The following is a 121,896-nucleotide window of genomic DNA, read 5'->3' on the forward strand; positions in this document are numbered from 1 at the left end:
AGACAAAGCCATCAAGAATCAGACTGTGTATGTTGTAGAGGAGGGAATCTTCCTTGGGACACATAAGGCAGCTTCCAAAGGATGTATGTATATATTCCAAAATTACTATGGGGCCTGTAAATCTACACACCTCACCAGAAGGTCATTATCTGCTCACTCCCTCTTCCAGTAGATGCAGCTGTTTGGTTTCAGGACATTTGCAATGTTGTATGTTCCTAGGCCAAGGCTGAATTGCTAGTCGAGCTCTGTCATGACAATGTTCTGGTTTGTTTTTTTTTTTACTTGTTTTTGTTTGTTTGTTGATGTTGTTGTTTATTTGTTTTCTTTTAAGAGCTATGTCATTCTTAACAGACAGCAACTGTATACACATCCTTGGTTAACACAGCTCAGTTTAAAATAGAGGCACTTCCTTCATTCCCATCCCATTCCGAATCCCGTTCTTGTAACAGATATCAAGGTGTTGTCTGGGCACATGCACTACTAGTACCTGTGGTAAATGCATAAGCAGTTTCATTGCCCAGAAACACAACTAGGTTTAGGTAGAGTTTCCAGTAGTTCTCTGAATATAAATATCAAACATTCTCCCACCTCAGTATTCTCACATTGTCTTCTGAGAATTAATACAAGGCAGCTTCACACTTTTCAATCAATCATGATGCCTTTCAAAACATACTGAGAAAACATACAGTTTTCTGCTAGTACTCAACACCAATCTCATTTTCTACCATGGCTAACTTAGTTCCTAGAGAATGGTTTCCAGCCTAAAAGAAGATTTAAGCACCTATGGATCATAACTGTAGAAAGACAGAGAAAGAGGCTGTACCACTGTAGACCAGAGAGTTCTGTCCTGCCCTAAATGTAATTTCACCTCCTCGAGATGAAAGAGAAATACTCTGCGATTATACAGACTGAGTAGTATATGGCTTCAAGTCCTATCTGATTACTATTACTAGTTGTTATTCCATGAACTGGCTAAATTCCATAATTCCATCACATTCTATTAAAATACCTCTTATTTTTCATTTGAAGAGTTATTTTTTTCTTCATTTCCAACCTGTATTTTTCAAGTAAATGCAGTGAAAAATAGCAGAAATCAATGCCCATCCATAAGGATTGGGAGTGAAATGAGTTTAGTTCAGAAAATTTTTAAACAACCTGTGAGGTGAATGTTAGCATAGAACTAGAAGGCACAAAGACAAATACATATATATATTTAACCAACTTCTGGTTTGTATTTAGAGAAAAGAAAATTTCATTCCCTTTATTTCATTTTCAGTGCAGCATTGTAATAACAATCTTCCTTTGTTGCTTTTGTTCCTGGAACTGAAGCATCACAGAAGCCCAACTGGACAAACTGTTCTTGTGAAAAACTTTTCTCTCAATTCTGACAATCTAAATTGGACAGATTAAGTGTTGATCCTCTGATCTTCTTCCCTGTCTCCATGCATACACTTCATTCTCGCTAGCTTGCTGACCAGTCTTCAAATATACTGCTTGAATGGCCCCATTCCATTAGGGAACTGACATCTCTCACTTTGGAGTGTTATTAATATCAGTCCTTGAGAGCATTTAACCAATGACAATCTAACATTAGCTCGCAATGGGATTTAAACATATTGCAGTTCATTAATTTATGGTTTAATGCTGGCTTCGTCTAAACTATTGTCTTTTCTTGTGACAAACAGCAAAACAACAAGCTATGAAGTCCACAGAATCCTACACAAAATGTTTGAGTAGGTGCTTCACTTATTTTATATCAGTGTGATCTATATACAAAAATTATGTCAATTTTGCAAGTCAGTTGGTTATGGTAGATACTATTTTTGCTTCACTTTTCCTCATCATTTTTTTTTCTGCACTCTCATGATTTCTCAGTAAAGTATGAGAAGCGTAATAGATTTTAGTCAAACTCAATTGAATAAATGCAATATTATTTAAACCTTTCATACGAGGACCTTCCTGAGAAAGAGGACAGGTTAATAGTTAGAACTGATTTAAGAAATGTAGATAGAATGATGTTCAATTCTGTCATAACTCTAGCTCTTTGCAAAATTAGATCAATGTAATTGGGTTTTCATTGCACAAAGAAAACGGAAGGAACAAAAAAAACCGTCAAAATGTCCTGCTTGGAAATTGGAATAAAATATTTCATATTTTATTTAATATTTTTATATTATATTTATATTATTTCTTATTTTATTTTTGAATATTTCAATATTTCTAGTTCTGAACTTTCCAGCATGCCTCCTAGCAAGCAGCAAAGCTGCTGTGCTGATGAAGTCCAGGGAGTCTTGGCAGGCACCATGCCTTACAGCACGCCTCAGCAGCGAAAAAGCCAACAGCATCCTGATCTGTGCTAACACCAGCACAGATGGCAGATCAAAGGAAGCGATTATATGTCCCTGCTATACATGTTAGACCACATCTACAGTGCTGATTCCACTTTCGGTTTCTTCCAGTGCAAGAAGGATAAACGTGTTTAGTCAAGGGCTATGGCAATTGCAGCATTTATCCTGCGAGGAGAGGCTGAGGCAGCTGGGCTTGTTCAGCCAGAGAAGAGATGGCTTCAGATGACTTTACAGCAGCCTGGCTGCACCTGCAGGAGGTTATGGGAAGGACAACCAAATTCTTCTCAGTGGTGCATTGGGCTGTAGTAAGAGACTCAATATAATGAAAAACCCTTTTCCAAGAGGTTAGTCAAGCAGCAGAAAGGCTTCCAAGAAAGTCTGTGCTTTCTCCATCTTTTGAGGTTTGAGACTCAGCTTAACATCCTAGCCCAATCCGATAAAATAAAAGCTCAGACCCTGCTCTGAGCTGGGGGTTGGACTAGAGATGTTCTCTGCTGCCTTGCAATCTGAATTGTCTATGATATTACAGACATAACTGAGTTCTCTTGCCAAATTCTATTACATATGCTGCACGGATGAAACTCTAAGGAAGCAGGGCTTGGCACTGAGTTTCTCATGAGAATAAGATCAGTAAGATATTATACTTTTCCAAGGTCAGAAAAAGTACGGATCTATCCTTATCTACAGAGTATCCTTTTTTTTTCCTCTTAATATCTTCATTACATTTTGTGTATAATTGTTGTATTTAATCCTTAGAGATCAAAACTATCTACTTTTCCCAATTTTGCAGTGTTTGAATTCTGGGGTTAATATTTTTCATATTATGAAAGGTAATGAGGAATGACAGATTTTATTGTACATCCTGACTTTAACTTCGTGTCAGCTAAGATATTCGAATGTTAATTACTTATTAGCAATGACAGCCACAGGCTCACAGACAGAACACAACCACTGAATTAAATGCTTCCTTAAAAGTAGCCGAGAATTTTAAACTTTATAATAAAGTTAATAAAGCATAAAACAGCAACAACAAAAAAGTTACTTATAAACACATTTTTAATATATTTTGTATTTGTGTAGGCCCCTAAGTTATTATGATGTGAATCACTCTTGCAAAAATTAAGATAACATTTTGATTGGAGGAATGAGTTTACTCAGCAAGATTTAGACGTGAAGAAAACAAACCAGTGGTTACACATTAGTATAACTCTATACGTTCCTAAAGTGCCAATTATGCTTAAAACTTACTTCAGTTGCTTGCTCCACAGGAGATCAGTAAAATGCACAGCTAAATGGAAATGCTTTTTCTTAATAAAGGGAAGCAGAATTTGTTTGTGGACAATTTGGAGCAATCTCCTAGGACTGCCCGTACCTTGGTAAGAATGGACTCTAATACAGGTTTCATTGCCTTTGTTACTGTTTTTCACAGTTTATTTTCCCCTGTTCTGATTAAAATACATGTGTAATGAATAATTTATAGCATTACACTTTTACCCTTCCAGAAAATGCAAACCATAGCTGTATCTAATATCGATGATAAAATGAGTAATCTGATAAACAAAAAAGAGATGTATAGGAGATGCTTACAGAGCTTCACCAAAATTATCATACATCCATCTTTTTATAATCATCTTGTACTGCTCATTGCAGACTAGTCCTTTAGAGTCTATTAACATGGCAAAGCTGGAGCTGCAAATGGGAAACTTTTATAAATCTTTTAAGAAAGATCTGCCTGTACAGAGAAGCCTGAGTAGAGACTACAACTGAAGTACCAAAAGGCTATCTTCCCTTCCCCATAAACAGCTATATATTTTTTTCTGTTTTAGTTTCTGTGCCTTTTTCTAGGACTGGTTTCTATGAGAAAGACATGACCACAAAAAACAACAAAAATCTGCATGTTCTGTGTTTGCTAGAAGATAAGATGCCCAATGCAGATACATACAGAAACCCCAGTCACACAGCAGTCTATAACACATTATCACACAGAACCTCAGTATTTACCTTACATCAGACAACGGAATTATAAACTGTTCTGAAACAGCTCTGGGTCACGTTCAATGTCAAAACTCTGTTTTACAGAAAGAAGGAGAAATAATTAAATGGACGCTGGGATATTCTAATCCAAAAATCAACAAATCTAGCCATCTGCCTCCATTCTCCCAACTGCTCTAACAGCAAGCAGCAAGGTCTATGACCTTTCTGAGGGCTTCCCACAAAGGAAAGATCATATTGCCGCTGCCCTCAAGTGCAGTGAATTACAGAATGCATATTCCCCAACCGCTGCTACTTTTCTTGAATTAATGATCAAATGAGAAAAATGGAGTCAGTTATTTATGGCATCATTATGGTGACACTGGAGAATAAAAAAAAAACCCCACAAAACAAAACAGAGAAGGAAGTAAACAGTGAATGAAGAGAGTTATGAAGAGGACAGAGGAATTCAAGCCTCTTTTCCTCTGGGATTCTTATACAAGCAGCACTGACTTAAGTGCTCTTAGATTAGCTTTTTGTTAACAAATCTATAGGCAAAATGCAACAGAATTTCAAGGTAGTGATTTCCAACATTAAGATCATGTTAATAGTGACTTCCTATCCACATGGTAGTCTAGATTTCTTACTCCTCTCTAAGATCGACCATTGGGCTTGGAATGTCCAATGCCACTTTAAGGACTATTATACTTTTGAAGCCATTTTCACAAAAGGAAGTGTTTACAGTCTCTGCCATTGAAAAGACAAGTGGGTACCCCAGCAAAACTTAGAACTGCGTGGTCAGATAAAGATGAGAATCTTCAAACAGCTGCCTTTAGGACTACACAAAAGAATGTTTGTTTTACAAGCAATGCTTACTAGGTTTTACGGCACATACACATACCTTGGGAAAAAAAGAATTTATCACAAAATCTATCTATTATCATTAAAATTCTTCCTTAAAGTTAACTGCATGAACTGCTAAAAAGATACTACATTCATCTAAGAAATAAAGCATGAAAAATCTGCAAGCTTCTCTGCTTTACAGAAAGAAAAAGTCACACAAAGCAGTCAAAGGAGATAAAGGGAGATAAAGAAACAGAAAATATAAAAAGAAAAAAAAGAAGATAGGGAAAGGAAAGCGACTGACTGAAAAGGCACTTAAAAGAACAAAAAAACAACAGTAGTAGCTCGAAAAAAACAATAACAAACAAACAAGATGTAACTTTTGGAATGAATCTTATCCATGGATTTTTTCTCTTAGAGGATGCTGCTGTGTAAGCAGCTCAGTGAGAAAGCTCAATGAACAGCTGGGAGCTGCTCTGATTTTCAGGAGTAAGAGTGAATAGAAGCAGGGAGAACCATTCAAACATTTTGCAAGTCAAGATCAAAGTCAAAACTTTATCCATATTTGGAGTCCCAAATAGAGCATCTCAAAAATTTTTACTGCAGAGTACTATTCAGCAGAGTTCCCCAGACAATTTTCACTTAAAATTAAGCTACAGCAATTACCATTCTAGTTTCCTCTTATGAGTTAGGACAACAGTTATGCATCCCCATGTTGAATGTGATTAACTCAATTATTTTTCTATTACCAATGAGAATATCAATTTCATAACCACACAGGAAAAATAAAACTACTTTCAAAAGCCAGTTACTCATTTATACATATAAAAATTAAATTCAAATGTGAAAACATCAAAATAAAAATAAAGAAATTAAATCACTTAATATTTCTGCAGCACTGAGCTATTGTTTGCCTTTTTGTTGTGCTTTAGAACTTCCTTGAATGTCAGACTTTCCCTACTGATCGTTCATTTTTAAATCAAGACTTCTGTATAAATTGCAAGTATGAAATCCTCATCATTTATTTGGCAATAAAATCAGATGACTGGACCATAAGGCTGCATAAGATTTTCTAGACTACTATCTCACATAATATCTCACCCAAATGCAAATATTCAGTTTGCTTCTCTTTCTTACATCCATCCTTACATGACTTAAAGATAAAAAAGAGGCTTTGTTTATCTCCTTCAGTAGATTTAACTGGGATCTTCCAACAAATATTACTGAGGAACTTTAACACAAAGTAACACTCCAATAATCAGTGGCAAAAACAGAGAAAATCCTGATGTATCTTGGAAACATTCTTCCTGAAATATTCAGAAATCAGTCTGTAAGTGCTGATGAGGGAGTCCACACACTTACCACTTCATGACAACATTTCAGCAAAAGTATAATTCTTATCTAAAAATCTCATCAAAAGGAAGGAAAACTTCAAAGGAATTTTATTCACCAGTGTGTGTTCAGTTTAAAAATACTTTGACTTCAGTGAATAAAACTGCAGTAACTTTGCTCAGCCACTGGTGGTTTTGTGACTAAAGCAATCAAACTTAGTGTTACTGCTAAAAGGAACAGTGTCTTCTTCACTTTCTGTCATGACTTCGCTTTTCTCCCACTTGCCAGCACTGATCATCTGAGCCCCTGTAAAATTCTTCAGATATCTTTTGAAGAGGAAATCTGAGCCCTTCTATTTGTTTTCCTAACCAGCTTAACTCTTGAAATAGCTCACTGTGGGCTAATGAGACACAATAAAGATGCTGAGTGTCCCCCAAGAGGCTTGTAGGAACTCATACACTTTTACCTCCAATTCATATTTCTCTCAATTTCTTAAAGTGTGAGAAACTTACTCAGTCCATGAGTAAGCTGAATGCAGCAGCTGAAACAATATTGTCCTTGTTACAGCAGATCTCAGCAGACTGTGGACTTGCTAAATAATGTTTTTGTTAAGGCTGTATTTCACATTAAAGTTAATTTCTATTGTAAACATAAAGACTTCAATGAATTGACATAAATTATATTGAAATGTGTAAGTATAATTTATACAGTCAATTCCAACTTACAAAATTGGATTTAAAGTTAGAGTCACTTAAAGGGAAAATATATGACTTGTTTGAAGTTCCAGTGACTACTCCTAAATTAAATCTTTCCCCCTAAGTTTTCATTTTGTTGTTCCCTCTTTTAATTTCAGATGATAGTCTTATTCCAAAGGCATCTGATATGTGCTGCTCCCTAGCTATGCCAGGTAACCCATTCAAAGCCTCTCTTCCTATCTGTAATGTGTTCAGTGACCATGCTAAATGTTGCCACATTCCAGGGCAAATGCAAGGCCAACAGTCCACAGCCACAAGAAGAACTCAATACGTAATGGAAATATCACCCATACGAAAGTCAGAGGACTGTGCCAACAACTGCCAAAGACATTATGGAATGACTGTTTTCAGCTCCAACTCACTGTGATCTTCCTTCTCTCAGGAAATGTTACAGGATATGCAGTTGAAGAAGGGGTCCAGTTTTCTCTAAATGCCCTATGAAAACAGGAACAAATTGCATGCATGATATCTGCTCCTACCCTAAGGATGATAGAGAAGCATTTGTGTCTGACATTCGTGTTACCTCCTTTCCTGTAAAGGAATCTTAGTTTTGACTGGAATTTAAACATTGTGACTAAAGAACAGAATATCACCTGTGAATTTTAGTTCTGGTTGAAGAAAAACAAATTGAAAGATTAGCCATGTTTTTGGGAAGTCACTGTGCTACAAAAAATAAATCTGAACAAAGTCAAATTGATGTGCAAATTTTACCTTTACAAAAAAAGTTTCATTCTCTGAATAAAAATGTATCTGATTTTAGCCACACTTAGGAGTCATTTTATGTTTAGTCAGCTACTTAACAATACAGAAGATTTTTCTCAGTTTAAGGCACTTATTCATAAGAAATCTGGTACATAACAAAGACTGAATGAATTTCTCTTTTTAGAAGGCTTTAAATTTGACCTTTAATCAGAAGATATAAAAATGTCTTTCAAGAGCAGCTCAGAATTATTATCCAGTAGCAACTTCTGGAGAAACTAAGGTGAAGAGCTGGAAATGATTTTTTTGTTATCATGCTTCAAAAAAGCAGAAACTAAACAACAATGTCCTGAAATTGAAGTCTTATATCAGGTATTACATCACACTGTTTCCCAGTTCTCTATGTGGTCTACTCCTCCAACCAGAGTAAGGACTGATGTACACAGTCACTTTGCTTTGTTCTAACAGGCTATTGGGATTCAACTGAACAACACTGTATTTACCCTTATTTTGTTCTCAACATGAGGAAATCTGATTCAGTGTAAGATTCCTTCATTGCTGACTAAATTAAATCAAATTTGCTTTTCACATGCTAAGCGCACACTCATAAACAATACTGCAAATCAGGCACAATAGTAACTTGCTAAACCACCGTAATTCGGTGATTAGGATAAACCTGCATTTCAACAGGGGAAATCACAGTAATGTCACTTTGCTCAAGACCTAAAAACTTGCCTTGGTAGAAGACTGTTTGATGTAAATCAACTGCTGACATTTATATTAACTCATCGATAGATCACTTTTGATCACTGATCTGCTGTCTTTCCAAAATATGTATAATGAGTACATAATATACATATACAATATGCCCATCAACATATAAAGGGAACTGGAAGTCTCAGATTTTTTTATGCCCTTGTGTCTTGCAGCCTTACAAAACAAGGAGATATTCCTGCAGAGCCTAAATATCAAGGTGAGGGGAAACAACACAAAGATGCAAATCTTTAGAAAATTTATAGAACAAACAAGGCAAGGAAACAGATTTTAGCTCCTTTCTTTCTGCCACCCAAGTCCACTCAATTTTCCCTTCTCGTTACTAATAATACTAAAGGATATTGAGAGAGTAATATGCTATTTTCTACCTGGTTCATCTCTGAAATAAATAATACCCATTTATCCATGGTTTCAGGCTGTAGAAGAGCCTCCACAGACAAGCAGTAAAAATTCTGTTTCTTGAGCTCCAGGCTGGACAAGGAACTACAACTCACACTGCTGGGGCTCCAGAAGATAGACTGAACAGGATGCAAGGCCACTGTTCTTTTCTTTATGATGGATGAGTAGGATTGTTTCAATTATATTATGTGTTCCAGGAGCAAACACAAACACAGAACAGATGTCAAAAGAAAACACTTTTCTTTTTGTGCAGAAAGAGCAGATGGGAAATAATCGCAAAGCCTTCAAGGTAGGGCATTCATTTATTATCAGCTCATACTTCCTTGTCATGCTTACGCTTACATCATATCACCTCGTCTAGTGTTTTTCTTACCCTGTAAAGAGTATTTTAATGTGATAATCTTGTAGAGACAAACTGCTCACTGAATAGTTTCCCATCATTTTAATTAATGGACACCACACTGTCTGGATTCCAAACTGTTACAGTTTCTATTTATTGGGAATCTTTTAACTCTCAGTAAGGAGGAATATTATCTGATACTCTAAAAGTGAAGTGGATGATAAGAAGAGCATGATTAATCAGAAAGTATTCTGAACAGATAGCTAGACTCTTGGTGACAGGCACATAATCAAAGAAGAAATAAGAATCTGCACCAAACTTTGTGACTAATAAATACACAAGACTCTGGCCACTGCTGCACGGAAAACAAAATGTTGAGAAGGACAAGTGGATAAAAAGTGAAAAAAAATTCTTCCCATGATTTTGCAAATGAAATCTAAACTGAGTAGGAATAAAACTGCAGTCGCATTCGCTCTTCAGTCTACGAGAACAGTAGAAACATAGGCTAGTAAATAATAACTTACCAATCCCAAAACTGCTGGTATTCCTTATTCATTCTTTTACTGCCTAGGATATGTCATGCAGTAAGAGTTCAAAAAAAGTTTTACGTTTAGTTGTAAGAAAAGCCAGTCTGAGCATGGCAAATAGGCACTGATTACAGTTAGCCGTGAGAAGAGGTGTGTCAAGGTCTTCTTGCTACGACAAAAAAGACACCTCCTGTGATAACCTGATGATTCTCCTGTCATCTGTGTCCTTGATTCATTTTCATTAATTAAATAAGATGGCAGATTGTCCTGCTGTCTTCCAGTCTGCCTAGCAGAGAATCAAGAGCAAGTACTATTTCTTTTAACTTGTCAGGGACACTTATATTTCTAGCAGGTAAAAATTACTGGAATCCTCACCTCCAAAGGCTTCTTTTATAAGAAGAAGTAACTTGGTAAAGGATCAAATACAAACATTTCTCTTGAATCACTGAACTCCTATGTTCCTCATCATCCCTAAAACTCATTATTGCTGCAAGAGAAGTACATGTAACCACTAAACTTATCAAAATGTAAGACAGATATCAAGAAGTTACTGCAAAGTTATGCTACAGTATGACTTTTTGCACCCCTACAGTAATTCAAATATGGTGTATTCCTTTTTCACTGGCAGATATGCTACCTTACAGTGTAATAATGTGCACAAATACATGTAACTAGTGAAATAACTAGTGTCCTGTAAGTTTGTACCTTAATTAACAGCACACTAACCTTTTCATCTGCTATGGTCTAAGAAGGAGGCACTTGAAAATATTACAGATACTTCCACTATTGAACTAATAGATCTATACCCACAGGCAAAAATATCTTGAAAATTAAGACAGACTCTCCACTACTGTAATCCTGGTAATGCCCTTCACACTAGCAGAGTTCATATAACAGCTGCATTTTTCAGCCACTTTGTCTTCATTTTGCACAGATGTAAATTACTGCAAAGGTGCAGAGCAATGGAGAATCTGTCACTATATAAATATTAATTAGCAAAGAATTACACTGCCCCTTCGTGGTGCTAAACATTACCATTCCTATTTTCTAAATGGTGCTGCAGTCACTGAACAAGGTTAATTTACTAGTTCATAATGGTATGAGAAAATGACAGAGCCAGAAATAGAATCCAGGCATCTCACAGCTACTTGTTAGTACTGAGAGCCACATAGTTCCACTTCCATGCATTTGCATTTTTAGGTTTCCCTGTGTTACTGTGCCTGTTCTCCAAAACAGCTTAAATGACATAATATTCCTTTCTCTTTACCTGGGGAAAATAAGTGAAGATTCCCTGCAGCAAAAAGCTGTCAGTGTCACAGCACAATCAGCCAGGGATGGTTCTCCTGGGACAAGAGGCATGACAGCCGACAAGCAAAATAGCAGCTCTGAGGGCTTTTTGTTGACAGAAGGTTAGTTTTAAAATAACTGTTGTCATGTTAATTGTAATATTTCCACCGACTTTCCAGCTTTAAAAGGCATTAGAACACAGCCTCTACAATCTAATGACTTATAAATAGCAGAGAAATCTCAAAAGATTCAAAGGGTTGATGGAGCACACAGAAACCTTGATATTCTGATGAATCTTGGATTTTTACAACTAGCAATGCAAATCAAGCTCTCCTGTTCTCTAGCCAGAAATAGTGGTTTAGTTTTGTGCTGTGAGGTACAATTTCTCTAGCTCTTTTCTGGAACAAGTATCAGGACTGTCCAGCATTTCACTTTGTAAGCACTCCCCTCATTATCTAAAGAGTATTTGGTCTTGTATTGAATTGAAGACTACCAATACTTCAGTGGAGACTGCACGTCTCTCTGAGCTGATGAGAGTTACTTTGATTTAGACAAACCCCTTATGAACTGCTCTATATCTTTAATAGCTAGGGCCTCTGCACAGCCAAGATGCAACACTATAGAATAAAAACGCTTATGTGCTTGTATTCTAAATCTCTGCAAAGAAAGTGCGAATGACCATATGAAGAAAACACAACCACATTATATCAGGAAGCAGCTTTAAGCATCCTACATACTAGAAGATACTACATGAGCGCCTGTGACTAATATTTTGAGGGCACCACTGGCCTACAGAAAAACATCAGAGCATTCACAGTACCATAATACACAGGAAGAGTTTACACTGTCACCTTTCCAAATGCAAAAAACTCTATTGCACAAATATTATTTATTTCAGGGTTGCACAGCCTGACAGCTTTTCCTGGATCACTCATGGACACAAAGCCTCTAGAATAATTATTAGGATAATTTTCTTTTCGTAAAGATATTAAAAATAAATATTGGCTGCAGATCTACTTAATATGAAAAATGACAGTTCCTTCCTTCAGTCGGAAGCAGAATCAAGCAGATGGCAACCTCAGTATTTATGTCTCATAGCAGGCAAAATTCCCCTTGGCACAGAGGGGTCTGTGACATAGCAAAGAGCACACAGCATTTCATAAACCCAGCATTGAGCAGCACAGCAGTGTTCACTCTGTGCTAAGGGGAAATTCATCAGCCTAGGACAGTGATCTAGATGTTTGTATTTTCCACTCCATGATCCCGCATCTGTCTCACTTCAGTTTGTGAATGTTGGTATGTCTCCTTTTTGCACACAGATAAAACACAATGAGAGCTGCAGTAGCAAGAATGATCAAAGGCTGTGAATGATCTGCTTTCTATCAGTATTTGACCCAAAAGCAAACTGGAAACTGGACTCTACATTACAGTCTAATACCACATTCAAGGTGAGAAATACTGCACCCAAAAATGAAAATTAAATGATACAGAAACAATGCAAATAACTGCAACACTGCAATTTTGGAAATGCAGCATCACTTCTCAGAAATGAACTTCCTTGACTGTAATTGCTGTTAATAGAAGCAGTCGCCTCTCAACACAATATATAATTTTACTGCTGAATGAATTGTGACAGGACCTCCTTAACTAGCTACTGACATGCCAAGGAAAGGACTAATAATGCTGTCCTCCCCCTTCTTCATTCTTCAGTTTTGCTTTCACATACCAAATATTCAAATATTATGAGCTTCTTCTCCTGCCTCCCCTAAATGTCATAATATCAGTGATACTATTACAGTGTAAAAATGGTTTTATGCTTCTAAAATGAATTTTTGGCACTGGTGTTACACAACTAGTGTGAATAAACTCAATGACAGAACACAGAAGAAGGAAAGAGAAATCTTATCAAAACTTATTTCACTCTCAGTTATTCTCTCATAGATTTGATTCATTCATTATTTTAGACTCATTCTTTCATATTCACATAACATCCACAAGCACCAAGTATTCTGGCCGTGATGGAAAAGGACAGCAGTTATCAAGTCCTCATAACATCATCCAACTCCTTCTTAAACTGGAAATCATTGTCTAAGGTTTGGATGTGCCTTTTATATCCTTAGCTTAAGGCTTGTAAACCTTAAGACTGACAATGATTGGGAAAAACTGCCTCTTCATTTTGTCCCACCTCTCTGAATTGATAAGCAACACTGATGATTTACTTATTGTTTTTCTCTCCTTATTCTGGACATTTTATACTTTTAATTCTTTATCTTTGTGGTGTGTTCTCTTTAGAAAATAAAAGCTCTGCAAAAATATACTTAAAGGTGAGGAAGAATCTTTTTGAAAGGTCCTGTGAAGGGAGCTTTGCAGAGAACAGCGAACAATAAGTACACATTGCTACAGCTCAGGGAGAGCGCATGGCTTGAAAGAAATCAGGGCAGGAAGAATTCTCCCACTGCACTTTCTGACTTGTTAGTAATTAGAGATGGCAGTTTTTATGCCAATCCAGTCCCCAAGCACTAGGACCAAATGTGCAGAACGCTTGTAGTTCTGAGAGCACCTGCCACCAAAAGAATAGAACTATCACTTGTTGAACAAGACAAGGGCACCAGCTGATAAGATGCACTGCTGCGTAAGAAGAAACTATCCCACATTTCCTACAGCCCCAAATACTGTTATGATCTAAAGAACTTCTGTGAGTTTATTGCATGCAGATTTTTTCACTTGTGTGTCATTATGCAAGTCTGTGAACGCTAAGATTGGGTATGAGAAAACCCAGAGCTGAGCAAAAAGAACTGGGGAAAGCAGGGAAAAATCCTAAGTCACAATATAAATACTTCCATAGTCCCACAGATGGCTGAGAAATCTACCCTCAAGCCACTAGACTCCATTTCCTCTCACAACCCACACATCTTGGCAAATTTTGTGAAGTAGTGGAAGAATTCTGCTGCCCACAATCACTCAGACCCAACTGTGTTCTTTACATCTCTTCCTACTTGCACCATAAATAAATGAATTGCACGTTTCAAACAAGCTAAGTCATCAAATGCTTTGAAGAATTACACGCATAAGTAGAAGAGTGGCTAAGAGTAATACAGAAGCCAGAAAAGAAAAATGATGCATTTTCTGTAAAGGCTATTGAAACAAGATGCAGTGCTTGTATCAAGGGAAGCACTAATATAGCAGAAACTGCAGAGCAAAGGTTTCACTTTCCAGAAGTTATTGTTAGCTCTACAGTCATGCCAAAACCATCAGTGAGCCACACCAAAGATCAGCTGAGAATGTCCTCAATAGGCAGGACCTGTACACATAGTAAATAATCAGAAATTATTGATTTGAAGAAAGCTGATATTGGTTAGAGCTTTGACTTGGATCTGCTTAGACCTTTATCTATAGCAAGATAACCTCAGACACAAAATGGAAGGGACAAGTTTTATATAAATAAAAAAAAAGAAATCCAGATTTAGAGTGCAAATAAGTTCAAATCACAGTTACATCAAACAGATAGAAAGTAAAACAATCTCATAAATAACTCTGCTCTCTGCCCGTTGTGTCCTTGGAGACAGATCATTGCTCATAGGCATAGCTTTGGATAACTCTGTGGCTTTCTGAACTCCACTGAACTTTGCTAGTCTCCTCTGATCACAAAAAAGCTCATTCTGTTATCTCAGAGATCTGCTGTCTACTCTGAATGGTCTCTCAGTCCCTTTAGGCTGCAGCCTCCTATGCTCACATCAAGACTCTCCTACTGTCATACCTTACAGCCCCGGAACCTGCTCCCCAAACAAGGCTCCATTCCCCTGTTGTCATTTCCAAGAGCTCCTTTTACATCTACTTCCTGAAGGGACACAGCAAGCAACTGAGAACACTCACCAGAAACAAATACCATCTGTCACATTTGAGAATTTTAATTTGTGTATGCATTGACCTGAGACAAGCTCTGTAGGCAAGAACTGAACTAGATGCAGTAAAAAATTTGCTTCCTCTAAGCCACTTTCTTCAAATCTTCTAGTAAATATAAGAATAAAACAGTTTCTGCAGACCTTATATTCTACAATAGTATGGGTTATTTTTAAAGAAAACAAGTCACATAGGCTTTGATGGAAGCACTACTACTCAGGTGCCCCCATCCATCTCATTACAAAGGCTAAGTGATACCACAATTACTCTAAAAATATCAGCATATTCCACACTGATCATATGATGGAAAATATGCTATGTTGATAACATAATAAGCATACAACTAGTGATGCATTCAGAGCGTCCCTGTGACATGGCTTGAGAATCAAGTGGTCATGCCACATACAACTGCAGCTGTACTCTGTCATGTCATTCCCCATATAATAGGAACAGGAGGAGGATTTGCAGCAAGGTTACTGAAGAATAGGATAACAGGAAATAAATATACTGCCAACACAGGTTATTTTGCCTGTAGTCCACTGATTCTTGTCTTCTGAGGGGTTGCTGAGAAGCAAAGTGGTGGGAGCAAGCCAGGTTAATTGTTCTGGCATGACACATCTGGCCTGTACAATGCAAGATTCTTGCCCTTCCCTACTGTGAGATTGAATGACCTGTAATTCCGTATGAATTCCCCATAGTGTATTCAATGTCATCTACTCCCCATTAAGTTCTCAATTCAATAGAGGTACAAAGTAAGGGAAAAAGCCCAGTTGCACCAAATAACAATCTTGAAAAGGAAGAAGGTCCTTCAGATTCAGGGGTCAGATGCTTACAGCCCTAGGAGAAGACCTGTCATGAGTCCACTGCCCCCAAATACAATGAAAGATACAATCATTTTGGAAGAGCTGGGGTGAGGAAGCCAGTTCTTTTTTGAGATGTTTTAGGTGAGGGTATACCTAAATACTCCTTAAGTTATAAACCTAAAGCTTAGGCACACTCTATTCCAGCCCATAGACAGCAATGACCTACTTGAGTTTGAATGCTTTCAATATCAGATTGGTATTTATTTTTGGATTGCAGGATTTAAAGGGAAATATTTCTTATTTGTCACTATTTTAAACTGCCATAGCAAACTCAGAGGAGTGTCTTTAACTATACATCTGAGAAGTTTCACCAGCTTTCTCTATCCAAATATTTCTACTTAAAACTGTTCACTTCTATCACCTGATAGTCACTAGATAAATTAGATTGAGGCCTAGACAGCTACTGCCATTCCTCTTAAAGTAACAACCCTATAAACACTCAGATGTAATAGACAGATTTTAGATGCTAGTTTGTCAAAACATTTCCAAGATGAGCTACAAATGACAAGCTTTTAGGTAGGAAAAGTAGGATGAGAAATCACCTAGAATTCAGATGCTTCCTCAGACAAACCTTTTCACATAACAGCCATATGATGACACAGAGCCAGCTTCCATCACAACTGACAACAGCTGATTTGGATAGTCTGATAAGCTTCACATAATCTTTCTTTACAGTTAGCACTAGTCTCTAATTAGGAGAGAAATAAAGGAATTCTTCCATCAACAACAGAGCTAAGAACAGCTGAGCAAATGCAAGAAAGAAACAAGGCTGCTCTGAGGGAAAATGTAACATTTTCATAGCATTTTACCTCAGACACATCTGAAAAGTTGAAAAATAAGCATCGCTGAAAACTGCAAGCTATTTTGTTTAATCTGCTTTTGAAATGGGATATATTATGATACAATCAATCACAGCAGAGCAAATGTTTTACTAGCATACCTTTTCAAACAAGTATGGCTATACTATTTAAGAGCTCAGAAAAAAACAGCGATGCATCAGTTTTGATCATATGATATTTGTCATTTTTTAATTATTTGTAGTTTTCCATAGTAATCTTTCTGACTCTAGCTAAACAGCCATGAAGGTGAATCCCTAACACTCAACTGCCTCCTCTTTGAGATACACGTAATTACCATATCAGGTGACAAATGAGACAGTTATGTTGACATTACAGCCAGAAGCAGTACAAACACCCCTGCAGCTAAGACTGCTTTTCACTTGTTGCTCCTTTTATTGCACAGGAAGTCAAAGAAATTCTAAGATTCTGTACCTCTGGCAATGAAAAATTACTGACTCATCCAGCAATTTCTGGAATCTCCAGCAAATTCTCAGTTCAGAAATCAGGCAGGTGTCTTGGCTATCCAGTTCTCATTAATCTGCCCTCTCGCATGTGTCAGTGCTCTGAGAGAATTTTGTATTATGCTTTAATAAAGCCTTTCAAGATACATTGAAAACGTATGTGATTTTTCACTGAAGGATGTTTGCGTAGTAGTCCCTAGACAGAGGCTAATGATCTTTTCTTTGACCATATTTTAAAGAGTAGCTAGCTTCAACAATACAAGAGCAGCATTTTGACATCACTCAAATTCACATTATTAGGTTTATTTGATCTTTAGAGGACAGCTAGCAACATACATAATCCGTTTTAGAACTTTAAATTGACCAACACCTATAAGTTATTTTGCCTATGTTAATTCACCTACAAATTCTAAAGTAATAAATGAATAAGAAACTAAATTGGATAGAAAAAGGAGTTAGCTCTCTCAATTGAAACTCTGATGAATATATTTAGGATAATGTTATTTTTTCTTATTTCCACAACTGCTTCTTTGTTAAATAGTTGTATCAGTCTCTCAAAATGTAAATGTCTCTAAGAAAGAGGGAGATGAGGAGAGGATGCTCCCCATTATGTCCACAGGGATGCATACGCTATTTATAACACAGCTGAGGATTTCCCTAAACCAAATGTAACATTTATTTCCATCTTCTTTCTATATCATTATGTGAATCCTGCTAGAAGAAACTTAATGGCACTGTTTAGAAATGTTCCGCTTCCATGATTTTCCTTATTAGAACTGTTGCCCTCTGCAGAATTATTGGTGTGATTCTAATTAGCATGCAGTGCCTTCAATTAGAGAACCCACAGTTGCCTCGGTTAAAAACATAATCCTGAATCTCATCACTTAAAAGATTAATAAAGCCTCAGAATTAATTCTCGTTATGTCTTTTCTTTCCCAATATAAATTATATTTGATATGGGGAAAGGAGAAGTGTGAAATCACAAAAGCTGTGCCAATTCAAATGTCTATGACACACACAAATGAAGTGCCAGATAAATAGTCTCAACAAATTCCACTGTTTCAGAGAGGACACTTATTTTACTTCTGCTAGTGTGTGGGCAGCTTGCCTTGTAGTAGAGAAAAAGGAGATCAATTTTTACAGTATGAGAATCACCTGAAGAAAGGAATGACCATTTAGCACTTCTTCCAAGAAGGAACACCAGAAAGAAGGATTCTGAAGATCTACTTCATTTCCTACTTTGCAATTGTATTTTCTTTAAAGGGTGTACTGCAAAACAAAAGTATTCTATCAATTAACTGCAGATTAAAATCAATAAATGGGTGTATTGTGAATTCTATTCTGTTTTCTCTGAAGACATAGAGGAACTATACATCTACATTTGAGTCTTTGCTGCCTTTCCCTAAAACGTGTTTTGTCATTCCTCATAAATGAACAAAATTAGTGCTTCCTCAACAGAAGCACATCAGGCCAGACCATGACAGTCAGAATGTTTATCATGTAGAGCTGTGTCATTTTAACTTTACCACAGCTAAATGAAACAGCACATTATCTACTCATCCTAGTAGCCCTTAAAGATCTTAGGCAAATGTAACCTAGAAATGATGACAACTGATACTTCTGTATTTCCTCTCTTTGTTCCTCATGATCAAATCTTTGAAGAAACTCATTCCTACAGTTCTTCTCTTTTTCCTGTGCTAGAGATTTACTATATTGAAAAAATCCATACAGTGAATTTTTTTGGTTGTTTTGTTTTTTCCCGCTTAGTATATGATCTGAAGACTGATTTAGGAGAACACTTGCTTTTCTAGCTTTGCTCCTCTAAGCAGTAGAAAGTAGAAGTTTCAAAAGATCACTTCTTTCCAATATCTAACTCCCTGTTACTGTTAGTAAAGTACTGTATCCTACAAAATATTGTTAAGCTAATGCTACTGATTGACAACATGAACAAGCAGGTCTTAGCCTCCTGTTCATCAGTGAGACTGAGTAATATTCGACCAGTGTTCAGCCAACATTTGCTTTGGAAATGAGGGGGATTAAAAAAGAAATCAACATTATCCATACAGTGCTTACTCTCAGAACTTCCCAAAGTTCACACAATTTGTTGCATAGATGGACCTCCATCATCAACTGTTTTACTTTATGTAGTTGAGACTGCATTATCAGGTACAGGTTCCTTTCCATCCACATCTCATATTAGCAGGTCTGTCTCAGCTCCATCATTTTCATCATTTTAGCTTTCTCTCCTTGACACAGGAGATTCATCCTATCTGAGATTTCTTTAAAAAATATGGCCAAGTGTTATCTTTTGTTTTCAATCTGACAACATGTCCTGAAAACCCTATAGAAAAAGAACTCTGAAAAAATTACACAGTCTTACTGTTAGATTCTTCATCTTTAAAATCTCTCCTATTCATATCTGTTAATTGTTCATTTGATATAAAATGTAACATCAGGCATATATGTGACTAAATCATCTCCTCTCCCACAGAAAGCACTGAAAGCACTTTCAGGAATAGCTCCCTTCAGTAACACTCTGGTAACAATAGACAAAAGATGTAATTGATCTCTGCCCCATCAATTAATGTCCTATTGGACAGGTATTCATTATGCAGCCCTGTAAACCATACAGAGGTTTGAGAATGACAACAGAATTTAAATAAAAGTTTTTGTGGTGTACTTTGGGTGGAAATCTTTCACTGTTTCCCGTAAACAACACACTGCTCATCTTGTCTGCTGGTACAGAAATTAGGCACATCTACTCTGCTCATTTGTAATGACATCTGGAAAGCCATAAAGTGCTTTATCAGAAATTGTAACATATGATAGTGTTCAGGATTGTTTGTTATATGAGAATAAATAAAAGGGAATAAACTGAAATCTTGAGGACAAAATATAAGATTGTCAGCTTCAGATTAAAATCCTGCAGAATTTAATCAGTATATTTTCATTTAACATTTGTAAGTCTCTGATATCCTCATGTGGACAATGCAAAGAAACACGGAGTCTTGTACTTTATATACTGTATATATATATATATATACACACACACACACATCTGTTACTTATGTCTGTACTGTGCACGATATTGTTAAGATATATCCTAGTGATTATGCTACGAGGTATAATATTAAATTGATTCTATTAAAATGTTCTTTCTTCAAAATCTGTGGATTGTATTAGAATTGATTAGAGTTCTTCTAAATTTGCCATTTATTCCTTCTAGAGAAAGTGAGTCCAGGCATTCTTACTATATTGCTAGTTCCCTCCTGTGATAATTACGCTAACTTAATGGGTTTGAACAGTAGAAAAAGAAATTATCCTAAACTGGTTTAATTTAAAACACACAAGTCATTGCAATATCAGCAGCAGTTTATAAAACCAGTGTCAGAGAAGTTACCTAATAGTTGTTTATTTTTAAATAATCTCACTTATTCAATTGTTATGCCCTCTAAGGACAGAGCTCTTGTCAAGCATTTTTGCATAGAATTTATTTACATAGGTCCATACCATTTTTAGGGCCATTATTTCCCTCAAAGTTCACAATAGATACTGAAGGCTGAATAAAACAATGTTGTGATGTATTTTCAGGTCAATGTCATAAATGATTTATTATTCACATTTTGAGCTGCATAACAGAAAAAAAAATGTATATATATATATATATATATATACATTCTTCAACCTTCACTGCATCTGCATCAAAAACAGAGGCAAATGTAAATTAGCAAAACCATTGCCTCCTACCAAGCCTGACTCTCTGTTTTCTCTGCTTAGATTCCATTAGACATTTCATAGGAATTTTTCATTGTAACTAGTGGATCTTACATGATTGTGTAAGCAAAAATTTGGAATCATGATCACTTATCCACTGTCTCACTTGCATTCGATATTCATAAACTCTAATATCAATTCTTGAAGTTGAATATTCAAGTGCTATATACCAAGACTCACACACATACCTTCTGGGAATTCTCCAGTCTTAACAATTGCAGTCTCAGTATCCTACACTTTGAAGCTTTGAATATTAGAAAAAAAATTGACTATGCTGCTCCAAAAATTTCTTTGAACACTGATTTTAAAAAATAGCATAGAAGCATTATAGCTTATGTGAATCTGTATATTTTTTTAAGAAATTCATATCATTTTTTAATTACTAGCATTTACTATTTATATTCACTAAAAATTTAAGCTCCTGATACTTTATATAATGACCGACTACTCGTAAATTTTCACAGTGATAAATTACCCTAAATCACAGCTTTTCTTTAAATGCTCACTCACTGATATTTCTTTTATCTTTATTCTCAGTATTTCTTCTCCATTTCTCCAATTTTTTTCTATGAATCCAACAGGTCTCCCTGACCCCGCATCTTCCTCTTCCTACATTTTCCCATTACTCTGTGAAAATATTCTACACAATTCTAATATGACAAAGAAGCAAATAAGTTATGCAAAATGATATTTTCACAAGATCAGGTCCCCACATCTCTAGACTATTTTTCTTTTGGAAAGCAGTAAACTTTCCAACTGAGCTGTATTTTTCCTAAAATATTACAGTTATTTTCTTCAAACGTTCTCTTCCTTTAGCACTGGTATTTTAAACAGAATAAAATTCTGTTGAGTTTATTTTTCTTTCTTTGCTTTATTTTAAATGGTGCATTAAAAATAAAACCTTATAGAAAAAGTTTCTCATAAAACTTTACTCTTTTCTCTTATGTAAATATCTCAGCTACTAAACGATATGCAAATCTTAAATAAGAATAGCATGATCATGTAATTACAACTGTATTGTAATACAGAGATTCAAAGAAATAGAATAAAATTCACATGGGCAACCACAAAGGTGGTATCTGAGAACATGACTCCAGAATCAAAATTATATTTGCTTGAAAGGTTTCCTCATTAGAGAGGAAGATAAGAAAAGGTGTCCCATGATCAGTATGGAAGAACAAAAAGAAGAAATTAAATAGCTTTTTTTTCTACCTCTTTCTCCTCTTTTACCCTGTAAGAAGCATTAGGAAAAACGAAAGGGAGGAAAGGGAGGAAAGGGAGGAAAGGGAGGAAAGGGAGGAAAGGGAGGAAAGGGAGGAAAGGGAGGAAAGGGAGGAAAGGGAGGAAAGGGAGGAAAGGGAGGAAAGGGAGGAAAGGGAGGGAGGGAGGGATAAAAAAAGGTATTATAAATTTATAACATAATGGAAAATGTTAGGAAATCTAAAGAGAGAATTCACTACCAGTGCTCCCAGTAACAATGATTCCACATTTGTCACTTTGTTTCTTTCATAACTAAATTAAGTTTTAATCTTCATTTTTACTTTTTGGCTAAAGAGATCTATTCTTCCCTAGTCAAAGTCTTTCAGAGGCCTCCTCAGAATAAATAATTTTTCACAGCACAAATAGATAGAACTCAAGTTTTAGATCTGGTAATTATGTATGCACCTTTTGTAATAAATATGCTTTTTGTCCTATTAACTATCCAACAATATTTTCTCTATTCAGAAATCGTTACTTTATGCCTAGAAAATGGGGTCTACTTGAGGTTTTTTTTAATGAGTTGAATGCTATTCCTAGCATTGATATATTTCTCGTGAGCACATATATAGTTCTCAAAATGCTGACAGCAGGCATTTAGGCATTCTTACAATGTAAGTAAAGAAAAAGCCTTGTACTCTATGATGTCCAGAAATGCACATGGATATACAAAGCATACTCTATATCCCTAAAAAAATATCTCGCAAACACAATTACTACCTTTTATTAACATTACTTCATAGTTATCCTTTGAAAAAAATCATTCTGCACATTCTGAACTTTCTGCCAATTGCTCCGGATCCTAGTAGAGGAAAAACAAGCATATCTAAAGAAGCTTTTCAAATTAAATCCCAAGTCTTATGCGTAAATAAAAATGATGCAAGCCCAAAAATGCATGCTACAGATCTCTTTTTTTGTGTGTGTGATCAGTTGAAGTTTTAGCAGAAAGGAGACAGGAAGAAGTGTTCCAGTGCTGGAACATTCACTTGGACTAAAGTATTTGGATGAGTGCATGTGTTAAAATCATTGAAGAAGCAAAAATTTGTGAAGGAGAAGCAAAGCAGCAGCTCCATGAGTATATTTAGAGGCTCAAACATTAGATAGTGATTTAAGAGCTTAGGATTTCTGTCTCAGAGAAGCAACAATAAGCTACGTGAAATGTCAGAATTGCTTAAATCACTTCTCTCAGATATATTAAGTTCAGTACACAGAGAAATATAGGGCAATAATGTTGTGGTCAGGAGTATCATTAAGCACAAAAAACACTGCAGACTCACTGAGTAAGCAAACTGATTAACTGCATTCCTCAGCTTAAATCAGAAACAAACTAAAGTAGAACTAGCTACAGTTCATGTCTGATCAAGACAGACAAACTATCTAACCCATTTGTCTTTGTACAGTTTACTTGATTTCATGCTATCTTTCCAGGACCACTCGTAGAGGTTAATTTTCATTATCTGAATATATTTCAGTACTATACCAGGGATTGTATTATACAAGTTTTCATCAGTGACAATTTCTTGTAGTTGGTTGTCATCAAAAAGAGCTTTAACAGCAGGATAGATCTTCGACGTGATCTTTCTTGAAACAAGAGCAGTTTGCAAGATGACGCTTTGCTTACAGAGCAGGAACAAGCCGCTAACATTGTTCTAAACAACTGTCCTGATTATTCAGCAACTTTCCCAGCATGATTTTGAAGACCTTCAAGATCATTAAGATCTTTCTTTTGCTTGCAAAGGCAAGTTTCAATATATTGGTTAGAGAAGAAAATCTTTTTACTTAAAAAAAAAAAAATGCACCCACTTTTTATCTCATATTCAGAAGTTTTGAATAGATTGCTTTCTATACTTTGTCTGCAGTTTTATTTATGAAAAGTTGTTACGTACAAATAAATATTTCATCCAATTTCCAGTGTATAATCAGTACAATCAGTACCAGTCTCAATGATTGAAGTAATTATGTTTAAAAAAAAAAATTTACTATTACCAGTAAGTTTCACAGAGTAAATTCAACTTCAAGAGAAAAAGCAAATTACCATGTAAGCAATGTAGGAACATTTAAAAGTCCTTTTCAAATTATGCTGTTTTCAGTGCCATTAATATCAACAGACTTAGCACATAGATTTCAAGCAACATTTAAAAAAAAAAGTGTTACACTGCTGAATTCAGGGTACCATTTTCACTATCAAATCCTTCTAACTGAAATTTAATACATCAGACAGAAAAAAGATATTCATACCTCCAGAACAAAGGAATCATTTGACCCAACTTAACAAGGACACGCTAGAAAAACTTGAAATTCTGCATTTGTACTTCTAAATATGAGAAGGGCCACAATAGTAGTAGACAGTCCCATTTCTCCACTAATTTCAAGTCCCTCTGAATAGCAGCACAACCATCTGTTGTATCAACTCTCCTTCTCAATTTTGTATTATTTGCAAACCTGCAGTAGATCTACTCTCATTTTATAACCCAAGCCATCAATGAAAATATTAGACAGTATTGATTCTGGTATTGCCCCTTGGTACACCAACTGGTCTCCAGCAGGACTCCATGCTGTTGACAAAAACAGCTAAGGTCAGCAGTTCAGCTAGCTTTCAATCCACAGTTCACTTTTCTAGTCAGCACTTAAGTTATTCTAGATGATGCAATTTAGAGACTACGTAAAATCTTACTAAAAACAAGAAAAATAACATCCACTGTTCTCTCACCATCTACCTTGCCGATCATCCTTTCATAGCCTTTCAGTAAGGCTACCAGGTAGTCAAGCATCATATTTACTCCTTTCATGAATCCACACCAACTACCATTAGTCATCTTCTGTCTTTAAATTGTTTAGAAACAGTTTCCCTGATTATAAATAAAAAAAATAAAAAGAAATCATTTAATTCTATAATGAGAATCTTTGAAGAATCAGAAGAGAATGGAATACAAACAGAACAGGGAAAAAGATTCCACTCAATCTAAAATATAAATTAAAAAAATCTTAATACCTCCCTTAAAAGTTGTTTGATGGAGAGCAAACTGTCACAAATAAGCAGATGGGTAACTTTCCACTTTTGGAACAGAACATTCACTTAGGATTCCTTCACAGGACACAATGTTGTTTGCCAAGTTCATGTGCTGTTTTTCTTTCCAAGAGACAAGAAGCAAATAAAAACCTCCCTTATGGTTACAATACGTTAATTAACCTATCAATTTCAGAATATAATAGCTTTCCAGCAGCAAAGGATAAAATTCTGAACAGACTTCAATAGGACTCCCCATTCTAGATGACAGGTATCATTAAGGAGTTTTCAAACAGTTTTCATTAGGTCTGATAGCCACTAGGAGCTTAAGCCATCTTAAGAATAATTTTTTCAAGTGCATTAAAATTACGACTTCATTAGTGGACAGGTATGCTCAGTCCAGGGCTAAGAAGAATGTAGGGTTAGTTACACTACAATGACTTTCGCTTTACTATGTTTAGATTGCTGCTGTCATACCAAATTGTGTATTAAAACTATCCAAAGCATGTCTGACCATACTGCAATGAAGTTCAGACAGTGGACCACTGAGATACAGATGATGAGGACTTTTCTCATAGCTTTACCATCTTATGGCACTTATGGACTAAGGCACAATTAAAGCAAAACACAATTTATAATTATCCAGCAATAATGATTATGTTTGCTTTTTTCTCTGAACATCTGTCAGAAATGTTTTCATCTTCACTGAACATTAGTCAAACACCTGTTTCTCTGAGCTGTGAAGCGGTGGGGAATCATTCTCCAACTGGGGGTTTAATATGTGCTGAAATGGGAATAAGTATTTGTGATTCTATTAACAAGGAAGAATGTGATAATACAAGAAAAAGCTAACACTTCTTGGAAGCTAATATGTAAACTGCCTTTCAAACTAAATGAGATGAGCCATGTGAAGCCATTTCAAAATAAGTATCAAGGCCCAGTGGCAAGGCAAGGTTTTTGATCTAAAATAAAGTGCACTGTCATCCTATCTTCACATTTCAGTAGTTTAAATGCTTTCTACTTTTTCTTGACTATTATTTGAGATGTGTGATTCAGCCCAGACTTCCAAGCCTCCATTCTAATTTTGAAATGCTACCTCATTTTTAAAAGAAAGAACCAATTATTTCAATTGAAAATAGATACAATGTACATAATTAAACTTAGAATATATTAATATTTTTGTTAATTAAAACTTTTAAAACTACTAACATCAATAAATGGTGACACTGTATGAACTCAAACACAGGTTTCTAACGTTTCACATATTTTAAGGCTTGTATTATGTACTGCCTGAATAGAAGCTGAGAGGGTCCTGCCACTACTTTAACCTAAATGAAGTCATGGCAAAGATAGAGATCACCACCTGATGGCATGCTTTTAGTATCAGTTACATCTATAAATATTAGCCTCTATTCATTCGACATATGATCAGATTAGGCTAATTTCCCAGTATCAATTTCTAGAGATCAATATGGATCCGTAAATTAGAGTAATAAAAACCCACAGTATGCATAAATGATAATACAGTTGAGTAAATAATGCTGGAAAAGTAGTGAATCAATCTGAATACAAAACAGACTGTGATAAACTGAGTAAAGAAATTAACATGCTGTAATAGATGGTTTGTATCCAATTTACTGACAGAAACAGCTCAGTTTATATGGCATGAAATACATATAATCCCTATAAATCACAATATATTTAAGTCAGTTTTATTTGTTATGAATTAAGAGGTTACTTCAGTCACATTTACACTCAGTCACAACAGCACTATGCGTACTGCTTAAAGGTAGGGATGGTTAAGTGACTGACCCCTTTCTTTGCTTCAGTGAGTCTCTGCCTAATACTTGGTTTTCACTATAGACCTCCTAATAATAAATTCAAAACCCAGGCCTGCAATTAAGCAGAGTTCTATAATTCAGCTAAGAAGTGAAGACACCATATAATCTAAACCCAGTCTTCCATCATGAGATTAATTCTAGCATCACTCATGCATAACCTACTCATCTAACCATATGAAAAGCAAGTTTCGTGTATTTCCTCTCAAACCACAAGAATATGTGGATCTGTGCTGTATTTGAGATTTTAATTGTTTGACAAAGCAAATTGCCAGCCAAATTGTATTCAGCACATCTCCCACAGACTTGCATAGAGATTGAATTCATTTTCATATCCAGGTGGTTGAATTCTTAGAGATAATGGATTGAGCCTCACTAATATGCATTGTTTATCCTGCTGAGACAGAGAACAACTTCTGTGACTTCACTCAGCGGTAAGATTGTGTTGCAGTAATAGCTACAGCTAGTATTTAGCTGGTACTGACCTCGTCTAGAGTCTGCAATAGTGCTAAAATAGTTAAAATAGTTAAAATAGTGCTAAAATCAACGTTAATTAGTCTAAGCAATGACTGAATCTAAATCGTTTATCCAATCCAAAATTTTGGGACCTGTAGTTCAGGTGTCCTTGGCACTTAGTGATAGCATTATTTTTACTTTAATAAAAAGGAAAAAATATACATTGTTTTCAAGCAAATAATTAAGCAGGGTTCAAGTTTTTACAAGACCAAAACATAAAGCTATAGTGACCTTAGAAACAAAAGGATCAGAACTAATAAGCACCCATCATTTACACTGCCATATTGACATTTAGTGTGATCACCGTTTTTTGTGAATACTTGGACTTGGATAATAAGGGAAAAAATCCTAAGATAAAAGACTTGAGGTTTCTCATAAAAGAGAATATCCTCTACTCAGTCAGTATCCTCTAACAACGTTGCTCAAAATAAAAGGCTTAAAAACAAAATAGACAGTAAGATGTTTACACATATTCTAGAACTAGCATACATGGACAAATACTGCTAAAGTCAGCAATAGCTGAAAAAGATGTAATTATTAATTTGGCAACTATACATTTGAAGAAAAGCACTACTAGTTATTCCATGTCTTAGCCTATACTGGAAAGAACTGACTAGTTTTGTCTGCATGCCCTAAATCCTCAGAGACAGCAGCTGTAAGAGCTGACTCAGTCCAAAAGCATAGAAGATAACTAAAACATCCATGACACTGATAACACATTTAAGAGCAGAGTATACATGAAAGACAGCCACTGAGAGAAGAGCAGATACACCATCCTCTTAATATTAAAACCTTAATAATTAAAAAAAGCACATACCTCTATAGAAGCTTATGTTTTCCAGCTGTACTGTTGCTGTACAATCCAGTGGGGCTGGGCATGCATTCCTGTACCTGAAGTCAGAGAATTGAGACCCCTCAGTTCATAAATCCACAACTGCCATTTACACATGGTATAAAGGAAACATAACACTTTCACTTCTTCTCCATTATAGATTTCCTGAGGTATAAGCAAATTTAAAGCTAAGGGAAAAGTTGGGTGAAAGTAGAATATCTACGGAACATACTGGTTACAAAGGTAAGCTTTTAGATAGACAGTTAACTTTTTCTCCAAGTGTCTATACTTATTCAACTGTCATTTTCTCTCGATCAATAAATGACTGTGGTAAGAAATAAGTCCAAGCTAGAAAACATACCCAGAAAAACAGTTGTTCAAAATGCTTTGTAAAATGCCTGTGCAGAAGTCTACATTACCTTCTTGTGTACATCAATTAGTGAAATTGGTTAAAATACTTGAATGTGCTGTGACTAAATTCAGCACTGGTATCTTTGACAGTTCATAATATTGCACTCTGCCGCATATCTGGGATATGTAAGTTTGAACATTTTTGATGCAAATTATAGAACTCGACAGCTCTATATTTTTCTTCAGCAAATTCTGAAAAGCTTAATTCAAAACCAACTAAAGATAATGGCCATTATGACAACTGAGCTGTGTATATTTTCTGTGTTTTTTAGGGTCTTCATTTCTGAGTTAATGGAAAACTTTTAAGCATGAAACAGAGCACATGCACAAGTGTGTCAGGACATCTGATGTGAAAACTTCCAAATAAACATTCTGTATTTCAGTCTTAAAATCATACAGATAAAAAGAGATTAAGAAAGGCAACACAATGCATGAAACACATTGCAAAGTTCAAATTATTTTAGAAATTTTGTGAGAGAGTGTAAAAATGAAGGAGACTGCCTTATAAAGGACAAAAGGCGCTAAGAGATTGCAAGTGTACACACAGTAAATACTTTAAGGAGCCCAAAGCTTACAAAGAGAACTATAGCCATCATGAGCAGGAATTCAAAAGTTAAAAACATACACTTTTACATAGTTAAATTTTCTTTGTAGACTTCTCCCTGGTAATCAAATTGAGCTTTTATTGAGCACGGTCTGTCTAGGTGAGAAATGCATACTAAAGGAATTTTACAATATGTACAACAGGAAAAGGTTAGAGTGTGAAACTAATACTTTGTCTTCAGTCAAAAAAAAAATCACCCTACTTGAAGGATATGTGAAGGAAACTGTAAGCAAATTTGAGGAACCACAGGAACTAAGCATAGCTATCAACAGATAGTCTAGACTATATTCAGGTTACCAGAATCAAAGATGCTTTAACAATATTTTTGAGAAATCTCAAAAACTAGAGAATTGTAAAGAATGCACACACACGTGACTTTGTAATCAAAAAGGCATCCTGAAGAAAACAGATACTAATCAACTTAAAAAAAAAAAAAAGTTTTATTTCTTTCCAATGCAGATTGATACTCAATACTACTACTCCTGAAAATAATGAACACTAACTGGTTCAGGCAATTTTCATTTATGCCTCCTGGAAAAGTTTGCCACAACTGCAAGCATGCTAGAAATACTTAACTTCAATACTGACATGGTGATCTGAAGATGTATGAATAAATTCCATTGCATTAATATCATTGTATACAGAAAGGAAAAGCACTTGAAAATTTGGAAAACTCTTTTTTGCTTATGTAGAATACTGTTGTTATGTTATCGCACGTAAGTAGGATAATGTTAGGAAATTCTGAAGTGTAAGGACAATTGTTAGGAATTCTGAAAAACCATTAAGATCAAAGTAGCATAAAATTAGTACATCCTCAAATAGACATTAATATGAGAAAACGTAGGTACAACAGAATGTATGGTTCTGATGCACGCTTTGAAACTTAAATCTTCTCTTGACCGCTATTTTGTAGGGTCTCAAGCAGGGAACTCTCTGAGCTTTCTACTGGTGCTCACTGTATATTTTGAGAGTTCATGCTGCTGCTAGGCAGGACTAAACTACCCTTTGAATCTTTGTGTTATAAAATATGATTTTATTTATTAGTTTACTATTAAGTCGTTAAGGGTGTGACAGAATAAAAAGGTACAGGCCTCAAATCAAGATAATAAGGAAAGCTGTTGCTACTCAGAGTTAATATTCTTTAATAAAAACATCCCAGTTAAAACGGACCAAGACTTTCACAAATCATTCTTTACCCTTAATGAAGACCAGTACAGCCATACAGCTTGCATAACCTGTGACTGAAATTAAAATGATTAATTAACACGACAAACCAATCTATTGCCTTATGTGTAAGCAGACATTCCTACTCTTTCCAGATAGGTATATTTAAAGTTCTATCATTCATGGTATGTATCACTCTAAAGTAATTATGTGGATCCCTCAAGATGCAAAAATACTATATGCAATAAGCAAACATCAAGTTCACTTTTATATTATGACTAAGAATGTCTTGAGACAAAACTTCATACAGTTGCTCTGATATGTAGTCTGTATATCAAATAATCTATTCATTTAGCAGATGAAAATTAATGCTGATTCCTCAAAGATAAGAAGCAACTTGGATGAAGTAGCTAAAACTGAGGAGAGCCAGGAAAAATGTAATTCTGTATATTTCTCACTCTGCATTAAGAGCAATCTTCCATGCAGTTCTATTTTTAGGAATTTAACAGAATTTCTGCTTTTCAACGTTTGTATTGGGAAAGGCTTCTCTCTCTCTATAAGCCTTTCTATTATTTACTGTTTAAGAATGATACATTGACTTTTGAGCAGTAACAATTTTTTTTCTGCTTCTGAGAGCTTAAAAATAAATTATTTTTAAAAAGGATGAATAAAAGATAGAATTTGATGAAAAAGCAGATCTGTTGATAACATAATTGCATTTAGTTCTGTTCATTCTCTGTACATTACAAAAATCTTTTTCAGAGAGATCTGAAAGAATAGAGTAGCAGAGCATTCTATGTATAAGACACAGAGATGGAAGAAATCAATTGGAAAAAAAGAAATTAAGTTGGCAGCACTGATAGAGAAGTTGTTGGGAAAGAAATTGCATAAATGAAGAGATTAATGACCATTGTTGTGCCTTCTACCAGCAGCATACTTAGAAAATTCATTTACAACTGCCTTTTGAGCAGAGGCAACAGTACTGTCACATCCTTCTGCAACTGTGAGATAAAGTCTAAAGCAAAGCTGGATAAAAAAGTATAAGACAAAACAGTGATAATATTGGTAAGAAGTATACAACATAGAATTAGCTCAAACTGCTTTTTGAGGATTCTGTATGTCCACTGTCAAAGGAGTCACTGTCCTCTCAGACAGCAGTAACTCCAAATTGTTGGCTATAGATCTTACTACTTGCCACAGAAAGGAAAAGCTACGTTGTGATTTTCTAAGACGACAAACTACAAGTACCTCAGAAATAAAATATGAGACACAAATAGCAAAAGACTTTTTTTTTTTTTTTTTTTTTAAACCCAGTGTATGTCTTTCTTTCTCAGAGTAAAAAGGCTTCCAGGGAGACTTTCAAGCGAGATCAACATGAAGTAAATACTGCAGTGAAAAGCTAGACTTATTCACTAGATAGAAGAGCAGAGCACCTACATTTACAAGATGCACCTAATCAGAAAGGAACAGCATGTTCTGGAACCATATCCATCCAGCACGATTGAATAATGTGTTAAATTAGTTCTGACAGGGCAGTCCAGAAAGACCAAGACCTCCAGCCAATCTCATGTCAAGCCAACCATTACTTTGGACACATCCTCTTCATCTTCTGATGTTTCTATACTCTTCAGCAGATTTCATCTCTTCCTATTAGATATGTATGTCTGCAAAGGCATATCATTTTTTCCTCCACAAAACATTACTGCAAAACACCTTGAGACTGAAAAGGGGGAGAAGTAAGCTCTAGCCAGTCCAAAAAAGGGTGACAAAAGCCTATTATTACATTTGTTCTTGCACTGACTCTCCTACCACACAATTTTAAAAGCACAAAAATGAAGGTTATGCCTTCATGTTTACTTCCGAAACTCTCACTAACCCAATCAGCAACGGTATAAGTGAACCTAATTCAGTTCATGCTGAAATACATTTAGCATACGCTTGGTCAGTTGCTAAGATACAAAAGCTGGAATAAGAGCAAACAAAGCATACAGATAATTTCTTAAACCACCGCGTTGTTTCAGAATCAAACATATAAATATACTAACAATAACAAATGCCACCAGCATGTCGGAAGGTACTAAGAATACATCCTGAATCTGACATCTGATATTTGGGCTAGCAGTTTGCTTTCGTTTAAGAATTTCTTTTCACACACATGACAGTAATCAATATAAACACCTAAACAAAATATTAATGTAACAGAAATAAAAGCAAACACTACAAAATCAAATTCAAAAGAAAAAAATACAAGTACAAAGGAAAAAAGATTGCATATCCATCAATCCTTAAACTATTATGTAAAGATTCATTAATTCTAGTCTTTGCACAATATCTAGTTAAGCTCATGTTGAAAATGGTCAACTCTCTGAATAACTGAAATATAGTCACTAAAATCATTTTCAGAAATGTTAGTGTATAATGAGCTCCATCCAAGGCAGGAAGAAATACCGTTTGGCAGTTTAAGCCCATAAATCTGAATTTATTTCTTCAGTATAACAATTTTATTCTCAAGTGAAATCAAATCAAGTTTTATAGATGTTACAGAGAGACCACAGATTTAAAATTATAAATTCATCACATCATTCTCCAACACTAAGTTGAAGCAGTGAGACAACTCATCAGTTTCTTTCCAGCATTTTGCTGGACATAACAGATGTCAGATTCCTTCCATCCATGAAGAATCAAGTACTGTTTTTTGGTCACCTTCCACACCTCCAGGCTGCAAGTTGGGAAAGACTTCAGCAAACACACTTGGCCTCTTTCACAGTCAGATCTTTTGTAGACAGCTGAAATGGACAGTAGTTTCCACATTCAATGCGTTCTCACAGACAAGCATCTAATATTCTTGTGGTTCTACTTCTAGTCAAGTAATTGAGAATTGTGCAGCTCTATTATAGCAGAATATGAGACAAAGAAAGAGCAGGAAGCCTAATACAAAGATAAAATAAGGGATTTTAAGACTGAAGAAAATAACCTGATTCTTTCAGTTCTGTAAAAGACTGCATTCAGATTATGTCCCTTATCACTTGTCTATTCTGCAAGTGTTACTGTATTAGAAGTGCTAGACAAACAAAAAAAATAAATGGATCAGGAATGCTATGTGAAGACATCCTTCATCTGGTCCAGCAATTTGCCATGGTAGAAGTAGCAAGTATTCTCTTCTGATTCAAATGCATTTTGCAAATAAATAAAACCACTAAAACAAAAAATGGAAGAAATAAAAAACTAAATTTTCACACTTGCTGTCCCCTTGCTTTTCTGGTCAAGTAGCAATCACTAAGCATTAGCAAAAGAATCAAAATACACTATGCAAAAATTTTGATGAAGGTTCATACAGAACTATACAGATCAGACTCAGATGCAAGTAGTCAGCAGGATTATTGGAAAAGCATAAAGATGTCATAGCCTTCAAGAAATAACAATCTAGAAGGTTCTATTTGAATGCTGAGACTGGAAGATGTCTAGGATAATTAGAGGAAATGGGTTGATATTCAACAAAACATAGAATAGTTGGGACTTTATCTCACCATAGTCAATAAAACACTTCATAAATAAACTAGTATTAAAAATACATATTTTTCACCTATTAAAAATGTCAAAAATCATGCAAACTTGAAAGTAAAACTTGTACGTGTCAGCAATTAAATAACATAGAACTGTCTGGGCCAGCAGAAATAGATCCTTCCCTCACTAATCTCTCCTTAAGAGTCAACCTAAGAGCATGGAGACAATTTTAAGAAACTGTAAAAAGATATTTTGGTGCAAATACTTGGCACACCTTTGAATAATCCAAACTTGTTTCAACTGAAGTGACAACAGCAGTTCTATCAGCAAATAAGTTACGTCAAAGGAAATAAACATGCAAAACAAAGGTTGCACTGAACAGCAAACACCATCAGTACCATTAGGCGCTTGTACAAAGTACCAACAGTAGTGAAGACCTTTTCACTGCAATCACATCATGGCAGGGATTCTTCCTCTTGTACTGCTGAAAGACCTCTGCGTCATGTACTTTGATTCTGAAATAATCTTGTAAACAATGAATGCAACCAGTAATGCAAGTAGACAATACCAATTCTTTGCAGGCTTGGTAATTTTATACTACCCTCTTCTTGTCTCTTGTAATGTCGTATTTCATACCTTTAGAAATGAACAGAACACTAAGAAGTCTAGTCCAACTTGTTTGTGGTTAACATTTATACATGATTTTTTTTTTGCTTCAGTCTTGCTCCATAAAAACCTGCAGTACACAATGTGGCCCTTGACATAAGTCTGCAGCCTTTGAAAAGAATTCTAGTGGTGGCTTCAGCAAAAGGAATTTTAGTGAGTTTTAAATGTAATTTTAATTCAACACAATATGTAAACGAAATAAAACTTAAGTCCTTTAAGAGCGTTCCAGCTAGCATTCTTCAACAAAACAACAAATAAGTAATACAGTAACAGTCAATGACCAGAACATAACCAGCGTGATGTTTATAAACAAGACTAAGACTTGTACCAGGCAAAATCAAAAAAAGGGACCGCAAATTAAGTATTTATGGCAAGGATCTGCTGGCAGAGATCATGAGTCTCTGAAAGATTTATTTCTATCCCGTGGCTTATAAAATTGATCCAGCAACTTAGAAGTATAAAATATCTAGTTGTATTGGACTTATTCCCACCTCACAATTTATGCAAAGGCTTTTCACCTGGATTCTTCAAACATCTGAGAGATTACATTGCAAAGAAACCTATGAACTGAAAAAACAAAAGTTCAATTCACTGTTTTGAAAAAGATCTAAATTGTAGGTGCTACTCCATTGGCATGAAGGAAAATCATCCTCCCTTTAGCAAGGAGAATTTGTAATAAAAATTTTCTATTTTATATATTATTATGATTTTACCTCAGAAGGTGATACTCACATCTTTTAACTGCAAACTAAAGAAACAAAAATCTATTGTGAAAACAGAACATCTTTCAGTTTTGGAGGAAGCTTTTAGATTACAAATATCTCTCCATAAAAGAAGTATGATCAGTTCTCTTTTCTGAAAAATCAGTAAAGATAAATCTTTCTGATAATCACAAGTTCCCTTGAAGTCCAGTGGTAGAAGGGGTAGACAAAACATTTCTCTGAAGAAAAATACTTTAAAAGGTTGAAATAAAACATCATCCTTCATGAACAAATTCATAATACTCTGCATGTTGGTACAGGAAATTTGGGAATTCCATACAAGTGACTGCAGGCTGAGGTGAAAATAGAGAACAGAACTCAGGTTGGTGTAATTGCATCAGTGAACTGACTACGATCCCAGGCTACAAGGTGCACCACAGTCATAGAACTAGTTAACTGAATGGCAGAATATATTTCTTAGACCAGCTAGTGAGAATTAGAATATTTTTTATAAGGAGAATACATTTACCTAGAAAATAAGTTATTACAAAGAATGTAACAATTATAAATTAACAAAGAAGGAAATAGCATTGTTTCTTGTTTGTTTTTTCTTCATGAATACAACACACACACATGCACAAATGCTTCTTAAAGAGAAAAAATTTAATTAAATATTATCTTGCTTAAGAGACTATAAGGACTTGGTAGTTTGGTATGGGGCAAAAATTGTTGCAGAGCTACAAAGTGAATGAAACAAACAACGTGTGTAAAGGCCTGCTTGCAAGCATTCTGGATAGTACTTTAATGAGTTTAAAACTCCCAAAAACTCAGCATTCTTTCAGGTATGTAAGACAATTTTTTATTCCTGTTATTTCATTTTTTGGTTAGCTACAATAAAAATGTGGAGGTCTCATTTTCATTTAACCATAGATCCCTCTTGTCCATACTATCTTGATTTCCCTGTAACTGAGAATCACTTTTAACATCCCAAGGTCCCAGGACTCTAAGACATAACTGACTCATAGTCTTTAGGAAAACATCTCTAGACACAGATACATCCAGCAAACAGCCTACTGCTATGATGCTTCCTCTGAGAAGCACTGCGCTGTAAGCAATAGAGAATCATACGATCCAATGGAATAAGGTCAGAGCATTTACATTAAAACGTCTTAATTATTAACAATAATTCTGTAATTTCATATGATTTGACCATCATTTTCACCAAAGACAATAAGAATTATTTATTAGGTACTTGGAATATGTAAGAACACACAAGCACCTTGCCAATATTTTGTCAGCTTTATAGTTAGTTAAGCAAGAGCCAAATTATATGGATATTTACTCCACAGCATCAGTATTTTCAGTTCTATGGTTACTACACCAGAAGATACATTCCTGCCTTTGTGTTCATCTTAAGTATTCTGTTATTTCTCCTTTTCAGTGATATTTTCTATCAACTTACCTGATTACAGAGGATTTTCTCGTATGTTAATTCATTTATACTATTTCAGTGTCACTCAAAAAACAAGCTTGGAACTATGATGTCTGAAGGTGTAAATAAAGAGCTTCAAAAATAAAACATTTTCAAAATCTAAAATATCAAATAGATAATGTAATACTTGTGTGGAAATAGTTAAAAATTACATTTCCCCAAAACAAAATGCATTGATTTAACCATTGAGGAAGAAATATTTTTGACTTTGAATATTTTCAAGTTGAAAAATAATATTAGTAATAATAGCTTTACATGGACCATAGAAATTTAACGAAAAGTTGTGTACTAGCTTTCCTTTGTGCCTCCAAAATATCACAAGTTTGGCTTACACTGGTGGAAAATTTGTCAAAACCATTTAGATGATAATCTAACACCAAACAGCTTCCTCAGTTCTCTTAAAAAATACAGAAATGCTAATTAACTCGAGTCAGCTTTAGTCACAAATATTACTCAATTTCAGCATTTCTTGCCCACTCTTTTATTCATTTGCCCTTACTCTTCAATTATTCATTAAAAATATTTGATATCTATTCTATTTTTTACCGAGATCTCTATTTAATACTAGTAGCAGGTAACTTATCTTTTTTCTCCACAGCAGTTTTGATTTTGTTGTTCTTTTTCAAGAGACAATAGCTTTTCACTTGAGGAACACATAACTGCAAGGGATCTACAGGATCTGCCCTGCAAATAATGCCACAGAGAACTAATTAGTTAATTCCATCATATACCAATCATATTCCACCTAATTCATCACTATTTCAATTAGAAAACTACTGCTAAACTTCACAGCTCCAGGGATTTCCTTCTACTTTACAGAAGAAATTATTCATGACCAAGTGCATCTGTTTGTTCTTGGGTCAAAACTGTCCTTGATCTCTTCATACATATATTAAATATCTTCTTAACTTTTAGCTTTTAAAAGCCACGTTTACCCATACGGCATTTTCTCAGAGTCTGAAGAGTAAAGCTTTTCTTTACTTTCACTATTCCAACTTTGACAGCACTAGAACCTGTACAATATTATTCTCAATTGGCAATACTCTCTTAATATCTTGTACATTTATATATACACACGCATATATAACCCTCAAATCTGCAAATCTGTTTGTAAAATTATTAAATTCTCTTTTCTGTATAGACTAGCAGCAGATCTCAAAACACTAAGAATTACTAACAACTTAATATCATGCATAAAAATGTATCCTTGTGTATATCTTACTGGAACCTACTATTTTCTGGGTAAACTGTCGGATATTTTGACTTTTTTTCTTTTCTGAGTACTAATGCAGTGAAAAAGGCATATACCCCTTCTGAAATTACATGTGTATCGAAGGAATCTAAAAAAAGGAAACCTGGGGTATTTTTGCTTCAAATCAACTAGATACAATGCCAGAACTGTAAACAGCTACCTATAATACCCCCAAAAAATACTTTCAAAAGAGAAATACAGAGGGTAAAAGAAAAAGCTTGAAAGTAGATGTAAGAAAATAAGCCACTGGAGTCATCCTGCTAAAACCCACTGTCCACAGAACCGAGAACCACTCTGCCACCACCTGTTGTCATTCTAAGTGCATGCACATTTGATGAAACTCCAGTTCTGCCACTTTTTCCTTCCTTTTTTTTTTTTTTTTTTTTTTTTTTTTTTAAATCAAAAGCAATGTCCAAAAACATTCAGCACTGACAAATTTGTTTATGGCATTCTTTTACAAAAGTTCCTAACAGACAGTGACTATTTCATTGTTGGATGTATCCTTTATTTTATTAATCATGAGAAGTAACCAATGGAGCGCTAAAAATAAACTTGTAAATAAATCTAGTCTGAAATTTGAATCTCTTTGAAGCAAATTCAGTGATCATGGTAACAGTTGAAAACTGACTCTTGAGCATCAGTGAAATAGGCATGGCTCTTTTAAAAATGTCACAAATCTTTCAAATATAGGCACCATGTTTTAAATTTTGCACATACAAAATATGTTCATGTTACTCAAATTACACAATATGGCAGTGTTATAAGTCTGAGCATTATTGTCATATAATGGCAGAGAAGAGAGCTCAAAGCTCACATAAGACTACTGACTGGGACAAATCTTGAAGAGACAAAAAGTATAAAACAACAGTTTTCCTGCTGTATGCGTTTGTGAGTGTGCATGTGTGATAGTGCATATAACAAAAAATGTTTAGGAGTGAGTTCAGATAACAGCCCATCCATTTGTTCTCAGTTTCTTTTCCAGTTTCATTACCAAAGGCTTTGATTTTAAATGCATGTTAAAATGCAAATTCAAATCCCATATAAACCATTAGTATGTTGACTGATTTGAGTCAAAGAAGTGAGAATTACTGCCATATGTCTTCCTGTTATTCTACTTTTCAGCCTCTGGGTATGTAGGGTATTTGACTGTCTCAATTTTCTCCTTAACTTTATAGGACGGGTACAGGCCTGTTTTTCCTAATTTCCTATTGATTCCTTTTGAATAACCATCCCAGTGATTTCCAGCTACTCCAATTATATCTCCAGGTTCCATAGGAATTTCATCAGCAGTTCGTGGATGATGAGCATAAACAGCAATCTGGTTATGTGCATTCTGTCCCCCAAAGTAGTAGATATCATCCAAAGAATGGAAATACGCTGAAGCATCTGGATGCAATGTCTGCATAATTTCATAGGCAACTCGACAAACCTTGGGAATAAAAAAAAAAGAGAACTTATAAATACTGTGTGAGTGTGCCTAAAATATATCACAGTCAGTAAACAATGTATAACAACTATATTTTACAAAAGGAAGAACAAGGAATATTCAGTTTAATTTTTAAGAAGTATTTGAAAACACTATGCATTTGCTAACAAGAAGCACGCAGCTCTGAACTGGGATTCTGTATAGACATAGCAAATAACTACTTTGAGTAGTCTACTTTTCAGTAAAAATTGTGAACTCCCAGATGAACACTAGTCATTCTGTCTTTTGAATGAATAAGTTGCAGCTAATCAAACGTAAAAGCAAATTTGTTTTCTTTTTTGACTAAAGTATATTTTTCTTCTTAATGAACTTTTAGAACTTACATTCTCAAAGTCTACTCTGTAGTAATGATGGTCCAGGATCTTCATTTCTCCCTTCCTTAAAAAGGGGTGTGATGTTCCCCTTTTTCCAGTCACTGAAGTCTTTATGTGACAGCTACGACTTTTTGGGTATGATGGAGAGTAGCTTGGCAATTACATCGGGCAGTGGCCTTCAGGACCTTGGGATGAATGTCATTGGGCCTCACAGGCACACATTCAGTCTCACATGTCAGATGCCTGGCTTGGTCAGCGTGATCTCTCTCTCTCTCTCTCTCTTTGACTTGTAATCTAAATTATTATATCTTTCTCTGATTTTGATTACCATTACTTTAGTAAGAGGTTATTTTATAGTTTGTGGTTGTTTTTGAAGTTTTGTTCTCTGCATGTATGCACCCAATAATGAGGAAAGACACACAACTCTCTGAAAGATTTCAATTCTTTTCAGTATGAGTCATTTTTGTAAATCCTTCAAATCTGACAACACATACAAAATTTCTGTTCAGTAATTACTTCCTTTATAGCTGTGAACCTAGAAAACTAGCCTGTCAACAGCAGCAGACAAAGAATCCGCATAAAGAATTACACATTCAGCTAAGTAAGATTGTCTCTTATTTTTCTTCATAGATTTATTTGCTTTGCAAACTATATACTTACAGATACATTGCAAAATATAGGACTAGTAAACCCTGAAAGAAAGTGAGATTATCAGGAAAAATAAGTCTCGCATACAGAGCTACAACTTCATCTAAATGAAGACTGAAGAGACAAAATAGCTGTTTATTTAATGTATAACCTTAATTCTGCAGTTATGTTATGATTTGTTTTACTGCTCTGGCTGCTCTGTGGCTTTTTCACACATTTCAATTAATGTGACACAGAACAAACAGAGTCAAGGTAGATTTTAGCCTTCTCTTGGCAGGCCTAATTTTTAAACAACTTCTACTCAATATTCATTTAGCTTTCATAGCACAAATAAGAACTAATATAGGATATTTCCTAAAAAGTTTGGTCCTATTCAAGTATACAGTAATTTTGTAAAAGTGCCTCTGTAGTGAACACTTTGGATTTCCTCCCCTTCCCTCCCCCCCCACCCCCCCCAAGGAAAAGAAAATGGAAAAAATCCAATATAGAATAGGCAGTCCAAAATCACTCTGAAAATAAATTGCCAGCCTTACTTTTTCTTCACACAGATTACATAGTGGATGGTCATCATTAGCATGGTTTTGCTTACAGTCAAGCCATAGTATCTGCCAAACTGTTTATTTCATTGATGAAAGGATAGTGACAGTATATCAAATGTTAGAAAATAATTTTTAATGCCATAAAAGTGAAATATTTCTCAACATCAGAAAAAAACTGCAATAGATCTTAGAGAAGTACAATATAAGAAAACACTGCAGATATTTGCATTGGTACATGTCCAGCAAAATTGAGGAGTATGAATGATTAAAGTAAAAAAAATCACAAAGAGTAAATGAGGTTGGACTAAATTACAGTCCCAGATACTGAAAGTTACAGTTTAATACAAGACTTTCTAGAGTTCAGCAGAATTTTACACCGCTGAAAACTGTCATCCAGCAAAAACATCTACTGTTAACACACAGAGATGGAGAATGAGGATAGAGCTCAAGGACACTGTGCAATTCAAATGTACTCTCAAAGGGGGGTTAATACCAGATGACCTCCAGAGGTCATCTTCAATCTTTATCACTTTAACTATACTAATTTATTTTAACATATGTTCTTCTTTTGAAACAGATACAATTTGCCTAAAATATATTCTGTCAAAGCAATTCTAAAACCTAAATTCAAACACTGTTCTTCTACACTTATATCCAGTATGTTTTTAACACAGCTATCTAAATATAATAATAGTAGATCACGTCATAGATTTCTCATTAAGTTGTGGGGTTTTTTTTGTTTGGTTGGTTTGTTTGTTTTAACCAAAAAGCACATAATACTTCCTTTAGAATGTGAAATTTTTACCATATCTGACATACGCAGTCCTAAGTCTTAGCTGATAATCACCTTGTGAAAATAATTCAGGTGAATAGAGCATTTTTTAGAAGCGGATGGCTTCTCACAGACTTTTCTTACCAGGGATGTTTTACTTTGGAATTTATTCATATCTTGCCTTGAAGTAGCCAACATTAATAACCTTCTAAATATGCTTTTCAAAAAGTAGTTTTCTTCACATGGTTTGGTGAATAGTGAGAAAAATGCAACCATAAGCACAACTAAGGGATAAAGGACTTTTCTACATTTTTTTCTGGTTTTGCTGTCTTCTTGTCATAATAATGCAATTATGAATGTCGGCAGTCAACGTGAATAATTTACTCTATTAATCATATATTAATATTATGCTTATTTACTTTTCATTACAGTGCAGAAAACAATTTACATTTGATGTTAGAGAAAATTTATTTTTGAAGTAATTTTTTAAACTTCCAGTTTTTGTGTCTACTTCCACATAAAAGAACAATTGCATAAGATCACAATCTATTACAATCTATAACTGAACGCTGTCCTAAACAGAGAGCATATTTGACAAATGTAGGTTAAATATGTTCACTGTTTGATTTTGATGATATTTCGCTGTACCTGAATTAGATGGATCACCACATGCAAGAGAAAACAATTTTCTGGGTTTTGTTTTGTTTTTTAAACTTTCCAGCAGCTTTTTAAAACTGCTTTTCATGATATATAAAATTAATATATACTATGGTGTAACATATGTAATACAGAAGATAACAGTGACAGTTATATGATTCAGCTTTCCTACACACTCCACCCATCTTGCTTCAAGTTCAAAAACAACAAGAAAAAAATCACAGTGCATAATCGTCTGCAACAAGAATTCTCTACAGATTGCAGTGGACAGAATTCACATTTACTACCCTGACCCTCGATCTCTAGACACATAATAGTCTCTAAAGAGAAATTAAATTTCTCCTTTCCGTGTCACTCCTGCTATTAAGTCAAGCAATGTTTAAGCTATAGCCGAGCACTTCGAATAGAGATGGACGGATACAAGACAGATATTAACTTTATGCAAAGTTCAGAAGTGTTAAATGTTCAAAATTATTTTTACTTACCTGTATGCCTTAACTAAGCTGTGTAGAAACAAATGTACGAGTCATATATTAACATTACGTAAAACTAGAAAACATTTTTTTTTTCTTAATTGAAATGCCTTAATTAAGCCAGTAACTTCAATAGGGGAGAAATAATCAACTAGTGCTAAGTCATCTAAATTTTCACATATTATAAATAAATAAATAAATAAATCACAATAGTCCCATGAAATTTTCATGAAAGACAACTGAGACCAAGATAACAGAAGTGAGAAGAAAAGGAAGATTCAGAACCAGTACATATATTCTATATTGTATTTATAATGCAGTTTACCTGGGATGAAAATGTACAGACCAGGAAGTCTGCCTGAGACAAAAAGTGGATATCCAGAATAACACCTCTTAGGGAGTTTTCAGTGTATCGATTATGAAGTCCGGCTGACCAAGATATGGAGTTATCACTGATAAATTCATAATTTGGATACCTATGAAAATATAATACACTGTTAACTGCAGTGTCTGGTGTTGTTAAGAAGCATCATCTTTGCTGTAAGATAAGATGGTTAATGTGAGTTACTCCTTTACGCTCCAGAATATTACTACTGCCACCAAGCATGCCCTCAATTTATCAAAAGGAACTTAACTGAGAAGAACGCCTAAGATTTCGCTGTAAAATACCAGGAAGTGGATGCTGTTTTCTGTTAATCCTACTGATTTTACATAAAATACACACATCTTGCTTTCTCTTCTACTAAATGGAATACAGGACTGACCTTACTAAACTATGTTTCTGTTCATTAAGGTATTTTTTATTAGATACTGATTATGACGCTGTGCAAGGAAAGAAGTCACCTCTAAAGGGCCATGTTAAATAAATGAATCTGAATTAAAAAGAAAATTGTTTTTCCACAGTTAAGATTGTGTGGAGAGCAGATTTCACAATTTACTGTTTAAAAGGAAATGAAGGAAATTTAGAACTTTGATATGTAATGAAAGGTGTATTGATACAAAGAAATTAGTAATTAAGTCCAAAATTTTTATTTGAAATATAAATTTTAAAAATAATAAGTGAAATCAAAAGTTTCTAACATGTAACAACGACTTTGAAAAAAAAAAAAAACACATTTTTGAGAACCTTGAAAAAGAACAGTCTTTCTCAGAATATTTTTACCCTTTACAAGGGAACTGAAATAAATAGTTGAAAGTAGCATGGATTAAGCAAATTTTCAGTCAGTCTCCAACCAAAAATAAGTTTTATATGAAAAATTCTAGATAGATGCAACAAAGATGGTAATTACAATGCTGTTGCAAAATTTTATTTCAAACCTGAAGTGCAACTTGTGTCACTAACATGCCAACTACAAATCGGCATGTTATGAAGCTAATTATAAAACAATTTAGATACAGATAAAATTTTCAAAGTTATAAACTCATTGCAACTACAAAGCACAAAGCCCATATTACAGGAGGTAGTAAGTTAGCTAATATACCACATTTGTAAGAATTAATCAATCTTAAAGAGCTTAATAAAGAAAATCAGAATATAGAGCAGGCTCTAATGTTAGAGTAGCCACCACTTACACCTGTAACTAGATCTTTCAAAGCCTGAGAAAATGGTGCTTAACATTTCTTAGAATAAGGAGGTTTACACTCAGAGTTCTTGGAAAATTTCTGAAATTAACACATGCTTATATTCAACAACATAACATACACACTCTTGACACATGGTAGCCATAATTACAATAGCATGTTGTACAAATGTGCCTAATTTATTCTCTTTTTCTCCTAAAGCTGTAGAAAAACTGTTTCCAAAAGTTAAATAGGAAACAATAGGCTTTACCACCTAATGTTAACTAGCCGTAACTAAGAAATCAGGACATCAATTGCAGTAGTCAATCAAAGAGATTTATTAAAACTTCCTCCTCAGCTTAAATAATTTGAACATATTTTTAAAGTAACTTAACAGAATTTCATCTTCCCAAGAGAATCACCTCCTCTAATAGTAAACCAATGCATTTATGTTAAGTTTCCTTCTGAAATCTTTTCCTAAAGAATCTGTGGTTTTTTTTTACTAGCAAACAGTCAGTCCAGTAACTTAGTAAAAAGAAAAGTGTTGTTTTGGATACTGCTTTAAAAAAAACCTCATCCATTGCTTCGTGCTTTTAACAGCAGCATAAAAAAAATTCCTCCTATACCACAGACTCCCTGAAATAGGGAATCTGAAAGTAAAAGGGCTTCACAGTAGGTTGCTTTATCATCAGAAACATCAGAGACTTCAGAACATCTTAAATTTTCATAGAAGGATTTGAATTATGATTAATGTTACTATGAACTTTGGGGTACTGAAAATACTGAAAATTAATTTTATAAACAGCTCCTGTTTCTTTATTTCAAATTTAAGTTTCACTGCACCCCAAAATTACCTATACATTCTCTTACATATACAGTTAGACAATTTTCCTTCCTCCTTTAATTCAGGAAATGGTATTCAAGTTGCTTTTAAATCTGGACTCCATTTCCATTTTGTAAAGTCAATTCTAAATCATTTAGCCATCAGTTTTCAACCCATTTCTTGAACACAGTGATTCCAGCCTAGTACTGATCTACTCACATACTTCAATTTTCAAAGAAGTATTTCTTGTACCCCCTGTCCAGTTCCTCATCCGAATGCTATGTTCACGCTTGGAAAAAGAGGATTCCTTTAAACATCCTAAAATGTGAGTGTAATAACAGACACAGGCAGCCAGTGCAATGAGTCTTCTAGTCCTGAATCCTATTTCCAACCAGGCTGAAAGCACAGCATAAAGAAAAACAGAGTAACTGGCCAAAGCTTATATCTTCATAAGCGTAGCCACATGTGGCCCGCAGTCTGTCTCCAGCAGGTGAGGTTTAATTCTCCTTCCCACTCACTATATATAGTGCTTTATACTCAATTTAAAGTTTTCTTTCCACAATAACTACAAAGAACAAAGAAAATGGAATTTCTAAAGCTCTACAGGTAAACTCTTGCTTCCTCCTACTTGCTTTCCCATCTGTACGTGACAATGTTATATGTACATTGTGAGCTTTTGTGGATTCTTTTTTTCCTTTTTAAACAGAACTCCGGCAATTCCCATTATAAGTATTCATGAGGTAAATGAAAAACGAATAAGATGTCAGACACTTACTGACAGAATCATCTATACACAGTATACATGCCTCAAACAGATTCATATGTAAGCTAGAAAGGTGTTGAATATGATTCCTTAATACATCACATGCATGTTCAGCTGCAGTATTTTGAACACTGTACACCTGTCAATAATAATGTAGACCAGAAATACATACACTAGAAAATCCAGGAGTTTGTTATTGAAAACCATTAGATCAGCTAAAGAACAAGCATTTTACAGCAACCCTATCTGTGACAAATATCATAACCTGTGCTTACCAGAAATTCTCAAGTACTTTAATTCCATAATCACTACAGCTAATTTCTAATCATCTTTTTATACATCATCCTAAATTTGAAAACATACCTTTTTTCTTTTTTAAACATGACTCCAAAAAAGGCAAAAACACTCATACATGCTACAGACTGAGACTACTATCTCTACTACCTTTGTTATCATACTTGTATTCTGCAGATATCCAACTGCAAGCCAGAATAGTACTGTTTTCATGGCTATGAATAATTTGAAATACTTCTCTTAATATAAAGAACATACTTGTGTATATGTTAGAAGGATTTTCATTATTTAAGTTCCAATATTGTTCGATGGACAACCACTCTCATGTAGAGACAGAATTTCTTCTGCACCCAATATCAAATCCAATGCAAGTTACTCAAATACAATAGGACAGTTGCTTCTATGAAAGCAGTGTTACTAGAACTTTATTTGCTTGGTTGTTTTTTTTTTTTTTTTTTTTGTCAATTGTAAAGTAATTAGTTTTCTTCACAGGAATAGGAAAAAAAAAAAAAAAAAAAAAAAAGAATTGAGCCAAACCAGCCACAAAACTATTAACATTAAATCAAAATTCTCCTGTAAAGTTCAGTATCTGCAGATTGGGGTGATATCTTTACATTGTTAATGTATCTTACGCACAGAGTTAAAGCATACAGTGCTAAGGATTCAAAAGTTGAAAACAGGAAAAAAAAAATGTCTAAGATTGTTAATGAAATATCAAATTTGCTATTCTACAAACAGTAATCAAAGTCATTTATGACCATATAATTCATTAAATATTACAACCTAACTTTTGTATTACCTGTCTTTTCACTGTTCAGATCTGCACTTTAAATGTTATGCTACCCTAATTGTTTCTGCTACAGTTCTTGTCTGTATATATCATAAAAAAAAAAAAAAAAAAAGATGGATTAGATTTCCATCTTATATGGCATTGTATACGTTTCATTTAGTTTTTTCCAACCTCCACAACTTTAAGCAGCAGGTTTTTACAGATGTAAAATAGAAATTGCACAATTGAAATACACAGGCTTGCAAGGGTGCAAATAATTCATGTTAGAAAATAACAGTTTCCTACTCCTTGCATATACAAAGAAAATCCACAGAGTCACAGAATCGTAGGGGTTGGAAGGTGCCTCCAGAGATCATCGAGTCCAACCCCCCTGCCAAAGCAGGTTCCCTACACCAGGTCGCACAGGTAGGCGTCCAGGCGAGACTTGAATATCTCCAGAGAAGGAGACATCCATGAAAAGAATTTCTAAGAGAAAAATCAAAAGCACAGGAAGTTGAAATTCTTTACTGTATAAAAGATCATAAAACAAGACCTGCGCCCACAATAGCCAGAAACTGTAAACAGTAATTAGAAGGAATAAACTGTAATATAATCATAATTAATCTTACTTGGATTTGGCCTCTTGCAATAATGAAGGGTCATCTGTAGCCAAATATACTCTCTTTTTATCAACATGCATTCTACGAGCAAGAAGTTCAAACCGCTCTTCAACATGCACCATATATTCTTCAATGGGATGAAATGCTGCTTCTGTTCCTACTTTGTCTGTCCTCCGAACATGAACGCTGGAACAGGACAGAAACTAGGAATTCAGTATATAAACATAACACATACTTAAACAAGTGATATTTTAACTTTAAATTTCATGCCTATGCTGCAAATTGAATCTATACGTTAAACAAGGAACGATTAGAAATCACTGATATCCATCACGACATGCTCACTTGAGAAATTATTAACTACAAGATCAGAAACATATATCAGACGTTTTAACAACATGAAGTTTACTGTCAGCCTCCTCTTGAATGTAATATAGGAAGGCTGCTCTGAAAGTAATGCCTCCTAATTTAATATGTTGGCCCACAATGCCAGAGGCAGATGCTGGTGGTATGGCAGTAGAGGCTGAACCTTCCCACCAATATTTCATTACATGTTGTTGCTGTGAAACAGATGGCAGCAGAAGGGCAAACAAAATGGTGTCTGACATGGAAGTACGTAAGAAGCAAATCTGTATTACTGAATTCCTCCACATAGAAAAACCTGCACTAATACTCATTGATGCTTGCTGAATGTTTATGGTGACCAAACAATGAACGCAAACAAAGTGAGGTAGCGAGTGATGCATTTCAGCGCTGGCGACAGTGGCAGTGGGTCATCTCTGCTGGTTCAGATTTTTATGGAAGTAGCATGCAGGTTTTTGCTCATCAATGGTGCATAGCTAATGGTGGTGAATATGTTAAAAACTAGTGTTTTGTAGCTGAGAATTTGCTCTATCAAATAGTGTTAACATGTCCCTTTTATCTGTTGTAGTGTCCATGGAAATAAATAGGAGGCATTAATTTTGGAGCAACCTATCTTGTAAAGAATGCAGGGAGCAACTGAAAGAAAAAAAAAAAGGAGGAGGTTCAATTAAAACATACTGAGTATTTCTTACCGGCAGAAATTATCAAGTGTAGTGCTTGTTTAATACATAAGCAAAATAAGAATATTTACATCATAGGTAAATTGGGACACCACTGTAAGACAGGGTTTGAATGAAGGTAGTTAAAATACATCTTCCTCTTCTCTTGAAACCTAACAAGTCTTAAGATCTGCCAGTAGAGAAGTAGCCTATCAGGTCAATGGTTAAAAGCCAGTTAAAGAACTAATATTTGGACAGAACTAGTATATACTAGAAAACGAAAGATGAAGGATTGAAAGAAAAATATAGTAAAGAAAGCAGCAGCAAAAACTGTCGTATCACAAGACAGTAGAAACCTTTCTTCCACAAGCTGTTCTTCATCACACATAGGTTCTTCCCTGCTCCCTACAGCTCCCCATACAGTCCTTTCCAATCCATAGATGCTGCTAGCAACAATTAAAACATCAGCAGAAAAGGCACACACCATGCTCAAGTGCAGTCAACAAGAAAATTATCAGTGGATTGCAGCATGTGAAACGTACACTTTTCCCCTCAATGATAAAGGTTATGATCAGTTTAAAAGAAGACACAGATAGAAAAGTGTCTTGAATATAAACTGCAAGGCAATTACATGAATGTAATTCAATGTTACTTTTCTAGATATCAAAGGACATTTAATTCTTCTATTGAACCTACATCTATTTCCAACAACAGGACAAGAAGAAAATGAATACTTGTAATCAATTTGTATTATGCACAGCTTACTAATAACAATGTCTTATTCTAAAAAGTACCCCCCTACTCTCTCAAAGTACCTCAGGCTCTTGGAACACCGTTATTAAAAAAAAACTATGAACAGGAATTATTGTATACATATATTAATGCATAGACAAATAAAGAAAACTAAATACCCACCCAATCACAGGATGTTTGAAACCGAGTTTCCTGGTGGCTTCCTCTATTTCTTTTTCTAGCCAAGGCTGTGGACGAATCAAGTATTTGACAAACTGTGAGACCCACCATACTGCAGGATCCCCATGTACGCGGATTAGCCTGTCAGCCAGGTCTTCAGGGACAGCCAATGGTAAGTAAGGTGGCCGTGGATGTAAGCTGTCAACAATGGGGAGCTCCACCACCTGTACATCCTTATCATTAGCCTCACCTGTATTAAAATAGATACCAGGATAAGTCAGATAGTTTACTAATTAATAAGCTTTATCATTACTTTGTAACATCTCAAAACATCTCAAACATGAAGCTAAACAAAAGCTTCAATTTTAAAAACATCGCCAAACCCATTCTCTACCTTCACCAGAAGAGAATTAAAAAACAACAACAACAAAAAAAAAACCACCACAATTTTAGGCTAGATTTATTTCTAACTGAAACTATCTATTCTACTAAAACAATGTTGAAGGTCTTTGAATTCTTAGCAGCTGCCAATCAACAAAAACTAAGAAGTGTTTCTGCACATATTCATACCTGTTTTTCCTTTTTAGTAAGACCAGAGCATTATTGCGGAAAGAGGTTTACTTGACTATAACTTGCTATCTAAAATGCTTAGGTTCAGTTGCTTAAGACAAAAGTAGAGAAACTGTTTAAGGCCTAAGAAACTGTTAAAAAAATAACTACACGGTCCTACTTTTTTTTTAAAAGGTAATTTTCATTTACCTTCAAATTTCTGAATATATTTTAGCAAATTCCAGCTTTTCTAACATCAGTTAGAACCATTAATTTAGAAAATAGAAAATAGAATTTGCTGTTCTACTGACAGAGACAGTTCTTGTCTTGAAGAACTTAAGCTATGAAGGTAAGCAGCAAACTAAATAGATCAAGGAAAACAACCAAGTACTACAGATGTACGTGATTTACTTATATGTAAGAATTTGTTATTTTTAAATACCAACTAAAGGAGAACATACAGATGTTTTAGACAGAACTTTCACTCAAGACTAGATTACCCTTACATGTGTCTAAATAACTAATCTTTATCCTCTGTCTTGAATTATACATATAAAATTATTAGTGAACTTATATTTTAAAAATTATAGTTCAATGAATATTTGAAAGATGACACTAACAAAAAGTGAACAGCTCTGACATTCCTCCCTTCTGGGCAGCCCTGCCTTAAAACAATTCACCCATAAAACCATGCCTTGAGGCTATAAAGTCAATATTCAAATGAAGCTGCAGGAAACTTTGCTTCCGGTTTCCTGTTTCAATTCATGATTCATCCTAATGGTTTGGAGGTCTTATGGGAAAATATACCATTATTAAAACATGTAAATTGCATTGTCCATCCTGTACTGCAGAAATAAGTTTTAACTGTATCATGATCTGTCCTTAATCTGATTTAATCTGTTTTTCTTCTTCTGTTTATTGTTCCTTTATTTTTATTACTTAAAAAAAAAAAAAAAAATACACCTCAGTTAGTTTATAACCGTTCTTCAATGTATTATTGGAGGATGCAACCAGGATGTCACGAATTAGCAAGTAAAAATGAGAAAGAGGTCTACCCTTTTTTCATCATAATGCAGTGATAACATAAAACTGCAACTTAGCAATTCAAAATATTATTGGTCAAAACATCCTTTCAAGATGCTTTTAGCTTTGAGTCTTACAAAAGAGACAATTACACTTGGGATGGCCATAGTCATCAAAATTCACAGAAGTAGTTAAAAACTGGAATCCAAGGATTCCTACCTAACTTAGGAATTGCACTGTTAACCCAAAAAATAGTTTTCCAAGTTTATTACTATAAAGTATTTGTATAGTATTCAATATAATGAAATGCTGGAACACACGAAACATTTCACAGGATAGAAAGACAGATGCAGTGAAAGGAAGAATTTTTTTTCCTCTTTCCAGCACTGATGTTAAATTCTAATCCCAGTGACAAGCTCAGAGTTCTCTTGAAACACAGCGTAACCACGTGCATGTCAGAAATGAAGGGGAGTATTTCTTGTGACTCTAGGATAAAGGCATCAGGCTTCTACATTTGATCATTCTTGCTGATATATAGCCTTAAGCATCATTGAAAATCTATAGATGAGGTGTCTGTCAACAAGAAAAAAGAACGAACACAGAGGAAAGAATAATTTCTGTCAACTCAGGATCTAAAAGCTCTGATTGTTAGTCCAAAGTATATAGCCATTATGGCACTGGGGTAGTACTGGTCTGAGGATGTCATGCTGTACCACTTGCATTTCTAGAGAAAAAAAACATATGCTATGAAAACATCTCATTAGCGTCACAGTCTCTTATAGGCGGATGTAGCCTATACAATTCTCTGTTGAAAATCTCAACATTTTTCAGATGTCCCAGTGACATCAAAGCCACTTTCACTGCTGCCAACCACATCCTTCTTGATATACTGGAAAGAGAGTAAAGAACAATGTTCTGACATTCCCTTGCTGAATCCTATAGGCCCAACTAATCTTAACAATCAACACTAATAGTTGTCTATCCTTAAGCAGAGTTACTGAGCCAAAATTCCTTTCTGGAGTAAGAGAATCATGCCATGTGCTAAACAAGTGCCAACAAATAAAATGGCTATAACCAGAAATGCAGCACAGCATCTCTCTTACTTGTTTCATACTCTTAATTGTTTTTGTCCATAGCTTAACCCATTCTCTACCCATTGTTAGAATATCTATTCATCTCCCAGTTACTACATGGCCTATAGTTGTTATTAATATGACATATTACAAAACTTGAAATTCTACTACCCTAACACATCTTCAGTTTTTTTTCCATGATGAAAACATATCTCTAAACTTACCTATTTTTAATATGAAGAGTCAGTTGTATTCTTAAAATCAACTGTGTTTTCCTGCACTTACTCAAACCATTACAAACTACTATTTTAACACCATTTGGAGAGGGAGTCTATAAAATCCAGTTTTAAGATCTCACAGTTGTTCACATAAAAGTTATCTGTACTGAAAATTAACGTAAGAAACTTTCTAGTGTTTAGCATAAATTCAGAAGAAAATGCCAGTCATCTACACTTACACTACACCTACTCCATTTGACAAATACCCAAAAAAGGTTTTAAATATGTAGGAGAAACTACAAAATTATGCTGATGGTTTTCTAGTCTCTTATGATGTTGACTGGAAGAATTTCATTAGAACGAATGCTGATTTCTTTGAGATAAAGCTATCTGATCCTCCAAACATGAATGCCAACTGAATATGCAGTTGCTTTTTTTTTTTTTCTAGCAAAATGGTTCAGTCCACAATAGGAATGGATCAATGTATGAATCTACAAATAGCAAGGCCTTTAACTTTGCTATTACTTTTACAACTTGAAGTTCAGATTGAGTCAGTTTAGTTTATATTACAATATATTTCAATACGGTTTTGTGTACGTGTGTGAATTCTCACTGAATACCATTTTCTTCATGCTTACATTATATTTATACTTCAAACATGCTTTATTTTAAAGTTTACCAACAACAGCTTCTATTTACATTTCAATTCCCACAAAAATTGAATTCATATCTGGCTCATAACACAGTGGCAGACTGATGAAGGATTATATTTAAAATCTGAAATTTTTATTAAGAAAAAAATCTCTGCCAAAGCAGTAGAATCCTCTTAATAAGAATGTTATTTTTTCAGTAGAACGTGTAAACAAAATTTAAACAACATTTATGCATACAATTGCAGCCATAGTTACTGTGGTTCACATAACATTAAAAGAAGAGTTACCAGAATAGTCCTACACAATAGAATTTGTAATAAATAAATAAATAGAAATTGAGTTAAGTGAGTTAATTGTTACCTGACCAGTGTCCAGTGGTTGTACCAGATCTGTCAGTACAGGACTCGCTTACAGGTCTAAATACAGTCTCCCAGCCACCAGTCGCATAGCGCCAATTCTGAGACTCTAAAATGAGCGTTCGCTGAGTGCCATAAGCAATCATGAAGCAGTAGACTACATGATGAAGCTGACAACCATAGCCACAGCCTTTGTTAATATTACAGACAAGTTTCTTAGCTTTGCTGCAGTCCTTTGGGTTCTGTAAATACAGATGAAAAAGTAAAGTTGAGGAGCAGACATACACAAAGACATTCATACTTTTTTGTAAAAAACTGACAAATGTCATAAATCACACAAGTCATCCTGCTATAATACATCTCATTAAAATGAATGAGCAAGCTTCAGCTCCATGAAAATTTTATGCGAGTTTTTCACAGTGAATGTGAACTGTTATTGAGCATTCTTCACTATGTTAATATACAATAGAATATCTTCAATCAGTTTCTCGCTTGTAAATCTGTTGGAAGAAGCTAATACTTGTATTCAGAATTTACATACAACCAACATGATTCTCTAATATTTGTACACAACATTCACATATAAGCAACATAATTCTAAGTCTTAGAATGGTCTTTTTTTAAATTCTTTTGGCATTCTTCCAAGTTTATTAGTTCTCTTTCAATGTCTACACGTAACATTAAAAAAAAAAAGAAAATTCTCAATTCACCTGGCTACAGAATAAAACATTTATTAATGGACTGCTTCTCAGACTAATTTACTAAACACCATATACAGACTACAAAACAGACAGCTGAATAGACTGACAGAAGATAGAACGCACTATCAATAAAATAATATACTATACTTCCAAATGTGCATGGGATGTTAATGCTAAGTATATTTGAATATATCAACTGTTAAATATTTTTAGGTATTTGAATGAGATGGAAGTAAAATCTATGTAAGTTTTCCTTTCTGTAAAACAGATTTCTGTATATATTTGCCCTTTCATTCTCTCAATATACTTCTGCATTCCAAAATGTTTTTTTTTTTTCCCTATAAAATCTCTAGGATGTAAATTTAGTTTTCAGTCAAACTGTGAGAATACTGATATTTGGAACATGAATAGAAATTTTCTTGCACTGCACCATCTTTAAATAAAATTTTCTGTAATTCAAGCTTTACAACAAATCAAGTCTTTCCCACATTCAACAAGTACCTTTTGGAGAACAGCAATTTTAAAGATAATCTGAATAATCCAAGACCTAAAATACCTAGCAAAAAAAATAACTTGGGAATTCAACTGTGAAGGAAAACATTTCAGATCTGAAAAACAAACACCACCATCTTACTTTAGGATTTCACTTTTTTCATTTTAAGGGAAAAGCATCTTGGGTGGCCAGCTAAATGGATACAGTTGAACTATCACTCAAATAAGGGGAATATGCTGTTATCTTGCACCTTGTAAGTGTTGGGAGATTCCAGCTCCTTTCCCAGAGAAGTTGTACAGGAAATGCAAATGCCTTTGTATATCTAGGTTACAAGGAAAGTGATAGATCCAGGTTTCCTCTACAAGAAATCTCTCACCATATTTTTTTCCTATTACTTAAGAACCTTTGTAATGAAGAACAACAGGCCATTAGTAGAGTTACAGAAGTATGGCTGACAACTTTACTGCAGCTGGGAAATAACATATTACACTGCAGCCCTCAAAACTGCTTCAGTACTCACAGAAACAATAGTGTTTAGTCTTGGATTTAATTAACATTAATTGATTTGCTTGTTTGAAGGAATAACCTTGAACAGCTTCTTTTAAATTACTGACTTAGGCTGTTACTTTCTCTTACTAAAAATAGCTCTCCTGAATTTATTTAAAAATTATTTTATCTAAGATATGCTAAACAGGAACCAAAAACATTTAAATAAAGTTATTTAAAGTTATTTCTAGTATCTGTGATTCACCAGAGAAAGTCTGGCACTACAAATCTTTACAAGAAGATTAATGAAACTGAAGTGAATTCCACACTATCAGGATTGGCCGCCTCAAATACTTAAGCCTTGTTAAATTCAACCTTAGCTTGGCAAGAGAAGCACAGTACAACTCCTTTAATTTTAGCATGTCTTGTTAAAAAGAATCTAGACTGTTGTGCTCCACTTGCTTTCTCCATGGTAATATTTTGTAGATGTTTGTATATCACATGTCCTTCTCAGTTCTCTTAGACTGAAATCTACACCTGTTTAGCCTTATTTCTTGGAACTATCCACTCCATATATTTGATGATTCTCTTCAGGTTTTCTAGTCCTATTACATCTCTCCCGACACAACAAGACTGGAACTGCATAGAATATCCACAATGCAGATATTGCTGTACACAAATCATATTTTCACAGAATTATAAATCCAAAATCTTATTACTCAATGGTATTTTCAACTGTATGTGTGTCTGTATGTGCTAATGATTGCCTTCTCTCTTGTACATAACTCAAAATTCAGTGCAGGTGTCTGTAATCTACAGTTTTATTATCCCATAAGAGATAGTGTAATTGGATTATGACTTAACAGCATGAAATGCTCCTGCATGCTTCAGTTTCAGAACTTTCAGTACAGGTTTTGCAGAATACTCATGGTATTAAAGACAGATATCTGCAATAATTGATTTAAAATACAATTATTTTTGCCTCAAAAATTGAGGAAAAATATAAATTATATAAGAATATAATAAATGATATAAAAATATAACTAAAACAACAGTAACAAAAGAAGAAAAAGGGAAAAAAAAGCAAGAGAGAGACCTAATTCCTGGAAAGTATTTGCATAAATAGATAGAAAAACATGGAAAAAGTTTTGATGGAAATTATACCTATAGTGGGAAACGGATACCACTGAATGGGTATTTACTTTTCCCCTAAACAAACAGCAATATTTTAAATGGAATCACCAGCAAGAATGGTGAGAACAGAACAGATCGTGTTTCTAGTCACATACGTTCTATGTAAATCAAAAGACTAAATAGCTTTAATGGTCTCTAGCACATTAATTCTACCACAAGTTCATTCATTGTTTCTTGTTCTTGATGAATGACTGAGTAAAATGAGTAAAACAAAAACACTTTTAGTCCACTAAATTTGTAAATCAATGAAGGACAATGAAAAACTATAGCGTTTTCTTATTGTAATGTGGATCCAAAACTACAGTTTGTTGTATTTTTACATTCAAATTATTGGCATACAACAGTAGCAGTAAAAAATCAACTAAAATCACAGAATCACAGGGGTTGGAAAGGACCTCAATATCATGAAGTCCCACTCTCCTGCTAAAGCAGGTTCCCAAGTAGTTACACAGGAAAGCATCCAAGTGGGTTTTGAATACCTTCAGAGAAGGAGACTCCAAAACCTCACTGGGCAGCCTGTTCCAGGGCTCTGTCACTCTTAAAGTAAAAAAAAAAAAAAAAAAAAAAAAAAAAAATTCCTCATGTGCAGATGAAACTTTCTGTGTGCAAGTTTATGCCTTTTGCCCCTTGCTCTGCTGCTAAGCCTGGCCTCGTTCACTTGACACTCATCCCCTGGACTTTTATAAGATCCCCTCTCAGTCTTCTCCAGTCTGAAGAACTCCAGGTCTCAGCCTTTTCTCACAGGGGAGATGCTCCAGGCCCCAGTCATCTTTTTAGCACTTCACTGGACTCTCCCTAGAAGTTCCCTGTCATTCTTGAACTGGGAACCCCACAAATGGACACAGTACTCCAGACACAGTCTCACTAGGACAGCGAAGAAGGGGGAAAAACAATCTCCCTCAACCCGCTGGCAACACTCTCTTTAACACGCCCCAGGATTCCATTGGACTTCTTGTCCACGAGGGCACACTGCTGGCTCACAGTCAACCTGTTGGCCACCATCAAAATTATTAGAAGTATGATAATTTGAAATACATAGACTACATCTATACTATGAAGCCAAACATACCTAATAATTAGTCCGACTGGTGCAGAATAGATTGCTCTTGTTATTAAACTCTCTAAACCTCTTAAAATAGGGTAGACACACAATAGATAAATAAAATTGTATCGTGCTAACTCTCAATCACAGCCAAAGAACTGTTTGGGAGAAAACTACTTAATAAGAGTCAAAAGCATGCCAGGAACTGTTCTAGTAATTTAGTAAGAATATAGAATACTATGTTCCAGTGCCTGGGAACATTCCCTGTCATTGTTTGAGAAAAGTAAAAATAGTCTTAGGACTATTTCCTGGCTCCCATCTTTCTCTTTTCTCAGCACTCAAAGAACCCACGGTTTTTTTGATAGCATATTCACAGAGTCAGCAGGATCAAACAGAAAAAATGTCAGAAGTGATGCTTCAGTGCTTCAATGCCTCAAAACATTCCACTGTTTTCAAGTGGGCAGTTAGTCACCAAAACATATCACAAATTAGCAAAAGTAAACACTGATATTTAACCTTCTATTGTAAGAAAAACAACTGCTATTTGTACTGTTCAAAGCTTAGGGAAATGTACTATCATCCATTGAATCAAGACAGATAAAAGCAGAATAGTCAAGCACTCTGCTGCAGGTAACCTCCTAAACAATACAATGCTCATTGACAAAGGTGTGGATTTCTACATGTACATTTTCACTAAACGCTTTATTCCTTAATGTTACAGTCTTCTAGAGGAGAGAGCCTCACTCAAATTTCAATGAAAATATCAACTTTGAGAGAATGACATCAAAAAAGGTCCATCTCATCTTAGTTATCGCAAACTTACTTCACACAATCTTCTATTTCCCTCTCTGTATGGTGGTACTTTTAACAGGTCCTTTACATACTATCTTCTCCTCAGTATAGGGGGGAGAATGAGGGACACAACAGAAATTTCTTTCAGCTGCTAAAAGAAAATTACTACCATGTGTGTCGTGTCAAAAACAGCCTTATCAGCCTCTAATGTTCATTCCTCTAACTTGCACCAACTCTCCTACAATAAATACCCTTCAGCTTGAGAAAAGCGTCTCAGCATGGAAATAGTGAAGACTCTTAATCTACTATATGCATTTTTTTCTAGAATGTGTATGTATATATATACACACACATTTATCAGCAGTGATCACATTTTGTAAACAGGTTACTACACTGATATCATACTATCAGATACTGAATTTACTAGGAAGCCAATGAAGATGACACAAGACATCTCAATAAGCACTCAGATCATTTTCACTTTTGCTTTTAAGAATGGAAAAGATAGAAACAACTCAGTTTCTTGTGAAAGTATATCTTCACTAGAAGTCAGAAAAATTGGGCTGCTCTCTACTATTTTCTCTTTAATTCTTTGCTTTATTTTTAAATCTTTGTATTTTGCCCAAAGATTAACTTCTAAAATGTCTGGATTTATTCATTTCTTACGTTTTTGCTTTGTTTTCTTTTCTAACCTTACAGAAAAGGAATCAAATCCACTCTTAATTACATTGCTGTATAATTAATTCAAAAATCTGGCAAATATGGGGAAAGAAATGGAAAATGCAGATGAGCCTACAATACCCAACAGTAAAAATGGTTCAGTAAACAGTGAAAGAAACTTTTGTGCAATCACAAAAAAAAAACATTGATCACTCACTGAAGAAAAAGTCATATAAAATATAATCCTTTATAAGTGCAACAGCAAACCAGAATCTCAGACAGAATGTACATACATACTGTTCAGAGAAGTCACTGCTCAGTGACTTCTTTTTAGATACAAATTTGATCGTCATCATCTCCTTTCAATTCTGTTGATCACTAGTGAGTCACTGACTTGTTTACAATTAAATGAGTATACGAGGGTCAAATGATTGAAGTTTAATCAAATGAACTTGACACTGTGTCTACTATTATAGACAACTAGATGGCATAGCCAAGGTTTGCCAGTATTATGAATTCATAACCAAAAATCTTGACTGCAGCTATATTATTCAAACAAGCAAGTAGCACATGTGGCCAAAAACATATCTCAGCTAAGTTTAAGGATATGGTCTTTTTCAACAGTTTGCCTTGACAGTTATCTAATCATACTTTCAACATTTCAAGATGAGACTATTAGAATGTAGTCTATTCTTTACATTCTATTTCTCAATATTCCTCAGAAATGGAAGTTTCTGACATTTTTCTTCTTTACTAAGAGAATTATCAGGGTTGTAGGTAGCTGGTATAAATGCCAGGAAGCTTTCAAATAAACCTAAGGATGCTGACACTTCCAAGAGAAGACTGAAACACTACAAGGTCTGCCAATTAAAGAAAGCCTCACTTTTCCCAGGACAGGGGTTCACAGACACATACGACTGAAGAAAATGAAAAAATAAATGCATAGAGGGAGAATATTTAGAGCTTTTTTCTTCCCCACACTAGAATTTTATTTTGTTTTTATTTCAAACTAGCTTAAATTTATCCACACAAATAGCAACTTATAATAGCCATTTGTTTCTCCTGACTGTAATAAATGGGGAAAGTTAAATTGTATTAGATTTGAATTATAGAAGCATATAAGTTTATACATGTCAAGACAGTTGTGAAGAGCACAACCCTTTGCACGTATGCAGAGCACGCTGAGCCTCTTCGTTGCTGTTATATTAAAATAAGTGCATTTATTAAGAACTGGTGTTAACTGTAATGTAGGAAGGGGTAGAAAGAGAAAAAAATAAGTTATACATTAAATCATCAATAATATTGGGAAATTCAGACATCTTAGAATAATTTTTTTCTTTGTATATATATCCCCCAAATAAATAGTAAGCCTTTAGCAAACTATGACCATTATAATTGAGGATGTTGACTACTGTATGGGAACAGCTGAATCAATGAGTCAGCCCTGGGAGCAAAGGTGAAGGCAATTCACCTGTGCTGCTGGAAGGGGTGGAGCCTGGCTGCACCTCTCCTAGACCCACTTAAAAACTGACTACCACTGGGGAAAGATCTTTTCTGGAGATCCCTCCTCTGGAGTTTTACAGTGAGGCCTAGGATGCAGATAAGCTTTCTATCTATTCTCTTTTTGGTATAACAACTGCTTAGCCAAACTCTCTTGTTTATTTCATAATTATAACATCTGTATATTCATTGATTATACAACTACTTTAGTAATGTTTTTCACCTTATATACTTATAAATATATAAATATATATAAACGTGTATTTTCAACCTCCAAAGTTAAACAAAATGTCATTTTTGAATTTTTCCAATTGAAAGCAAAAAATATTCTGCTAATGGGAGATGACACTGTGAAATCACAAACTTCCTGAATTAGATAAAAAATGAAATACTACTCTTTTAATTGTTTGCTTGCTTTATCACACTTCTAAATCACAGTATTATATTACATACAATACTATTGAAGCCCTTGTGTAACAACTTAAAGAACAGACTTCTTTTACACATTCCTTTCAATGGCTTGACGATAAACATCTCTGAAAAGTTGTCTTTTGCTTAAACATAAGCTTCTAGTTTTTTAAGTATTGCTCAGACTACAAGAACAAGCTAAATGTAGCCTCATTAAATCAAATTTATGATAATATCATCCAAATGAAGCTGCAGTCATCACTATTCACAATCATTCATCTAAATGATTTCCCAAGGAGATGTCCCAAAATAATATAGCTGTCACAGTTAAACGTGTCCCAAGCAAGAATAACATACTGTACTATGATTCTTCAGCAAAAAAAAAAAATTTACTAGGATACTCCACATCAAGTTTTTGGTTTATGGAATTAGGGGGATTGTTGATTTTTTTTTTTTTTATTTTTATATACAGTCATATAATTAGTGGAGGTGCATATCTGTATTTTCAGACCATGCATTATTTTACATTCTATACTGACGGTCAGCACTACACTCTTCAAAATCCTGAAATCCACACAGATATTTTTAAACATAATTATTACAAAACACATTAACTTCTACTCAAAATGCAGTCTTATCCATTTCAACTTGGGATCATTAATCCCTACACAAGAAGCATTTTAACCTTTATAAGGACTCAAAAACCTTATGCCCAGCATACTGCATAGGCATGCAGGATAAGAGTTCGCACCCTCAGGTTTTTTTTTGTTTTTTAAGGCACAGAAACAAGGATAAAAAACAAAGAGAGATAATTACATATATTTAAATATTCCATTTCGAAGTCTATAGCTTCTCATAGATCTGACACACTTCTGCCCAGTTACAAGTAGAACTGTAATCAGCAATTTCTTGTTAAACTCTCATGCTTGAAATACTGCTCTTCTGTGTACACAGAATTGTTTTTGACAGAAGTTTTCTTATTTCTGTTGTATGAATTCCATTCATATATAAGCATTCACTTCAAACTATAGTGTAATTATACTATTACAAAGATATAGCTAAGTGCTCTATCAAAAGAATTCTTAATGCTTCCCTTGATTTAAAAAGCATTCTCTTTTTACCTGTAAGTAAGTTATTCTCCTCTGCACCAGATCTGTTAGATCTTTGGCCTCTTTTTCTCGCCAATCTCCTGCTCCATCTGTTTGACTGAGGTAGTACAAATCTGTCATTATTGACCTATAAACAATAATGGAAAACAACTGTAATATTACAACACAAGAGTATTAAATGAAATCAAAGAAAAATGAAAGTAACTTCAGTTATTGCCTCAAAAATAGTTTCTTCATCCTACCCCATAATTCAAACAGCAATCAAGAAAGACTCTTCTCCATTTAGCACATGTTCCATAACCATAAATAATTATAATGTTACACAGGAGATGGGATATAAATGAAAAAACATCCTGAATTATTCTCACAGACACTAGACAAGATGCTCTTTGAACATAGTGGGATCTACAGAAAGAAAATACTGTCATGTGACCACAAAACCTAACCTTATGATCTTATGCAAGAGGAATCAGAACACATCCAGAATATTTTATATATACATACATTTACTCCTATAAAATTGTGAAGTAAACCAGGGACCAAAAAATTCACAGGTGCTATAACACAAAAATGATGATACAGCTGTTACAGTAAAACATGTCCCAGCATTTAACTACCTGGAGTTATGGAGACTTCCTTTGATTTTCTTGCTGGGAAACATGCGTTCTTTAGTTTACAGCTGCTGTGTTCGTTTGAGCATGAGAGACCATCAATTTGGCTTAATAATACAGACTTTAAAAAGATGTGGACAAATACCCATGACCAGGGTTAGTCTTCATACCGGGAGCTAATAGTAGGTGGACCAGTGATCAGTAGGCCCAAGATAGGAAGACACAGACAAAAGATGGATCTGACCAGGATTATTAGAGGATACTGCAGGGGTTAAGATGACAGAAAGATTTCAGATACTGGAGTTGCAGATATTTAAGTCACACTTGTTTTTTCATTCTGTTTCTAACTAACAGCATAAATGGGTTGTTGCTATTTTTGCTTTCTAACACAAATTCAAATCTTGGAGTTGCTCTCTAAAAGTATTTTGCTCCTAGAAAATAGAATGAGTAAAGAATCAAAGAATCTGGATCTATGTTTCATCCGTCACAAAAAAAAAAATAAAAAAATGGATTAAGAGATTTTAAAGCTAGAGACTTATCCTAGTCACATGACAAAAATCACACATATCAGCATGTTAGAGACTGTAGTTCAGTAAAAACTCAGAGGACAAAAAATATATATATGAGTCACCAAATTGAAAGGATGCCAAACACTATTCATCAAAGTTTGGTCAGCTATCACAAAAGTCATGATAACAGCTCAAGGGGAAGAGAAGGAATGAAACATGGGTAACAAAACCACTTTGCAAACAGAATGCATAGGATACAATCACAACAACTAGTAGTTTAACCTGTTCTTTAACTCTATATCAAATAGCCTTTCCATTGTTAAATGAAGCTGATCTCAAAGATTCTCTTCCCTCTAGTAACTATACTAATATACTTGCAACAGACTATATTGTTCCTTCAGTAGAAGTAGTGATGAAATACTGGACTAAGACATCTGCCAAGACCAGCACCCTCGGGGAGAAAATCTTCACAATCCAAGGACACAACTAAGAAATAATGATTAAGGCATCAGACAGTAGAAGCACTATCGTATTAGTAACAGCGTATTTGCATAACAGCATTAAGGTCAACAAGGAACTCCAATACTACTTAACTTGAGTCACAGAAACTGTCTCGAAGTCTATCATCTCTACAAAAGCGAGTCTTCCATATTACACAAGATCTTGTTCATGAGGAAGATTAGCTACTTTGCTTCTATCTTGTCACTTCTTCATTTCCTACCCGTCAGCTTCCCCCATAACAAAGAAGTTAGAAACTGCTGTATGTACTTAAAATTAACAATAATATTTTTCTCATACTATAATTTAGATTAGAAATGTGCAAGTCTGTGTGTATATATAATGCCAACTTAACATACAAAATTTCATTCAGTTAAGATACATAGGCAACCATTCTTCATTATTTCAGTCAACAACAGGACATTCAGCAACTTCATAAATTCCAAAACAAATCAACAAGTTCACACATACTTCCAAACGAGAAAAACATGTCAAGAACCAAAACACCCAAAATCCTGTGATTCTCAGAGTGAATGACAGCATTTGATTTGCTCATTCTAAAGTTATGCTTATTTTCAGGGAAGAGGTCAGACTGTGTGTAGGGAAAAAGCAGTCTAGGTGGCTACTGCATGTCCTAAGGGAAAAGAAAATCCCAGAGACAGCAGTGCCTCGCAGGCCAAAGGCTGCACATGGGAAGGCTAGGAGTCACCTTGTAGCTTATTGAAAAAGACTGACATGACAATGAAAGAAGCAGACAGACCTTAAAGGTGAAAGAACAAACATACTATGGACTAGAAGCAACAAAAAAGAGCATCCTGCAACACAAGGTCTTTACAGTACCTGAAGTCAACATTGCAAATACAAAGTACACAGGCTGAAAACAGCCAAAATATCTTTGTATGTTTTCTCTTACACTTTCTTTTTGTTTTCATATTTTGAAATATCACTCCACACTTTTTTAAAAACAAAACTAGCCACTAATTTCTCGGTTTTCAATTTTTGCTTAAAAACTTCAGTCTTCTTTCAAGACCTCACCATATAGAGTGCCTGCACAGATTTGCTTCTAAGACTCAACAGGCATCATGACATTTTGCTTTTGAAAAAAAAGTAAGACTACTTTTACAATAAATTTCATTTTTTTAGAAGAAGCACAATTGTTATTGATTGTATCTTACAAAATTCTTCCAGTACTACAATGCTTTCAGACTTCCAAGTTGAGTAGTGCACTTGACATGCTAGAGGGAAAGGATGCTATCCAGAGGGACCTGGACAGGCTTGAGAGATGAGCCTATGTCAGTCTCATGAAGCTCACTAAGGCCAAGTGCAAGGTCCTACATCTTAGCTGGTGCAATCTCAAGCACAGATACTGATTGGGCAAGTAATGGCTTGAGAGCAGACCGCAGGAGAAAGATTTGGGAGTGCTGATTGATTTACTGTGTCCAGTTCTGGGCTCCCCAGTACAAAAAAGACAGGGATCTCTTGGAAAGAGCCCAGCGGAGGGCCACAAAGATGGTGAAGGGCCTGGAGCATCTCCCCTATGAAGAAAGGCTAAGTGAACTGGGTCTGTTTAGCCTTGAGAAAAGATGACTGAGAGAGGACCTGATCCAGATTTATAAATATCTGAGGTGTGGCAGCCATAGTGGTGAGGCCAGTCTCTTTTCAGTGGTACGTGGAGACAGGACGAGGGGAAACGGACATAAACTGCAGCACAGGAAGTTTTGCACAAATGTGCGTAAGAACTTCTTCACGGTGAGGGTGACGGAGCACTGGAACAGGCTGCCCAGGGAGGTTGTGGAGTCTCCTTCTCTGGAGATATTCAAGTCTCGCCTGAACGCCTACCTGTGTGACCTGGTGTAGGGAACCTGCTTTGGCAGGGGGGTTGGTCTCGATGATCTCTAGAGGTCCCTTCCAATTCAACAATTCTGTGATTCTGTGATGGGAGATCCAACATGAGCTCGCAACATGCGCTTGCAGCCCAGAAAGCCAATCATATCATGGGTTGCATTAACACAAGAGTAACCAACAGTTGAGGGAGGTGATTCTGCCCTTTTACTCTGCTCTCATGAGACCCCATCTGGAGTATTGTGTCCAGTTCTGGAGACCCCAACACAAGAAGGACAGGGAGTAGTTGGAGCAGGTCCAGAGGAGGGCCACAAAGATGATCAGTGGGCTGGACCACCTCCCTTATGAGGACAGGCTAAGTGAGCTTGGGTTCTTTGGCTTTTAGAGAAGAGGTTTATAGCAGACTTCCAATACCTGAAAGGGGCCTACAGGAAAGCTGGGGAGGAACTTTTTATAAGCACATGTAGTGACAGGATGAAGGGAACTGGAACAGGGTATATTTAGACTAGATATCAGAAATTCTTTACTGTGAGGGTGGTGAGACACTGGAACAGGTTGCCCAGTCAGGTTGCGGATGCCCCCTCCCTGGAAGCATTAAAGACCAGGCTGGATGGGGCTTTAAGCAACCTGGGTAGAGGAATTGGAACCAGGTGATCTTAAAGATCCCTTCCAACCCAAACCATTCTGTGATTCCATAGAAGGATTCATCTAATAAATTTCAGAGGTCTACAATGTTCATTTTCAATATTTAGTGTAAGAAGTATGTGCTTCTTCACATCCTTAAGTAAAGACAGAAATGAAGATAAGGCTGTCAAAAATACAGATAACTTGCATGTTGGTTTAATGAACTAGCAGTCATAGGTGTTGGAAAGAAAGAAAGAAGAAAAACTCATGCTGGGAGGCAGGGTGTAAGGTAACTTCAAGTTGTAGCCTGAACCACTCGCTGATAGAGCACCTGGGGAAAGGACCCAGTCAGCCCTGGGAGCACAGATGAAGGCAATTCCTGTGTGACCAGAAGTGGTGGAGCCTGGCCGCACCTCTCTTAGACCGCATTTAAGGACTGACTGCCACTGGGGAAGGATTCGTGGTTGAAGATCCTTCCCTTGTGGAGTCTTTCCTGCAAGCCCAGATCTTCAAAGATGGGTGAGCACCTTTCCTTTCTCTTGTAACACCATTTCATCAGTGCTAGTCCCTTTGCTGTTATGCTCCTCTATCGCGTTTCCACCACGTTAATCTTTCCAACTGTAACAGAGGGACATAAAAATATTCTGCCATCAAATCACACCACAGTTCAAGATTCAACTATTGTCACAGCCTAATGTCAGCTAAAGCATATAAACACAGCAGTAGCATGTACAGAAGTTATTTGGTCTCTATGATCTCAATAAGTCTGACATTATACTATTTGCTCCAGTTTTGGCACACAGTTTAAAAGGTATGTCAGGAGTCAGTGGCTTGAAGTCTAAGAAGCCTAAAAGAAAATAACTCTAGAAGAGAATAAATATTTCTGAGTTAACTACTGAAACAAACTGCCTAGGGAATTGGTAGCTTATCTGTTTGTTGACTATTTAACTGAGATCTGAGGTCTTTCAGAAAATTATGCTTTAGCCAAGCACTTCTTTTACTTCAAACATACATTATTGCACTCAGCAGAGAAATAATTGAATGAAACGTAATGATCTATTTTATATAGACAATAATTCTAGATAATTGAATGGTCCCTTCTCACTTTAAGCACCATCAATCTGTGACATTTTAGTGTTTGAAAGATTAAATTACAAAATTAAATCAACTGAAGTCTTTGCCCAGACTAATAATCAAAAGCATTTTTTTAACTGTTGGTTTTAAATATTATTTTACATGACTTCCAAAAGTTTCTTACCAGGTTTTCCTTCTACTACAGTAATATTTTCAAAGGCTCATGCTTTACTACTGATGTTCAAACATGCAGGTGTCTCAGCTTTTTGGGGAGAGATACTTGTTTAAGGTAGTATATTTAATTAACTCCAAAATTTTCTTCTGACTGTTTACTAACAAGACAGAAATTGCCACTGTAATCCTGTTGGGAAGATAACATTTTAAATATAATAGGTTTACAGAGGTTTCACTGAATTTGTAACACTTACTGAATTAATTTTTTTTGAGAATGAACAAAACTCATAGCAAATTTTAGTGTACTACAAATAGTATTTCAACAATATGGAGGCCAGAATATCAACAACATAATAATGAAAACTTTAATAAAGGTAATTTCTAATATATTCTCCATCAAGCTTTTAAGGTGGGGGAAAAATGACTTCAGAATGATAATTAATCCTTAAATAAAGACCTTACACAATTTTAAATTAATTACAAATTTACATAATGATCCAATGAGCAATGTAATTTCTGGCACCCTGATTTGGATTTCTGATGAAAATAGCAGTGATAACATACAGATGTTTCAGTTGTTACAGAGTAGTGTTTACACAGAGTTATGGACTTTTCTACTTCTTTTGTGCTACCCTGCCAATGAGAAAGCTGGGGATACACAAGGAGCTGGGAGGGGACACAGCTAGGACTGCTGACTCAGACTCAAAGACATTCCATATCATATGGAGTCAGCAATAAAAGCTGGGGTGAAGGAAGACGGTGGATGTTCAGAGTGATGAGTTTGTCTGTTTGTCTTTCCAACAAACTGCTACATGTGCCACACCTGATTTTCCTGCAAGTATCTGAACATCAGAGAGGAAGTAGTGAATTAATTCCTTGCTTCACTTGCATGCACAGCTTTTGCTTTACCTAGTAAACTGACTTCTTTCAAACTACAAGTTCTTACGCTTTTATCTTTCCAATTCTCTCCATTCCACCTTGGCAGAGTGAGCAAGGGCCTGTGCGGTGCTGAGATATCTGCCTGCTGGGGTTAAGCCAAAACAGCATACATGCACATGCATAGATGCAAGTAAAAAGCAACAACTGGCATCTGAGGCCCAGGTCTTTCAATTAAAAACCAAAGTTAAAGAGTCACACTGTAAGCTGTAGTAACATAAACTGAATATATAATTTACACCCCCCCACACTAAATAAAATTATAATTTTGTATTCATGCTTCAGACACGCTATTTTAGCCCAAATACCAGAAACTTATTCAAATAAATTTTTAAGCAGTACATCAGTATTTTACTTAAATCAATCCACAGTCCTTCCACAATAAATGCAAAAGCAGGTAATACAAATACCTTTCCTGATGCCCCAAATCAGACAGAAATTCATCTATGCGCCTTTGCAGTTCACTTCCTTCTAAATTTTTTAACTTCTTTAATTCACTCTGGAGGAAAAACCAAAGTTCTTTAGCCCCATTTTCAATCCTTCTCCTCAGTATTTCATGGTCTTTTCCAAGGCCTCCTATTAAAATCAGAGAGAAAAAAAAAAAAGAAAAAACACATGAGCAATTGTTAAGAAACTAAAACATTTGTGACATGGAATACCCACAAAAAAATTTTTTTTAGAAGAGAACTTATCTACTAACCATCTACTGTCTGCTTCTTATAGTTTTCTATCTGCTCTTTGGCCTTTAGAAGTTGCTCCTCTAAAGCATGTACTTTTCCTGCAGCTGGTCCCTGATCAATGGGTCCATCTGGTATCCTAGGACATACAAAATAAAGAAATATGATTTATTAACAAGTTACATTTGCTAAATTGTGTGATAATTCATCTCTTCTCTGACTTTTGTTCTATGTTAGCTTACTGCTCTTGGCTTTTATTTTTCTCTTTAACTAGAAGAAATCAAATATATAAACATAAAGATATTAAAACCTCAAAGACATAGAACAACGCAGAACATAGCTGCAGCACACAGATTCAAACTAGCCTTAAGCTATGCTGTTTACAAGACTTTCCCTCACAGACAATACCAATCCAAGGCCCTTCTTAGGAAATCAGTATTTGCAGCAGCTTAACTCCTTTTCTGATAGGAACAACCGAAGACATTTGTTGGACTGACAGGCACACAAGCAAAGACTAATTCAGGGATGTGCCTTTAAAAGATTCAAGTTCTGACTACATTTTACTTTTTACAAAAAGTACATTCAGCTCTTGAATGCTGGCTGCATACTTCTAGAGAGCCAGGACTCCAGCACAGTAATTCCACTTTTGAATTAATTGTCCTACATATATAAACTTGGTTTCAATGTGTTGGTTTTTGTGTTTTGTTTTGTTTTCTTTTAAGATTCAGCACAATATCCTAGCTTCTTAAATGCATTATTTTGAAACCTTTTCATGGCTGCAGTTATCTCAGTGACTGGTGACCTAAAACAACACTAGCAAATGCGACATCCGTTTGTGAAATCCCTGGTGTGTAAGCGCAAGAGAAATATGGAAAAACAGATCCTGAAACTTGTGAGTCACCTATCAGGCCTTAGAGTATTATAGAGGTTTGCTTATCATCTCAAACTGAATCAACAAATTAACAAAACTTAAACTGTTAAAGAATAGAAACAAGATGATATCTTCTATGTGCTTCATGAATTAAAAATTAAGGGAGGGAAAATAAAAACCCTTTTTAACTACGCAGAAATGAAACTTCTGGTGAATCTGAGCATTAAAAATTACTCTTTTTTTTTTTTTTTTTTTTTTTTTTTTTTTTTTTTACAAAATTTTCATAAAAGATGACCCTGGATAGGAAAAGAAGAAGGAAAATCCCTAAAATAATAAAGAATACAATCCTTGGAAAACATGAAGATGACTCCTCATTATCACCAAATAGTATGTGATCATAGAGATACTTTCTCCACACATACAAACACAGTTTCAAGACAATGAAACATCTTCTGCCAGACCAACGATGCCTCTTGCACAGAGAAAAGGGAGGCTAGAAGGATTTATCATCACCCTAGAATTGAAATTACATCTCAGTAGAATCTTTAGAAGGCTGTCATTAACTTCAATGTCTCTCAGATCTGGATAATGAAATAGTAACATAAATTTAGGAGATGATAGAGTCCATTTGCAACTAAACATTTGAAAGGCGTAAATACTCAATATGCGTATGAGAAAAGTGTATTACATGAAGCACGACATTAAGACCCCCACCCAACCCTCCTTTTTTTTATTTCACCTGAGAGAGGGAAGAGAAAGATAAAAGAAGGCTATACAGTCTGATTGAAATTTAATAAAAAAAATTCTAGTTTTAAAACTCCATATTAGAAGCAATTTAGGGATAATTAAATTAGTGTGAGATATTTTGTTCTGCCTATTAGAATTTTGCCATTCATTCTACCATGGTAAATAGAAAGGAGTGATCAATAACTGCTCATTTGTTTTGTTGTGTGCTGAGGGAGCGAATATAACAAAACCATAGAAAATATTCTAAGCTTAAACATGTTACTCACAAAACATCCTCCTCCTGTACAAACAAGCAAAGACCACATATACTGGTGAATTTGATTCTCTGACAAATGCATAGTACAATACTGTACCAATACATGGTATTACCATGCACAAACCAACATTAAAAAAAACAACAACAACACTGAAAGAAATTTCAGCTCCTGCAGTAGGTTTTATAACCACAAGATTGAAACGTGCTTGTAATCCATCTGTTTGGTATCACAATTTAGACTGTGACAGGAGAACTCACCACAGAATTACTGTAAATTTTCAAGGAAAAATAGAGCAGCTTATTTTGTATAAGTCACATTCCATAAAAGTAGAACTTGTGAAGTAAGGTATGTGATATAAAATTGTTATCATTGGAAATCCTCAGACAGCCTACAAACCCTCCAAACATAAATTCAGTCTGCTAAGGTAGCAATTAAATCCTACAGAAGGATGGATAATATGAATGAAGCACAATAACTGTTACCATCTTATACAACCAAGATTTTAAAAAACAGGAGCATATGCCATTTAAAACTCAACTCGCTCTGACATAGTGCAGGGAAAATGTTTACAGTACAGTACTGCAAGATAAAAAGAGCAAGGATGGAGGTAGGAAGGGATTATCCTAAACTACTACTTTGGATTTTTAAAAATTACACCACTTTAGGATAACTTTTAGGATAACAAAGATAACTTTTTTTCTTTAATCTGTTACTTTGTTAGACTTGCAACTACTGTAATCCTACTATCTTAGAATTAAGGAAAAGGTTCTCATCAGTAATTAGCACAGCTTTCTTGTTAATGCCTTCTACAAATACATCCTTGAGTTGAAGATAAGGTAACATTTGAGGGAAAAGTGTTTGCAATCTTTACCTACATTCACAGTATTTATTCAGATAGTTCCCAGTACAGACAATCCTATGAATAACACATACTTACAAATAAGATTTCTCATTGAAAAAAGATATACATAAGTTTCCATACCAAAATGAGCCCTGACAACTGACTTGCTCCTTAAAATTTGAGAAGTGAATTTAAAATAACTTTATCTGAATGATGATCATTCACATCAACTATAATGAAAATGTCAGTAAGCATTTAGCACATAACCTTCATTTATTGCTATGATAACACTATAAATTCAGTTACAAATACAAAGTAAATAGATTTATAACCCATTCACACAGTCAGCCACAATAATACATCAAACAATAGTTTTATTTTAAGCATTTGCCTCGGCAATTACAAGTTGTTATATCCACATGCTGTTTCTTACCAGTTTAACATAAGCATCACTCTTTTACATAATGAGCTCATAAATATATTACTGTAGAACTTTAAACATCACAAATATTAGGTTATATAGAAAAGCAGGTTTTGCTTTGTCCCTTGTTTAATATATCCAGCTGCACTCTAAGAAAAAAAAAAAAAAGAATTAAGTGTAACCCCCACCAGACATATCACTGAGGCCATTTTTTAAATTCTTGTAATACGGATAGATGGTAAATTAACCATCTGTAACCTGAATCTCCAAAAGCAAAAAGCACTCAAAAATGTGATGTAGCAACATTCAATTAACTGCCAAATTGTTAAAATATTATAAACAAATTTTAACTAGAAATTATAAATACATGCTAATATTTTCCAATTTCCAATGTATTTAAAAGTTTACAATAATTAATCAGCAAAAAGAAAACTGTTAGATGTCAAAAGCTCACACAAATACTGTAAGGATAGGCAGCAGCAGATACAGTTGCTTTTAATCAGTTCCAGATCACTTAAGAAAGTCAGCGATCACAATTTGGTCATAAAGAAGGAGTAGCGTATCCCTTTCTGAGGATCACAGCTTACTAGAAGCTCCCTCAGGAGAGGATCTCCAAGTAGAGATCCTTCCACGTCAGCTGCCAGTCTTAAAATGAGGTAAGGGAGCTGAATTGTTTGCACTTGTGCTCCCAGGGCTGGCGATGCCCCCTACCAGGTGCTCCATCACAGGTTGAGGCCATGACTTAACCGTTCCCATACAAATGTTTTCTCATTCTTTCATTTACACCTTTCTGAGCTCTTTGTATAGTGCTGGAAGGTTCACAAATAACCTTAATCTACATTAGGATGGTATTTTCTTTATTGATTATTAGTGAGTATAAACAAACAGAAGGAATTTGTTACTTCACACTTCTAAGATAAAACCACCCTAGTAAATAAAACTGAAAGGAAACACTGAAGGTTACCTCCAGTGAGAATTCCTAGCCAATTTAAATCAGCAGTGCTGATTTATACTCACTGAAGATGTGCCCCTTTCCTTAATTCATTATTGAAAAAAAAAAAAAAACGACAATAAAGAGCAGAAATTCAGAGCATATACCTGAATGATCCTCACTCCTTGGCCCTGTGAGATCATCTAGCCTCAAATTTGCATCATTTAAACGCATCTAATAGAAAATAATATTTTTATATAACATTTTAAAATAATGTTTTAAATTGCATCAAAAATATTTTTTGCATCCAATTCCCTTTCAACCCTTATTAGGTTCTGCAGGCTTTCTGGATCCAGAAACTGCTCAGAAAAATGGACAGAAGTACTCTAATAATTAGATTTGCATATGATCAATTGATCTCGGGTTTGGATTCTGTCCCAGCCTCAGCTCCAACTGCATTAAAGCATTTATTTCTTCCAAAATGAAAGTACTATTTCTTTGCTCTGAAGCTACAGTCAGAAATACAAAAATAATATCTAGAATAACTGTTTCTTAGCTTTATTTGTTTGATTACATTTTGTTCTTTTTCACTCCTGCTCCGCTTTGTAACACTTGGTCCTATTGAAATAAGAAATAGGTTATTGTATTTATCAAAACAATTGCAGGTTATACATTATGTAATGTTTAGTAGACTTTAGGGAATAAATACATATTGTTAAATATAAATGAAGTGTGACATATTAGTAATACGAACATAATATGACCACATTTAACAAGATTATCTGTTTCCCTGAAGAGAATTTGAAAATGATGGTTCCTGTAATGTCATGCAAATATGCCAGGAAAGGATGCCACTAACAGCAAAAGACAAAACTGTGAACATCTTCCCAGCAACTTACAAAGGAGTACACGAATACTCTGAACCATTAATATACTTTTAAATGAAGTCTAGGGAACAGATGATGGCATACAAACACCTTTTCCAGCTTCCATTCACAAAAACCAGAAATTGTAAAAGTAACCACTTTAAGCTCCCCTCCTCCTAAAGGCCTTATGTCATTTATATGCAACAATGCCAGCTTTCAGCAATCGTATTATCGTACTAGAAAATTCAAACTTCAGGCAAAATTGCAATGCAAGCTAACAATGAAAAATTATGCAATATTGTGATTTATTCTACATTCTAGTGTTTTCCACAACTAATAACAAAAATTGTAGTCAAGATTTCTCTTCTTGTTGCAAGACCTATGACATCTATAATGTGCTCTTGAAAGAGCTCTTTCAATTCTACTGGAAATAGAACAGTAGAATGTATAAAAGAACTTCATGTTAATTCTATTTTTGTACAGATGAAATGTAGGCTACATCTAAAATAAACCCAGATTTGCTCATACCAATATTGTTTATAAATATGTAAGGATTATGGTAATTCTCCAAAACTCTTTATACAATGATAATCATGCACATAATTTCAAAAGCTCAGACAATACAAAACACCTTTAATTTCATTTCTCTTTGGCAATACTAATATAGATCTGTGCCTATTTACAGCCCACAAGTAAAGTTTTCGCATGGGATCATACTGACAAAAGAAAAAGGCTAGTCATTTCTCACCTAAGGTTTTCCTAATTCACTGTAAAAAGGAAATGATATCTGAAGTCATCAGAAGTGCAATTCCAAAGTGCACTACATTCATAAAGGAAAACCTTAAATTCAGGCCATTTTCAAAAGTATAAGATAGTTCCAAGTCACACCATTGCATGGTCAAGGTACTTTTTTTTTTTTTTTTTTTAAGTATGTCACAAACTCACAAAAAAGTTATAAAAATATGAACCATTCTCAAACAATATGTGCAATAAAATACAGACATAAAAATGATGAGAACATGATGCTCTTTGTGAAATCAAACACAAGTATTTTAGAAAAAACAAAACAAAGACTTCTCACTGCCCTAAACCCTAATTCTACTCCCCACCCATTCCACACACCCTACAGAGAAGAAAACCAACCATGGATTAAACATGTTTTTGCGTTTTAAGTATCATAAAGCAAAAAAGGGCTAAACAAAGTTTTGTCATGGATATGACAAGTAACAGCTCTCAGGTGCTTGGTTTTGCATATGCTTAAGCTGTTCATAGGGTCTGCTTTCTTGGTTGTGGGGATGGGAGGCTGATACATTAATTGGTAGCAATATAGCATTGGAAAGATCATTTCTTGTTGCCATATACTTGGCTTCATGGACAATTAAATGTAACTAAGCACAGTCTGACTTAGTTTCAACCATATGATTGAGATCTTTTATCAAGTGAAGTCAAAGAAGCCACAGGAACCCACCATGATGAGAAATACTGGGCAATCAAAACGTACTGTTTTTAAACATATTTTACTATATAACTAAGGACTCCAAGAAATTAAAGATCAGATACCAGTTTTCTCTAATTTCAGAACAGAAATTGGTTCGATGACTTCTAGCTACATGGTTCTTGTAATCATTTCCTCTTTCTGTTCCTTTCCTCCTTGCCATAGCTATCTGATATTAATGGCAGAGCTGAATACTATGGTAGTTTTCTGCCATTCAAAAGCTTCTTTGCCCACTGAGATAAGTTAACTTGAGGTATCTTCTCCACCCACAAATTTTATCTAATTATGTCGAAATATGTTTACTAGTGAAGTTAATCAGATGTTTATTACTGCAATTTTCCAGCTAGGCACTCATATTATGTTTAAATTTCCAATGACTTTAAGTTGGAATTAATATTGAAACGTTTAAATTTGTGAGTATACTTAACCCTGTTTCATGACACAGTATATTCCACATCTAGAGCAACAGTAATATAAATATAGTATAATATAAATATAATATGTATAATAAATATCAATATAATATAAATAACAGATATATGTTTACAGCAGCACTAATCTCTTGCAGGATACAAACACAAACTGACTGTTGGCTACCGCCTCCTGTTAAGTAGCCATGTCACTATAAAACTGTGAACAGGCTATTTTAAAACCAACAGTTATTTTTACCATCACTTGCTCTATCTGGGCAACATACAAATGAGATACTGAAATCCTTTATCACATTTATGATTAATAAATGATGAGGGTTGAACAATAAACATCCTTCAAACATATTTGTGAATTTTCTACAAAAACATTGTGGATTTTGTTCAACAAAAATAATGGAAAGTCTTTACACTGTCTTAATCACTTCCCCCAAAGTCTACTGCTTCACCAATCTCAGATCACTTCCTTCAAAAAACTATGTCTTCCAGTCCCAAGTACATGTAAGTGCGCTGCTAATTAAATAGGCCTTTAAAGTCATTTTAGATTTTTTTGTGCAGGAATTTCAAATTCTTCTGTAGTTACATAAAATCACAAAGGACAAAAAGTCTCAGAAATATCTCAGTAACATATTCATATAAATGCTGATTTGAATCCAGTTATCTAGTTGATCATCCAGTCTAAGTCCAGAAATTTGCAGCAATTATCTGAAGTACAGAGAAGGAATGTTCTACTCTAACATGCATAGACTAGAAGTAAACTAATTGCTTCACTGATACAAATCAGAGTAAACTATAATCTACATGCTACATAGACATCTTTACATTTTGTAAATAAGTCAGGAACTTATTTACAAAAAAACACTGCTGTTGAATTATTTTCTAATTAGCACTTTGACCTTGCAATGGATCTTACATTATCAATCCTAGCATAGTACAGCGTACCTCCTCAAAGTTTGTGGAATGTTAAGACTCTGTTTTTAGGCTCCAGATATCCTGTCATCCAGGAAGAAAAAAAGTTCCGAGACAGAATGTTTGCTGACAAGCTTGAATTAATTTGCTGAAGGCCCTGAATTTTTTGCCAGCTATTAAGAGCACTTCTACACATGCCCTGATGCCTGAATGTGATTGTGATGGAAAAGTAAATGAATTCAGATCACTGAATCACTTACACATATTTTAAATACCACTCTCCCATTCCCTAAAATCTTGTACTGAGTTTTGCTCCTCCAGTTTTCTACAAAGCCTCCACACTTGTCCCTGCAATTAAGTAAAGCTTTTAAGGTTGTGTGCAGCGATGTTCATGCAATCTGGATGCAATCTGAGTGTGGCATTACATCTACCCTAATAAGTTCTTCCTTTTACAAGTTTTTGGGAAAACAATACAGAGATATCAGAAGAGATAGCTATGTCAAGAGCACTCTGTCTGAAAAGATGAAAGAAAACAATACAGAGATATCAGAAGAGATAGCTATGTCAAGAGCACTCTGTCTGAAAAGATGAAAGAAAACATTTTGAACTGTAATAGTTCCAATTCATAATGCAACAAATAATAAGGAAAGGAGAAATGATCACACAATTCTACAAGTACCATTACGGGTTTAGCAGCAAGATAAAGATTAGTGATAAGCAGTTCATCTTCAGCAAGTTCACACATACCTTCAACAAGGTGTACAAATTTTCACCATTTTAAAATGAAAGCTTTCAGTTACTTCACACAAATGCACAACAGACACTAGCTTTTCTAATTGGTTTAAACATCACAACAATTGCAGCTGTTTGAAGTTGACAGTGAGGCGTCAGTCACATTCAGAACTCTGCTGTAGTGGCAGCAGCACTCAGACAAATAATAACTTCAAATTAAAGCAAAACAACATGCACAACATTATTTAACTTCTTTCAATGTTTTGGCACATTTTCAGTTAAAGCACTGACTGAAATACTTCCACATTTTTAAATATGCTAAATTTGAAGTTTAAAACAAAATTTAAATCTGATTTATTTTATATTTCTTTTCTGAATAATTTTATTTTTAGATCCTACCTGAGAGATTCTGCCATCCGCCTTAAGTCTTCATTTTGTTGCTTTAAACGTTCAAGTTTAGCAAGTATCTTGGACAATTCGCGACTAGAATGATCTGGGTGCTCACTGTCTCGTACCAGGTGTCCACCAATATAGAAGAGTAAAGTTCCCCAAGCAAAGAGGATGAGCATAATCCAACGCCAGGAACCAGTCCATGGCCGCATTTTCAGATGCTCAGTTCACTCCAGAACTGCTTCTGTTCACACACCAACACACATTTTAAGTCCTTAGCCTGTACTGAAGTGATAATTTCAGTCCCTCCACTTCACCACATTGTACTGAAGAAAAATTACTCTCAGTGTTTGTCTCACTGCAACTCCTTAGTGAAGATCCTTATGGAGTTGAACATAGAGAGAATTAACATTGTATTGTTCTTGGATTATATTCTGTGGAAAGAATTAAAAAAAAATCTGAAATTATAATTCTGATACATAACAATGTGTTTGATTGCTATTAAGTTAAATGTGTTATCATTAACATTCAGTAGATGGCCAAAAACGTTATTACTTTCTGACAAGTCAGAAAAGAAAAGCACTTTTAACTTTCCACTGAGTTGAAGAACAAATCACGTAAACAATGTGCAATTAATTCTGGTTTTTAAATGACCAGAAGAAACATAACTTTATATGGGAGTACATGTATACATACATACACACATATACATATACATATATATATAACACACACACACACACATTCATACATATACAACTCTGTTTTCTACAGCAAAAATATTTATCAGTTGTCATTTCAGACCTTAAAATATTTTTAAAAAAATTCCATGGTAAACTTAGCAGCCCCATTTATCACCACCAAAGAGTTTTTACTCAATTATAATTTTACCTTCATTTTTTTTTTCCAATTTTATTAATTCTCTTTTACATTATCTTATCATAAATAATATCCTATAACTAAACAGTCATAGCCATTCGAACAAAATGTTTTACTATTGCCGAGTACTCTGGCCTAGGGTCAGTTGTATCACAAATTAAGCGTGGCAAAGACTGTTAGGAACAGTTTCTAGACACACAATCTATCCTCCTTTCTTGTGGCCCCTGAAATGCCCATTTAAAATTAAAGCCAAAATTCAGACAAACACAGCTTCTCTCTACACCTTTCCACTTCATTTGCTAAAGAAAACAATAAACTTAAAAAGAAAGAGAAGGAGAGATTTCAAGCAAGCCTATGTGGCACTATTATACTCACACGCTTGAAAATCTAGCTTGAGCTCAGAAACTTAATTTTTAAAATGATGTCTCTTCTGTGTTAAAACCACCAAAACCATTTGGACAAGTAATATGAATACAAGTATAAAATTGCCTAAAAAGTGTCATCTCTCATCTAAAAACACTGCATCCAGTAAAAAAAAAAAATGCAAAATCACCTCAACTCATTTTCTACTAGGCAAACTATCATTAAACGACTGGACCAGAAAAGTTTAATCAGTAGACACATCCAAAATGTTCACAAACATTTCTCCCACCTTTTCATCCTTATGCCATTTATATTCAATTTTCAAAATTACCTTAATTTCTAATTCTCAGATTTATAAATCTACCAGATTTTCTGAGAAGCTATCCACACCCACATTCTCCCAAATTATTCTTCTGTGTAATCATTCCTTCACCTTAATTTCTTTTTCCTTCCTTTCAGCTTTTTCTGCTGTTTCAATTCCATTTCAAGTTTAGAGAAGAGATTTCCCAATAACTTACAAGTTCATTCAGATATGCACTGAGCACTTACTCCCAGGTAGGAAAAATCAAAGGTAAAAATTAATTTAAAGTGCTGAAAATTTTCTATGGTTATTTTATACAAACAGAAATTCTCCCATAAGTTTGAAAGAGACACGAGAATTCCACTTAAGACTAGTGAGATGGCACGCAGGATGGAAATGGAAAAGATTTCTAGTACATCTCTCAGGCCTTTCCATCTAATGCTTTTTTCACAATATGAATTATGACCTGACCTGTTTTCTTTGAAAGCAAGGTCAGAACTCCATGTTTTAAGAGCATTTCATCTTCTACAGATCTCTAAGATAGCTTTATACATTATTTTTTTAAAACTTGGAAGAATAAAATAATAATAATAAAAGAATACAGGCCGTACTCAGAGCTCAATGAGGAGTGTTAATGTAAGCAAAGCAAGCCCAGAGTCAAATCAGCTACCAGAAGGAGCAGTTAAATTATAAAGCCCGTATGGACTGAGATTAAAGTTCTAAGTGGTAAATGTGTATGCTTACATTTACACCACAAAAACTTAAAGTGAACGTTAAACGGAAAGTAAAGTATCACCTACAGTAAGCTATTTCTAAGGTTTAATTTAACCATGTAACTTTATTATAAGAAGCCAACATAAAGCGTATCAGCATTTAATGAAACAAAAAATTTTTGATAAGTATTTTCTATTATAAATCATTAGGAAAACACATTCGTTAATGCACCAGTTGATAGGAAATGAAAGCTGTAAGAAAAAAAAGTCACATTAAAATTTATTTACTGCTAAATGCACATGATATAAAAAACCTGTTAGAGTCACAAATTAATTTAGACTCCATTGAAGAGAAGATAGAATATTTTCCTAAGAATAAGTGTCTGCTTTAATGCCTTAAAAATCAAATTGTTCATACTAAACATGTAAGCCACAATTCATTACAAGCATAGAAAATGTTTTGTGGTCAAACTAAAAGGAAAGGTTTTGCTAAAAACCACTACTTCACAGGAGAGAATGCAGTGTTTACAAAATGACTAGAGGAAATGGTAAAGAGAATGCAAACTTACTTAAACTATTTCTGTTAAAAATGAGACTGGCGTGTATTCCATAATCATCAGAAGGAAAATATGCATACAATTCAAAATACTTTTGTTACAGCAGAAATGATTAATTATGGGTGCATAGTATATCTTTTTTCATTAATGTCTTGTGGTTATTTACAGAGTAAGGACATACTTAACATTAGAACATTCCATGATTTAAATAAGGTCTTTGTTAACTTACTACTTGCAACATGCTTTCAATAACAAATTCAGTGAGAGAGTGGAGATTTCCTGCTTGTTTTTACTTGCTGGCCAGAATTATGGCCCCAGAAAAGCATTATGTTTTTCTTGGCAACATACAGTTTAAGATATTTTAAACTTGGTTCTAAGCAAGCTAAGCAAACATACTTTTGGCTCAACTATCAACTCTATTCAAGTGTACCTTACATAAGCTGAATAGAAAAAAAAAAAGCTATTCATGACACAGAATTCTTGCATCATTATAGCTAATACATACACCATTATATTTAGTGGCATATACATTATCTACAATTATTTTTCACAGTATAAAATATGAAATTCACTCCACTATTAAGGGGTATAACATTGACTTTTTGATCACTAAACGTGAAACACTCAAAAAGCATGATACATTCCCTGTACGTGCGACTTAGATTGTACTCTCTCATCATAGTTAATTTCACTTAATACACAATTTCACCAACTAAATTATCTCCATTGGAAAGCACACTACTTTAAGTAAAGTACATTGCTCAGTTCTTAGGAAAAAAACTGCAAATTCTAACTCCTGTGTGACTACCTGTGATAGCACAGCCTCTGACAAAGGAAACTAAAGTAATAATTATTTTAAGATTAAAATGATGCTAGTTTTTGATACAAATAAGCAAATAGGTAGAAAGTATTATGGGCTTAGAAAAGATTTCAGTCAAAATCTACATCTTGATATTTCATGTAAGCCTCTTCATTAATTAAGTTTCATCTGGAGGGAGGGACGACAAAAAACAAAACAAAACAAAACAAAAAAAAAAAACGAACAACCACACCTACAACTGGTTTTCCTTAACCCATTCATTACTGGAACACTGGTGCAAAATTCCTACTTCCAATGCTTAAAGGCCTTCTTTAATTTTCTAACTAAATTTATACACTGTGAATCTGTACTTGTTTTCTTGCACGAGTATAAATTCTGGTTAGAGAGCTTAGTCTGTGCATATTCTGTACCCAAAAAGTGCATCCACAGAAAGCAGCCATAATCTTTCTCAGATTTATGTGCTATTTTGAATAGGACAAGCACTTCATCACAGGAGATTTACAAATTTTCCATATCTTAGACAAGCTCCCATTCAGATTAAGTCTTTTCATAATATATGGAATCAGAATCGTATACACAACACATAAAATACTGCCAGTATCTTGCATGAAACAAATACTTGCATTTCTCTCTTGGATTTCCTCTGTCTGATGCATCCCAGGACTCGATTTGTCTTTTTCATGGCCACTTTATTTTAGCAGTCCTCAATCATGAAAGCTCCAAATCTTCCTGCATGTATACCTCTTCAAATTGATGAGCTCCCATCCTATAAACAGAAGTTCTTATTATTAATCCTTTCCACATGGTGTCATTATACTTAAGTCCAGTCTACCATTCTGGTATCACAAGCAAAATAATACTTGCACATTATTCTGATCATCACAACCATTATCTACTTTGTAACCCAACTTCCACTAGAATCCATTATATTTGGGACAGTCATATCACAACATCATCTTTACCTAAAATAGGTAACAGATGCAGTCCATAAGGAATTGCACACATATTTGTTCTTCTCCAGTCTAATATTCTTCCTTGTAGCATGAGTCAAATCACACTTTCAGCCACTTCCTTTTCTAATGCTTTTTCTAGAATGCAGACATACATTTTGTAGTATTCTGTATGTACACTTCATTATTGTGTAAAGTTACTCCTTTTTTTCTTTCTTAATTTCTATTTATATGCATTATAGGAAATAAGCAAACATAATCACAAGTCTTATTTATTCTTACATCCATACCTTCAGCTTTACTACTGCTTCCATAAAAGCCTAATTGTATATCTCTATGGATTCCTCCAAGCAATCTATGTGATTTTCCCTTTGTATACTCCCTTATAATTTTGTCTGAGATGAGCAGATTATTATACAATCAGCAGATTATTCTCTAATTAAACATTTTTTTAATGGAATTCACTACCCATTTGAATTTCATTGCAAGTGCAGATTTATTCAGTAATGAAGCCTTCATATACTATAATTTCTAATTTCAGCACAGAAAACTCCCTGGCAGGAGGAAATACCAGCAACGCGGGATTTTTAAGCAGAAAGTATACATAGAACATTGAACCTGAAACAGTTCAAGAGGAATTTAGAATTAACCGAAGTTAATCAAAGGTAGACAAGACATCAACAAACTAAGCATTTCATGTAGGCAGTTACTGATACAATTTTAAGCAAAAAAGAGGATCGTATCTTAGAAAGAGAAATGCAGCTTAGTTTCCAAATGCCTTCAAGGTTCTCTCTCCAATGCCTAGATAAAAATTAACTGGGATTTTTCTTTCGGAGAGAGAAGAGAGTGAATTGCCAGAATGATAGGCTCCTCTAAGAAAATTATATAGAGAGACTCATTTTAATATGCAATGAATAAAGCAGTATTCGGTTTTACAATCCCTTTTTAACTACTAAAATAATACATTAACCAGAAATATAGCAAGGTAAAAAAAACTACCTTTCCCTTCTATTAACTAACCAAATGCCTTTCTAAGATACAATTATCTTATAAATGAACAGTACAACTACATAAAAATAAAGGTTTATTTATTCTTGTTTGCTTACTCTATTAACACCATACAAGTCTAGTCTAATATAGCCACAGCCAAGAACAAATTATTAAAAATTCAAACATCAAGCATAATCTTTCTCCAGAGTAATAAGTTAATAATCTACTGATAGCTCTTGCAAAAACCTAATTTCAAAAAGTGAGCGTAAATCTGTGGAAATGATACAAACATTAGCAAGATACAATAACTTTATATGAAAAAATAAAGGATTCCTGATGATAAATTGTTTATTACATTTGCAAAGAAAGCCATATCATAATCTAAGGCCTAGGAGTTTAGACAAACTAATCTTATGAGAAAGGGAAAGGAAAACCTACACCTATAAATGTGAAGCGCTAAAGGAACAAGCTATTGAAACAGATGATTTAATGAACTGATGGATTCTCTGCCACTTATTCAAATTTAAATTGAAGCATCAAAGATGTTTACTAGAAATAAACAAGTCTACCAGAATTTAAAAATAACTGAGTTTTGGCCTGAACAATTCAGGTAGGACTTGGTAACAAAAAAAAAAAGCGCATGCCTTTCTTCACAAAACTTAAAACTTACTATGTTCTGAATAAAACATTGAACTTAATGCCCATAGTTTCATGAAACACTTCTGAGTAGAATACCACTAAAGCAAAGAAAGCCAATCTTCCTAGCCTACATAATATCCACACACCAAAATCTTAGCATGATCGATAGCCACATACCACATCACAGATCTTGAAGAGAGAAAGAAATCAGAACAAAACTGCATGTAACACGCTGCTGATTAGCTTTCTCCAACAGCTGAGGATTTACATTAACCAGCAGTCCCTGTGTCAGCATGATCAGTCATGATGTGATTCCAAAACAAAAGCTGTGATTAAGCTGCATGCAAGCTACACGTTAGCTATCAATTCTCAGAAGAATAGATCCCAAGGCTCTCTAGCATGTCTCAGTTAAAATGTATTCAACAATGCTTACTAAACTTGATAATCTCCCAGACAACCTGTTGGCCACCAGGACCTAACTTTTTTTTTTTTTTCTCCAAATGCCACAAATTTAAAAATAACCTAATGCTCTCCAAATTTTATCTTACATTTTTCTTTATATCAAGCTGAACAGTAATTAGGAGCTGTAAGTAAAGAACTGATTTTCCAAAGGTACTCAGAATACAGCAGATAACATCTTTCATACTACAAATAGTTCCATGTTCATATTTGTTTGTTTGTTTTTAATAATGGGATGCTTCCCCCCTCCTCCAAGAAGTTACTTTCCTCCATAGTTTTGCAATAGAATCCAGGTTTATCAGAATCATTCATGCAAATTCTTCACTTTTTGTTTCAGTGCTTTGCTGGGAATGAAGTACAAGCTGCCTCTTCTGCAGTTACCATAATAAAAGTTGAAGAAACAGCATGTAAAGCAAACTACTACATATGCAATCAGCACTACTTTAAACAAGTCAACAGACTGAAAAGTATCTACAAGTCCTTGGTTAGCAGCACATGAAATTTTATGTGAATTACATAGTACATATAATATATACAATCATATAGAAACATTAACCTCTTACTGCCATTACAAGAAATGCTGGAAACAAAACTGCATAAAATTTTTAGCCATAGTTCGGTGATGACAAAGATGCATGTAGAAAAATGAAGGGGTAATAAGCTTGGTAGAAATGGAAAAAAACAGGTTACAGTAGCAGTTGTGTATTCTGGGATACAAAGCCAGGTGAAAACTGTTTCTTGAAGATACTTATGGAGGTCTTCAGGCTCAGGAGCACTGAAGAATTGACTATTAGGAATGGGCATTTGCCAGAGGCTGCAACTGGAGAAAATGGTGAAAGATACAGATGCTGCTGGGAGACAGTGCTGCCAACTGGCACCATAATCGCAATACCTTGGGTGAGGAACAGAGTGGTAGGGGCAGGAACAGGCAACCTCTAGCTAGTATTTGATACTTTCATTCTTGCTGGTGCTGAAGCTCCTCACCAAATCTTCTCTTCCACCAACTTCTGCACATCACTCCGTAACAGCTGCAAATATCAGAAACTAGATCAGAGGTAAGATCTTTCTTCTCTGACTGGCATCAAAGCAACGTGCAATATCTAAAATAAACAAGAAACTTAGCACCAGTCTGTTTACAACTTAACTGGATGTTTAAAAATCAAAACAAAAGAGCAGACAGGTGAGTAAGCTGTGTTTGTAATTGTTATGCAAAAATTCACGACACTTGACAGCCATAAGAAAACATGAGTTCTATGTGCAACCAGATGGTTTTGCAAATTCCTGGTATAGGCAAAGCTGTACCATATTCAGAAGCTGGAAAAGTCACAGAACTGAGCTAAAAGCATTCCTTGCTACACGTAGGAGAGTTGGAGAACGGGTGATTTGATAACTGAGCAAAAGATATGCCAGAATATGATTTCAAGTGTGCCACATTAGAGAGAAAATGTCTGAAGTGATCATTATTGAAGTAAAAAAATTCACTTGGAATCACCATCTCATAATTTAAAATGAACTATTCTACAATGCATTTACTACAAAAAAAAAAAAAAAAAAACACTCTAAAAGATCTCTGAAATACTAACTGACATATGATAAAGAAGTAGGTACCTTAATTTTAATAGACTGTGCCACAATATACACATCTTAATGGGTAAAAATTCCCCTCGACTTTCCAATTTTCTTTTAAATGCTACTCTATTTTCATAGATATTTCAGGACACTGAGCTGGGCTGCATTAAAAAAGGGGTGGCCAGCAGGGAAAGAGAAGTGATTGTACCCTCTACTCGGCTCTTGTGAGGCCCCATCTGGAGTACTGTGTCCAGGCCTGGGGCCCCCAGTACAGGAATGATGTGGAGCTCTTGGAGCAGATCCAGAAGAGGGCCACTAAGATGATCAGAGGGCTGGAGCACCTCTCCTATCAAGAAAGGTTGAGGGAACTGGGATTGTTTAGCTTGGAGAAGAGAAAGCTCTGGAAAGACCTCATGATGGTCTTCAAGTACTTGAAGGGAGCGTATAAACAAGAGGGGGGAACGGCTGTTTACAAAGGTGGATAGTGATAGGACAAGGGAGAAAGAATGGCTTTAAACTGAGACAGGGAGGTTTAGGTTAGATATTAGGAGGAAGTTCTTCACCCAGAGAGTGGTGATGCACTGGAACAGGTTGCCCAAGGAGGTTGTGGATGCCCCATCCCTGGAGGCATTCAAGGCCAGGCTGGATGTGGCTCTGGGCAGCCTGGTCTGGTGGTTGGAAACCCTGCACATAGCAGAGGGGTTGAAACTAGATGATCATTGTGGTCCTTTTAAACCCAGCACATTCTATGGTTTTAACTTTACACTCCACAAAATACAGCAGAGACACCTGACTTATAAGCAATGAACTAATTCAAGTATGGCAAGCTATTTGAATTAGCAGGTTTATGTTGCCTCATTTAAACTGCTTTACAGCTTTCATAGAACTCCAGGCCACCAAAATTTGACTGCTTACTGTATCTGATCTTGGCTATCACTACAGTAAAGAGCACTGACCTGTGATGTTGTTTTTTTTTTTTAACTCAAAGATGAATAAATTGAAACACTCAAAATTACTTCCTACAGTAGCAAGGCCATGAATAAACCAGACTGTGAAAGCTGCAAGTCAAAATCTCAGACAAAGCTGGCAACAACTTTTCCTTTCAGAATTTATATAACACATACCAAAGGAGAATGACATATGGCTTTAAAATGTACTGCGTTTAAAGCATTTTTTGAAAGTATTAGCTCTTTGTTTAATTTTGTTTAAAAACATCAAGGATTAAGATTACACTGTTGTATGGGAACTATTGATCACAGCCTGAACCTCTGATTGATCACCTGAGGCAAGCAACAAGTCAGCCGCGAGAACACAGGTCTACACTTCTTGTGGGTTGGTTGTTTTTTTTTTTTCCTGCTTGGTTTTTCTATTTATGGCTGCAAGTCATGACTGCATTTAAGCCAGAAATTGTTTATTCAGTTGCTGGCTTATTGGCTTACACCTTTACAGTGACTTCAGGCTACAGTGACTTCAGATCCTCCTAGATCCTATATAAGTGTTGACTGCCACTGAGGAAAGATCTCTTTGTGGAGATCACTCCTCGTGGAGTTTATTGTGAGCCTACAAGAGCATTTTTCATTTGTTATCTTTCCAGCACGATAATCCTACTTAGCCTAACCTTTGTATACTTATTGATTGTACACCTATTGATTGTACAATTGTTAATCAGATTTTCTATTTTTGTTTTTAATGCAACTATCAGTAAGTCATAAATTGGCCATCATAGCATGGTGGTTAGAAACTATCAACCTCAGAGAGCGATTTTCTTTAATATGGAAGATCATTTTATTTATATATAGGTGTATATATACATATACAACTACTTCAGAAAAAAAAAAACTGTATTAAACAAAGGCTCTTTTACTTCAAGAAGTAAGCAGTCTAAGAATACGGCCATTGTCATATGAAGTCTGTAGTTATTAAAACTACATGAAGGCCTTATTGTAAATAAGGACTTAAATTTGTCTCTTTTCTCATAATTAACTCCAATGAAACGGCATTCAAATATTTCAAATTAGTAATGTGAGGTCTACATATGCTTTTAAAAAAGGCCAAGCCTTCAGAAAAAAAAAACAACAACAACAACTCATATAATCCTTGCACCTATTCACTACTCGAGAGAGAAGTGTTGTTTTCCTCCCTGGTAAACGCCCTGCCCGCTTTGTAATATATATGTAACTATTTCATGGTCAGTTCTTCCTATGTTTAGCTGTTGATTATTAGCATGCCATAATTCCTTGACCTTACAAGTGGCATTTCCTTCAATAACTCTCTATTCTTTTATATCAGATATTATCCTTTTGTCCCCACTTTCTGCGTGGCTTTTGTTAGGACACAGCTTCCTTTATTACTGAATAGCTCAGCCTCCCTGTAGCAGCCGCATTAGAACAGAGGTGTGTTGTTCCACTCCAAAAGGCCCTCCATGGCTCTGAGCCGCCTCCAGCCACAGCCCCCGCTCTGGAAACACTTCTACTGCAGGTTCCTGCCACACACAGGCCAGTCACAGATGAAAATTGCATGCCAGTCTCAGAGACTTGGTCCAGCAAAATATGTCCAAGTACAGACTGATCTACAATGACTGCTCTAAAAGTAATGCCTCCTATTAACGGTTGGATTGGATGATCTTTCAGGTCTTTTCCAACCTTGGTGATTCTATGATTCTATTTTATCATGTTGGCCCACAGTGTAGGAGACGGATGCTAGAGATACGGCAGTAGAGGCTGAACCTTCCCACCAATATTTTGTTACATGTTGTTGCCACGTAACAGATGGCAGCAGAGAGGCCACCTGACAAAATGATGTCTGACGTAGACTTGCACATGAAGCAAAGTTGTGTAATTGAAATCCTCCACACTGAAAAAACGGCACCCATGGACACTCACTGACAGTTGCTGAACATTTATGGAGACCAAACAACAGATGTGAGCACAGTGAGGCAGTGGGTGGTACATTTTAACATTGATGTGAAAGACAAGCCATGTTCCATACAGATTTTTACAACCCCCCCCCGTTTAAAAGTCAACAGAACAGAAACTTGGAATTAAAACCTAAATGGCAGCAGAAGAAAGTGGAGGAGAGGATATTCCCCAAATATCCCCAACATTATTTACACAACTATCTACCTTGGAGTCCTCAGAAATGAACTCTGGTTTTTTAAGTTGGTTTTGCTAAAAATCAAAGATTTTACATAGAAAAGTACACTGAGAAGACAATTAAAAATCTCCATCAACCAGCCCCAGGTTCATGGGCCAAGGGACAATAAGAAGAAAGAAAATAAGACAGAAGGGGTCTCATAAACCTGATCTTAGATGATACTGATATCATTCTCACATAGAAAGTAAATTTTTAATGAAAAAAAATCCTAAAGAATACAGGAAGGCAGATTTTGACTATGAAATGTAATAGATAAACAGATGCTTAACGCTAGTGAAACCCTCTGGTAGCTTGCCTGAGTCAAAAGACAGGATTTTACGAGCCATTTTTATAAGCATAATGGAACTAAAACACTTGAGGATTCTGTAGGGCAAAATGATGTTTACACTGCAACAGCTTAAATACAGGGCCATCGCAGGAAAGCTAAACAAAGTACACATATAAGCAGTTACTATGAAGGAACTTAAATCATTCCCTACACCTATGGTAATGGAATTCAAATAACTTACATATAACAGCCATGAATTTCATGTTATCTTATCACTTTAGATTCCATAGCATGGGAAGAGAGCATCACCATATGTTTTTCAACAAGGCTGCAGAGAGCACAATAACAGATCACTAAATATGACTTCTGCATCAGGTGACATTAGCATCCGTGTATGAGAAAGTCAAAACTGATGTAAGCTTTTTTAAATAAGCAGAGCCAAAAAGAGCCCATTTGAATATGACAGTCAGGTGAATTTTACTTATTTATTAAATAATTTCAAATTGACATTAAGGACACTGAAGGAAAAGGAAACAAAAAAACATAACCAGCCATACTTGAGAACATTCACACAATATTATGATGTTCTACTGCTGTAGCAGAATAATTTTTTTAGGTCATGACTTTCAGAAACTTATTTTCAAGTACTAAATATTAAGGAGAGTATTAATTTTCCTTTAGGGAAAGGAAGTTGTGACCATATATACTGCAAGTTGTAACTAGTAATTTTACATACCCAACATTTTAAAGTTTTCTTCTTTAAAGTTATTCATATTACCAAAAATAAATAAATAAATAAATTAGTACTTAATGCTTCTATGCTGCCTTATTTATAAGTTGTCTAATACTTACGAACAGACTTGAAGATTTTTCAAAGAAAAACTCCTTGCAACAACAAAACGCAAATTATCTAAGCTGAGTTTATCTCACTGTGATTCACACAGGTGGCTCCAGAGAAAAGGAATACTTCTGATCCAGTTCTCATTAACCAAAATACCCTGAATTGGAGAGCTTTGTTTAATCATTTATTTCACTCATACGTTAGAAATTAAACTTTTAAAAACATATACGCAATTGAGTACGCATTTTAAGTATATCAGCCTGCCTTTATTTTCAGAGCAATGATGGGAGAGACGTAGGTCTAAATTAGCACCGGGTGACCAAAAGTTCAGATCCAGTGCACATTTAACAAAAAATAAAGAAAGCAGCATACTGATCTGCTTTTTGTGGCTCCATTAATACTTCTCAAACTGCAAGACATTTCTGATGCTAGGAAGAATAACTGTGTGCTTACCACCAGATCTACAAATGCCAAAGAGTCTGTTTCAATTTAATTATTAAAAAAAAAAAAAGAAACTCAGTTACACATAAAAATAAAAATGCATTGTCGGAGCACAGAAAATACTTTAAAAATATTTGAATATTCATATTACAATACACAAAACTAAATTACTTATGCCATAAACAGCAACAACTGCTACACAAAATGTTTCAGTTCTTTTCCCTAAGGAATGTTCCCTAAGATCGGGAACATTTAAGGCCACTGTTTCACTTAAAATCTCGCTTTCTCTTGAACCAGAAATGAACTCAAAACAGTTCTTTGACATTTTGCTAAACTTAAACCAACACAAACTGAATTGAACTGAAAAATTTGATGGTCATTTAAGTGCATAAGAACAGTTTCAGTGAAATACAGAAAGGCTCGGGGCACAAGGGAAAGAAGAACAATTTCTTTTGTACCCAATGAAAGTTTATGTCTATAATGTGTAAAATAGTTTGGTTGGGTTTTTTTTGTTTGTTTCTGTTTGATACACAGTGTTTAAAAACATAAAATGACAACAACAACAGAAAGTAAAATGATGGTTATGTGTTATTCAGTATAGCACGTCAACATTTCTTCATGAAATGCTACATTTGTAGGTTTCTTTTGTTAAATTCAGATTGCTTCCTTATTTGTTGTTTTAAATGCATTATCTACCCGAAAGAAGACCTGCTCTCAGATCCCAACACATGCTCATCACTAACTTTCTTCACTCCCACTCTGCGTAAGAGATGAGCACACAAATTTTGACACTAGGTCAAGATTACTTCTGTGTATAATGCAGAAGTTCTCAATACAGTCTATTTAGAAAAACTCCGAGTCTCTGCTTTCCTGATAATTTATTCTTACAATGAATTACATGTGATCCAGCACAGTTCCTTGAATGATATAAGATTCATGCTCGCACTACACTTTATTAAGAAAAACAACCATACATTCCAGTTTTTCCTGTTCCCTCACTGAGTTACAAGTTCACAAAATGTCAGTTTCTCTTATTACAGGACATCTTCATACTCCCAGCAGTGAGTGTTGAAAAGCCTTGCAAACAACAGAAAACAAAGTATAGTTCATTGGTCAGATCACTAGACAAACCAATATACCACACTTCCACATACACCAAACAACTCTTTCTCAAAGTCTCTCCAGATTTGCCTGGTACAAAAATGAAACTTAAAGATCTTTTGCCTCCAACACAACCTTTGGAATTCTTTTAAAATAGGATTCATTTAAATTTGTCATCTTCTATTTTTTTTTCCTGGTACAGATATCAATATACTTAATTTTATGCAACAAAATTCTATTAAATAAATATAAACAGTATCTGGTCCTAATAGATTATGACCAATTGAGATAGAGCTACCTTCTATGAAAACAGCACTCACATTACCAGTGAAAGGTTCTTACATATTTATCATGCTGGTAATTCCAGATGCTTTTAAAATGTTCAGGAGATTATTACCAATAATAAAACAAAGTGGAACCAAAAAAATCCTTTTTTTCTAATAATAAACACTAGTTTCCCCTAAACCCTTCGAGCTGCCATCAGTTCTATCAAAACAACCTCATAATTGACACTTTTTTTTTTTTTTTTTTTTTTTAAGATGTAGTTTAGTAATCATCTGGTTCTTAGCTTGTTACAAAATAACTTGCTCACTTAGGAAAAACTTATTTCCAGTCTGTTTCTGAATTTTGTATAATAAAATGACAGGGAAAAAAAAAACACCCAGAAAAAACACTGAAGAATCTAACTGAATGAAGTAGTTCAGAGGAAAAAGGGGGTGAGGGAGAAACAGCACAATACTTCATGCCTTCAGGAGTCTTCAGTAGTCATAGTGAGCAGCTGAAGAAAGATAATCAATTCATAAATACAACAATCTTTTAGAAGAGTAGGACAGTTCATTACTCATCACAGCTGCCTAAGAATTAGATGAAAATAAATCAAAAGCATTAAGCAGAGTAACAAATTGCATTTCAGAAAAAAACGTAGGTGTATACAAAAAGAAAAAAGAATAAAGCATTTGCTTGTACTCTGAATGCTAAAAGGTATAGATTCTAAATGTGAAAACCACTGTATGCTTGTGGGCATATACTCACTTTAAAGGTCACTAAAAAGCAGCTGAAATACAAAACACTAATGAAAGTAGCTGGCAGTGACTTGGTGACAGTCTACAGATTTGAACAAAGCATACCTGCACTAACTTACAAGAACATTCTGTTCAAATTATCAGTCAGTTAATTCTTCTGATGCTTCTTTATAGCCTGTTTTGAGTCTCAGTACATACAGTGCTAGACAAGATCTGCAGTAGTCAAGAAACCATACAGAATCGTATTTGGCATGCATCAGGGAAAATATCTCATGCTCTCTATCATCTACTCCATCTCCAGATGATTTGTATACAACCAGTTACTAAATTATGAAACAGTAAGTGCAAAGGAAAGAATGAAATGCATGCAATGAGCAATCATTCAATATAAGACAAGAGGGAAAACAACAACAACAAAACACAACACAGGAGAGGAAAACTTGGAGGGATTTACAGAATTCAAGCCTGAAAGATCATTGCTTCAAAAGGCACGTATGTGGAAGAAACAAGCAGAGTGAGGGCGTTGGAGCACTTACGTTATCAAGATACTTCCTGAAGCCACTAGAGTGCATGAATTACATCCAAACAATTCTGTGAACAGAGCTTAACTTTTCTTCGTACTTAGCAACATTCTCTGCTATGCTCTCTGCTCTAGAAAACCACCAAAATAACAACAAACTTTAGTCTTGTTGTAAAATGCCCCCAAACTCAAGAGATTATTTTATACTGAGCACATCCTACTGACATACCCTGGATTGCTGCTACTGCACTGAACAGCAAAAACTAAAAGCCATAAGTTACCAGCTGAATAACGTTGGTAATGTTTTAACAGTTCTGTGATTCTGTAGTATGTTTGGAATGCATGTGCATGCTATCACTTTTGACTCAAAATGTATGTATCAGAACACAAGCCGTTTTCAGAAATGTATGGTTTCAAATGTACTGCAAAGTGCTGACATGGAATGATTTCAATTCACAATTTGTGCAAGTAATTTTAGATGCCTCAGCGCTAATTGTCTTCCTCCCTCCAACAAAGCTTAATAATTCAGGTTCACATACAAGCTATGTCATACAGTAAAATAATTTAAGAACTATCCACAAGGTAATAGCTACAATTACTAATTGAAAAACAGAGGTTCCAAGTACGCATAAGTAACTTTTCTGGAATCCCTTAGGAAGAACAGGTAACTAGCTAAAAGAGCATAAGAAAATAAAGAGTGGTAGATTGGAAAATAACAGAGTGGGACAAAATTAGTGCAAGTATCTAAGATCTAGACGTTAACTGAAAATACAAATAGTTTAGAATAGAGTTTAGCTTAGAAAATATTTTAGAAAAGTACAAACACCATAAAATATTTTGAGTAAAATAACTTAAGAACATACTCCAATAGCACTGCTATATTAGAAGAACAAACCTACTGTTATCAGTGGTGGATTACAGCACACATACACTTGTCCTTGCCTGCATTCCAGCTCCTGTTCATTAGATCTTCTGTCAACAGAAAGATGACCATACAGGTGACATTCCAGAGGCATCTTTACCATTGCTTAAGATACAATTACTAGATGGCTTTGCAATGTTCTATGGGATACTAATCACAGCAGTAAGAAATTATGAAAACTCCGAGTTCCCATAACTCCATTAACTGCTTTCTAGGGCACCCTTCTGAAAATATCTGTGGTTCCTTACACTAGTTTTCCCTCTGCTTCCCTTCCAAAGAAACATCATCCTTCTCAGATGAGTATTATGTACGTATAACAAAAGCATACATAATTTTTCCGTATTTGCTTGACTTCAGCAACTACCAAATCAAGCTGAAATGAAGACTAGATAATCAAGGAGAAAGGATGCATGATACAGATGGTGCATAAAAATCACCAACTGCTGCAAGCATTCATAGACCAGCTGCACAGTGCTGAGTGGTGCTTTTGGGTTTGTGAGGGGAAAAAAAAAAAAAAAAGCTCTGAGTTATAAGATCATTCACTGTTACAGTCATAGGACAATGAGCAATCTCCTCACATCCTTCTAATACAGGAAGCTTACATTCGTGCCAAATATGACTGCCATATAACATCACTGACAGCAGTCAAAATCATTTGGTAATGTGGAAAAATGGAATGATTGTTTTCTGGAACAACCCCAGACTGCTACCAGTCACCAGATAATCAATTGGAAATTGGAAATATGAACTAAATAGAAATCATTGCATATAAAGAGATATTAAATGCATGACTTCTAGTGTAGCACTGCAATTGTAATATGCAGGAAAAAAAACAGACATTTTAAGGCAATGGAAGTTCTAAAATGAGATGGATCAAGAGTGAATAGATATATATACAGCTCTGCCTTCCTAAGCCAATCTTAAATATAGAAGTAAAAGGAGTACATTCTATGGTTAAAAAAAAAAAAAAAAGAAAATTATTAATATTAATTAACATTGTTGGGGAGGAGGGTGCAAAAAGCACCGTTAAGAACAGGATTTTCTAAAAACCAATTAGCATTTTTCTTGGAAAAGCATATATTCAATGGCAGAATTACAAGGCAAATATTTGGTCATAAGTATTTCTACACTTAGTCTGGCAGGGAAAATACTTCTAAAGAGAAAAAAGGAGTGATAAAACTACTGTAAAAGATGATGCAACATGATCCTTTAATATGCATTTGATTGAAAAGAAGCTTGTAATGCCTCAAGATACGGACAGATTTCACTGTATTTAACATCCCTGTTACACATTATGTTTTACATAGAAGTTGATGTAAAATGTTACCAGTAATAAGCTGAATTTGGCTAAGAGTAAGACAGTTGCTAAGGTTAGCAAAAGGAAACGTGATACTGAGAAGCATAATGGTAAGACTGCAGCTTCTGTAACACGTTCATTCCCTCAGCAGTAAAGTGAGATCTCAGTTCCATTTTCAAAGTCAATGACAATCTTCCCTTTTTTTCATTCTCAAGTGGACAGCATGCTACACAGTCCTGCTGCACTGTCACTAATGCATCATGCCTCCCATCTGTGCTTGCTGATGAGCCTTTATACTGATGAGCCTTTAAAACTACAAGAGAAGCTCAGAAAATTCCTCTTTCAAACTATTTTCTCCTTTTTCCTAATCAAAATCAGTTTTTCAAGCATCTAATACCAAATACCATCTCTAACCTTTAAGTGTTATTTAAACTAATATGTTACTAGATTTGGGACCACACATTTGTCTCTATCCAAATGCAAGTTCTTCAAATAAGCCCAACTAACCGAGCAATTTAACAGTTAGTGATCTATTCCTAGTTTTACAATACTGTTACGTAATTAAACATAGAATTTTATACATTTATTTTAAGCCATATATTATTTCTAAGAGCTAGCAAAGACAATGACTAAAAAGTCCCCATTATTCAGCCTTAAAGGAACCCTCTTGAGGGTATGAAATTTCCCTGTTGAGTAACACTGTTTTTATTAATTAACCAATTTTAACACAGTTAATATCAATTACAACAAATATCTTTAGGAAAGATCAACCTGATCAAAACGTTAATATGAGCATCATTGGGAGAATTTCAAATGCATCACTCTATAATTGGCAAGGCATTTCATTTTTCTCAGCCATTTTAGACTAGGGTTTATTTCAACATTTCTTTAAAAACAGAACAAGACCCCCCCCCAAAAAAAAAGCCACAACTGAAGTGCAAAAACAATTGACAGGTTCTGTCAATTTCTGAAGTGTTTCTTAGCTACCATTTAATAACCAAAATGTAAACACAATAGAATACTGTCATACGTGTAATATGATTACATCATACTATAAAAAAAAAGAAACTACTAAATGTTTCTATGTAAAAGTAACCCTGACATTTGACAAAAGTTCTGTTTTTTTTTTTATCTTCTCCTATTTTTACCTGTAGCTGACAGCTACCGGAACAGAGTCAAAAAGACCAGATCAAAGGGAACAGGTTTACAGAACAAAGAATTGACCTCCAAGTAGATCTGAATGTGTTATCAGAAAAATTGAATTATCACACTGACGCAGGTTTTTGTCTTTATGATCTTCATTTGGGTATTACATATGCTGCATACATATTTGGATGCATGACAGACAATGACATTTGGTTACAACAGGTTAAAATCATTCAACTGGTCAAACTATAAGAATTATAAAACACGTTTCTGATTAAAGAAATGGACACGTTAGCTTTCACTATATTAACATTCTCAAGCTGCATCTCCCAGCTACTGACATATTACAAGTATAACCTATAACAAGTTATTCAGTTATTTGGGTTAATTAAATACTTCTCAATTCCAAAATAAGAATAAGTTATTATTTCATACATATGTTTATTTCAAGTAGTAAGTTCATATTTGTTCACCTCTTGGTTTATTCTTGCCTATTTCCTCTGATCTTAATATAAAATAATTCCTCAATATTTCAGTCTTAGTTTGGTGTAAAAGATTAACTTCAAACATTATAAATGGTATAGATTATCAATGATACTTGAAATTTGATTTTTCAGGCACTATAAAAATACTAATTTGTAGCCAGATAATATCCATCAGAATAACTTCTTATATTCCCATTCAATGTTTAAGATTTGGAATATTTAAATTTAAATTCAGATCAATTCATGATCTAAAGTTACTTAGACCATTAGAGGAAAATGTTTCATCCAAAAAATAAAAATCCAAAACTCACTGTAATACACAGAAAGATTATATGCTGCTTCTGCACGCAAGAAAGATACTAGACTGAAACTTTAGAAACACACAAGGATGGTTCAGCTTTGATCTTTGTAAGAGCTAAATAAGCAACATACTCCTTTGGAAAGATATTTTTCTTTTCCACTGGGGATCACATGTTGATACATCTTGATACATAGAAATAAAAAATATCTATTCAAGATTTCAGGTGCCCATTCAATAAACTGAAAACTCAACACATACAAGCCTTTTTCAGGGAGTATTTATCTTCAAAAGCCAAAAAAACAGCTTCCAGCATTTCCAATAAAGGATCAAAATGTCTTTCAGAATATGAAAAATTCACCATTCATCTATTTTAATAAATTGCAAAATTGCAATTCATAGATGGAATGGATTAGACTAAGTACGAAACTTGACTTGAAAATAAAGGAAAAGACCACCAAAAACATTCATAGATCTGAGAAGAGTCAAGAGAAAAAAAAACAAACAGGTAGACAGATTAAAAACTATTTTTTCCCCAGATTTTGACAACAAAGAATAGTTTTGAATGCAATCCTTATGTAGTTGACCCAGATGCAGGAACTGAACACAATCCCAGACTAAAGAAACGAGTAGTAAGGAATAGGCATCAGTTTTCCTCTATTGCTTAGTTTTCCTCAACCTACCAGCACTACCTGGTAGGTACTTGACATGAAGCTCAAAAACTTTCCTCCAGTCTAATCTGCCCCAGTAGTTGAAAAATAAATCCAAAACCATCAGCTAAACTGATGCCCTACATAGAGCAGTTTTCAGGCCTGTATAATTTCTCTTAATTGCCCTCTGACAAAAATTTAGCAGAAAGAGCAAAAAGGAGTTTCATACTGTTCTAAACCTCAGTGTTCCTTTAGTTAGGATAGAAGGACTGATTCTCTAACAGAGGAACAACTGCCACCACCACTGACAAACCAAGGAAGCGTGAGCACAGTGCAAACTGTCCTACAGAAACTAAATATAAACAAGTATATACACATACATCCAGGCTCAAACTGAAAACAAATATAGATCACCCTTTTAACTTTACAGTGCTTTGTAACATCAACTACACAAACAAGCCAAATGGGTACATAAAAAAATATGTAAAAAGACATAGAGCAATTGCTGTATTATGAATTTATAGGGCAGTACCTTCAAGGATTCAGCAAATTCTGATAATAAATGGTTTGCACGATCTATATCAGTTGATACATATTTTCATGTGTTTACATATAGGGAAGGAGAGAGACTACAGATGTTGTTGTTGTCTGCTAAAAGATTTTCAAAAGTTATTCTCTGTGAATCATTGTTTCATTCAATACTGGAAGGTCACCCCCTACTCACTGCAAAGACCAGGAAAAATTTGGCAGATTACCTAGTTTTAGTCCTACACTGTTACAAAAGCTGTATTCTGTTCTACTCAAAAGTAACATGGGCTATTTCTGGCCTAACAACTTTGAATAGCCCTTCCACAAGTTGCTGGACAGATCTACTGACTTTCTGCTGCATAAACGGTCAGGTTATGCTCTCACACTCATTACCACCACCTGCACATTCTCATTTCTTCCTTTGCATCATTTTAACACTTTCTGAACTCTTATCTGAGCTAATCCAACCCACTAACTCACCTTTTTGCTAGGTTTCTGACATAAATCAATTCACAAATGGTTTCAGCAGAGTCAGAAATAGAACAAAGTGAAGAGAGAGCAGTGTTCAGGAAATACAGCCAACGTCTTCCAACTGCAGGCTGTTAACAATGGCTAACCCAATTTGAGGAAACCTATCTCCATATTTTTGTTCTGTTTTGGCCACGAGATCCTCAAAACTCTTTTGTTGTTGTTTAGGTTTTTTTTTGTTTTTTAAATCATCCATCAAATTCTTAAGCAACCTTCAAGAGTTAATTCCATATAAATAGATCACAATAATTCAGAGTACTTTAGCTGTCTTCAGATAAATTCACAATCATTACTGAAATTGTGTGAACAGTAAAAGCATCTCATCTGCAACAAACTTGCTCTGAGATGGTTGTGAAACTCATTTTTGAAAGTTCAAGAAGCTGTTGTGATCTTCTTATCCTTATCATAATTATTAATGTTACTGATCATAAGAGCCTTTCCTGTAGCTGCATCAAACAAAAATAATGTCACAACAGGCTTGGGTTCTAAGTTCACACCTGAATTCACATTTCAGTGAAGTTCATTTCACTCTATAGTCAGTATTTAAAAAGATTTTAAGACATATTTATTATTATTCATTTATTTAAATGCATGTTACAGCTCCTGAATAGACCTTCAAAAGCATATGAATGTGTAATATTACGTTTTTAATATGTCACTATTTGAGGAAACATAGCCCTGGATTTAGAATATCCCAAAGCACACAGTTATTTCCAGCTCCAATGATGTAGTTGCTCACAGGTCTGACAGAGAACCTGGGAGAATCAGATGTGTGTATAACTTCTACAGAAGTACTGCTTATCTTTGAGAAATGCAGTATCTGCAATTCAGATACAGATGAAAGGACCCAAGAATAGAGACAAAGGACTTTGTACACATGACAGAGGATACACAATGTATCTATAAAATAATTTCACTTTCTAGAGGGGATAGGGAAAGAAAAGGAAGGTGAAACAGGTGTTCGAATGACCCAGTTTTGTCAACAATCTGACATTAAAGAAAAAGGCATTCTTCAAACTGAATCCACAAAACATCTAGCAAAGGACCTGACATCTGTGCTGCAAAGTTTGCCTTCTCCAGCTGACATTGATTTGCCATTAGAAGGGCAATTTTCAGTTGTTGCTTAAGAAGCACAGTTCCTCATCTAGTTTCATCACATTAGCCATTGTCTTGGTAATAGCAATATAAAAGAAATAAAGAAGTATCTACTTACCATCAATAATTCCTGTTCAAATTAATACTTTCCAGGACTCTTCTTCCTCACTTTCATTTTGAAGCCTAGTTAATTCTCTGAAAACAGAAGAGGAAAAGAAGATTGTTAATTTTTACCCTTTTTCTTTTTAAATCTTTATATGCATTTTCATCCTTTATCGATTACATACAGTCAAGAGATGCATGTAAACATCCATATTTTTAAAAAGTTGCTCTGTTTTATGATTAGACAACTGACATGTCTCGTAATTCCCATGAAAACAGAAATCATTAGACATGAATAATCTTTTTTGATACTGCAATTTGAAAAAAAATAGCAATGTCTGCTTCATTCCCATCCTCCACCCTCTCCCCCCAAAAAAAAAGTATAGGCTTTCAAGGCAGCTGGGAAACAAACTCAGGATGTGAGAGGAAAAAAAAGCAGCAGAGTAATTCCTTGGTTATATATAGCCAGGCCTGGGTGGGAGAGGAAGAGAACTGCAAAAAAATTATAGGCCTAGGATTCTAAAACACAGCCTCAGATGCCAAAAATAAAATAAACTACTCAAACTGAAATATTCGCTACAAAGGCAAAAATAGGATCTACCTTTAAACAACGTATAAGAAAATTAAACTGGTCTGTTTATATTTTTACATAGCATATATAGCAGACTGTACATACTAAGGAAGCGTATTGCCTTCAATAAAATCTTACTTTTGAGTTATCAATGTGTATGGGAACTGCTGAATCACGGCCTGAACCTCTGATTGATCACCTGAGGCGAGCAATGAGTCAGCCACGGGAGCACAGGTGAAGGCAATTCACCTGTGCTGCAGGAAGGGGTGGAGCCTGGCTGCACCTCTCCTAGACAAATTTAAGAGCTGACTGCCAGTAGGAAAGGATCTCTCTGGAGATCCCTCCTCTGGAGTTCTGCAGCAAGCCCAGGACACGGGCTTTCTATCTCTTTTTGTTATTATAATCTGCTTTGCCAAACTCTCTTGTTCATTTCATAACTACAACATCTGTATATTCATTGACTATACATTATCAGAAAGGTTTTATCTCATATTGAGGTCCACGTTAAGGTTACTGCATTACTTCATAACTGTGGTCTCATTACCTCAGAACAGCTGCAGACTACTGAACTAAGTGTTGCTTGCTAACTGTCAAAGAGAAAAAGCAATCAAAAGCTGCAAATATCAGACTTCAAGATAATATAAATTGGATACTGAAAAAGTTAATTTGTGAACCTGGCTTCAAGGAAAGGGAAAAAATTGGGGAAGCTAGCAAGAAGAAAAATAAATAGGAAACTAATTAAAGTAACAACAGTGCCAGGAACAGGAGTGAAGAGAAAATGATAAGTGTATCTGCTAACTGTCTTTTACTGCAATGAGAATTCTGCTAAACTAATCTTAGTTTTGCTTAAAAGTTATTAAGTGACCTTACATTTTGAAAAGAAGTTGAGCAACTATACAGGCAACCCTAAAATAATTTCACAAGTAATAACATGGATAAATCTTTTTTTGAAAAGGCCTAATTCTTTAGTTTTTTTTTAATTCATGTAATAAATTATTTAAAATAAGCTTCACCTATAAGGTCAGAGCCTATGAACTTCCAAAAATGGAATATCTGGGGTGAGATGGCTTATTTTCATTTCCATTTGAAATTGATAGTTTCAGTATACTTCAGCTAGAGTGGCACTCAGTAAAGCCATACAGCTTTTCCTATAAAGATCTCAGAAATCCAAACAAAAACACGACACTGTTACTATTATGTGTGGTTAGAACAAAAGGGTGGGGATTTTGGCAGTTTTTTTGTTGTTTTTTGTTGTTGTTGTTGTTTTGGTTTGGTTTTTTTTTTTTTAAGCTTTCCAGTAAAACCAAGTAATTTTTACTGCATCTCTCATCACAGAATCATAGAATCACTTGAGCTGGAAGGGACCCTTAAAGGTCACGTACTTAACTTGCCTGCAATGAAGAAGGAGTCATCAAATCAGTTACACTACCTGCTTAATGAAAATGGAGAGCTGAAACTATCACCTAAAGGTCAGTCAGCAAGCCAAGCAAAACTGAGTATGGAGCCCATCTGTACTAAGAAGAAGCCTCATAGTGAAGCTAATAGAGCACAGCCCACAGTGATGATTAATTCTAATTTCATGAGGCATCGTGCTTTATCTTCTTAGAAGTTCATATTTACAATTCCAGTAACAGGTAAGCAGTATATTGTGTGAAACATACACATGGAATTAGGCAGATGGGCTCATAGTAAACATGAACTGACAATGTTAACATCTCATGTAATGAAAAGAATTCTTAGTAAATTCACAAGTTGATTTATCTGCAAGCAACTTAATCAAAGGCAGTACCAAAAGGCCAGAGTCATATGAGGCAGGATCTAAAGTCCAAACAAGTTGTGAATATTGATAATGTAATTTGAATGGAATTTTAAAAATACACAAAAGATGAATGCAAAATATCAAGAGAAGTGAATTCAAGGATGCCAGCCACATCACAGGTCCCTGCAACTACAGGGTGTTAGGTGAAAATATTCACAGCACTTCAGGAATGCAGAGGGGAGAAAAAATTCCAAATATATCAACCCTCCCTTCCCCATATAACGGGGTCAAACATTTAAATTTGATTACAGATATCAGACCCACACTCCAGGCCAGGACTACTTTCCCATTACTACAGGAAGAATCACCTCACTCAAAATTCCATCTTTGGTCAATGACAAATTGCCTCTGCTTTGGAAGAGAATGAATGAAACAGCATAACATAAATTATTCACCACAAGGGCAATAAATAAATAACTATTCCCTCCAGTTCCATGCAGGCTACCAGCGGAAGCTTTGAAGAACAGATCATGTAAAAATTGGACTCATTACAACCAACAACAATCAAGTCTTTTCTCAGCTTCCCAAGATTTCCAATATTCCAGAACCAATAAATCTCAAATGCTCATCTATAACTTTCGCCTGTGGGTTTAATCTTGTCATCTAACGTAGCCTCTTTATGTAACAGTAGAAAAGATTATATGAAACCACTGCTTTTCATTCTCACTATAACTAATTTTTCAAGACTAAATTCCATCATCTGATTTTCCAGAGTTTTGGAACTGAATTTCTCCCTCAGACATACGTACTTTGTGTGCTCTCTCTCTCCCATGCGCTCTTCAACACTCAACAAAGACTATTCTTATTTCTTCCTAGCTTCGCTTGCCAAATTCTCTTTTAAGATGTAGAGTTCAACTTAAGAATAATCCCAAAAATTCTTTTCTTTCCTGGGTCTTTTGAGAAACTCAGTCTTTTCCAAGTGTGACTAATCAGTATTACAAACGATGTCCTAAATGCAAATTAACTAGTGTTTTAGTGGCTGGTCCTAACAACCTTTTTTAAAAGCTATAAACCACCTGGTGTGTCTTAGAACCATCTGAGAAGAAAACAGATAAGGTTGTGTTATGGCCCAGATCCCTCTACCTCTGATTAGCAGTCTGGTTATGCCAGGAGTTCTCGTCAGCACTAGAGTATGTAAATCCACTCTATTTTTAATTTTCTTTTATGAAACTTAAACCACTATTTATTGCTCCAAACACATAAACTATCCTCTGTTACTGAACACTATCATCATTTCTTCCTATTCAGAAGCAAACAGATCAGATTTTTAGCAAAGTCAGTAGCTTGCTCATTTCAATGCTTGCTCTGTTATTTCAAGTATCTGGCAGGGAAGTGACTAAAATTGCAAAGAAAAAATATTACAGGAAAAGAAACAATTTATTCCAACAAAGTTATTTTTAAAAAATAAACAAGAAGAGTTAAAATGTTACAATGAACATTTTTTCATACTTACTAAATAACAAAAAAAATTATTCCTCCTATATTCCTTCTGTAAATCAGGTGAAGCTCCAAAGCATTTTCAAATTTTAAGACAAAAGAAAAAGTTAACCTTATGGGGAAAACAAGCAGTTATTTAGCTTCAATAATGCATTTGATTTCTTACACCCTGCAGTACATCTCACAGAATGGCCAGGGTTAGAAGGATCAAGGATCATGAATCTCCAACCCCCCTTCCACAGGCAGGGCCACCAACCTCCACATTCAATAGTAGACCAGGCTGCCCAGGGCCCCATCCAGTCTGGCCTTGAACACCTCCAGGGACGGGGCATCCACAACCTCTCTGGGCAGCCTGTTCCAGCATCTCACCACTCTGTCTGGAGTCAGCGTTAAGCTGCTGACACAAAGCATGTTTCCTTAAACAAATGTATTAAAAAAATACAACCCAGGGGAACAGAGGTAAAAATAATCTTTATATGTATAAAATAATTTTTACATGCATTAGCCAAAGATTCCTTACATTAACAGCTTAGGAAAAGCTATACCGTACTGAATTCATAATATTCAAGAATGAAAGGTCTAACATCTAACTTCCCCAGCACAGCGAATAAAGGCTCTCAGGATTCAGCCATTACGCAGTGACACGCAGAGGATTCTTCCTGTGCTCCCCTTCAAACAAGATTTGACTACTGCAGGTTTGAGGACATATAGTGGTCCAACTAAATTCTTCTTTAATTGAAGAAGATGCAAATTTGAAAGCATTACAGTCCCCTCAAAGTTCTCAAAGCAAACCTAGAAGTACGGGGCTTCACTTGCATTCATTTTTCTATTATCAGGTATCACTTTGCCACTTTGACTTTGGTCTTGGTTTATACCCTGTTATAAAGTCACTTTATGATATCAAAAATTTCACACATACTGGTTTCAGCCTACAGGACTGATAGAGAATGGTATATAATTAATGGATTTCATTGGACACAATTAATGGATTTCTAATGGACAAACATATCTAAAAGCCGATCTAATAACTATGTTATTGTACAACATCCAAATATAAAAACACTTTCAATCTATTAGTCTGGGAAGAGGCAGATCACACTAGATGTACTAAACCAACAGGACATTGAACTGTTTTCCTAAGCTCTTCCTCCACTCCATCTTTCAAGAAGCATTGGCCCAGATATTTACTCATTTTTCCCTTTTATTTCAAAAACAAATGGCTCTCATTGACTTCACAATACTCCCAGAAGGCAGATTTGGGAGTGCCCCCATCTTTGTATTTCTCATTATACAAAGTTTCATGTGTGCTATAATGAAATTTCTACTACATCATACACTTGCACGTGTGATGCAGATCTGGGGAAATTTGGGGAAAACATAGGAAGCACTGGGTTTCTCTTAGCTCCCTGCAAACCTGAAAAACGTATGTTGTGATTCATTTCCCCAGAGTTCCACTTCTTTTCAGCCATGTGAATTGCCATCTGTGCTTCCCAGACTGGCAAGTTAAAAATCTGCTGTCATTTGTATCACCAATGAGCAAATCAAAGGCAGAGAACTTCCCTTTTTAATAAAATAAGAATGATAAACAACAATCTAGATATTGATTCCAAAGTGAGGAGCAGGAGCACCATCAGTTAAAGAATCACAGGGAAGAAAAGATGGCAATCAGTAGACTACCTTCAGAGTTTTCTTATTCTCTGTAAGCTAATGACAAAATTATGGAGAATAAAATAAGATGAGCTGGAATGTAGGTAAAAATACAACTCATTTGATGACACTTTTAGAGGGATGCTTCATGAAGCCAGAAGATACGTTTGGGTTGCAAAGTACAGATGCAAACGGCAAAGCAGGAAATTTTGTCAGGAATATCAAAGGATTGCACGCTCATTTTGAGATCTAGAGTAACAGAAGCAAATACCCTGAAAGTATCCACATAGCACTAACATGAATATTTTACAGTGAGAGAAAGAAAAGAAAAATTACCAAACAAGAAGATTAAAGTGGATGAGGGAGAGAGGTTGTTTGGTTTTGATTCTTTTGCTTTTCTTTTTGACAGCCAGCAGAATCTTTCAAAGCACCAGATTGAGTATTAGTGACTCACAGAATAAGGCTTTCAGAAGCAGATCATGGACGTAAGTGAGCACTAACCCTGTTAGTAACTGGGTTGACTGTCAGTTCTGTTGAAGTGAACCTGAAAGTTTGCATCAATATACCAGTGCCGGAAACTTTGCTACACTGAAATGCAAATCATCATATAAGAACAAGCCCTGAAATGTTTTTGGGAAGGGTCAACTTCTCTCTCCCAAATAGCCCTTGGGAACAGTGTCAAGGTTATCACACAGACAGGAAAACTTCCAAATGATGTTGTGTATGCAGCTACCTGCTTTGAAAGGTGAGAGATTAACCAAATGGACAGATCTCATTCCATGTCAGCTGTCCTCAAGACCAGACTATGGTCCTATTTATTTGTGCTGATAAGGCCAAAAAGGATTTGAAATCAAACCAACTTAAGAAAACAGAAACTAAGTGAGGATAAATCTGGAGGAGTACACATACATACATATATACACACACACACAGCCCAATAAAACAGAAAAAGTGCTAAAGGGAAAAATAGTAACCATCTTTAGAGATCTAACAAAACAACAACAAAACTGAGGAAAAAAAGAAAAAGCAAATTCAGAAGCAACAAAATTACAGACAACTCTTCCTAGACAAAGGCTACTGAAGGAAAAGACTGCAAAAAAACATCAGGAAAGAGAAATTAAATTCTTAAAGGAGAATACAGACAACATGAAGAAGAAATAAAGGCTTGAAATGCTGGCAAAATCCATTCTCTTCAAATAAGGTCAAGAAATTCAGGAAGAAACAAACGTGTGTTTAAAATGGAGAAAGGAAATTATTTGTGCAGTACAGTTCTACAAGTAATTGTTACAGGAACTAGATCAAAATAGAAGGCCTATCCTATAAAAGCAAATAGTCTGAAGATAAAGTTTGACAGTCTCAGCAAGAAAAAAAAATCTAAGATGAAAATCAGCAAGCTTCAGAGGAAGAAAGACGGTATCACTGGTATCACTGAAAACCAACAGCGATATTGAAAATGCAACAAAGAGAAAAATGGCTGTAAGCCAAAAGAAGCTTTTTTTCCAAATTTTGTATTTACATAATAAAGATAGGGGTCTTTACTATTAATTATGAGGGACTATTTAAAACCCCAGGATTCATCTCAGCCTACAAAACTATAGATATAAGCAAGACTGTTTTCTTTTAAGATTAATAAACACACACACTTACTTTCCACCACAAATACTGGTTATTCCTACAAATACAAAAGCACACTTCCCTAAGGAAAGTCAACATACAAGACCAGTACCAACAGAGCTAAGAATTCTTTATGTATTAAAACAAATCATATAGTAGTAGATTAAAAGAAAAACAGCATTATACTTAGTGCTTTAGATTGCTTTCCTGTTCCTTCCTGTCGTCTTCCTTTTTCTTCCTCCTTAAAAAGGTCAGTAATTCAAACCTGCTCACAGTGACCCATGGTCTGATAATGCTATGGGAATTATACTAGAACTCATACATAATATCTTTTACTCCAAGTTTTTCCAAACAATAACCAAATAAAAATATAGCACTTTGTTCCAAAATACGTCAAACGGCTTCAGTGACTCCACTTTCATTAAGTGATAGTCAAATAGCAGTAAGATGACACTAACAAGACTGTGGCCACCTTCATTGCTGTGATTCAGAACCATCCCAGCAGCTGTGCAGATTTCAAAGATGGTAGCAATTTCATATCCCTGCCACTGCCAACATCCATGGGAAGGCTCTGAACAGCTGCCAACAGAATTCAGCATCCAGAAACCAGAGAGAAAAGGAAGAGACACTACTTCTTCCCTCAGGGCTAGAGAGTTGTGGCTTCAAGGTTATCAGACACGTGCTAACCAAAGGTACGGCCTCAAAAAAAAAAAAAAAAAAAAAGGTCAAGAAGACCATCAGAGCTGAGACACCAGCAATTAAGATCAAGGAAGTGGTCAGAGATTTTCAGCAAGATACTGACTTCACCAAAATCTGAACGATGTTGTCAAAAATGGTCTGCTACGTGGCTGATGTTACCTAATCGTGAAGGACACTGAAGATTTGTTTTTAATATGTTTCTATCAGCACAAATATTACACACAAGAAAGTATGCTATTTGTATGTTTCAGTACACTAGAAGATACCTTTGAGACTGTTCTTCAGTACTATATGCCAAGTTTTATAGTGCCTAAATGTTAGAGAAAAAAACATCTGCTAAAAATAAGGCATGTTGCATTTCAGAGAGGTTTCATGTCTTTCAAGTTGCTCAGTTTTGCATAGTCATTTTGTGACCCATCTTTTCCATACCTGTACATGCCCATAAGCAGACTAAAATAGCATGATATTAAGAAGAAACTATTACTAAATGTTTGCATGAAGATTCCTTCTGAAGTGGTTCTGCTGCTTTCTTATCCTCCTCTTACTACACATTAGGCTATCTTGCATTTCTCCCTTATTCTTTTGATGCTTCAATTATGAAGGAAATTCCTAGGAAATTATACATGTCTTTTCTACTCAGTAATAAAAAGAAAATATCACGTTCAACGCTACATATCTAGAATCATAGAATTTCCAACCAATGTTGGAAAACACTCCAAGATCATCCAGTCCAACCATCCACCTACCACCAATAAACCCTGTCCCTTAGTACCACACCTACACTTTCCTTGAACATCTCCAGGAATGGTGACTCCACCACCTCCCTGGGCAGTCCATTCCACTGCCTGACACTCTTCCAGAGAAGAAATCTTTCCTAATATGCAACCTGAACCTACCCTGATGCAACCTGAGGCCATTCCCTCTAGCCCTATTGCTATTTAGCTTAATCCAGTTCAATTTCATCCTTTTCTCTCTTTCAGTGTGCAATATATGAAAGAAAACAGACTCCCTGCAATGCATTTACTGTGGGTTAAAGGCTGTACAACTGAGTCCTTCATTTATTTCCAAAGCAAGTATATATATACATATGTAGTAACTCAGGTTCCTCTATAGTATCCAGTGACTGCGGTACCAACTACTCTGAGTGATCAGTATAAGACCAAAGGACAACCCTGTTTTCATACAAAAAATAACTTCCTAACTTACATCAGTTACCTGTGTTTTCTTTCATAACGACATGACATAGGTCATCCTTTCCCACAGCAGTGAGGAGGTGCAGACCAACATATAAGGAAGTCAAGGGCTTGGAATTATGAAATTGGACTTTCCACTAAATCTTGATCCCAATATAACAGAAAGGATAAGGCAGTATATACAAAGAAAACAGAGGGAAAAACAAATAAATAAAAAACTTTGAGACATCATTAAAAAATGATCACTGAGCTGCAAACACAGGTCTGATGTAAAAGCACATTTTGGGTTAGCTTTCACTGTACGCCATTTTACAGAGATACAACTTGACAACAGGACTGCCCATCCCTGAACTCATTTAACAGGGTAAAGAAGGACAAACCTGTCACTAAGCTTCGAAAACCTCCATCAGGACACAGGAAGTTAGGCTCAAAAAGGGCTAGGCAAAAGATTGTAGAGAAAATGTTTTGTTGAGGCTCAGATTGCATCTTCAAGAACTGATGATCCCTCCTTCAAAACATCTCCACACAAGACACGCTAACCAAGGAACTGTGGGCAGTGACACATGCTGTGTGTGTAGCTTAGTGAAGACATGAGTGCCAAAGAAAAGCACAATTAGAAAAGGAATATCGCGCCTTGATTTAGACGTTCCATCAGAAACCTTTCACACTGATATGTAGTACTTCAACACAAAAAGTGATTTATTTTTTTGAAACACTGCTTTTCCTCAATTACTGTCACACCGATTTTTGTGTTTTCTTTTATTGGTTTTGTTTTGTTATGTTTACCCATACTAATTGTGTGCATCTGGGACTGTTCACCTTCATAATACAGTAAAGTCTTCATGCAAGCATATCTAAACACAGCTGAAAAATTCTCAGATGAGAATTCACAGCTCACAACACATTTTTCTCTGGAATTACATTCAATCTGGTATATAAGTAAAAAAAAAAAAAGTCATTCTAAAGGGACCACTGAGCTCTGGATACACTTCAACACCAAATGATGGCAGCTAATAAACATCAAGTTGGTACAGTATTCTTGAGCAACATCCAAGAAAAGAGATGTTCAAAAGTCCATTCCATACACTTTCATTTCAAAGCACTTACTATCTTGAAAAGCACAGTTAAAGCTATCATCTTTTTTGATAAGAAATGTCTTAGTCAGATAAAGAAATAATCAATCTACTTAGGGCTGCTTTTGCCAGGAAGTTAAAACGTTAAACAACAATATTTCACAATTGTAAGAGACTTCAGGAGAAAAGCTACTAACAGAGGTTATCAATCTAATGACACTCTGTTTATAACTTTGAGACATACTTGAATGAGGGAATTGCCACACAGTGACATTAAGCAAGCAAGCAGTTACTTACTGCCTAAGGAGTCCGATCACTGGAATACCCCTTGTATGCCAAAAGCTGCACTGGTTGTGTTTGACTTGCAGGTATCCCTGAATTACTCGCTCAAATTACTACTCAAACTTCTCAGCAGGAAACAATAACCTCCGTGAACTCTCAGGATACACCCTTGCTATCTAAAGCAGTGTGAACATATTGTAACATTTCACATCAGTGTCATGAGAAAATATATTTAAGCTGTGAAGAAGCATTTCAATATTTACACTGACTATACAAACGTCAAGGAAGTCAGAGATGCTCAGAAAAATCTGCACGCACTCTCAAAACAGCACTCTGAGAGTAGGGGGATACAATTCTGCTTCCTCTCTTTCACTTTTGTTTTCAGCAATAACGAGGCAGTTGATGGCTTGGTTGATTCTTCTGATGGGACACCAAATGACATCCCCAACCACTAGCTGAGCTTGTCTAGAAACAAAAAAAAGTGGGCATAGAACTATAAAAAAAAAAAAAAATCTTCAAGAGCAATCATTTCTTTTCCTAAATAATTTGTAGAAAAAAGAAAAAAAAACAAGCTTGAAGTTCTGCCTGGATGTGTTCACCAACACAGTACGACATGGTACACAGGATGAGCTGTAAACCTCTACTACATTGTATTGTATCACCGCCCAGCTCATCTTCCTACATAGCTGACTCTTCCACAAACTTTCTCTCAAAAGGGGACTCTGCCTGAGAGCACTGGATATTATTTAACCAAACCTGCCAGGTCAAAGTACTACAGTAGGGAACCACAAAACTAACAAAATAGTAGGGTCTGTGTTATATGAAAGGACTATTGAAACATTAGTCTGGAAAAAAAAAAAACAAAACAACACATATCACATTAACAACAATTGCAAAAAAAAAAAAAAAAAAAAAAAAAAAAGAATATATACTAAAGGATTTTCAAATGCTGAGCCAACACGTCCCCCCAAAAAAGTCAAAAGGGCATCTTAATGAAAGGTAAAAATCAAAGCATTGGGTTGCCTGCTATCCAGAAGAAGCAGTAAACTTAACCACTGTGTGCAAGTTAATTTTAATAATTCAATGTAAACCACAGGCACTTAACCTGAGCATTCACTTAAAACTCCTTCAAAATATGAACAACTTTCTCAAGTAAAAAAAATAAAATACAGAGAACACTGCAATTATGTTTTCAGATAAACAAATGAGACACCCTCGTTTCAAGTTCCCTTATTCTACCTCCCTGAGCAAGGTGACACCAACCCTGCAGAAATGCCGTATGGCTTCTACCAGCTCCCTACTTTTGCAATAGCCATCACTTGCTCTTGGACACTTGCCTGACTACATGCTAGAGGTGTAATGTGACATAAAAATCCCCTTACAGTAATTCTAGTAGATAACAAAAGCTTCAAAAAAATCAACCGATGTTACACAATAATATGTTTATCAAATATTATTCTAACAAGAGAATCGTAACTTTATATATATATACATATATACACACACACACACCAACAATCATAGCTTTTTGACACATTCAAACCACCAGCTCAGAGGAGCCCATCTCCACACTACGTATGGTGCAACAGCAGAAACTGCTCATCCTCAAGTACACCAGCACCTACTGTGTGAGTATCCATAATGGCTGTCAGAGGGAGCTGCTTAGCAAATACCCAAGAAGCAGCAAAATGTCAGCTTAGAACAGCATAACAGAAACACATACAGATTTTTCAGGTATAGTCCAGGTTTTATCATCATAAACAAAGGCAGGGATCAAAAGACAAAGGCTCCAGGCAGTTGCAATGAAAGTTTACATTTTTGGAAGAGGCTGTGTTGCCTCAACAACAGAAATCTCTTTATAGACATAGAAGTAATTTATGTAATTGAATACTCTGATAATGTAACAAATTCATTTAATAAAAAAATAAAAAAATAAACCCACTAAGTTCTATGAACCAAACAATAAACAGCACATTGGATATATTTACATACTTGCTCACAAACACTCCATAAACAAAAACAAACTTCAGTGAGTTTGAAAACTAATGTACCCACACAAATCACTTCTATAAAAAAAAGTTATGATTCACCTTAGTACTATAACGTTCTGAAGCAAGCATAACAAAAGCCGACTCTTAAGAAGCATTTACATTCAGAATTAATATTGCTACCATAAAGCAATAATTACGTATTGGGGGGGGGAAATGAAAATTGATTGCAACCAATTTAGCAGATAGTCAGAAAACCACCACCTTGAAACGATGCATTACGAGCTGCATAATATGAATTAACATACCTATCACGACAAATGACCCAGAAAGATCACTCATGTTTAAAGCTGCCAGGTATTTCCTTATAGAAGATTCATTTTTCATTTTCTTTTAAGTTCCCAAAGGCCTTCCAAGATGACCCTTTCTGTGAGTGTATCCATCTTAAAGCTCAGCTCCTTCGATATTTTCATTTTAAGCAAAACATACATTTTTTACCTTTCCAAAGACAGGGGCAGGAAAAACACACTTTCACATTACCAAAGGCAATCTTTTCTTTAGAAAGTTTAATCATTTGCATGCTTTGAGATCCACATGCATCTTCCTAAGAGACAGCAAAAGGTATATCCTGAATGACAAACGATGCTTTTGTCAAGCTGACTGCAACTTTGTTATTCTGTTTTGGTGCGTTACAGCTGAGTCACCTAAACATTCTGCCTGTATTGACTGCATTCCAACAGAAGGCCTCTGGGAGCTGAGCATCTGCAGCACTAGACGCATAGGACAATCAATGTTGGAAGGGACTCCCAGTCCTTCCTCATCCAACCTCCTTCTCAAACTCACGTCAACTATAAGATCAGATCAAGTTGCTCAGCTTGTTGTGCAGTGGGTACCGAAACCTCTTTAGACAGAGAGCAATCTGTGAGCAGTCACTTCTGTGAGCAATCTCTTCCACTGTATGACTACGCTCATGCGAAGAAAGTTTTTCCTTCTATCCACTCTGAATCTTGTTTGAATTTACGACCACTGCCCCTTTCACTCCCACCACATACCTCAGTAAAGAGCACTGCTCCATCTTCTCCCAGATCTCCTCAAAGGTACCAGCACATTGTTGTGTATCCTTTGAAGCTGCCTCCTCACCAGCAGAACAAGCCCAGGTGTTTCAGCCTCTCCGCATAGCGCGAGTGCTCCAGCCCCTAACCATCCTGACAGCCCTCTCCTGAACCCACTTTGGTTTATCAGCATCTTTCCTGTGTTGAGGGTCTCAAACCTGGATACAGCACTGCAGATGTGGTCTGATGGGTTTCAAGGAAAGAGGGATAATCCCTCTCCTCCACCCAATGGCTATGCTCCTGTTGGATCAGCACATCACTGCTGGCCCATGATGTTTGCTGCCACAGCTTCCCAGAGGAGCTACTGTGCAGCCCATATCACTGCAAGGAGCCCTTCCTTCCCAGCCACAAGGCTTTGCAACTGGCCTTGTTGAATTCCATAAAGTTTTGGCTGGGCCTTTTCTCCACGGTGAGAAAGTCCCCCCCTGGATGGCAGCCCTGCCTTCATGCTCGTAGACCTCAATTTGGTGCCTTCCACAAATGTAAGAGAATATTCCATCACCTTCTCAAGGTCTCAGAATCAACCGCCAAAGCATCCCATTTGTTACTGACATCCAGATATGAGCCATTAACCACTACTCTGAGTCCAGTCATTGAACCACTGCTCCTTTGTACTCTGTCCTGGCTTCTACTGCTTGAGTACTCCTTTTTTGCACAGGAGATCAGACACCAAGATCATTTCCTGATATGTCTGCTCATTTTCCTGAGTATCAAGATGGACCACTGGCATCTGAACTGTTTCCTCAGTGATATCCTACAGATACTGTTCCTTGTAGGCAAGTTTTTTGTTGTTGTTGTTGTTTTTTTAATAAAGAAGTTATTAGGTAATTAAAATTTTGGACTTCGTATCTCAGTGCTAACTTCACAGTAGATCTAAACATTTAAATTTGTAGTCTAAATCAACAGAAACCAAACGAAAAATCAAGCAGGCAGAACTTCTGTAGCAAGGCCATTCACAGATCCCTGCTAAGTAACTTAGAGAAAAAAGTCAGAAGGAAAAGGCAGGCTGTGGTTAGTGGATTACACAGGGAGACAGATCTTTTTTAGAAAGCATTTCAGTGCACGCAGATCACTAAAGCACTGCTAATTTTGAAAAGTGTCCTAAGAGCCCCAAATTGGATTCTCAACATGAAGGGACACAACACATCTCCAGAGAACTGTGACAGTAGTTCTGGAGAAACATGCAAAGGCTAGAGACTGACAGTAATGAAACAGGAAAAGAGGAAGGTAACGAGGTGCAGTAAGAGCAGCACATAACAAATAGTGAGGCCATACACTGGTACCAAGAAAAAAAAACTACTCCATGTTGCTCCCTGAACACAACCAGTGTCATTCTACTCCAAATAATAAAAGACACCGTTGTAGGGGAAAACACAACAATTAACCACATATTTACAGGCCAAATTACAGTTTGACAAGAATCTCTGGCATTTTGTGATTTCTGAAAGCTTGATCTTGCAACTTAAAGTTCTTTGAAGATGTCTGTTGTTGCACAATAGAAAAACATATGCATGATTTTCCTTAAGAAGCACACGTATCACTTCATCTGCAGATTACATTTGGCCTATAAAAGAGATGCATATTAATGCAATCATACATAGCATGCATCATCTACATTTGTTTTCCTTACTGTATTGGAAGCATACTCTGTGACCAAAAAGAAAGCTTTACATAAGTCTAGAAGAAAAGAAAGTCCTATTTTACTTTGACACTAGCTCCCCCTCCAGACCGGCCTAACATCAGAGTCATTACTTTTTTATTTTAATTCTGACTCTGCAATGAAATTTAAATGCTCAAGTCCCAGCTTTCTTTATCCCTTTAAATCTCAGTGAACACATTGATCAAAGAACGTAAGCGCAAAAATATCTTCTATTATTTCTTACTGTACATAAATTCCAGTACTGAAAAAAAATCATTCGATTCAAAAGAGATGTGACAGATAAAGAGGCAAATCTGTACAGCTACACAGAGGCAAGAGTGGACTGAAAATGCAATTTTTCAGACCAATCCTATGAATGGGAAATACGGTAACTTTGTTATACAATCAAGCCTCTGTTTGCAGAGCGTTCATAAACCACAGATGCCAAAACAAAAGGAAGTCACTATGTGGTTTCGTACTACCTTTGCTAATGCACTTAAAATATAGATCTGTATTCCAGCAAGAATAAATAATGTGGTTTTTTTCCTCTTGTTCTAATAGACATAATGTCTTACAACTTGCTCAGCTAACATGTCTTGGTTTGTTTAGAATTTCGCCAGTTAAAGAAAATGAAAGTTACAATTTGCAGCCACACTTGCTGCATTTCTGTGCTACCAAGTGTCCTGGCAGCTGCATCACTCAATTAGTCAATTTGCATGATTTGGTATTCCTAGATGATACCTATTCTCCCCTCATTACTGAGCTGCTTCCTTGGAAAATATGAATAATCGATTAAACTTTCAACACTGAAAAATGGTTGTCTCATTATATTTTGTTGGGAAAATACGCAAACTTTGCAATATGACGGTTTGCCAGCTTTAGGTACACACAAGCACATGAAACACTAACAAGTATCATAAAAGCATGAGACTAAGCATACCTGTAATAACCAGAGAAATGGATGCTACTAGAAATATTTAAAGCATAGTCACCAATTGGTAAGTCCTAATAACTGGGCTTCTTTAATAACAGAAGGAATTGTAACAGAGGCATCTGTAAAATAGCCGCAAGCAGCAGCCTAGCCAACGTTGACCATTATTTGTTACTGGATCTCAGACTTCTCTGAAGTTTATGATAACGTACACTGGAGAATAACTTGGAACAAAATTTGACTAAGGCTATCATATCCAAAAATGCTTCATGCGTAAGCACTCGTTCTGAAGCATTTACTCCATCAGCTTTCAGTTAACGCCTAGAAACAAAGACATCAAAACACTGCATTTTGGCATAAAGCGTTGGTGCGCACTTATTTACTGATGTATACACATAAACAGTATTTATATCACGAAGTCGTGAGCGTTCCGAACACCCGGCTGCTTCCCCTTTCCACACCCACGCAGCGCGTGGACCACAGCACTGACATCACACTGCTGGACCTTACACCGTGCAGGCACCCTGCACACGAAGGCAAGCACAGCCCCAAGGAACTTAGGATCCTTCAGTGCGTCAGCTGACCGGCTGTGCCTCGAGGCTCTTCGGTACGACCTGGAGCACAGCGCGACGCAGCAAACAGCGCCGAGTAGCAGCAGCAAACAGCACCGAGTAACAGTGCGACTGACGAGATGCTCAGCCCAACCAGCAGCGCTGGACTCGCTCACCGCTCTGCCCTCCGCAACCACCTATTCCGTCCCCTCAAGTCAGGAGCTTCCGAAAGCAGAGGCTCACAAGCCCGGCCTGCGGAGAACACCAGGGACACCGAGCACATACACGTGCGACAGACCCGAGCAGACACTGAGCGCAAACTTGAGAGGAAAAAGAGGCCTCATCATCAACAGAGCCCACGACCGAAGCAAGTAAACGTACCGAAACGCGGTTAAGGTCGCCCGAGGCGGCAGCCGGCGCGGCTCCACACCCCGTGAGAGCGAGCGTTTCCCGCGGCTGCCCACCGGCCCCGAGTTCCGCCTTCATCTCCCAGCCCGGGGCGGCGCGTCCCCTCGGGCGGCCGTGGTTCCCGGGACGGCGAAACAGCCCGGCGCCCGTCCCCGCCACGGGCACCCCGCCGCCCCCCGGGGTCGGCCCGGCCCCGCAACCTCCGCCGGTGCCGCGGCCGCCGCTCGCCGCCCCGGCCTCCCCACCCCGCTCCCCGCCGGGCGGAGGCGGCTCAGGCCCCGGCGTCGCCCCGCAGGTGAGGAGCGGGCGGGGAGCGGCGCGCGGCGGGGGGCGGCCCCCTCCCCCGTCCCCGGCGGCGGCGGCGGCGGTTGCCGAGCAGCGCCAGAGTCGCGGCGGCGGCGCCAGGCCCGGGGAAAGGGATGGGGAGCGCCGGCTGGAGCAGCCCGCTCCGGGCTCGGCATCCGCTTCCCCGCGCCGCGGTTCGCGCGCAGCTCCCGCATCCCCTTACCCGAGTGCGGCGGCGCCGGCGGGGCCCGCGCTGCCGCGGCCGCGGCTGCGGGGTGCGAGGAGACGCCGAGGCGACGGGAACGGACGCCCGGCTGCAGGGACGGAAGCGGGAACCCGCCGTCGCGTAGCGGAGCCGCCGGCGGACTGAGACGGCGCGCGCTGAGGGCGGGGAGCGCTCGCGCGAGCGGCTGACAACAAGGAGCGCGCGGGGCGTGCGCCGGGCGGCGAGCGCGGCGGGAGCGACCGGCGGCGCTCGCTCGCTCGTTCGCGCGCACACGCCCCCGCGCTCCCTACTCGGAAGAGCTCCGTCGCGGGCGCGCGCCTGCCGGCGGGAGGCAACCTATGAGCGAGCGAGGCGGCCTCCCGATGCTGCCCGAGCGCTCTCGTCACGCAGCGCCGAGCTCGCGGGGCGCATGCGCCTCTCGGGGGCATCCCTCCCCGAGCCGCCCGCTCCGCGTGCCCCCACCTCAAAGGCTGGGCGCGAGCCAACGGCCGGCTCCGCTCCCGCCCCGCCGCGTCCCCGCGCCGCCGGGCAGAGCTGCGGCTCCCTCCGCTCCCTTCGGGTAGCCCACCGAGGCCGGCAGCCCCGCGCCCGCAACGGGCAGATCCCGGCCCGCAGGGACTCTCCATCTTGCACGAAGAAGGGCGATGACTGCGGTGTCTAGGGGACAGAAAGAAGGGTTAGGGAATTCTGTGCCCCGGCAACCTTCTGGAGAGATCTGGAAAGGCAGAGATAACGAAAATATGTTTTCCTTTGGTCCTAATTCCTGCCGACTCCAGAGATCAATTTAGAAATTGAAACGGTAAGCGGATTGCCAATGGCTCTCAAGTTTTGAGCTGCTGCTGCTGGCCGCTATTAATGGATGGATATAATTACTATCAATTATATCGCCTGCAGGCTTAGCCAACAACTTGGATTCCAAAACCCATAGGGACAAGGGAATGGCTTACACTGGTAAAAGAGTAAAAGAGTTGTTAGAGAGGTTTCCCATTTGTGATGTAGAGCCATCGGTGAACTAGTGCTGAGAAGGATAAGGAGAAATTAAGAAAAAATGAACTATCATTAACAACCTTAAACTTGCTATCCTAGCAACCTTTTGTACGTGAGGGGAAAAAAAGTGCAACACATCAGAGACAGTGAAAATCAAAACATCCAGAGCAAGGCCAAGAGCTCATGCAGCGCAGGCACGGAAAGGAAGCTGCACTGAGATGATCCAGAAAGTAACGCGCAGCTTTCCAAAGGACACAGCCAACTGCAGATTGCCTTTGCTTGGAGGATCTCAGCTACAGCAAGGTTCTGAAAGGAAATTGTTCAGGAAGACATCTGAAAACTGAAGCTTCCTCTGATTGGTCTTCCCTGTCAGCTGGGAAAATAGAGATGTATAGACATAAATAAGTCCAGCCAGTAACTCAAAAATGACATGGGTACATTCACCACAAACACTTCTGAGACAGAATGTCCACAAACTGGCAGACAATCAGGCTAAAATAAATGGGCTGTTTCATTACTATGTTTGTGGTGGCTTTGTCTGTACTTACTATGGTGTGAAATTAAATACATTTCAAATCATTTCTTAAAGTAATAATGATACTACTGCTGGTTTATCGGCTTCCAATTCCACAGTATCCTGTGCTATAGGCATATTATCTTAAGCAACTGTTTTTATTTGTATTCTAGTTCTAAGTATGCTACAGCACCTACAGTTATCAGCCCTGTTTTGTTTTGAGGTGGTGGAACTGGTGACCTGAGTGGTGCTAAGCCATGATGTAGTGGAAGAAATGAATGAGTAGACAGTCTCTGCTAACTTTTTAGAAGTGCTCAATGCAGCAGAGTTTAGAAGTATGTTTCCCAAGCCAGACTAAAAAGTCAGTAGTAGAATTCTTTTAGCACAAAATATAAGTCATTTTTAAGTGTAGAATCTCATCTGTGACTTCAACAAATCCATCATCTGGTGACACGGGGTCAGAGCCTTACTTTATGGGTGCTTTGATAACTTTGATTGTCTTCTAATTCCACAGACAGAAAGTCCTCCTCTTCATTAAGTTAATTGAAAGTGCTGGTGATGGGCATATTTTAAAAATTCAACTGTATTTTTTCAGATTCTCTGAGTACTATGAAGCCCCCAGGGACAATGAATACTCATTCCTGAAGACTCTTTTAAGTGCCTTGACTGGTGTCAATCAGTGTCATAAAGACAAAAAATTGTCAGTGCTTCTTTTACTACACACTCTGTCCTTATTCATATCTACCCTTTGCACCGACCATAATTTTTTAATGTGAAATTTTAATGAGAACTGAATGACAATCTTTCCTTAAGCGAATGTCAGTAACGGCTGGATCTGTGATTTTTAGATCTACTACAAAAGCTTCAAGCACTTCAGCAACACTGGAAGGATTTTATTTCTGCACAGACTTGATGGAGCCATGTGGCCATTGTCCAATTCACCAAACAGCACTAGAATGTTCTTATTCTTTAAGAGTAAGAATTCCTTATTATTCCTTATTATATTCATGGCCTGGGCAAATCTGGGGTTTGGGTAGCGGTTGTATAGGTACAGTAACCATACACAAGGAGTATGGTGCATTTATCTATGCAAAGTTATCATTTCTATGGTTAATGAAGGTGTCAATACATAAAAGTCAATAAGCATTGGCTGAGCCATTGCAAGGAGCTAGACAAGGGACATCAAAAGTGCAAATTTAATCTGTTGCTAAACTCAGCAAGTCTAATAAAATCTGCTGTGCATGTGCAGGTAAGGATTCCTATACATCATAGAGCCTGTTCAAATCTAGAGAGACATTTATGATAAGGCTGTCCTCATAACAAAAAAAAAAAAAAAAAGAATCAGGTGCTTTAGTCCTGACTGCACAAGCTTAAGCCAAGAATATGAATTCGAGATCAAAAAAAGACTGAAGTGAAATTCAGGAAAAAGTGAAATCAAGAGTAAGTGACAACATGTATTTCTGAAGTTTAAAAGCACTTAAGTTTTCTTCACTTATGTTTCCTGCACATTCCCAGAAAAGTTTCAGTCTTTTTAACTCATGCCTCACACTGAATTGCAAAGATAAGGGGCATTGCAGCACACACAGATGCAGATTCTCAACTAACACTGAGACTGTGGCTATTATCACTGCAGCACCAGGGAAGCTATGTGCCTTCCAATGGGTGTAGACCTGTCTCCAGCTACCTCTTCTGCCATGTACAGCATATAAACCACAAGCTGATGCAGCATCCAAGTCCCTCTATGCAACCAGCTCTGTCAGCATCTCAAAAGTCCTTGATCTCTGTCTAACAGGCAATGACTGCTTTAATATTCCTCCATTTTCCTAGTGCCAACACATTCCCTCACCCCTTAAAAAAGCCCAATGGGGAAACTAAACAGAGAAAATTGTAATTAAGAATTAAATTACTAGTTCAGGAAAAGCTTAAGTAGCTGTGAAGGGAAATTCACACTACAACCTGTGGCACTTTCTCATGCTTATGATTAGGAAACAATTATGTTAAACAATTCTGCAGTTTTAAGGTAGAAGCTTTTAGGTTTTGTTGCCCTGTGTGCATTTCCTAGTGCTTAACCTCACAGTCTTAATGCATTGCCTGTACCCGATACAAACTCAAAACCTGTTGGCATCAAGGCAGCAAGACGGTGGTAGCACTTCTACTCAGCAGGTGGAAGCTCAGCACAGTGAGT

General features: G+C 35.9%; 1 protein-coding gene across 2 annotated transcripts; it reads right to left on the reverse strand.

The window, feature by feature from the left end:
* Positions 1 to 36,254: 36,254 nt before the first annotated feature.
* Positions 36,255 to 118,347, reverse strand: FUT8 (fucosyltransferase 8). 2 transcript variants are annotated; one of them, XM_085224632.1, is made up of 12 exons: positions 118,208 to 118,347; positions 100,752 to 100,828; positions 82,355 to 82,497; positions 78,108 to 78,532; positions 69,234 to 69,349; positions 68,944 to 69,109; positions 62,278 to 62,392; positions 53,885 to 54,122; positions 50,012 to 50,258; positions 48,084 to 48,260; positions 43,571 to 43,721; positions 36,255 to 39,785 (listed from the first exon to the last, which is right to left on the reverse strand). In XM_085224632.1, the coding sequence occupies exons 4-12, from the start codon at positions 78,308 to 78,310 to the stop codon at positions 39,468 to 39,470; spliced, it is 1,731 nt and encodes a 576-aa protein (XP_085080758.1). In that variant the 5' UTR covers positions 78,311 to 78,532; positions 82,355 to 82,497; positions 100,752 to 100,828; positions 118,208 to 118,347; the 3' UTR covers positions 36,255 to 39,467. The 2 variants fall into 2 exon arrangements, with proteins under 2 accessions (XP_085080758.1, XP_085080759.1); XM_085224633.1 differs by lacking the exon at positions 118,208 to 118,347 and adding an exon at positions 117,673 to 117,811.
* Between the last annotated feature and the right edge of the window lie 3,549 nt (positions 118,348 to 121,896).

This window comes from Meleagris gallopavo, chromosome 5 (genome assembly GCF_905368555.1).
Source record: "Meleagris gallopavo chromosome 5, MGAL_WU_HG_1.1, whole genome shotgun sequence".
Classification (NCBI taxonomy): domain Eukaryota; kingdom Metazoa; phylum Chordata; class Aves; order Galliformes; family Phasianidae; genus Meleagris; species Meleagris gallopavo.

What these genes read in the sequence shown, in the direction of transcription:
- FUT8 (XM_085224632.1), bottom strand. Translation starts at nt 78,310, where the DNA reads ATGCGGCCATGGACTGGTTCCTGGCGTTGGATTATGCTCATCCTCTTT. An exon ending in CGGATGGCAGAATCTCTCAG is followed by an intron (nt 69,350 to 78,107) that starts GTAGGATCTAAA and finishes TGTATGTCCTAG; the next exon opens with GATACCAGATGGACCCATTG. An exon ending in AACCACTGGACACTGGTCAG is followed by an intron (nt 50,259 to 53,884) that starts GTAACAATTAAC and finishes ATTTTAATACAG; the next exon opens with GTGAGGCTAATGATAAGGAT.